Here is a 121,896-nt window from a genome sequence, read left to right as displayed (position 1 = left end):
CGATCACACCACCTATTTAGTTTTAATGACAATCTTTTAGCTTCCTGAAAAATATTAACTGTTTTATTTCTGCTTAAAACATCTGATCTGCTTTTGTAAATAAAACAAGTGTCATTGTTTTATTGTGTGTGGTCCCTGGTTGAGTTTGCAGAAATAAGTTTATTTCAATCAATCACAGAAAAAATTGACAATCTAAACATTATTAGAAAGGTGATTTTTTTTATTTATTTAAGTCACCCTATAAACATGTATGTACTCTAACTATGTACAATCATTTATATAAATCAGATGGTTACATGGAGGAACTGATCAAAAAACAATAGGAGTATACAGTGGAGGATAAAATACATGTAGGGAGGTGAAGGCATCGGCACAGTCTCTAAGGCGTTGACAACTGTTAGCTTCAGGTCATATTTAGCATTCAGTAGATTTGACTTTACACACACAGGCAGCTGAGGTCTTAACGTGCATCCTGCATCGGCACAGATCTCATAAGGTGAGCCACATGGGAGTCCTAGTAGGAAACCAGGGTGGACGGGTAACATCATAGCGAGCTATGCTGGTGGTAGCATGGTCAGAAGTGTCCCACACTTAATTAAAAACAGACCTGGTTGGATTAACCAGTAGTTTACATCAAAGCATCTTCAGTCCCTCTTATATTTTGTAACTTAAAAGCATTCCTGCTTTACTTTTAAAACACAAGAAGGAACCGAATTCTTTCATTCCTTCTATAATTGGTTATTGGGATGCGGCTCTAGTCTTCTGTTAAAAACGGTGGAGCGAGACTGGCGGCTCAGCAGATGCAGCAGTGCCGACAGATTTACATCCACCACCCACTGTCCCTGTGCACACAAGTCATACCCCCAGTTCTGACTGGGCAGGATCGCTGTCTGTATACACTGGTTTCCAGTTAGGAGGAGCCGTCTTTGCTCTGCCGGATGTCCGCCACGCTCTCTGGAACCCTGGCCACCATCCCGTCCAGAGACTTTGTCAGACAGATCTGGCAACCCAGACGAGACCTGCAGGAATAAGAAAGGATTCAACCCTTTTTCCCTGATCGTATTTCTGTTTTTTTTTTTAAGGACGTTTATCGTGTGTGTCCCTCTTACGTTTCAGTCAAGCCATAAGCTAGGTCTAGCATGTCCATCTCCTCGTCTGTGATTTGTCCCAGGTTCTTGTAGACGTCCTCATCGAAAATCAGATGGCAGGTGGAGCACGCCAGCGTTCCCTCGCACGCTCCTGTGGACGCAAAACATTTACTTACTTCATCTAACAAAAGGATTTTTCTTCATACAGAGGCAGCTGTGTGTGTGTGTTTTTACCAAAGCCATCAAAATCCAGGTCCTCACTGATGACGACGTCTAATAGCGAGTCTCCAGGCGACCCCTTCACTGTGATCTTCTCTCCATCTCTGTTGACGAAGTGGACTGTCACCTTGTTGTCCGACCTGAGAGACAAGAAGACTTTAAATTCAACTTGATTTTTCTACATTTCTTATTTCCATGATAAGAAAGTAAACCTGAAATATTTGTAATTTGCAGATATGTTGGCCCTAAAAGCACACCAGGACCCACGGATAATACGCTTATGACACTTTAATGCCACCTGGTGGTCAGACGTAGTCATTACACCCCAAACCACAGGAGTTATCCAGAGCAAATGAACACTAACTTAAATTGAACATCGCTTCAATGTAAAAGTACTTGTATCACATGATGTTTTTGTGTTGATGTTTGTGCTGTGATATAATCTTTTTGAGATCAACGGAGCCATCAGTAAAGCCTGAGGAGTAGTTTACAGCAGAAGCTGCACTGATCAGCAGAACATCTGTTATCCCTGCCCAGTGGAAGAACATCAAGGACACGACTCCATCCCTGCTGCAGTGGAACATCATCATCAAGGACAACATACAGGGAAGACTCCAGGATTGAGAAACAGATGTGGAGGAGCTTCAAGAGGAGGAGGAGGTCGCTGATGACTGCTGATGAAGCAGTGGAGGATAGCGAGACGATTTTTACTGAACTGAACAGCCCTGAATTCTCAAACTATCTGTGTGAACTTGAACTGAATCAGAAATCAGAATTAGAAATAACACATCTGCTCACATCACAATTAAACATTGTGGAGCACAATTATAAACCTGTCTAGCCCCCGTTCATATATATATATATATATATTTTTTTTTTTTTTTTTTTTAACATGATAGCTCCTGGGGGGTCAGGGGCGTCCGGTCCTGCCTGACGTCAGCACACAGGGACGGGGTCAAACCAGTTTAAGGCCAACCCGGCACACGTGATCTTCAACCTGAGCTACGTCATCACTCATTATGCAATTCAACAAGCACGGCCCTGCCCCCCGTGAAAACCTTGTACCTGCACTGAAAGATGAATCGCCCCGGCCTTGTGGATGGGTGTGAGGTCCCGGTGGAGCTAACGCAGATAATTACCTCTGTGTTGATGTTTGGTAACAGGCACACAATCAACCAGCGGATCAATGTCTCCACGGATATTTTGTCGATCAGTTTCCCACCACATAACTCATTCCAGTCCAAAGCAAGACGTTCGATCAGCTGTGATTAACAACACAATGGTGACGTTTACATGTTTAAAGAGGGCGATCAGCTCCAATTCCTCTCACATGGGGCACCGATAAGAAGTGTCCCCTCGGGTGCTACCTGATGAAGATGACGCCATACTTCTTCTTTTAGTCTGATTTCGTCCCACACACTCGTGTTCTTACGTGGATCATCCCTAACTAAGGTGACCTACCTGAGAGGCGGCGTGCCGGCGGTGAAGCTCCTCTGACCCGCCGGCCAGCTGGCTGCTGCAGCCGTCCTCCGCGAGTACTCCGCTAGCCGAACGTGAGCTAGTCTTCGCAAGGCTGCTACTAAAGCCATCCGAAGCGACGTTACACAAAACGAAGTGGAGAAAATGTGACCAAAACACCGGATCCCCGCACGCAGAGATGGGCAGCGTGCCTTACCGAGAGACCCACGGAGCTAGCTAGCTAGCTAAGCTAGCTTCTTTTATGTGCGAGAAGTCACTCAGTCACTGTCACTTTCATTGCGTAACGAGTAACATGTGGCAACTGCTCTTCTTCCCAGATTAACGAATTAACTACCTGATAACTTGCTATAAAACGAAAAGAAATGTGATGTTACCAGCGGTAGTTCAGCTCTAACTTTAGGAAGTCACCAAGTTATTGTGAGATTCCTTGAATTTCCTGGTTAGAAAAACTCACTTGGGGATCATCCTGTCGGGGTTTCAAAAATAAAAGCTTCCCTGATTAAAACGATTGTGGATACACATCATCCAGATATTTACATAGCGAATCTACATCATAACATATCTGAAGAATACGCGTGTTAAAAATGATGTTGCCCATACGATGTATTTCTTGTTCATTATAAAAACGTTTATTGTCTTACTTTTATTTTGAAAGTTGCGCTAACGCTCTTCCTGTTTGTGGTCGCTAGCTTAATGCTGCAAACGGAAAATACCCCGCTCCTGCACGTGCTTGCTTCAGTTCTGCCAATCAGTGTGAGTGATTGAGTTGATGTGCTCGTTTTGAATTTTGGCGTCAGGCGGGGGAGCGGGGTTAAGAGATTTCTCTCTTCTGGGAAGGTTCAACTGAAGCCATGTGAGGTCACCGCCACATAGCTGAGTATTAAAACGAAGAAACCCCAAAGTGTCGCTCAATAAAGGTCAAAGACCTTTCATTCCAGGACCTTCACATTTCCCTGAGGCCGCAGGGGAGGCGCTCAGGTGTCACATACAGTACAACCTTGGACTCTTGGAATATTTAAAAACGGAACACACCTTCTGTGTTCTGTGACTTAGTTAGGTTCGTAGGTGGTTTAATAGGCTATGCCTGATTAATCCACAGAAACTATTTAATTATTATTATTTTTAAATTGTTCCATTAACAGGATGGACTATTGACGTCACACAAATACACTAGGTGGTGCCAGAGACAGAGGATAATTTATCTACATCCTTCAAGGTCTTTATCAATACTTAAACAGTACTAAACATATGGTTTTCACTGTAAATGAATCTGAAATGACTTCTAAAAATGTAATTTGACTTCCTGTCAGAGATCAACTGTCTTCTTTATCAGCTGAAGGCAAAGTGCATTACATATCAGCCATCAAATTAATCTATAATCCCAATTCAAAGAGTTATTAGTGGGGTTGGGTTTATGAACCCAGTCGGTGACATATTAAAGCCACGTCTTTGGTGTGTGAGCAGTTCATTGTTCATCTCTGCTGTCTCAGGTAAGAACAATCTGTCCAAACCCTGCAGGAGCCTCTGGGTCGAACAGTCAGGAGACGTAGATTCATGATTCTAAAAAGACTCTCTCTGTTTTACAGGATGTTCAAGTTATTTCTCTTGTTCCTGACACTGTCAGGTAAGACCCAGAGCTTTTTGTTAAAGTTAATCATTTCATCGACTTCTTGATCATAAAGTACTTCTTTTATATGAATACCTTGGTTCATTGTTAACACTAAATATCTGTTACTTGGTGATGTCTGTTTTGCAAACCGTCGATTCGATGACATCACAGTATAATAGGTTTTGCCTGTCATTATATATTTTGCTTGTCATGCAAAATAAATCACAAAGAGATCAGACAATCTAAGACAATATAACCTTGTTCTGAAATTAAATATCTTAAAATTTATTGTTTTTTATGCAACGAACTTTTGTTCAAAATCAGCAAATTCATTTCGTAATCTGGTCCACTGTTCACCTTCATGTCATATTTCAATTGAGTTTTATAGCCTCTGTTGTGATGCAGTGAATGTAATCAGAGTCATTCAGGCGTGGACAAATCTGACTTTGACCGTTATTAATTTATTACTTGTATTATGTAAAAGTTGTGGACTATATATTATTCTGGCACAATGATTAATGATTTATGTAAAAGGCCTGCCACATATGTAATTGTTGTTTGTGTATTCAACCATAGCCTCCCTACCTGCATGTGACCACCTCTTAATAACAGTCTAGTTGTGTGACCACAGCCGCTGATGTGTAATAAACATTCTCAGGCCTCCAGGCCGTCCCGCTGCCCATCCCTGGAAGGGTGAGGAAGACGGCTTTGATTCATGGCTTCCAACAAGGCACCGAGCCCTCCAGGAGATTCCTGGTGAACCTGGACACGGGCCTGGTGCAGGAACACATCAGCGAGATGAGCAGGAGAGTGGGTCAGAACCAAAGAACACATCACGAAGACACAAAGTCGTGTCGCTTCAAATCATAGAATTTCCTCCACACACAACCACACAAACAAGTGTCTTTCTTCTTCCAGCTTCCATCCATCGTTCCCTTCAAGATGGAGAGACTGAGAGGAGACCCTTGCTGACGAATGAGGGTGAGGAAACCATGTCGGGAAATTTAAAGCAGTTTACAATTTTTAGCAAAAAATCTCTGGGAGGGGTTGTGATGAATTTCTGTGCAGATGATGTCCATGAAGGGTCTTATGAACCTTTCCATTTTGGTTGTGACTGAAATATTCATCAAGGATACGAGCCCTGCAGAACTACAAACATGGCCGCTCGCTGGTTGTCTTGTCTTGTTGTTTTTGCCTGACTTTAACAAGTGTGTCTCATACAAAGAAAACGTGTCTTTCAGTCCCTGATGATGTTCCAGCAGAGAAGAACGGTGGTGGTTGGGTTCGTGCGGAGGAACCCTCCGCTTCACGTCTCCCAGATGGTTTCAGACAGGGAACCGAACCAAAGATGTCCATCCCAGATGGTTTCAGACAAGGAACCGAACGTTTCATGCCTATTCCAGAAGGCTTCAGACAGGGAACCGAACGTTTCATGCCTATTCCAGATGGTTTCAGACAGGGAACCGAACGTTTCATGCCTATTCCAGATGGTTTCAGACAGGGAACCGAACGTTTCATGCCTATTCCAGATGGTTTCAGACAGGGAACCGAACGTTTCATGCCTATTCCAGACGGTTTCAGACAGGGAACCGAACGTTTCATGCCTATTCCAGACGGTTTCAGACAGGGAACCGAACGTTTCATGCCTATTCCAGATGGTTTCAGACAGGGAACCGAACGTTTCATGCCTATTCCAGAAGGCTTCAGACAGGGAACCGAACGTTTCATGCCCATTCCAGATGGTTTCAGACAGGGAACCGAACGTTTCATGCCTATTCCAGAAGGCTTCAGACAGGGAACCGAACGTTTCATGCCTATTCCAGAAGGCTTCAGACAGGGAACCGAACCTTTTATGCCTATTCCAGAAGGCTTCAGACAGGGAACCGAACCATCCATACACAGGCTGCAAAAACAGACAGCGGCATGCAAAGGGGAAGTCATCAATGGAAACTGCTATGAGTTTGATGCCACACCCTTGACTTTCCAGGATGCTCAGGTGAGACACATCAGTTACAAACCTGAAGTGTGATCTGATAGTTGTGTTTTCAACTATGTTTCCCTGCCTCTACAGATTAAATCTTATTTTCTGTATCCTCTGTCCTCAGGCCAGATGCAACGCCGTCGCCCAGAATGCTGAGCTGGCATCCATCACCAGCGGGGATCTGCATTCCCGTCTGGTCTCCCTGGTGACCGGTGGTGGAGAGAGGAAACCTGTGCTAACCTGGCTCGGAGGAACAGTGAAGGTAAGTTCAAACGGGGTCTTAATAACGTTATCTTACAAGAGAAAGAAGACTAACAGAAAACTACCCATCATCCCTTTCGTTAATGACGGTGAGGCTGGTTCTGTTCTGTGGCACAGAGCGGAGGCCAAGGAGAGTCTCATCAGATACGTTATCACCAGGACAGATTGTGTTATTCTTACCTTGGTAAAGCATTGACCTTTGAACCTGTACTTTAAAATGTTCCATCTGTTTCTGAACGTTAAGCACATGGAGTTTTCCAGACACTTTTAAACAGGAACAGCGTCTCCAGATGATTACTTGTGCGTATTTTTGACATATGAGTGTGTTGGTGTTGCTCCTCCAGAACCAGAAGGCATCCTGGGTCGACGGCTCAGAGTGGAGCTACAGCGACTGGATGCCAGGACACCCCAACATTCACACTGATAAACCGGTCTGTGTGGAGATGTTCAAGATAGGTGAGAGAAGCACAAAAAATAAATAAATTTAAAAAATGCATTTGTTATGTAAAGGTTACGGATCAGAAAAGCTCAGACGATCCTCTGGCTGTCAAGAAAAGATAAGATCTGAACTTATTGGTTTTATGAGTATCTTTGGCTCAAAGGTCGGCCTCTTCTGGGATATATTTCTTCTTTGCATCCAGAGGTGAGTCATAACATCTTCACTCATCTGTCCCTCCGTCTTTTTGCAGACGAGAGCTGGTGGACGGCCAACGATTGCGAGGAGACGAGAGCCCACATCTGCTCCTACCCGATCGACGTGTGATCGGCGTGTTTCTCACAACACCACTGATGAATAAATAATTTAGCATCCAACATCAGCATGACTTTTAATTTCAATTCCAACTTGAAGAAAACCTCAGATTTTCTTTACCTCAGTTGTGGCTGTCACCATTCATTCGTGTTTAAACGTTTCCACTGAAGGCTTCAGACAGATAAACAATGATTTAAAGGACAACATTTAAATTTAGACAAGACTTTAATGATCATTTTCCACTTGTGTATATAAAGCATTTTTGTACAGATTAGGGAGCCAAGTTAAAACTATCTGTTACAATTTAGTACCAGGAAAGTGCAAAAAGTACATTTCAAATACGCTGAAATAAAAATCATGCTGTACATTATATACCGTATTCATAAATAATCACAGATATACACAAATCCATTTTGGTGACAGTCACAGAGAATGTTGCTAAGACACACAATTGTACTGATTTTGAAGTCTTACAATATATATCCTTGGTTCCCGTTGAACCTGGAGGTTTAACTTCTGGAATGCTGCTTTCACAAGTTTTGGTTTATTTGATAAGGGGAGGGGGTGATGGTAATGACTGAAACGTAACTCTGCCCTCGTCACGCTGGGATAAAGGCACTCCATTGTTGCACTCAAACAGTGGACGGTTGTCAGAGTGATAAATGTGGATGGATGGAAAGACAGAACTGATTTATGCACCTTTGACAGAAATCTCTTAAAGAAGGACACAGATTGGTCTTTGCACTCCATCTCGCTGTGCCATTTAAATAAAACTAAATACAAGGGTGGAACCACTAGAGACACCCTGTGTCCAATGCCCCACCCATGATGAAGCCAAAAAGAATCGAGACTTCCAGGATCGGACACACGGCATCAACATGTATGATGAAAATCAAGAATTTGGCTATAAAAATAAACACGCATCATCGGCATGCTCTCACACACGGATAATCAGACACACACACACACACACACACAAAACGGTGCAAAAAAATACAAATCATGCAGTCGTCTACAGGAGCTTCATACTGTGTTTTTTGTGATTCTGATTTTACCGCCGTCACACTCGCACACGACTCCCTCGAATGTGACGTGAAAGTAAAATCAGTCGCTTCACAAAGAGCGGGAAGGAGGATGAGACGTATAAATAAAAGGATAGTCAGAGGCGATGCTGAGTCGGGGGTGGTGGTAGTGGGGGGGGGGGGCTGTCAGGGTGCGTTTACTGTCAAGAATTCATATACAGGAAGACTGGTGGTAAAGGGCTGACTGAGGAACCAATAGGAAGACAGCATCGACAGCCGTATTGCTGTTAACACTGACATCTCTTTAAGCCCTTGAGGATTTCTTCATCCTTCTTTCACAAGCGTCTGATAAATAAACATGGATTCAAGTAACTTAAAAACATTCGATGAAGCGCAGAGAGGCCGTGCAGCTCGAGTCGCTCATCTCTGCTCTGATGAGTCGTCACGTGGAAGTGAAGTGATTTGTAGTGTTTTTTTCGTCTGTCGTGACAATTTATTTCACAAAAACCGCTTCGTGACTGATGCGCCCACGTCCAAGACAGACGCTGACGATGTTTCTAAAACAAAACAAGTCGAATGGAAGTCAAGAAGAAGAAACCGCGTCAGAGCGCACGCCTCGTCGCTGGACGCGTAAAAGCTGCTGCGCGAAGAAACTTGTCTCTGCAAAGCAGGCAAACTAACAGGGACGAGAAGGCCACTTCAAGCAACATTTGAAGACAGAGAATGGAATTACACTGCACACACATACACACACACACACACACACAGAAACACACACACACGGTTGCTGGGTTTAGCTTTAGCATGATTGTGTAACATCGTGGAAAAAACGCTGATGACTTGATCTGAAAGGGAAGCTGTGGCGTTTGGAAGTGTGGATTGAAACAGCGGCGCCAGCGCCGGACGATCGCTCCACAGTAACACACACTCACACAGAAAAAGAACACACACACACACACACACACACACACACACACAAAGGGGCATCCAGCTGCCCGCCACTCATTAAACGTTGGAAACGTGTAACAGGAAGCTCAGACAGAGTGAAACAATCTGCTTGGAGGCTGACAGGTATGGAGGTGAGCTGGGTGATGGAATGCATGTGGATGTGCATAGAGGGGGGGGGGGGGTTGTGGGAGAGGAGAGGGGGGAGGGGAGGGGGACAGGCCAGTTGTGGTCACCCTAGGTGTTGTACAATGTCTCCCCCGAGGAGATCTGGGTCAGTCTCTTGCTGGAGCCCCACAGCTTCCGTGTGATCTGAGGAGAGCGGAGGAAGAGGAGGAGGAGCAGGAAGTGGGATGGGGGAGGAAGAGCAGGGGGGGGGGGTATGAAGGGGGAAAAGGAGGAGGGATTATGATTCATGAGTGATTGATCGGTTCATTGGAGATCGATTGACTTGTGAAGCTGCAGGTTTTTGAAGAATAATCACAGCTGGACTCACTTTGGCGACAGAGAGCGGAAACGGTGAAATCAGATGCGACGGCCCGTTTCAGCCTGACATCGACACGGAAAACTATCTACACGATCAATACGTCACAGATCTATCTTGGCTCCAGATTATTGGTTTGCATTATTGGATCGTAGCTACACTGTTTATATGGCTCGAGTTTGCAGAAGCGATAAGAAGCGTTCAGTTTGCTTCAGAGCAGATCAAATCAAAACACGACATGAAGACACTTCAGGTCGAAGCTTCGGCGACGGAGCTTCTGATTGGTCGACGGCCAAATCGTGATAAAATTGCACATGTGTCGAACAATTCAGAAAACAAATAATGAGGTAAACGCTACAAGTGGTTTGCATGTCACAGTTGCGGTTCTGCCAAATGAACATGGGCGACGACCATCCCTGAGATAGAGAGGTGTGTGTGTGTGTGTGATGATGAGAGGGGCGTAAGCTGCTACGGTTTATGGGAGCTGGAGGCGGGGCTGAACACCAGCTGGTCGCGCTGGTGCAGCAGGCGCGTCGGCGAGCGAGCTCGAAGCGGGGCCAGCAGGGGGGAGGCCATGAGCGGCGACCCCTCCAGGCTCTGAGCGATGTAGTTCCTCAGGGAGTTCTTTACCTCCGCCGGCTTGCCCACGCCGACGATGATCAGCTTCCCGTCGTCCAGCCCCACCAGGACGTGGCTCTGCTCTTTGGTGACCGACACGCAGCGGACGGGCACCCGCATGGCCATGGGCTCGCCGCACAGCGACAGGCTGCAGAGACGGGTGAAGCGGGGGTTTAAGACGGGAATCGCGACGTAAAAACGTTCAGATTTTCCAGCGGTGTTTACCTGTAGAGGTCACGGAAGGACAGGTGTCCCTGCTCGCTGCCGACGATGACAAACTCTCCAGACACACACATGTCGGTCACCTGCTCCTTCAGGATCTCGCTGCACAGGTGCTTCCCGTTGACGGAGTAAAGATGCAGCGCATTTTTATCCTGTAAAGAAAGAAGAAAACACCTGTAAATAAAGGCTAGTGTGTGTGTGTGTGTGTGTGTGTGTGTTAGAAATAAACCTGCAGCACCTTGAGTGTTGCTTTGCCCTCCACACAGGTGTGGACCAGCAGGTGACCCTCCCACGACACGGCCAGGTGGAGGATGGAGAGCGGCAGGGAGCTGTCGCACGGCGGCCGCAAGCAACGCATGTACTGACCCCGACGCACGGCGTGGATGATCACCGTCCCGTCCTGGGGAACACGACGTAATCACACACACAAGCACACACACACACACACACTGAGAGCTTTTCATTCCTGAAAACACACAAAGTCAGCATCTTACCCGAGATCCGGACACGGCCATGTCCAGTTCGGTGCTGATGCTGACACTGACCACCTCGTCCGTGTGTCCGTACAGCACCTGGACCGGCTTGGGATGGAGACCCACCGGAGCTCCGCCCTGCGAAATGCAAATGAAATGAAATGAAAATGTTGTGTCTGCATGTTTTATGGGGTTAAACCCGCGGTTTTGGGGGGGGGGGGGTTTGCTGTCCCGACCTGCTGCAGAACCTGCCACACCATGCAGGTGGTGTCTCTAGAGCCGGAGATCAGGTGGATGCCGCAGTGGTCGGTGGACAGGCAGGTGACGATGTCTGAGGGAGAGACGAACGCATCCCAGATTAGAACTCAAACTGTATTTTTTATAATCTGTGATAAATAATCTGAAGGTAAACAGGGTGTGAGCGGGTGTGGAATCGGGGCGTGTGCGTACCCATGTGCCGGATGTGCTGTCCCACCGTCTTGCCCTTCACCAGCGACGTGACGCGGAGGCTGTTGTCCCAGTGGCCCCCGCTGAACAGCAGCTTGCCGTCATGGGAGACCACGAACAGGCCAGCCGTGACCTCGACGCCCGGGGCGAAGGGCCCCGAGAGGAGCCGCTGGGTCCTGAGGGGGGGCGGGGAGAGGAAAAAGAGGAAGGCGTGAGTTTGGGTTAAAAGCAGAATGAAAATCGATGCAGGTCTGAGGCAGTTCTGACTTGGCGTTGGACACTGTGGGGTCTTTAATGAAGGTGAAGTAGTTGGAGATGTTCTTGTTGTACGGCAGCCACCCGTGGGTCCCCACCAAACACTTCCGATTAACCGTCACCTGGAGAGAACACACACATCACCATAAAAACACGACTCTCTCTACTCATTTAAGTCTTATTTTATTGATCAACAGCTGACCATGGTGTCGGGGCTCCCCTGGGTGATGAAGGAACGCGACTGATTCTTGGGCACCACGGCTTTAACCAGCGGGACGCCGTCGCTGATCCCCTGAAACACGACGGAGTTCAGAGTTTAACCGATAACCCATGATGCATTTCGGTCTGATGCGGTCTTATTTTAAGAAGGCATCAAACCTCGACGAAGAAGGACTTGAGGTCGCCGAGGTGTTCGAACATGCTGACAGGAGACGAGTCCTGCAGACCCTTCTTCTTCTCCACCTCCTCCTGAGACAGACGCACCGGATGCGGCTCCTGCAGTCAAACAAGAGTTAAAATCTGATCATCAATAATTTAATTCTGTAACTTTCTGGATTAGGGTGGATTTCACTTTATTTCCTGATCGGTCTGCACCTTCAGCAGCTGGCAGGGTGTCTGACCAAAGTTGCTAATCATGCCTTCCAGGGCCTTCCGCTCCTTTTCATCAGTGATCGCGTCGAGGTCCACGGCGCCTGCAGCACAAAAATACGACCAGTCGCTTTCTTTTTCATTCTAATTACATTTATTTCTTTGTTTTTGATCCATTTTGAGTGAGACTGAACAAGATGAACCCCCCCAGGACGCTTTACCCTCATATGTGCAGTAGTAGAAGACGTTGAGGGCCTCCACTGCTGCCGGGCCCCTCTGCTTGTAACCAAAGATTAGATCGATCCACTCGTGGAGGTGAGCTGATACGTACTCTGACTCCTGGTGGGGGTGGGAGGGGGGTGTAAGCATTTAAATAATCACATTTATGACGTTTTTAGCCAAGCAAAAGCAGCAGAACAGGAACTGCGTCTCACCAGGGCTTTACGGTGCTTGTAGATGAAGTCCTCAGGAGACTTGGCCCATTTGGGCAGAACAACATCATTTACCCTCTCCTTGGAGAGCTGCAGACGACCCAGATCAAAACCTGGCAGAGAGAAGGAACAAAGGGACCGACGGAGAGGAGTAAAATATAGAAAAGGAGGAAGAAAGGATTCAAATTAACCTCTAAAAGATCCTTCAGTCTGTTCTCAAAAATAACCAGACAGTAATGTAAAAAATACGTTTAAATCCAACTAAATATCTCAATCAAAACTCACCGTTTTGGTTCTCCAGGAATTCTGGGAAGTAGAAGAACTCAGGGATGAGCTCTTTGACGTCGTTGGGGTTGTCCATGAGGGTCTGCCAGGTCGCGGGGATGGAGTGGAACTGTCGGTCGGCGCAGTCGAACCTGAGCCAGAGCGGGACGGCACAGAGGTGAGCAGAGGTAATAAAAACACCGGCGCGTTCGGAACGCAGACGTGGAAACGCGCCGGCGCCTCACCGTCCGCTCTGCAGCTGGATGTGTAGGGAGGTGAAGGGCTCCACTCTGATCAGGTAGTGCATCACTCCAGCGGCGTTGGAGTAGTGGGTGCCGTAGTGGAACCTGTCGATGGTGCCCGTGGGGTCCTCAAAACTTTCATACCTGAGGGAGATATTTAAAATTTAACCCGCTTTCCTGCACGTTTGTGTCGTTTGTTTAGGAAAAACGTGAATCTCACTTCTCTCTGACGGCCTTTGCGTTGCGTTCGTTAAGAACTGCCACCGGTTTGGAAAGGTCCCTGAAGACCCGAGGATCGGAAAGGTCCAGCTCCTCTGAGGTGTAGTCCGACAGGATCCAGGGAAACTGGCGACACACAGACACACGTCACATGACTCCCCCAGCTGACACGGGTGTGAGGCGGGTTGCTCAGCGTTCAGTGAGGGACGTACCACCGGATACTGCGCCAGGTTGTTGTACGTTCTGCCCGCGATCGTGTTCAGCTGCATCAAGTAGTCGAAGTTGGAGATATCCCGGTTCACCCATTTCTGTACAAAATCAGGATTTAGAAAACCAATAAAGGAAAATGTTGAATTAAACCTGAATCACAAGGCCGTGATTCTATTCCTACATTTTATGCTTTTGTTGCTGCGTCATTGTTTCCTGACCTGCGTGAGTCCAGACGCTTTGAGAAGCTCCTGCGGCGACCGGGTCCCGTAAAGGCTGAGGGATCGCAGCAGCAACATGCGGCTGTACACCTTATTCCTCACCTGTTGATCAGAAAACAGGGTGTTTCTATAAAAGTCCTTACAGAACAGGAGGAGGATACTCCTCTCTGAAACGTGTCTCTACCTCCTTCTTGAAGTTGAGGAAGTAATTGGTCTGATCAATGAGGAAGATCTCCAGAGCGGAGCGGCGGAGGTTGTAACGCCTCAGGTGGACTTCTCGGATCTGAGACAGGGGCCACTTGAAGTCGTGTCCCACGCCTTCGGGTGAGAAGCAGACGGTTACTCTGGTGATATTTTGGTATCTCGTGTTTTCTCACACACCTTCCTCTCTGTGTCCTCACCTTCCTCCTTCTCCTGGCTGCTGTCGTAGAAGTAAATGTGCTGGGTGGTGACCTCCAGGCGTCCGGGCACCACGTCCACCACCGTCACCAACTCGCAGTCCTCCCAGAGCACCAGCTTCTCCTTCTGGCCGGCCTCCTCCGCTTCCAGTCTGCACAACGACACAGAACGGACGGCCGTCATTCTCCTCAGACGGATCCTGAAAGCGTTTTCTTTTACGGTCGTATTCTGTGACTGACTGGTTGCTGGCAGCAGCCGGGTCGTCCTCGGGCAGATCCAAGATGTCTTCTTCCAGGTCGCTGACTTTCACTTTCACAGCCTCCAGAAGCAGAGACTCGGGGTTCACGTGCTGCTGATGGACGCCTGAGCAAACAGAGAGAAAGAGAGAGGGGGGATGATAGAAAAGAAGCAGATCTAACAGTTAACATCAAATACCAGCACTGGAAATCAACTTATTTGTCCATTAAGTATCTTATCCTTAACTTCTAATATTCAATATTTTATTTTTTTAAAAGAAAGACACTGAAACACGTGATTTAATGAGGACAAAACACCAAGCAGAGTGGATCGATGTCTTCACACAGAAGATGGTAGAGCTTTAAGAGGATTTTCAAGTTGTTTTTAATCTTTTTATCAAGGACAGACTGGATGAGTGTGTTCATAACAGACTGTGTGCACACTTATCCCTCACCATCCATCCGTTAATATAAAATCTGGAGCTGATCAGCTGGTTTGTTTTTTTTTTGCAAGTGAATAGAGACCAATTAAATTTAGCTCCAAAGCAGAAGTATGAATTTAAAAGGCGCCCACACAAATCACATCTGGAAGGAAATCACAGGGAGGCGACTTCTTCTCACCCAGGTTGTCTCTCAGAGCGCTGGCCTCTCTGTGTGGGTCGAAGTTGTAATTACGAACCAGCTTCAGCCTCATTCTGGAGAAGTTCTCCGCGCTGGAAACCCTCCAGTGCATCTCATCCTGCAGCCTGTCAGAAACACACACCTATAAATCCCACCCAAAACATCTATAATCTGTATTGGAGGCTGTTAATGCCCGTACCGTTCAGCCCAGGGCCCTCTCTCACACACCAGCCCCCGGCGCGCTGCTTTCCACTGCCTGAGGGTGGCGCCGTTCTGGCTGTGCTGCTGCTTCAACATGCTGTTGTAACGGAGGTTCTCCTGGCGGCCTCGGCGCGAGAAAGGCTCCACAAACTGCTCCTGAGGGGAAAGAGGAGAGTTTAGGAGCGTGGAGTCATCGCTTAGGAGCCGTACTGGAGAAGAAGCAGAGAAACGGAGGCTTCAGTCGCTCTCCATGCATTATTGAGCAGACGAAAACACACCTGGAAGCGGATCTTGCTCTCCCCTCTCTCCCTTTCTCTCTTGTGCAGGCTGACCATGAAGGTCTCGTAGCATTCCTTCCAGTAGAGAGCCATGGTCTCGTGTCCCTGGCTGAAGATTTCGATTTCATACTGCTTCATGTAGGGGATGATCTGAAGACAAACAGACGTGGATGAGAAAATGCTTCCTTTACCTTGTAAAAAAGTAAAAACACACCAACAGTGACTGTGAATTACGTATTTGTCGAGGTAGACCCTCCACTCAGGCGAGTTGCAGTACGCCTGGAAGTCCTCAAAGAAGGACGGGCTGCCGTTGGTGTCGGGGAGCTGCGGGAGGTGCAGCTCCATGTAGAGGAGGCGGTGGACTTTGGAGAGCAGCGTGCGCAGCAGCGGAACCAGGAAGGAGTACGTCTCCTCGGTTTGCTCCTGGACGGAGCGCCGCAGGATCCCCTCCACTTTACCCAGCAGGTAGCAGGCCTCGTCCTGGCTCGACACCTCCTTCGTCTGCAGGATGCCGTTGAGCTTGGCGGTGGCCATCGCACCCACCTGAGAGACGTCAGTCATTAATCTGGATGCTCACAAAAAAAACACAAAAAAAAGCCACACGAGTTACAAAAAAGGACCAAACGGCTCACTTCCAGGTCTTCCTGCGCCATGAAGCCCAGCAGGAGCCTCAGTCCGACCTGGGAGAGCTGGAACCACTGGGTGCCGGCGGAGTACCACACCATGAGGCTGTCCATCAGCGTCACCGTCTCCTCCAGCACCTTCTCCGTCCACAGCGCCGGGTTGATCAGACCCTCCGCCTGCAGGAAGTCCTGCACCATGTGAAGCAGCCGCACCGCGTTCTCCGTGTGCTGCGGCAGCGTGGCGGCCGACGCCTCGCGGTTGTCGCTCACCGCCCACTCCAACATGCGCTCCATCAGACTGAAAGACAAGAGAGAGAGAGTGTTAGCATGTTTTCAGCACGGCTGAGTCTTCTCCAGCTAAGAGCGTGTGACGGACGTCCGACCTGAGTTTGATTTGGTCGACCGGGAGCAGCAGCTCGTTCGCCGTGCCGAGTTTGGTGAGAGCGGAGAAGACCTGACCGCGCTCCAGCCACGCCGAATCGTCCGAACCCTCCACGCCGCGCCACATCACGCACAGCACGATCTCCAGCAGCATGTTGCACAGCTCCTCCTCCGCTCGCTGAAAGATGGCGAAGAAAGTCACATGACCCACTTTTTTTTTTTTTTTTTGAAGAGCTATGCCCTGAGTAGGAACTTTTATAAGGACGACATATATCTGACCTCAGCGTTGTTGAAAGACTCCCCCAGTGAGATGTTGTCACTGAATAGAAAGCTGTCTTCAGTCAGGGAGGAGCTACCCTCCCCAGAGCTTCCAGGGAACGGCTTTGACGTCTCCAGGGGAGACGGCGTGCTGGGCATGCTGCCGGGCGTTTGGCTTCCGCTCTCAACGCCTTCGTAGGCCTGAAGATGCGACAGATCCAGCATCAGGCCTCCCGACTTCCCCACCACCCAGGGTTTGGCGTGAAGCGGCGGCTCGGTGGAGGCGGAGGAGGAGGGCGTGTCCAGCAGCGAGATGACGTCGCCGTTCTCCAGGCTGTCCACGGAGCGGGTGTCGCCAATGCTCAGCCGGTCGTCCTCCAGTCGGTCCAAGCGGCTCGCGCTGCCGGCCCGCACCTTCCTCTCCAGGGGGAGCTCCAGCCGGTTGGTGCCGCCGCCGCCGGATCTGCTCAGCTCCAGGCTACAAGTGCTGATGGTGTCGGCCCCCCGCAGCGGGAAGGACCCTTCACCCCGCAGGTACAGACGCATCAGAGTGTCCTGCCAACACTGCTGCTTGGAGATCTGGATGGCAGCGTCCTGCTGGGACTGGAGCAGCTGGTACACCTTAAGACGGAGGAAAAATATAATCACAGCTGCAGAGGAAAAAAGTTGTGTAGCAGCAAAGAGAAAAGAAAGAACTCCATGAGAAGAAATAAGAAGCAGAATAAACCAAAAAGGTTCAAGCCTCACCCTCTTGCAAACGATGAGGCGTACTCCGGGCCCGGCCCGCTGGGTGAGCTGCACCAGAGCCATGAGGTCCTTGTAGTTCACCACGTTATCTGTGGAATTCAGACACACAATTTTTAGATAGTCGCTACAAAACAGCAGAAGACACACTCGTAATTTGCAGAAGAAGGAGAGCAGACCTGTGTGGAGGACCTGGTTGAGGAGGCAGCGGATGAAGGTGGGGGTGATGTGAAGCTCAGAGAAGAGCAGCGACAGCCCAGCGTAGCCGGCCTCCCTCAGACGCACGCGCTGCTTGTTCTTCTCGTAGACCCGGTCGCAGCGCAACATGCGCTCAAACAACTGCGAAGAACGTTTTGATCGCATCATTTTTGCTCATTTCTTCAGGATTGAGAACATTTCTGCAGTCCACTGACTAAAGGGAACCTTTAGTGACAGTTACAGTGGCTGCAGCTCAGAAACGGAGGCAGCATGAGGTCATCAGGCGTTCCCCACCTTGAAGACGAGCTCTCGAAGTCGATCTGAATGCTTGTTGTTGAGCAGCAGAGCGTAGCAGGAGTCGGCCGCCCCGGGTTCGAACAGCAGCAGGAAGAGCTGGTCTTTGGCCGGACTGCTCTGCAGAAGGCTGAGTAACAGCTCCAGCAGCCCACACAACTGTTACACACACACAACATTTTTTTATTCCTGTGGAGAGATTTTTGTATTTTCACAAACCACAACTCTAGACTGTAACTTTAACCAAAATCGAACACTCAGGCTCAGTGAACGGGGATCAGAAACGGAAAACAGATGCCAGGAGGCTGAGCAGGAACTGCCCATATGTTCATAAAGGATGACGTCAGCTTCCACATATAGCACTGCGGTGTAAAAGGATACGCAAAGTGACAAAACGAAAGACAAGATGGGTTTAAAAAGGAAGAGAGAGACGGGGAGGAGGAGGTGCGACCAGACGAAGAAACGGATTTCCAAAAAGAAGGAGACGGATTCTGACTCCAGTGGAAACTTGATCTCACAAATGTTTAAGTGACGAGGAAAACACTCAAGAAATTAAGTGGTTTGTTTCACCCACTGATGGATACATTTAAGAAGAGTGGGGGGCTGGCATCGTCCACAAATAGCACAGCATTATGATTTAATTATAAGGATTAGCAGGGATAGAAAAACGATTTATTCATTCTCTAATCCGTCTGATAAAACCTGAGTGTCTTCAAGACTTATTTTAATCATCAAGGAGACATTTTCCTTCTGTGAAGCATCTCAGAAGTCAAAACCAATGTCACCTCACCTGCTCCTCATCTCCAATGGCAGAGATGTATCCCAAAATGCTTTGCATCTCCTCCTGAGACATTCCCTTGCTGATGTAGAACTTGACGAGACCGCAGAGAGACGCACGGATGGTACGGATGTCGTCCTCGCTCAGGTCGCTCTCTTTATTACTGTTCCTCCTGCGTGCAGAGCAGACGACGATGAGGATGATGATGACGATGACGATGATGTGAGGAAAAGAGACTAACTGTACTGGACGGCTGCGAACGTCTCACCCATAATAAAGGCGCACGGTGTCCAAAAGGAACTGGACTCCGTATCTTTTCCTGAACTGCTTCCTGTTATCTTTGATGACAGTGGACATGTACTGGATGTGTCCTTCATTGGCAGGAAAAAACAAGCATAAAAGTCTCAATTTGGATGTTTTTTGTAAAAAAATACAGCAACACCGTGACCAGCACCCCACGTTTGGATTCATTTGATCATCAGGGTTACTGACCTATACGCAGAGGGAAGTCTCCTTTGCTCCAGATGTTGAAGTTGAACAGCAGATGTGTGTGAAGCTGCTGCAGCAGCGCCTGGTTCTTCTCATACGTCACCTGCTCTATCAGGAGCTGCACAGCGACCAACACGCTGACGTCCACATGGCCCACAGGCAGCTGGACACGCACAACAACAACAACAACACAGCCATTACAGAAACATTAATGCCATCAACTCTCTTCAGAGGCGAGGGCGTGGCTGCCGTTATCACATCAAAAGCAATTTCTTTATCTGAGATTAACCCCACTGTTAGAGCTGCTTCTAAAACATCCCTCTGATGAATCTTTAATTTTGTACAACTGCGGAAAGATGGGAGGAAGAAATGTTGCACCCCTCCCCCAAATTAAATTTGAGCTGAAAAAACCAACGTATGCCTGGTGCAGAACTACTGTTATCATGGGAACCCCCTGATAATTAGGTAACTTGCACAGTAATAAGGTTACAAATTGGAGAAAGGAAATAGATTCATGCTTCTGTGGTAAAATGTCTCCTGTGGTTTATAAAAAAACAACCTCAAATCAGTTTCTAACAGTCATTCGAGAGCAGGACTGTTTTAATCTGACATAATTTAACAAAGGAATGGTAAGTAGGTAAAAACATGCCAACAGTATTATGTTCAGAGTACTGATAGCATCGTCTATTGATAAATGTGTTAATTTGTGTGAGTAAAATAGACATACTGATTTAGAAATGGTGTGTCTAATAATGTACAGATTAGGGTTAAACGGAGACCTTCTGCAGGAGGCCTCCCAGTGTTCCAGCTCCATGCGAGTGGAGCAGATTCTCCTGGTTGATCGGGTGTCTCAGCAGGAAATGCTTCAGCACCAACAGGAAGGTAGCAACCAGATTCTTCTCCAGTCGCGCCTCTGGAATCGAAATAATCAAATTATGATTAAAGAGCAGGGAGGGAAAGGAGAAACGAACATGTGCAGGTTGTCGGAGGACATACCCGAAGCCCTGTTGGACGGGAGGATGACCCAATCTCCATCCGCTGGTGTGGTCACATCCGGGGTGATGAAGTCAGAACCAGCTGCCGGATCACTGGCCTGCTGATCGGGGGTCACCAGGGCCAACTGCTCCAGGATGGGGAACAACACCGGCAAGCCGCCCACACAGTTGATCATATCCTGTCAGAAACACAACCAGACTTTATGATCAAACTGTCACATCCACCAGATTACAGATTAATCACACAAAATATGGGCTGCACCCACCTTGATATCCCAGTTGACAACTTTATTCCCAGTGAGGCGTCCGTGCAGCATGTTCGGGGACAGATCGAGGCAGATAGGGTTCTTGCAGGCCTGAAAGAATTAAAAAAAAAAAAATTGTTAATTACAATCAAGAAGATTTTAAAACTGGGGTGAAAATATTATTTTGACAGAATTGCTTCTTAATTTTCATGAGTTAATAACCACCTTGGGTGAATAGTAGAGCAGCAATTTGCTTGAAAGGTCTCCAAGTTCTGACTCCTGGGCTTTAAATGGAGAGATGCAGTTTGGACCTGCGTCAAAAGAGAGAAACAGACATCTTATTTTATCGGATCCACACCTCTTCCTCCTCCTCCTCCTCCTCCTCTCACCCCCCCTTTCTTACCAACACTGCAGATGGCTTTTATGTGGTTGGGCTGCAAGGCTTCGTGGAAGACCATGACGCTCCCAAGCTGGCCCTGCAAGGAGGTCGGGCTCCCCCACTCGCTGTCCTGGGTCCCTGCAGAGATGAGCTTGGTCACGGACTCCGACTTCCCCCCCAGGAACCCACCCCAGGTCTGCGGGGACAGGATGCCGCCCAGAGAGGAGCGACTGGTGGGTGTGGTGGCAGAGGAGAAGGGCGGGTCTGGGATCTGGGAGGGAGGCGGGGTGGTGGTCCGGTTTCCTGCCGATCCGATGCCGCAGGAGATGAACGGCTGCAGATGGAGGGGATAAGATGGTGAAAAGACACACCTTCAACTTATGAACTGAATGCCCCATCTTCAAATGAAAGCAGGTCCCACCTCTGTCATTACTGGGTACTTGAGGGGGGCAGATAGCTTCTGCTGTCCATCCACATAAATGTACACCAGACTCTGCCCAAATGGTCTCTTCCCTGGTACGTGAACCACACCGATGCTGTGCTGCAAAGACAGACACAAGTTAAACCTTTCATTTCTGTTTTTAATCAGTATAGAAAAGACAGTAGATAGAAAGCTGTCAATCAACTCACCCATAGAGAATCACAGAAACAATAGTCGGGCAGCATGACGGTGACGTACTCCTTCTTGGTGCACACGGCCACGACCAGCACACCAGCCGAGCTGATAAAGGCCTCGAACCCCGTCCCTCCTGGGGTGAAAAAGCTGGATAAAATAACAGAGTGGTTTGAGCGAGAGCTTTAATTTCCCACTACGACCAGACTTCGTTTCCTCTCACCTGTAGAGCTGCTTCCTCTTGTCTTTGCTGGTCGGTCCCAGCTGGTCCTGATCCAGCGACAACCAGGCCAGAAAGCTGAAGGCGGACCCGGGCCACCGCTGCACGGTCGGGACGACGATGCCGGCCATGCTGGGCGACAGGTCGAAGTATTGCATGGCACTTTCCAAGCCCTGCTTCCGCACCATAGCCAGGAGCGCTTTCAGAGCGGGGGCTACGTAAGGGTGCGCGTGGGTCGCCTCCGGAGGCCTGAGGAGGCGCAGGAGTCCGAGGAGCTCCTTGGCACTCAGGGACTGGGAGCCCAGAGAGCCCACCAGCCCCAGGAGGCTCTCAGCGCACGTGCGGTGGAGGCGCTCATGACGCTCCAGGGCGGCGAGCGCTTGCATCACCATGGCGGCGTTGACGCAGGTGGCGCGGGTCTGGCGGTTGAGGCAGCTTAGTCGGCGGAGCCAGTCGGCCGTAAAAAGCTGCTGCTCCGACGAGTCCAGCTCCGGGAGCCACTGGACCAGCAGCAGCAAGGGCTCCACGTTACTGATGCCCAGGAGCCCCACCGACGTGTGCTCGCCCTCCACCGCCTGAACACACACACACACACACACACACACACACACCGCATTCATCACAACCACGCAGGACTGTGGGGACGAGCGCATCACACCACGGACGACTTCTTTCTCACCATGTTCATCAGCTCTTTGAGGAGGAGTCGTGACGGCTGGCCGAGCGACGTAAGCACTTCGTACAGGTGATTGTAACCAATCCTCTCCTTGAACACCTCCTGCAGACGTGAAGGACAATCAAATCACATGATTTTAGTTCTGCACAGATATCGGATGGAATCAAAGCAGGTGCCTCATAACTAACTGACAGTCTTTTTCCATCCTCTGCAGGGATTCAATGTAATTAAATTCACATGCATTTTTCTTACCTTTGCAGCTGGTGATTTGTGCATCACTGTTGTCAGGGCTTTAATGGTTGCTACGGCGAGGGAGTCTAGCCTGCCTTGAAACACCTGGAGGAACATCAAACCTGTTAGTCACTTAAAACAACCGATTCTTGGCTGTCAATCCTTATTTTATCAGGAAGATGCAGTTCCAGTTTGATCTCTTATTCCTGACAAATGCTTCTGAGCTTATAGAAAATGACAAGCATGCAGACGATTTGAAATACCATCGACATGTAATGTAATGCTTGCAACGATACAAAGATAATCAACCCATTTAAAGCTTTGAAAATAACATGCATCACATTTGGAGGAACAAAAAGGAGACTTGAGCAGATGCCTTTGAGTTTGATTCAATGATTGTGAGTGAAATCATCGTGGTTAGAATCCTGCTTGTCGCTGCAGTAGAAGCCGGCATCAAAGCTTTTACTGAAGACACCGCAGGTGAAGAGTGACGTATCTGCCTGCTAAAAGTTGAAGAAATAATCCCTCTCACGGCACGATGATCTGACCGAAGCAGGAAGGGGTTGGTTAGAAGGTTCCACACCTCCACACGCAGATAGCCACCAAGATGGATCTCACTAGTTTTCCTCGTGTTCACAAATAATTTTTTTTATAAAGCATGCAACCCAGAAAACACAAGCATGAAGAAATAAACACACACACACATCTCCATCCAGCTCTGCCCTGCTCAGGTCCAGCATATTTCTGGGTCACTGCACCCATTTTTTCCCCCCATGAGATTAACATGGAGCTGAAGAAGGGTTGATCCCACAGAGACTCTTGGACCAGCTGGAGAGGGACTGTGGCAAATATGAATACTGAAGATCAGAGCACACAAGTCCAGATCACCTCAAACCACCAAGTCTTTGAGAACAAACACCAGCATTCCAGCAGATCTCAGGACAACAGAGGAAAACAATGTGGAAGGTAGTGGGGGTGGGTGGGGGGGTGAGGAAGCTGAAAATGCTAATAAAATAAATGGAATCACGCAGCTGTGAAAGAAGCTAAGTGAACACTCCACAGCAAGGCAAACTATTTAGAACTTGATGTTGGGAAATTTTCTCTTTTGGGTTTAAGAGGATGTTTTTATTCCCGTCAAATCTCTCTGCTGTAAATGAGTTTAAAATGTCTTTTAACCCACGAGCTACTGGAGTCCTGCAGGTCACAGAATCCTGCAGCAACGCATCAGGTTACAGTTATGCAACAAAGGAACACTGGTTTGTGTGTGTGTGTGTGTGTGTGTTTGTGCGTGTGTGTGTGTTCATGCTGCTTCGCCCACCAGTATTCATATCATCCAGATCAATGAAGGGCTTAGACCTTATAAAGGTGGCACTGTGTGCAGACCTTTCCCTGCACACGAAATAATAACTGAATAAGACCGTTTCCCACAATGCATCACACTGTGTGTGCATTACGCTGGGCATTCAGCAGCTGTGCTTCTCAGGCAGGCAGCACCTCAGTGATTCCACATAAAACGATGAAACTAATCTCTAGGTCTAGGATCATGTTGGAAAAGCTTCAAGTAAAACACCATTCACCACAAACGTGGTGATTCTGTGCGACGCGGCGGTGTGGGTGTGTCTTGCTGTGGAGTGGGGGGAGATGAAGGCAGTGGGACCTGGCAGCATGAAGGCGGATAGTTGCGGGTGGAGTGAGATGAGTTTCGGTGACTTTCTTGGCGGTACCTGAGCGTCTCTCTCTCCTGTCAGTAACCTGTTGTTGGTTATATCTTTCTGGTCCTTGTCTGCTGCCGTGCACCTAGCGTTAACCAGCTGACACACACAACAGGCAACACGTCAACATAGCATGGGGAGGGGGGTGGGGGGGTGACGGTGACAGAGAGAGAAAACTGAGTCAAGGGAGAGTCAGATGATGATGCAGGGGGAGGGAAGAAAAGGGGGAGAGGTTAAAAGCCATGACCCTCAGCTGGGCCTCTCTGAGGAGGCGTGTTGGCGATCCAGCCTTACCGTGGTGGGGGGGGTTAATAACATGCAAGGTGGGCAAAATGCTCCTCTTCACAGTTAGATGAGACTTGGAGGATAATGCATCTAAATGACATTTAAATACTAACATACAGCACCCAGTTAGTTATTTGTCACACATTTCAGCTCCGTAAATTACTGTTAAACTAAAACCTGCTCACAATCAGCCAGCTGCCAACATTTAACTATAAACGCTAAATTGAATGCAGAAGTGAGGGTTTGCACAACTGTTCTTAAATTCTCAGGGATGATTATTGTGAACACAGTTCAGGGTAACTCAGATGGGGAAGATCCTGGGTGAACAGAACCCCAAAACTGCGGAAAATTATTTGTAAAAGATGCTTAAAGGAATGCACCAAATATAAGTACATATTTTATATGGTCTGGTGAAAATAAAATGCTAAGAATCGTCTTCAAATCAACAAAAACTGAGAGGCAAACATTGGTTGATTGATCAAATGCCGCCGTCTCTCCTGATCATGAATGATTTTTGTCTGAGGTTATATTTAGACGTGTATTTCGAGCTCTTACCTTGCTGTTCTGCAGCAGTCGCGTCAGATGCTCAAAACAGTTACTATTGAGGAAGATCGCTTGTAAAACTGGCCTGTCTGAACACAGGAACATGCCCCTGATGGTGTCTGAGAGACAAAAAGAAAGAAAGAGGGTCAGGAAGAAGAGTTGGAGGAAACAAAGGAATATATCATTAGATAAATTAGCAAGAAAAAACGCCTCCAAACAAATCGCTGTAACCCTACCTAGCATGTTCACTTGCAGCGCCACAAATCGGCTCTCCCAGTGCCGGCCCAACGTCGGTACTCTGCCCTTGGCTTGTTGCTGCTGCTGTCGGGCCGCCACCACGGCCGCCGGGTCGGAATTGAGCAGCTTGAAGTAGTTTTCCAGCACGGAGCCGATCTCCACCTGTCGCTGGTCGGAGCTGGAGGCCAGGAGGCGCTGCACCACCTCCCGAAGGCAGCCCAGGGTCAGCAGGGCCTTCCGGTCGGGAGCCTCACTGTCCCAGTCCTCACCCTCCTCTGAGGAGCAGCTCCCCATGGAGCAGTCGGCCAGCACCCGCATCAGCACCTCCATGGTGGCCGGAGAAATGGCGAGCAGAGCGTTCCTCTGCGGCAGGGGGTGGGGTGGATCGAAGGAAAACATGAGGTTGGAGAGACGGAGAGAACATCTAGAGGTTAGTTAAGATATGAAGAACACAAAAAAACATAGCATTGAATAATCATTTTCACTTTACAGCTAAAAAACCTGAATGCACCCTGGATTGGTTTTATCTCCATGACCTTTTCAACATTTTATCACATTTTTTTTTCACTTTCAGTGAATAAAATAAAACCTGGGATCCCTGACGTTAAAGCAAATGTAGCTCCATCTGAATGCCTCTGTCGTCGTCCAATCACGTACCTGATCACCGGCCACGATGGCACCAAACAGGTGCAGCAAGCAGCATTTCAGGCTCTCCTTCAAGTGTTCGCTCTCCTGGAAGCACTCTGGAACGCAGACAAACAAACGTAAGAGCGTCTGCTCTGGGAACACAACATCACTGCAGCAAATTGGCTATTAGTTGCTGCAGTTTTGTCATGTTTCGGGGCCTATTTCACAGACATGCATGGACGCTAAATGAAATCTGATGAGATATAGCACGCAGGTATGTGGCAGTCTGTCTGTGACCTTTGGGTCACGGTGTTCTCAGTCATCCATTAACTCATCCGTCAACATGTCTGATTGGGGAGAAGGAGTGTGACATCTCGGCTCCGTCGTGTCTGCTTCTTTATCCCGATCGCGTTACGACTGACATGCTTTTCTACTCCTGCTGGTCTGAACTCATGACATTATTATCACATTATGCTTAAAGTATGTGAGTAGGACTTGACCAGGCCCCCGGGTGTTGTCTCTGAAGCCAAACCGGTGCAGCAGCACACATGACACACTGACTGTTTGTTTAAAGCGACTGCCAGCATAGCTGAAGTGGATCGACAGACACCACTCCCTATCGGCTCATCTGTGCGCATGGCAAACAGAACGTGAACACAAAGAGTAGATTCAGCTGGGCCCAGAGAGGAAAGGCAAGGAGGTGGGGGGTGGGGGGGCAGCTCTCAGAGTGTGATGTCATCCACACTTTCATAGGAGACAGAAGCGAGAGACGAGAGTGTAAATGCCTTGTGTAAAGAAAGAGACTCACGGTAAAAGAAAGGAACGAACTCCACGGTGAGCGGAGCTGCCTTGTACTTCTGTCTGCTCCTCTCGACGGTGCCCAGCTCCTCCCTGAAACAACGTGAACGTGAGTGAAAAGTGAACTCTGTGTCGCAATTGGATGTCAACCTGTAAAGAAACGCGGCGCTGGAGGTTTTTTACCCGCAGGCGCGATGCCTCCAGTTACGGTACGGGTCGTAGAGGCTTTCACAGAACGCCAGCGCGTGACGGACAAACTCCTCCGCCTGGGTCTGGTCCACCATCTCCTTCTCTTTGGTCTTACTCTTTAGCTGTGACACACATAGACACACACGACATAACTATACCGTCACATTCTGATTATTCCTACATGATCCAACTGGAGACCATTTTTCTTGCAGAGAAGAGAGAAACAGACAAAGAGAGGAGTCAGACCTGCTGGATGTATAGTGTTGTCATGGTGATGATGTGATTGATGTAAGAGCAAGTGCCAATTTCCTCCACATTGGAAAGGTTCCTTTCAGACAGAGACACGAGACAAAAACGATCATTAACTCATCAGCTGCTGCCACATGAACCCTGCAGGCCCTAAATTAATGTCATATAAGTGTTTTCATTTAATGCAATACAGTAAGACAGGATTTATAATAGGATTACTTTTAAAACCAGTAATATTGTGATTCAATGCCACAATATAACCAGTATTTTCACAGCGAATAATTGCATAACCTCTCCATCTGCTTGCAAAACCACAGGCCGAATGATGTTTGGATTTAATAACTAAATTAATGCATCATTAAATTGTCGTGAGGTCATGCAGTAGTGCATTGCTCCCTCTGCGAAAAATATTTTAATACCAAATGAATCTAATATATTTTAATGTCTACTTATTGTTTAATTTCCAATCATAAACCACATTAAAAGGTTCATACCACCTCCTGCTTCACTGGGATTGTGAAGCAGACGGATTATTAGCTCTGTTATCAATATGATTTCATTTTAGTCCTCATATAAAGTGACTTTATAAACTTCAGATCTATATCGTGCATAATTTCTTGCTGTTTGTGTTCTGCTTGCTCTCCATACCTGCAGATGACGATGAGGAACTTGAGCAGCATCAGAGCCAGGTTCTGCTGCTCGGGCTCCAGGCCGTCAGAAGCTTTCTGGACGCATTGCAGCAGCTGGTGGCGCAAAACCTGCAGGATGTTGTCTGGGAGGAGCGTCAAAACTGGGGGGAACTCCTCTGGCCTGGAGATACAGAAGAAAGGAGGAAATGCTGCTTTACATGGCAGGTTCAGGATGTTAGATGGACAATTTACATGCAGCGTTTCATCCTAGAACCGATGCTGTTTCAGAATAAATAAAGGCGGCTGTGTTCATCCAGTCACACATTCACCCTTTAATTCCTATGAAAAACAGCATCGGGTGCTGCAGTGCAAGTACAACAGCAGAGCTGAACCAATGCAGTTAACGTCAGTGGGAAAGAAGGGCAGATGTGGCAGCTGCAGAGGAAGGGAGGAAGGGGGGGGTTGAAGACAGAGACGATGAAGGAAGGGGCACACGAGGATGGGAGAAAATTAGTCAACGGAGGAGGAGAGAAAGGAAACAAGAGCGAAAAGGCTTAACAAATCTGATTTCACCAAACACACTCACTCACTCCAGCCTCCCTGCTTTACAAAATGAATGTCTTCCGGGATCAGCTGACGCTCATGTGACCACAATCTTTACCGCTTCCTGCATCTTCCGAAATAATAGATAAAGGTTACATGTTGGGATGATTCTTCGGAGGCTGAAGGATTCTCATAGTTCACATATTTTCACACGTCGGAACCAATCAGAGCATCGGCTTAAATGAAATGCGACCGCTCCGCACAAAAAGCAGAGGTGTGGCTGAGAAATTCTCAGATGGATAGATAGTCGTGATCCCAGTGGAGTGGACATTAGATTAGATGAAGAAAAGGAACCGCAGAATGTTTAGCTTCAGTTTCTTTATTAGAAAGATTCCTTTGTCACATAGTTTCAGTTTCAGCGCATTTTGCTGACCTAAACGTGAACATGACTGCTGTCAGAAGTTACCTTGAAGGCAGCTTTTCGAAGTCCACGTCCAGGCATCGCTCATAGGAGCTGATGAAAATCTCCAGCCATAACTTCAAGTAGTCTGGATCCCTCTGAGAGAAGGGACAGATAAAGAGAGATGAGTGTATTTAGTTATGTAATTAAAATACATACAGAACTCATCTGATTGGATCTAAGGTCAGTGTTTGTTTGCAATCATCAAACGAACAACTCATGCAGGCGGCATTTTTCCGTTTCATTAATACAATGTGAGTTCAACAGGGATGAAAACACTTTAAAATGCTCATTCTAAAGGATTTAAGTGGCACGTAAGTAAATCCAGATTAAGAACAATCTGTTTATGATTGTATGACGGTACCGGTTCATCTCGTATCCTTCGAGTGAGGAAGCTAATCCTCGCATAACAACAGGTATCTGAAGCGAAAACAGGCCCAGCTGCATTCTGAGGAAGAGACTCGAGCAGCCGGCTTATCAGCATTTCCTAAATTCCTGCAACAGTGCTGAGAAAAGAATGGATCAGCCGCTGCGGAGGGTTGGCATGGCTTAGCCTGCTAGCTGGGTCACAGTCAGGATTCTGGTCTGAGATCCCAGAAACGAACACAGAACAACGCTTACAGGAGACCGCGTGACGGAACTGCAGAAATCATGTGTGACTCGCAAAATTATAAAGTTCTTAAGTGTTTGCTCTCATACATCTATTACACAAATATGAAGGGAGCTTCTAAAGGTTAATCAAACAAATGTAGATAATTCCTTTTAGTCAGTCTTTTTATCTTAGTACATTTTTTGGCAACTGTTGACACTAACTTTCTTTGAGCTACGTTATCATTAATCTTCAATTATCTGCTTGAACCTTTATCAAAAATGGAGCTGAGAAGGAACAAGAACACATCGTGAAATATGATTATGCAATCTCTGCAACAGGGAAACACAGAATAAACAGGGGACTGTAGAAATTAAATTTGCAGCAGAGGTGGAACGGTTGTAGCGTAGAATCATGTGAGGATTCAACCAGCAATATTAGAAATGAGTGGGAAATATTCATCACAGTTCCAGGAGCTAAAATAAATACATTAAAAAGACAAAAACATGAAGGAAGCACATGATCACTTGTTAAAACTTAGATGATGAATCTTTGATCAATACGGCTGACAGATAATAGTCATTAAGCCTCAGATCATTGACACGCGGCGCAGCCTGGATGTCATCATTGTTAATATACAGGAATAATGACACCCCCCACCCACCCCACCCCCAGCAGATCCTGCTATGGACCATCTGGAGGATGTTACTGAGCAATCTGGGTCAAGGAGGGCTGAAGGGGTAATCGGTGCAGATTAGCACCGGTCCGGAGGTCATTTTTCAGCGTTTTCACAACTTTTACAATCACGTGCACCAAAAAATACTGCTTTGCTTTTATTTCTAACCACTTGTCCACTGACACACACCAATAAACACACACACACACACACGAGCAGTGATTCTGTGTGCTACACTAACTTGTAGGTTTCAGTTATCTGTTGCTATTCTTGGAATCATAATTATGACTTGTGACAACTTGAAATAAAAACACAATTTGATAGAAAATCATAGTAGAATCAATTAGGATCTGCACAGACAGCCAGTAATCAATAATCAATCACTTTAATTCAGTCATATCTGTGACTGCATCATCACATCCAGAATGAGTTACACATCAGTAGACTGGGCTGCAGTGATGTGGGTTAAAAACTGTCGTGCTAGTGATGATAAACTTCCATGTTGACCATGTGTTAGCATGTTAGCATGTGTTTGTTTGGACAAATTCGAGACGGGGGAGTGATAAAAAGTCAGGAGGCGATCGCTCAACACAGACGAACACGAGACAGAGAGCAGAACGAGGATAAAGAGGCTGGAGGGCTGATTTCTGTCTGCGTGTCAGAGTGGGAATCAGCCAGAACAAAGCAGGAAGCGAAGTCTCTGCTCTCCCAATGAAGTCATCAGAGCAGGCCAGCGACGACTGTGTGTGTGTGTGTGTGTGTGTGTGTGAGTGTGTGTGAAAGAGAAAGAAGAAGGGCTGAGAAAAAGAGAGAGAGAGAGCCACGTGTGAGTAATGTGCTCTGTTGGGAGAATATGGCCTGTTGTCTGTGTGCTTATTTTTCCTGTTACCTTAACTGCATGACTCACTTATTCTAGAGGGGAAACTGCTTTTGTTTGTGCCTCCTGTGGAGCTGCTCCGTCACTCCAGACATAAACACAGTTTTGTCTTTTAGTGGACGTCGACGATCCACCCAGAAAACTCAAACTCCCTCTCTGGCTGAGCTTTTCTAGCAGCGACTGAATGACCGAGTGTCTTAAAGAATGTCCTGTTTCAGGCAGCAGCTTGGGGCACAGACGCCTATTGAGGGTTTGGACACACCCTGCTCCGTCGGGCTCCGTTTACCCCTCCATCACCGGCCCCCGCACACAATGATGAGGACACACACAGAGGAACATTAAGTCAACATCAGTCACCTCGTCTCGACGCCAACAACCATCTTGTGTCTCAAAGCGTATCAGAATATAATCCCTGTTGAGGGTCAAAATGATGGGAGTGGTGTCAGAATACTCAAAGAGTTGATTGGGGATCAATGCCGGATCAATTTACTGCCTTTGTTCAATACGATGTGAGAGACATCACACTCTGAAGGACAAGACATAACATGTTCCCAGGTGTAGACGCTTCAGAGCGAGTGATATTAACACAAAATGATTAATAATCCAGAAATAAGACGACATGAACCTTGTATATTTGTTAAAATTTTAATATGTTTAAAGCTAATGTATTCAATTCAAATCAATAAATTCTTTTTAAACTTGATAAAAATTTGTTTTTGCAACCACTACATGCACCAAACATCCTTTGATAGCATCAAATCCTTTGTGAAGGTTTTCCAGCTCTGATGAATTAGAATACGAACTGATTCAGTTTCATTCATTCAATAAATATTGATCCCCAGTTTTCATAAATACACACATACATACAGTACGTATTTAGTAATCATCCCGTAACATCATGCTAGCGCAGCGCTATCTGATTGGTCATAAGTCAAGAGCAATATCCTGTAAACTGATTGCTATACAAACAGAACCGCATACAAGGTCTGAAGAAGTCGAGCGAAGCAGGAAACACACGTTAGACAAATAAACCCAACATTGAAATGCAAATAATAAAACAATAATAAACCCATCATGACAAGATGTAAGAACTCAGAGGCTGAACATGTCGTCAATCAGGAGCAACGGCTTCAATCACATTTGCAACTTGTTTAAAGGACTCCTGAACTGCTTCATTGATCTATGATCGGTTGCTGAGCGCAGCGCAGTAACACTCTGCAGCCGCTCCAGACAGGCGTGGCTGGCTGACCAGTCAGATGGCTGCCTGTTCGGTTTCCGTGGGTGAACTGGTTTTTGGGGGGGGAAAGTGGCACCGAGTCGCTGAGACCACAACATTTAAACGTCTCCTCCCTGTGGTTGAACCAGACGGCCGTGATCGTCCGATTCCTGCAGCATCGCTGCCAGACATCGCCCGGCGGCCGCGCTGGCCTGACGTCACCTATGGAGGGGCGGTGGGAGGGACGACAGCCACGCGAGGCATATCTGACACACAGAAGTGACATCAGTGTTATTCCAGAGATATTCATAGCACAGAGGAGGAATAAGAAGGAACAGGGGACGCAAACCAGAATTAACTGCAGTGACTAAGAGGGAGTGAACTCTGGATGTACAGCTAAAAAACATCAGTCTGAAGTTTGATGGTGGAGATTAGGATGTCACAAGTCAACAAGCAGCAACGCAAGAAAGAGATCCAGCTAATCTGCGAGCACAGCCCCTCCATCATCAGTCTCTCATTTCTCTCTTCCCTCCCGTTTCCTTCTTTCTCCTTCCAATCCTCTCACCAGATCCCGGCTCTCATAAATGCAAGGGTTTATGTAAATGACTTCCTTTGATCCAGTCAAAAAAGCCTCTTGCTGGCAGGGTAGGGTGGGGCGACTCGAGGAAACATGACAGAACGCTAACCAGAAATCCCTGGTTTGTGGACAATTAAAAAGGAGGAAGGATCTGAGCTCTAGAATTAAAATACAGGACTCTGATTTCAACCCACACTGGGGTGAAATGATCCCTCAGGCTGCTGAGGCACGTCGCCTGTGTTTAAAAGGGCTTTTCCACAGCAGACAAAAACTTATTCAGAAGCCTGCTAAAGCTTCCACGTTGTCCGACAATAAAACAGTGATGATGATGATGAGGAGAGCGGATGCAGCTCCGTGTTGTTGCTACTGTATACAAGCGGCTGCGTGTGCCGAGAGACGTCCCTCTGGCACAAACCAATAACAGGCAACTAAGAGGATCGCTGGTTACGTAATGGTCTAAGCGTCGGCTGTGACCTCGCGGCCCTGAGCGACGACAACAAACGAGTCGGGGCAAAACTTCTACGACGACCGTGACGAGAAAATTGAAATGCGTGCACGTCTGATTGAGAAAGGAGAGAGAAATCAGGATTAATCAGAGTAATCAATTACTACTGCTCCTGTAATCCCAGTCCGAATCGCCAAACCAACCCACACACATTCCGTAACGCTGATTTTGAAGCCACAGCTGCTCAGCCAACAATATGTGACCTTAATATAAATATGCGAACAGCTGCTGCTGCTGGAAACTGAGCCTGAAATTATTATGACAATGTTAAACGCCAGCTAGCGTCACCAGGCAGTAATGGAAGCACCTGTCGTGAGACAAACCCAGACCCACCCCCCCCCCGACACAGATGGGGACACAATCAGGTGAATAACGCCGACAAACACAAATAAGCCAAGACGGCTGATGCCCAACTGACCCAGCAGGTTGGGCTGGTTTTCCCATTGTGACCCTGGTTTGCATGGAAGCTTGAAGTCTCAACAATACAAATCCGACTGACTCCTCCTCACAGAGCAGAGCAGAGCAGAGCGTTAACCTCTGACACTAAAGGCAGCGGTGCCTAGACTGTTTTGTCAATCATTAAAGATACAGATGGCATTAGGGAATTACCAAGAGCACAAACCCCCCCCCAAGAGTAGTTTGACTGTAGTAAAAAAGCCTTACTTGTACACTTTGGTTTTTAAAGAAGCGATACAGCACAACTATTTGGAGTGGAGATGCACAGGAGGAGAAGAAAATAAAGTTGGGTAAAGTCTGGGGAGGGGAGGTGAGGATAGAAGTTGGATGTGAAACAATTAACCCTTTGGGGAGAGGGGGATTTTAGGGTTCTTGAGCTTTTCTCACCAACATTCCTGATCTAATTTAGGCCATGTGACTGCAGCTTCTTGTTGAAGTCACCATATCCTGGCAACAGTCACATATATGTAGTTGGAATGTGAAAAAAAAAAAACCCACTGCAGGTCATACCTGACATTTCAGATGCGTGGGGAAAGAGACAGGCAGCTACTCATATATTTAAACGCTTCCCTTGACGTCTCTTTTGCTTCACACAGAGAGAAATATTGGCCCGGCGGACTCTGGCTCACAGCCAGGGTGAAATGAAACAATCCCACTTCACAGCGTAATGCTGATGCACTCCTCTTAGAACAAACGCAACGTGTGTGCCTGCAGCAATTGCTGGCATTTTCACAAGTGACTGTGACAAGTGTGTTTGAATATGTGCCTCAAACACAACTGGCATTATATGTTCTATTCTTGTCTAAAATCAGCCACCAGACTTAGCAGGATTACTTGATGTCATCTTCTCAACTTGCAGAAAACAGCTTTGTTGGGGCAAATGCCTCAGAGAGGGCTGTGCTCTTTGTGCATTACCGGGGGGGGGATTACAGTAGGAAGTAAGTGTGTGCGACTGCAGCCGGGCTCAAGCGGCCCGTTTTGATTGGACGCCACGATGTGTGCATGCTTTATTGCCAAGAGAATTAAATCTAGCCAGGAGCCGACTCAAGGGGTTTGTTGTCTCTGGTGGAGTGTCGTTCATTCATTCATCCGCACTGTAAAAACAAAACACTTCACCACAGCAGCGCCCACCACATGATGAGACCATCCTACTATAAATTGATTTCACAGCTTCACATGACCACAAAGCATACTAGTGTTGCATTTGTGTTGAATCATGAACGGCAGGATGTGTAGTAAGAGATGGTATTTTTTTTTCCTCATGTAATGCAGATTTTATAACAACACCTACAGAGAAACCAACACCAAGTTAAAAAGTTCCTCTGAAAATTAATTATTCATTCACCCGATAAATACTCTGCAGGCGGTTTAAGTGGAATCCTATAACGTTTTATAAGCTGTTTCAGATGTAATGTGCATTGAGTGCAATAAATAGATGCAAATCATTGCGAAAGAACTAAGACAAATAGCGATCACAATGTCTGCCAGGAAAGCCTTTGCATTATGACCTCTTATGACTTATAACCATCACATAGGCTTGACAATGCTTTTACTGTCAGCATGCTATAAAAACAACTAGTCACTGTACTTGCCACACAGGAAATGTCATCACACTGTCCATCACTTGTTCTAATTACATCAGGCTGGTGGTTGGGGTGTTTAAGTCTCACCTTAGTGCAGTAGAGCATCCAGACCTCGTACAGTCTCTCCTTGGATGCCATGCTGGCCCCTCAGGCTGTCCTGTCCGCGGGGGGGGGGTCACTTCCCTGGCTGCTTCATGGCTCTCAGTCAGGATGTGTTCATCTGATCGGCCTCCACCCTCAGCATCATGACCCCGGCTCTGGTGAGGTGCAGCTCGCCTCAAAGATGCCCAAAAGAAAAGGGGGGATTATTCCATGTGCAATCCCAGGAAGGTTCTTGGGACAAGCTGGGCCTTGGCTTCCAGTCCAGCTCTCCTCGGTGGACCAGAGGGGGTTTCCAGCGGTGCTAGGGTAAAAACAGATAATTAGTTTTCACAGAGATGGATGTGTTGTTAAAGGAATGGCGACTAACGACACTCTCCATGCACTTTGAGCTGCCCCGTTGGCTCCAGACGGGCGAAACACGGCAAAACCCTCACCATTAATAATGTCTGTTTGTCTACAAATGGGATACACGCAGATTATCTCACCTCTCGACGCCACAACACCTTCGGTTACCGCCGGGAACATCCACCGGATCGCCCGACCTCACCTGACCGAAGCTATCTTGTAAGCTAGCTGTCAAAATTTTAATTTAGCTATATTTTAGCCCTCCTTTCTCCTCCTCCTCCTTCTCATGTGACACAAACGCCTTGTTCTCGCAATCCCACCCGACAAAAGGAAGGTCGCGCAAAAAGAATAGGCGTTATTATATAAGATAAATACACAAAAAGTGTCGTAAAAACAAATATCGCTCACCTGGATAACAAGAAAAGAACTGTCACTGACGCCGTCTCCGGAGTTGCTGTTGAATGTGTCAAGTGTACGACAGTAAGAACACGCAAACATGCAACGGTTACTTCCTGTCAAATTTATTTCAAAATAAAATAATCCAGCCAAACAACGACGACTAGAAATGCATGTCAATCACATAATCTAAAAGTAAAAGCTAAAGAAATTTAAATTTAAATTAGGTTTCATACTTCCAATAAATCTCACGCAGATGTCAGCCATACGTAAAATACTTAACCAGTATTTCAAAACGTGCATTCCTCATGTACATTAAAAAACTAACTTTTATTTTGTAGGCCGGATAGATAATCAATCCAACAAAAGCAAATAGCACAAAAACATGACACTTTCAATCTTAAACTTCAGTTTCCATGTTGTATACATCTTTTTTTTAGTACTTGACATCTAATTCGACAGTATGATCTTAGAATACCTAGCTTTTATATTGATCACAATAGTCAATTTGTTTGCGACAGTCGAACCACTTTACGTTGTCGATGTGGAGTTACGCGGCGGCAGCTGTACTGGTTTGTTTTGTTGTGCTGCCACCTGGTGGATATGTGCAGAATTTTTTACCAGAGATATTTTTCTGATATTTTTCTTAGTGCCCTAATTCAAAGACTTTATTTCAGATATAAATACAGTAAGGTCGTACCAAACGAAGGGAGCATATTACATGCTGGATACTGCAGAATTTCATAGTGTTAATAAGCCTCCACTTTCCCTTTTTTAAAGAATCAAATCTAGAAGAACCAAGACACCCAGACTTGTGTAAACTCATGAACGTCACAAATTAGATAACTCAGGGTATTTTCCTTTTACAGTCCAGATTTTATGTTCCAGATTTCCACCAGCTCTGATATCTCTAACAGTCCTGAGGATCCATCACAGTTCAGGGACACACACACACAGAGACACAACAGCTCCCTGTTGACATTAATCTGTAAAAAATCAATCAAGCCTAACAGGAAGCTTAGAAATCAAATATGTTTATACATATTTTTCATTGATAATATGCGTATATGTATACATATATAAGGCTCATACAGCTACCATATTTGATAAGTATCGCGGGTCACAGTCATACACAGTTCACTTATAATCACAGTTACAGATATGAATTCAGGCTTCATTCAAACATAAAGGCATTGTTGGATAAGTGGTCACAGAGCACAGTAGAAATACTTTTTTTTTTTTGGTTAATCAATCATGACCGGGGAAGTTTTTCATCGACTGATGGTTCCTAACTCCTACACAGAACATTAAATATACTTCTATTGCTAAACTTTTTTCTAAGCCTTGTTTGCATCTTGTCTTGTTGGCTCATAGGTAAACAAAGGATAACATACATTTAAAATCACTATACAATGTGTGCATATATGTTCAAAATACAGCAAACATATATTTACACATTTGACTGAGGCCTAAAAGTCAAAGGTTTAGGAAATCACAGATTTTAGTTCATATCTGACTGAAATGAACAGATTAATATTAATTTTGGAACTAGTCATGCTTTACATTTGAGCCACAGTTCTGATCATTGTTGCTTTTAGGGGAACAGGAAGAATAATGATTCTCTCACCTCTAGCTGTTTAAATGTAAGAAAAATGGCACCATTAAAAATAAAACAAATGGTCATTCATCTTTGTAGAATCCCCACGAGAGCAAAAGAAACTTCTTTGACACTGACTGAAACTTGAAAGCTTGATGATCAGACAATTTCAGGAGCATCTGGATCTAACAAAATGTGCATCATGTCTGTTTATTCAGACATAGCCAGGCTGACACTCTGAGTCAAATTTATGATGATATAGATGAATATATATGCAATGGAGTTGTGGATACATCTTATTTACCTCAGTTTGCACTTTTCACAGTCTGATGACAAGAGAACACTTACAAGGAAAGAGCTACTCTTCAATTAAGCCTTAAAGTTACGGGGATAGATAAGACTTAAGGGATTTCCGAGAATGCTTTTAGAGGAGTATTCACTTAAAACTATAAGCATCATCTGTGGAGCAGTTAAAGTTAAGAGTAACAACAAAAAAGTGTTTCTAAGTATATAATGTTTAACTCCACAGTTTTTTTCTAAGTAGTTCTGAGTGGAATTTTCCTTTAAAACCAAACGCACCCAAGAGGAATTCTGTGACTTGTTGACAGTTCTTTGATTTTTTTGAGCAGCTCCACTGAAGCAGTGCTTTCACAGTTGCATGATCCAAACTTCACATTGGACGAAACATATAGAAAAACTACAAAACTATTTCAAAAAGGCTCAGAAAGTCAGGTTGATGGGGAAAAAAATAAAAAAATAAAGTGAAAGCACAGTAGAATTTGGCCTCATTTCTTTGTTTTGGTTGTTTTGTTTCTGGCTATTCAGGATTCGGAGGTTTGGTGCCAGGCATTCGGGGTTAGGTGAAGTCCCACACGGCCTCAGTGGGGTCAGGTGTGGTTGACATCGGAGCGTGGCAGGATGGGGTGGGGGGGCAGGATACTGGGGGTTCGTCGGGGCTGGTGAGGGGCACTGCTGGGTACATGAGGCTGAGGAATGAGTCCCTGGTGTGCCTCTTGACCTGTCACAGAATCCACCAGGACAGATTTGTCAAAGGAAGCATTCAGAGAGAATATAAAGCTTTTAAAAAGTGGTTTTATATCTTCTTCCTTTACGAAAATGAAGGAGCTGACCTGCTTGAAGAAGGCGTGGGTCAACAGCGCAGTTGCTGAAGGTCTATGGGAGACAAAAACAGGTGAAACCCCGTTATTAGTATAAAGTTATGGACACCGTCGTGTCAGATCAATAATCAAATAACTGGCTGATCCTTTCCTGCGCTCAGGCTGCTGCTGCAGACACAGCTGAACCAGGTTGTGCAGGGTGACCGAGTGGTTCTTGGGTCCGGGGCTCTGAGGTCTGTCGGCAGGAGGGGCGGTAGTGCTGTGGCTCAGGCTTCCGGTGGCCACGCTCTCCCCGATACCGGAGTCCACCCCGGATCGCGACACCTTCAGGCCGCCGAGCTCGCCGAGCGGGAAGGGAGCCACGTCCAGCAGGCAGCAGTGGGAGCCGCGCAGTTTTTGAAGCAGCATCTAAACATGGAGACTTGGGCGGTGATGCATTCAGGGGACGACCGTCCAAACACGTAAAAAAAAAAAAAAAATCCTTTGGATGTTTTTACCTACCTGAGTGGGGGGCATGTCCTGGAACGGCACCCTGCCGCTCACCAGCTCACAGGCGACGATTCCTAAACTGTAGATGTCTGACTTGACTCCGTAGCCATGCAGGTCCTACTGAGGCCAGCAGTGACAACAGATGATATTAGCCTGTTAGCTGCTTCGCTAACGGATCTCATTTAAATGTGAGACGCTCCTCGTGAACCCCGACCTGTCGCAGCAGCTCGGGGCTGAGCCAGGGCAGCAGGGCGGGGCTGTGGTGGGGCATGTCGAACACCGCCCTCATCCGCTTCCCCTCACGCATCATACTGTAAACACTGTGGAGCCCCGAGAGGTAGACGCGCCCCTCCCCTGACAGCAGGATGTGACTGGCCTTCACCCCTCTGATAGACAGGAATGTGAGGATAAAACATTCATATCTTTGATTTATCCTTTAACGCCTCCCTCCCACTCACCGGTGGACGTAGCCCATCTGGTGCAAGTATTCCAAGGCTTTCAGGACGCCGTACAGCAGGTACGCGATCAGAGATTCGCTCATCCCATCTGGGAAATATGTTCTCAGCAAAGTGTCAGCAGAACCTGGAGGTAAAGGAGGGAGGAGGAAGAAATAGACGGATGGAAAGGTGATGCAAATGATAAGTGTGATGAGAGATTATTATGGATTATTGCTGTGTGGTGAGGCGGCATCTGACCGTAGGCCATGAGTGGAGTGAGGACCCACAGCTGGCAGCAGGAGCTGAAAACAAGGCGGGAGGTCAGCAGGTTGTGGTGACGGAACAGCCTGGAGAGCAGAACCTCGTTCTGGGGTTTGAGACACAATCAGAGATTAATATTAAAAGAATGCGGACAGAAAAGATCCTGGATTAGATTTTGTGTAGAGACGTCTTCACCAGGAGCTGCAGCAGCTCCTCCTCTGTACACTCGTCCAGGTTGGTCTGTTTGACGGCCACCAGCTGGCCGGACGGCAGGTGGCGCGCCATGTTCACCTGGCTCAGGTTGTTGAAGCCCCGACCTGGAAAAGGATGACCTCCAGTGAACTCTTGTGAGAAAATAGGTGTAATCTCAACATAACAGCGGCGTTCTCACCAAGCTCAGACAGCAGCTGGTAGTGGGCGGGCTCGTCCGACAGCCCCGTGATGTTATCGCCGCCAGATGGCCCTTGCAGTGTGCATTCAGAGCCGTCACAGCTCTGCAAGGGAGGCATACAAACAAACACCTCACGCACATGTACACATGACCACGTTCATTCAATGTCGAAGGTTTCACATGAATAGCAGAGAGTTGGGGGGGGGGGATACACTTCTGTAACGTACAAACAAAATCCTGCAGTTGTTTTAATCTGGAAATATCGTTATGATAGCTAACCTGGAAGACAGTGAGCAGCTGAATGCGAACATCAGCGTGCTAACTTGCTAATCTGAGCAGTGAACACAAAGTGGAGCTGAGGATGATGATGTCATCAGTTGTGCAGGTATAACGCCTCAAACCAAAGTACTGGTGTTGGATATATGATGAAAGATTACTAAAGTTATTAAAAATATTTTACCAGGAGTTTAGTTGTTGAGATTCTTCTGAATGTCATCTGATTTTAACATAATCTATTTCAGCATACATTAAATAACTGAGATTAATTACAATCAACAGTAAAAAAAAACAAACCCGATCACTTCTGGCTTCTCTGCTGGTGAAACATCATTTGAGGTAGGGATGTAGTGGGGAAGCTTGAAGGGTTTGGTGATACAGACGTATTTTGGGGACGGATTCTTTTTGTCTTTCTGCATCAGAGACTTTCAGGAGTTTCTGATACAAGTTTATTCCAGACAACTGTTGTAACTTCAACCATAAGGCCCCTGGAACATGTCTGTATCAGTGGTGGGAAAGAAGCTCAAGCACTAGCAGTACATTAATAATCATTATTAAATATACTGCATTAAAATGATTAAAGTCTGGTGTATTACTTTCAAAATTAAATGCATTAAATGCATCACACATGAAAATTCAAGTCAGTCGTGTTTCTGGAGGATCTCTGTCCAGTCTGAGAAAATTACTCCTGATGATGTCATGATGATGTCATATGATGTCTGATCTTCACTTGGTCTTGAGGTGTCATTGCAGTTTCTGCATCATAAATTAGAGGCACCAATAATAACTACTGGGGAGCATTGTGGGAATTTTATTATACTTTATGTCTTGCCTTGAGGAATATTAAATTGATGGAGTCTCACTGCAGCTTTAGCAGACCCAAGCCAAAAACCACCGTCTTAAACAGAGTTTAAGCAGCTCTAAACAGAAGATGACAGAAGAGTGATGGGTGATGGAACAGCATCGGTGTGACACCTGTCTCCATGCTGACAGCGTCTTGGCTACTGACCAGGAACTGGGGGCTGGTGTCCTCGTAGCATTCCTCTAGGTCCAAGGGCTGGACCTGAGCGTGGGAGATGCAGGAACAGTCCTGGTGTAGGGGGGGGGGGGGGGACACAAGTGAGACATGCCCGAGAATACAAAGAGGAGTGGAGAGGGAGGAAACAGCTGGAACATAGAGGATGAGACTCGGATGGAGGGTGAGGCAGGGAAGCAAGCATCGAGGAGGATGGGATATGAAGGCACTCAGGGGTCGTGTCATGAGTGGAGAGCGGAAAAAGGATAAGAGGATGATTACAGGCAACAAAGTGGTGCCGATTGACTCAAGTATCCCAACAGAGAGGAGGTGCATACATTATTAATAAGAGGGATGCATATATAGCCAGTATTTATAGATATTTCCACACTTATTTCAACTCACAATGTAAATATGACAGAAAATTGACTCAGATTTATAAAGAATACACTTCATATAATTACCAGGACATGGATAGCCTTGATTAGAACACATTTAAAAGATTGTCCAGATTTCCCACGTCCCATCCGAGGCGTCACGATGAACTTCGGATTCGTGACTCACGACAATAGAAAATCATGCAGCGTGACGTTCTTACCAAGAAAGACATGGAGTCCTTTTGGCGATGGTAAAATCACAGGCAGTGGCATTCATCCGCTTTTAAGCCACGGGAGGATGGAGCCAACAGGGTAACGTGAGATAAACCGCGATGGATGTGAAAGCAGCCCACGATGGTCCGGTGTTTACCTGGAGCATCACCTGATCTGGAGATCAACGTGAGGAGGCGTTCTGTTGATATATTTATGTATGTTTTATTCAAATGTAATAACGTTAATAACGCAGTATTTCCGTTTGGTTGATGGCAATCAAAAATGTAGTATTAAGCCCCACCATCATCAGAATTAAATTCCACCCTGAGGTGAGTTTTAGTGCAGCCATTCGGATTTAATCAGAAACCCGCAGAAAAACAAAAACAAAATGTGGGGTAACACAAAGTCGCGTCCCGATCTCCGATTTCGATATTTAAGAGCGCTGATTTGAATACAGTGACACTATTTAAAGTTAATTATTATGCTAAAAATCGCTCCGTTGAACATATTTCCACTGTTGACCTGAAGTAAAGAAGAAAACATGCTCACCTTCTCTCGGTCGAGCTCCTAGCTAAACAAGTTAACAACCCACAAGAGGCGACGTTTTGTCCAGTCAGCGAATATTATTTAATTTAAGTCCAATTTAAATAAGATTTGCAAAAAGTAATTTCGATATCGAACGACATGACATCTGAAAACAAATAAACGTAACCCTTTGACAAGACTTTTAATTTGACACAGATAATTGACGCGTAATTAAAGCGTCACACATCTTCGTGTCGCTTGATGATGACGTGTATCTGTTGTCCCACTCCCTTGCCCTCTATTGTTTGAGGTTTTGCTGGAGGGACTGGTCGCGACTGCTTGTAACGCAGGAATTGCACATGTTGTGGAATAACACTGACATTGGGTAGGTTTAACGTATAATTAAATATTTAATGTTTTAATTACCGTTATTTTAGATCGATCCCCCACGCGAGGAAATGCCTCCAGTTTAAGCTCGTGTTTGCACCGTTAGCTAGCGCTGTTTAGAGTAACTAAGGCTAACATAGCTGTCATGTTTACGGGAAACCATGTGGGACGCTACGTCAGATCACTAATCACTTTATTATGTCTTTATTAAATTTAATAACTGTTCGACAAAAGACATCTAACTCGCTTCGTAGTCTCAATCGGTAAGTTAAATGTTAATATTAGCTGGCATGCTAAACTGTTTTGTTGATTAGCTAGATTATTTACATTTTTACATGCAGTAAATATCTGTTATAAGTAATTCAGAAATATTGTTTTGAGATGCTGAACATAATTTGACACAGCGCAGGTAATCTCAGCATCTTTAATTAGATCTGTTTAGCATCACATGTTTGGTGAGCGTTACATTAATCTTCATTGTGTCATGGAGTGTTCTTATGCGCAAGTCACGAATTTCTGGTTATGTAGCTAAAGTGGTTCAGTCAGTGTCACATGCTGCTTCCCTCCCCAAGCAGGTCCCTGGGCTTTTTTCCTGCTTCCAGATCACAGATAAATGAGTGCAGATGCTGTGACACAGCACAAATGGAGATAGTACAGAAATGCAAATTTAAAAAAAACTAATGACCTATAAAATAGCTTGGGGTTAGAGGTTCAGATGTGAAGGGACAAGAGCGATTAGTCTTAACTTTAATTATTTTTCTCAACCAGATTATTCAAATAAAAATATTTCTATGGCTGTGCCTGTTGTAGGTCACCTTGGATAAGAGCATCAGATGAAAAGTCAGATTAGACATGAAGGGAGAAGCTGATGTAAGCGGTCGCCCTGAGACAGCCGTGACAGGCACTGTTATGTATAATGCCATTGTGTTGTCTGTATTTTACCAACAGCTACTGATATTGTACATCTTTTTGTTGTGCATTATTTTTTATCTTTGTCTAGAAGTTAATCATGCCCTGAGACAAGAACTGCATCTTTAACGGTTTGATTTTTTGTAAATTCTAAATGTTCCTAATCAGACGGCTGGCAGTACAAGACGATACGTGGTTGTGACTCATTAGATGACTCAAAGGCACTCGGTCAAGATCAGCCTTTGCATTTTAAATCAGCGGAGAGAACATGATAGCCTATGAAATATCTACTGCAGTATGATCAGTATAAAAGTAATGGATGTAGAAGTTTACCAAATGCAGTATTTCTATCCACCGAAGCCATATTTGAATGTGATTTTTGTATTTCCAGTATCAGTGTGTTAATACCAATGTTATTAATAAATCAGAACAGACTCATCAGACTCATATTGATTGTTGGTTTTGTTTCCTGCAGCCTGACGATGCAGTTGTAGAATGTCTTCCCCTCAGGCCAAAATTTTTTCCTTTTCCGAGTCTCGTGAGCTCCTCCCTTCTAAAAGAATGTATTCCTCCAGAGGCACACAACAGGATGTGGGAGGGTTTTCTCTCTCACCCCTCCGTCCTCCGTTAGTTCCGTGCGTGACATGTCAGGAGGAAATGAAAATGCACCAAATGGTAGCAGCTGGCTTTTAATTCTGGATCCCAGAGAGTGATTATTCTTTCTCCACCTTCCCAGAAACCTCTCAGCAAAATCCTTTCAGAGGTCAGACTCCAGGGATGATGCACGAGTGGGTAAATTTTCAAGTCAGGAATGTTTCTGTTATTTATCCACTGGGAGATGAACACAGGGAAACAAAAAAACCACACCAATGAAGTGGGTTGATTTTGTCTGTAAGTACTGGCCCCAGTTTTGCTTTTAAGTTGACATCTACTCCGTTTCTCCTCAGGTAAAGGGGGGCAGCAGCACCACCCATCAGCGTGGGGAACAGGATGTGATGCCCCGCTGGTAGCTGCTCCCATCTTCTCTTCAGCTTTGCATTTGCGAGTGAGGAGGACCCTCCCTCCTCCTCCTCCTGCTCCAGGGGCAGGACATGTTTGAAGCCAAACCCCGGGCGGCGGTGGAGAAGAAGGAGTCGAGCACGGAGACAGGTGGGCGTATTAGTGAACAGCTGTGTAACATTATCCGTTCAATAGTTCCATCTCGATGGCGGCTGGAAGCTTCCTGTGGATTTTCATTCATTCATTTTCCCTACATGTGCTGAATGACCCTGCTCTGTGTTTGACCCCCCAGATGAGGGGCTGGGCAGCAGCGGGAGGCATTATGGCTCCGGTTCTCTGGGCTCCGGTTCCGCCGGCTCCGTCTACCTGTCAGACAGTCAGGACTGGGTGGTGTCTCCCAGCTGCTCTCCAGACGAAGCCCCCGGCCCTCACAGCGGCATCTCCCCCCTGCTGGCCGAGGAGACCTTCCGCTACATGAGTGAGTGTTTGATTTTCCATTTAACCTCAATCAGGAATGAAATGAACTTTAGGATGAACGCATTTTTCTGTTTCCGTGTCTTTTCTGTTTACACTCCTTTTTGATTGGTCGAGCCTGGTGACATCACTGAGCAGATGTGGTGTGTGTGGTTGTTTTTTGTTTTTTTTGCAGCGCATTATACACACGAGGGATTCATTCTATAAAGATCCTCTTAAGTTAAAATCACAGGGATTTAGAGTGGATATTATACGCCACAGTCCATGCATGCGTGCGTGCTTGTGTGTGTGTGTGTGTGTGTGTGTGTGTGTGTGTGTGTGTGAGGGACAGTGAACAAGAGGAATGCTGTGATCCAGCCAGGGTTCAGGGTAGCGAATCCAAAGCCAGAGTCACGGGGCAGATGAAGGCGGGGCAGAGAGGGGTGATAGAGGATGAAGACAGCAGGAGGAAGAGTCCCACCATGCCGCTTTTAAACATCCACAGTGCAGAGGGTTATGAAAACTTTACTATGGAAGGTGAGTAAGGCGTTAGCATTGGTGTGTGTGTGTGTGTGTGTGTGTGTGTTGAATGCGTGTGTGAGCTGACGCGACTGAGGAAGCAGCACCAGCCTACAAGGTCAGGCGGTGTGTGACCGATCCCAGTTGATCTTGTTGACTTTCAAACGCAGAAGTTGTGTTAACTGTTGAACGACCAGCGATTCTTTCTGCGTTTTTTTGCATCCTTTGCTCAGCTTGCGATCGTCACTTCCTCTTCCTGTGTGGATCGTTTCGAGGGTGTGTTTCTGCAGCGCAATATCTATTGATAGCGCTTGATGCTGTCACAGAGGCATGAAGGAAGGGTGTACGTATGCTCAACTTTTGTGCAACTTCGGTGCAGCAGAAAATCAATCATGCATTCAAATGAGAATTCCACTGAGTCACTTATTGAACAGCGTGAACACACTCGAGGAAACGGTGTCACAATTAAAGCACTGGTTTGATCATTCATGGACTTTGCAGCTCCTCGGTTTTATGTGGCCAGAGTTCAATCACACATTTCACACTTGACGCTGCGTTCCATTAAATGAACAGCGGCGTGAGGACCTCTATGCACTGTGTTTGTGGTCAGATATATCTGAGGTTATTTTTAATCGCTGGTTGCTGAGGGTGGGGGTGGGGGCTGGGGTGCAGCTTCCAGACCCAGAGGTCACAGCGGCTTCAGATTAGCGAACCGCAGCAGTTCCCAGTTCAAGTGAGTCGAAACTTTGATTGTTGGAAGTTTGTGTCGCTCTCCTGTGTTGTGTGTTGATGTTTTCCTGAAGTCGTAATGAAATAAAAAAACCAAAGTGCAGGTTTTTCACTCCGTCTGATAAACGATTCAACCATCAGAGGTGCAGCTTCTCTTTAAACAGGAGGAAGGGCAGCGGTGCAGCGCCGGCGACTCCCACTCAGGTGCCACATGCAGACCAAACTAATCGATGTGTAGATTCTGATTCTCCACAAACTAATGTTTCCACATGAAGTTGATTTTATCGAGTGCTTCCGCTTCACCCGTCTGCTTCTTTTTCCTTCTGCTGCTTCTTTCCTCCTGTTCGTCTCCAAACAAGCCGTTTGCCTGTTCGTCTCCTGAACTCTCCTTTCTTTTCTGTCTCCTGTTTCTCTTCAGCTTATCTTGCTTTGGAGCCTTCTTCTTATTCCCACCCCGGCTCTCAGAGCCTCTCCAAAGGTATCCTTCCTCCTCTTCCTCAAAGCTCGCTATTTTAATCATCTTCATTTGGCTTCAGTGTGAGACGGGGGCTCTCCCCGGAGCCCCTTTCTCCACGTAGACGACAGCAGACGTGAGATGGTTTAGTACAGGTCTGCTGTCTGCTCCTCTAGACTACTTGTAGTCGTGTATTGTGTGTGTTTGTGGTCTCTTTGTGTCTCTATAGGCTTTGAGGCTTCATTGCATTCAGACCACGAGCAACCGCATCTCCACTGACATTATAAATATTAATCACCTCAGCTCCTGACTGATAATCAAGTCTTTATATATCAAATGCAGTCATTAAGTAGTTTTTCTTGTTGCTTGTGGTCAGAACATTTTATTAGGTAGTGACAGAAATGTGTCGAGTGTCTTGGAGTAGTTTCATATTTTTAATGTTGTCGAGTTCCTTTTGCATGCACAAGCAGCAGTGTGTGCACCAAAGAATGCGTGTGTGTGTGTGTGTGTGTGTGTGTGTGTTAGCATGTGTGTTAACATCTTCTTTCCGTCCAGTCCTCAGCGCCGATCGCGTGGAGCAGATGACCAAGACGTACAACGACATGGAAGTGGTCACGCAACTTTTAGTCGAGGTAGGCGCCTCCTCAGTTGTAACCATCAGTCGTCTGTTGAAAGCACGCAGGTGACTGATTGGCTGTGGCTCCTGTGCTCTCATTGGACAGCGGGACAGAGACTTGGAGTTGGCGGCTCGCATCGGTCAGTCCCTTCTGCAGAGGAACCACCTGCTGCAGGAGCGCAACGAGGCGTTGGAGGAGCAGCTGACACAGGCCCTGGACCAGGTAGCCCCCCCGTGTTCATTATACGCTGATGACTCCAGCTTTTAATTTAGTCGCAGCAAAACTGAACCCCCCCCCATCCCAACAGGTTCATCAGCTGCAGCATGAGCTCAGTAAGAAGGATGAGTTGCTTCGGATTGTGGCCAGCGCCTCGGAGGAGAGCGAGACGGACTCCAGCGTGCCGACGCCGCTGCGGCAGCCTCTGCCGCCGGGGGGGACAGCGGCGGCGGCGGCCGCGCTCAGCCAGCTGGAGTCTCTGCAGAACAAACTGCAGGAGCTGGAGGAGGAGAACCTGGCTCTGAGGTCGGAGGTACATGTCAGAGACGGGCTGTCACGTTTGGGTTTTTGTCGCGATCAACAAGGTGTTGACAGTGGAAGAGAAGAAACAAACAAGTTGAACAACTTTTCCTCCCCAGGCGTGCCAGCTGAAGAGCGACACCATCACCTACGAGGAGAAGGAGCAGCAGCTCGTGAGCGACTGCGTGAAGGAGCTCCGTGAGTGAGACGCAAACAAAACGCTCGCGCAGTTCCACATGTGGAAAAGACCTCATTTTGACCTGTGTGTGTGTGTTCCTGTCGGTTGTAGGTGAGTCCAACAGCCAGATGGTGTCTCTGACGGATGAGCTGGCGCAGAGGAACGAGGAGCTGCTGAGGCACCAGGAGGAAATCGCTCAGCTGCTCTCCCAGATCGTCGAGCTGCAGCACAGAGTGAAGGAGGTGAGAACCGGATTACCGTGACCCCAACTGGAGTCAAACCAGTCAGGAGTCCAGTTACTGGTCAACAATAAGTTCCAACTGGTGACTTAAATTTGGAATAACTCTGTTGTTTCTGTGCAGCTGGCGCTGGAGAAAGAGGAGCTGAGGGTCCACCTGCAGGCCTCAAAGGATGCTCAAAGGCAGCTCACTGCAGAGGTACACACACACACACACACACACACACACACACAAACACAGTTTGTCGCTGCTTTTCTCAAAGTCATTTAAATAACTAATCTGTGTGTGTGTGTGTGTGCTGCAGTTGAACGAGTTAACGGACAGGAATGCGGAGTGTGTGGAGATGCTCCACGAGTCCCAGGAGGAGATCAAGGAGCTCCGCAGTAAAAACACTCCCTCTGCTGGGATGAGACGGCACCTATCCTACGGCCTCTACCCCATGGTGAGAGAGAGGCTCGTGTGTGTGTGTGTGTTTGTGTGTGTGTGTGTGTGTGTGTGTGTGTGTGTCGTGTAATTTAAAGCTGATCTTTTGGAGTGAATGCAGAATAAACCAGTCCTGTTTTTGTGCACTAGTGATTGATTGCTGTTGTGGTTTCCCAGAATGCTTCAGAGAGTAACTGTAAACTGGTGTGCACATCTGTGTGTGTGTGAGCGTAGGACTCCCTGGCGGCAGAGATCGAGGGCACCATGAGGCGAGAGCTGAGCGTGGAGGAAGAGAACGTCTTCCAGGACCAAAGGTCAGAAAGCCCCGCCTCCTGAAAATCTCAGATCTAATAAAAAACACTGATTTACTGCTGCTACGTCGCTGACCTTTGACCTCTTCTCTTCAGAATATCCCACAAGCGAGTGTTCCAAACGGTCCGATCCGTTAACGCCTCGGCAGCGCGGGCGGCTCCGGCCACGCCCCCCATCCCCGGCTCCGGACAGAGCTCCCTGGTGATGACGGCGCAGCCCTTCCAGTCGGCTCAGGGGTGCGTTACGAAGAGCGTCCTCCTCCTGTGTGTGACATTTCACTTCCTTTCAGTCGATAAACTTAGGGGGGGGGGGGGTGTTTCCAGGGATGAGGTGCGACTGGGGCAGCCCGGCTCGCCGGGAGGAAACGACCTGACCAGAGCGCTGCATCGCCTGTCGCTACGACGACAGAACCTGCTGTGCGAGCGTCAGTTCTTCCAGGCGGAGCGCGAGAGGAAGATGCAGGCGGAGGGGGAGGGAAGCGGGTGCGTCTCGCCGATGGGGAGCACACTCTCCTCTTTCTCCAACCTATCAGAACTCTCCTTCGGCGCCGGCGTCTTTAAGACCTTCCTGCCTGAGAAGCTTCAGATCGTCAAACCCATCGAAGGTCAGCGACCCGTCGGCTGAAACGTCTTCAACAATGGCGTCAGAGCGTTTAATCCTGATTGGCTGGTTCTTCCAGGTTCACTCACTCTTCATCACTGGCAGCAGCTGGCGAAGCCACATCTGGCCACCATCCTTGACCCCCACCCCGGAGTGGTGACCAAGGGTTTCTGCCCACTCCCGCAGGACGCCGTCTACCGCCTGTCTGACATGGAGGAAGACGAAGAAGAAGGGCACAGAGGCATCAGCGTCCTGGAGAAGGGGGCGGCGGAGCGAGGAAAGGAAGATGAGGATGAGGAAGAGGAGGAAGGCGGGATCACCTTCAAGGTGCGGGTTTCATCCACGCCGGAGGAGAGGAAGGAGAGGAAGCATCCGGTGTCTCCCGTCACGCCGACGTTACCCGGAGCAACAACCTCGTCCTCCTCGGTGGCAGAAGTCCAGAGTCTAAGCCCCGCCCAGCACAAGTCCAACCAATCATCTCAGCCCATTCCAGGTGACTGTACGACAGTGGTCCAATCAGAAAACCAGATTTGCACCTCGACATCGACGACGTCTCCTTCTGGTAAATCCAGTTTAGAAACAAATATGAGAGAGTTCTTCATTGTTGGCGAGTTTTTTCTCATGACCTCCTTTTTTGGGCGTTTAGTTCAAAATCCGGGAAAGTGTCAGAGCTCCACCTTCTCCACATTCACCTTCACCACCTGTCGCATCCTCCATCCCAGTGACGTCACACAGGTCACCACGAGGTAGGACTTCATCGAGGGTTCAAAGGTTAAAGCCTTAAACCGACTGCTTTAATTACACGACACGCTAACATCACGCCTCACCTCTGTCTCACTTTCCTCAGTTCTCGGACGCCGCTGTTCGCCAACACGCCCAGCTCCATGAGGACGGGTCCCAGCACTCCTTTGACTCCCTGCAGACTGAGTCTCGGTGACTCCTTCCCCCCTCGACGCTCCTCGGTGGCCCCCAGCCTGACAAAGCTGGTCCTGGAACGGGGTATTTCTGCACAAGTCTCCACTGAGACACCTCCTTCGTCCCCAAAACCTGCATCCCAGAAGCCCCTCTTTCGCCTCCTCCCAAACACGCCTCCTAACTCCCCCTCCCACTCACCTATTCCCTCCCCGGTACCCGTGGAGATCCGCCAGCACCAGGCTGACAACTTCCTGGCCTCGCGGCCGGCGGAGCTTTTTCTCCAGGATGTTTACGGGTTGAATTTAGGCCGGGCGCCGCATCCCGACCTCCCCAGTTCATCCCAGGACATCCCAGCGTTTGTCCCACCCTCGAAACCAAACAGAACCAGACCGGACGCAGCGAACGTCGGCCTGGTGGAGAGGCTGCGCCGCTTGGGATTCACCAAGGTGCTCCAGGGCGCCGAGTCGAAGGCTTCAGTCCCGCGTCAGGATTCTGCTACTCTGGTGTCAGCGAGTGGAGGAAGCCTATTGGACGGTTTGAGGCGCAATCAGAGCCTCCCGGCCATGATTGGTGCCCGAGCGGTGAAGCCATCCGGCGACCCCACGCCTCCTCCTCCTCACCCCACCTCCCTGGCCCTTCCCCCGTCGCCCTGGGGAGACCTCAAAGGACGGCGCAGGAAACTCGCCTCTCTCTCCCACGTCCCATCAAGTTCCTCCAAACCCTGAGGAGGAGGAGGTGGCAGATGGACCAGAAGGTCGGTCACTTACACCACCATCCTCCTTCTCCTCTTATCTCTCCTTTTTATGCATTTGGAGATCTGAATCTGGTGGACAGAATAATCCCTCCTTATTCCTAACTTCATTTGAAAGCACAATTAATCTAAACTGACTGTTTTTAGTGATGCTGCGGTGTCTGTGTTTAGATGTTGGGCATGATGCTAGTCTTTGAAGCTTTAGCTCACCTGTTGAGAGGGTTGTCCATCCTCAGCCAGGTGTGAATCTTCACTGGGTTTGGCGGCTCATGCCCAGGCAGAGGAGGCGGGACAAAGGAGGTCAAGTTGATTGATGGTCTGCGGATGTGAATGAGAAAAGAACAAGATGAAGGTTTGAAGTTGTTGGTGTTTTATTTACGACGGTAGAGAAAGGAAGTGAAAGAGTAAAAGAGAAAGACTTGGTCTATTTGAAGGGCTTGCTGTGTAGTTGGTTGGAAATTTTTAGTCTGTAATAATAAAATTATGTCATCTGCATAGAAAAACTTACTGTTGGAAAAGAAGGGATTAAGCGTATTTTAATTACTCCCTGTCCACAATAATTCAAGTGCTAGCTGGATTAATGGCATCCTACCAGGCTAATGTTGTAGTCACATCATGATATTTGTATGCCAGTGCTAATAGAACAATGATTTTACAGTCGTCCGTTGTTGCATGGGAGTCTGGTGACCGTCCATGTGCCGTGCACCTTTTTCCTGCCTCTCGTGAGCATGATACACCAAAAAGCGACCTACAGGTCCCAGCATGCACCTGTCGGAAGATGGGTGGGACCAGGCAGGCAGGTAGATGAGTTGAGAACCAATCGGATGCCAGGCGAAAACGATGAGTCCTTCAGGGTCCGTTTTGTGTGTTTTTAATGGTATGAGGCCTTAAGTAGAAGCCAGCACTGTAATGACTGTGTTCCTGTACAGCCATGTTTGTATACATTAGTTGCACTCGGTGACGATTTTTTTTATTTATTTGAGGATCACTGCTTGGTTGAAAACATTTCACCGCAGCCTTGGACTTAAGATTCTACTCGACATTTTTGCATCCTTATCTCAGGCCTGTGAGACATTCAGGTTCGGTCGGTAAAGAGGGAAGTATCATGAACACGTTCTTTGAATTGTGTCTCACGTCAGGTTTCTTATATGTGGTCGTTTTTACGTGTTTAAAGTTGTCTCAAGGACACATGTGATTCAAACAGTGGCCAACAGGAAGGAGTTTTCCTAAATAAGAGCATGTGAAAGTTCATTCTACATGTTTCGAGACAACAAGAGGAAGAGTATGTGCTTTATTCCCAGGGCTCCTGAACCATCAGTGCTGCTGTTTGCTGATCCAACCAGACCTTCCCATGCAGCTACTGTACTTTTACTTTTCTATGTAATGTATATTTTACTGACAGCAGTATTTGAAATATATTGTCTAACATACTTATTAGAATATTTAGCACAATGTGAGCCAGTTGTAATGATGTCCGCTAACATTTGGACAGAAAATTTTAATATATGTAATAGTATTTCTTTCTTTCTTTTTTTTTGCTTTCAATGTGTAGAGGCCTACAGAATGAAATTAAAGCTGAAGGTTTTATTTTGAAGAAACTGAATACTCTGGATCTGCTACAGCATAATAAAGGTTGTTTTTATGTCTGCACTCTGATTGGGTGATGACAAACGAAGGTGAATCTAGACTTTTAATTTCTAATAAATGATCTATCCACTTTTTTCCAGTAATTTGCTGGAATGTAAAATGATATGTGATGTTTTTTTTCATGCCTCCCTCCAAAAACATCCTCTGTACAGGTATACTACTCACAGCTATTATCCTGTTGCATCTTTTTTTTAAATAAATAAATTCATGGAAAACAAAATGACGGACTCACCAACTGATTTATTACCTCTACTAGGAGGAGCGTGCATTATGACTGTGTAAACAGGGTTAAACATGAAACACCTGACACTATAATGTGATTGACAAGGAAGAACAAGTTAAACATACAGCGAGTTTGGAAAAAGGGACCAATACATTCATTTCTGACACGTCCTTTATCTTTGGTTTTGTTTTCATATATTTAACATTTGCCATTTTGAATGAACTTACCAAATGATGCTGCTGCTAGGTTGGCTGGGAAATCCCACCTCCTGGTGTGTCTTTATTCTTAACGTGTTCATTATTCAGGCCAAATCTGGAAAAAAAAAGTGAATATCATGATCAACATTTCTGCATCTTCTTTTGGAGATTGTGATATATACAGAGTGTTGGTCTGTGCTCCAATTGAGATACTGGGTGTAAAAGCTGTGTTACATGAAGGAAGATATGTAAATGCTACAACTAGACATTTAAAAAACATTAAAGTGATGCTAAATCAAATACTGTATAGAGGTTAAAAAAAAAAGACATACCTGGGGAATGGCCATTTCCAAAACACGACAAAAGAAAAGGGAATTAGAAATGATATTTTATAAAAAATAATGATAGTACTATAATAATGGAATACACAGTCCTATAATATATTAGAATAAACCAAATCAATTGATATTTAAAACCCTTTCCTGTCTGTCCTGCATTGCGATTGGTTAGATGAGACAAGACGAAGTAGTCATAAAAAATACAAGTTTAACACAGCTTTTGTACACTCTGAGGAAAATAACAGTAAGCTGAAGAGCAAGTCTCCCAAAATCAATCAAAACACGAATAAATATAAGTCAAGAATATGGTCGGACAAAGCAAAACCTTTGACAGACTTCAGTCTGTAAGGAGACTTTTATTTTGGTAGTTTAACAGGAAGTCGTACGCAGTCGGATTGCACATGCGCAATGCCACACGCCTAGCAGGCGATTCAGTAAAGCTAGCACAGTATTAGCGAAATAAAGCAACGATTCATACGTAAAACTGACGCTCAGATGTTTCGGAGAAAACTAACAGCGCTAGATTATCATAATCCGGAGGGATTTGACTGCACAGGTAAATAAACTCGTGAATAAACTGTGAAATTAGCCGATTTATGGAGTTTGCTAACGTGTGTGCTGGATTCAGGTCCTGTCACCTCATGCGAAACTACTTATAGGATAGTATTTTCTATTTTTGTACAAACAAATTTGCGTGTTTATTAGAGATAAAATATTTTTCTGCCATTTAGAAGTGGTATGTTGCGTTTATGCCCAAAGCAAGTAATATTTGTGGATTGAATGACGTACTGTAATGATCATTTTACTATTATTAAAGCAGTGATTTAAATGAACTTGCCTTTTATCAAATGTCATTGAGGCTGAGATTAATCCATCCTACATATAAAATTACAAATGTCTGTCTGCATGTGTGTCTCTCCTCTCTGCCCAGATGACACTCAGTTTAGGAACTGCATTGTGTGGCTGGAGGACCAGAAGATCAGACATTATAAGATAGAGGACAGAGGAAACCTGAGGAACATCCCGAGCTCAGACTGGCCCAAAGCGTACCAGAAGGTGGTGCCACCATCACACTGCCAGTACACATCATCGCTCAGAGAGCCTCAGAAATCTTTGCCCATTCATTTTGGTGAAAGTGTCTCCTGAAAACTGATTACATTTTATTTTTAAACAAGAAATGGTTTAGAAATTAACTGTCCTATCACTGTTGTGCAACTGCCAGCACTTGCTTTCATTCATATGTGTGTTTTGTGTGTGTGTGTGTGTGACTAGTATCTACAGGATGTGAACTGCCCATTTGGAGCCCAGGAGAAGAAGGAGGCTTTCGATTGGTTACTGGGTCTGGCTATACGATTTGAATATGGAGACAATGGTACGACTTCAACGTCCTTTGTGATTTGAGATGACGTAAGCTTTAGTGTAAGCGTCATTCTAGGAGGCTCTCACCTGCGTAGTTCCTGCTGTGATGTTGTAATACTATTGATGACAGACAGATGGAGACATTATAAAAGGAATGCAAGAAATATTCTCAGTTCTGTGGTAGAAACACGTAAGGTGTGTTTTGTGTCTATTCAGTGGAGAAATACAGGAAGTGTGAACCGCTGGCAGCCTCCAGCAGCAAAGCAGTGGACCCTCTTGTCAATCTCGATTGTAAGTCGACACAATTTGCCTCTTTAAATCTTTTTACCCTTCGTGTCACACGTTTGTTCCAAGTGAAAGATGAACTTGTCTTTTTTCGTATTTTGCAGGTAATTCACCAGATTTTAAAGCAGGAGTGACCGCTCTGGCAAACATTCTGAAGATACAGCGACATGACGACTACCTGGTTATGCTCAAGGTGGGTCCACACACTGCTTAGATTTTGATTTAGTATCTCAGCTTAACGATTTATTTATTATAACATCTACCTGTCTGTGTTTTTATGTCGTCTTTCCAGGCCATTCGTATTCTGATCCAGGAACGACTTTCTCCAGAAGCCATCGCTAGAGCCAGCCAGAATAGAGAGGTAATGCCAACTGATATATTTTACTACAAGAATGACCGAAGCAGCAAATGAGATACCTCGACTACTTTTGTCGACAAACGTGTATGTGCTCCTGCTTCCTAGGGTGTCCCTGTGCCTTTAGACAAGCATGTTTTGGGCTTCGACACAGGAGGTGAGCGCTGCTTTGACATAAGAAGTAAATAACTGTCCCACGTCAAATCAATCAAATGTGATCGTAAAATAAATTTCCTCTCAGATGCGACTCTGAACGAAGCGGCTCAGATCCTGCGCCTCCTGCACATCGAGGAGCTGAGGGAGCTCCAGACTAAAATCAACGAGGCCATCGTCGCCGTTCAGGCCATCATCGCCGACCCCAAGACAGACCACAGGCTGGGGAAGGTGGGCAGATGAGAGTGAGGATGAAGAGGGAGGCTGGACTGAACCACAGGAGTTTTAATTTGATTTTGAGAGAAAAAGCTTGTTTTGATTGGAGATGAATTAAGTTAGTTTTTTTTAATTGTTGATCCAAGAGTTCAGAGTGTTTTTGAGTTCTGATTTTGGAGCGAAGTTGAGCAAGTTTTAAGTTGCAGTTGCTGGAATTCCCTGTTTGTACAGTAGTGTTGAGATGTGAACCATGTGTTAGATTCACTGCTGAATCTTTAGGGTTGATAAACTCATTTCCACTAATCCGTTATTTCATCAATGATCCCTCCCTCTACAGAAACCTCACATGCATATAAAAAGTTTTCAAACTGACAGTTACATCATCTTACAAACAGAAGAAAAGCTTGTTATTTTTCAAATGGTTTACATGGATGCTGTGTGGGAAGATGTATAAATACAGCTGAAAGTCTGGATTCTCTCTTGTTCTGTGATCATTTCCCTTTTTGTAATCGACACAGTTTGAAAAGGACAACACAATCTCCAAATAAGACCCAAATCACATTTTATTGTTATAAATATCACATCTTATAAAAAGATAAAAAAATTTTGAGAAGTAGTAGTAGTAAAAATATTTGGCAAAAAAAGAAAAGTAAGGTTTTGTCTTGTGTGAAAAACAGATTATTAGTGCAGAGAAACATGACGGGCCTGTAGAAGCTGTGGTCTGACTGGTACTCAATGCTTACTTTGTAATTTGATTACATAAACTACTTCACCGATTCAAGCATTTTTGATAAGCTACTACTTGTCTTTATGCCACGTATGAAGCTACAGTCAGAATGATGAGATCGGCTTACCTTAGCGTGAAGTTAGCCTGGCTACAACCAGAAACATCCAATGCCTCCCCTTGAGAACTCCACCTGTTGTTACTATACTCAAGTCTGTTGTATGGATTTAATGAATGACATGAATTAGTGGTTTTTAGAGGTTTTTGTATATTTATAGCACCATGCTGCTGGGTTCTCCATGTTTCTCTTCTCCGCTATGGAGCCAGGAGTCTGGGCTGCAGCTCGTATTTTAAGAATTATTAGTGGCAACAATCAGAGTCAATCATTTTTAGTATAAAACCATTTTGAGATGTTTTATTTATTCCCCTTCCTGCTGTTTAATCCACCTTGGTGTTCACGTTCACAGCGGAACAGGAATAGTTTTAAAGCTCCAGGTGTCATCATTTGGCTTTAAGAGGAGAAAAATCTACACTCATCTACAATTTCAAATCTGATTTTGTTGGTCTGTATCTGTAATTGATAGAAAAATTTAAAAAAAAGACACACGTATAAAAATACAGTAGAAAAAAAGAAAACAAACTGAGGTATAAAACAAATTTACAAAACATAAATTTTGGGGTTATATTTTTAGGTGAGATACGGGGAGGGGGGGGTCTGGGTGTGAGGAGATTTTTAATTGGCTCTGATGGTTGGTCTGGCTGCAGGAAGCCATCTTGCTCCCCCCACTGAGCATCCTTTCTTCCGAGGCTCTCTGGAGAGCGTGTTTTTAGGTTGGTCCCGCCCTCTGATCAGGAACAGCCCCAGAACTTTAGCACCAAAGGACCTGTGGCTGCCAGGCCATCGCTATTGGCTCCCTGAGACACAGAAATCAAATTTAGAAGATAAAGCATCTGTTTTTTTTCTTGTAGTTTACAGCTCCCGGGGGAAACGGTTCTGATTTTCTTTCCTTGTGAATCCAAATGCGACAGGATGACGACTCTTGCGGCGTAATGACAGAACAAACAGAGCCTCCATCTTGAACAAAGCCCTGCACTTAAAAACTTGTGGCGACTGAGAATCATCTTCCTAAAGAGCATGTGTGAGTGTGTGCTCATGCATTCAACAATAACAGCTTTTAAGCCTCTTACAAGCAGCTCTCCTTAACAATTGTGTTTTAGAGCTGTCATCATGGTCGGAATTACAGCACACATCTTTGAAGCAGGCGACTGTTATTTCGTCTGAGGCTGCGGAGTGGAAGGGAACGCGCAGACACGACTTTTACAGGACGCACACTGGTGATAGCCGTCATTCTGACACACTCGCCGTTCCATCGCGACCAGATTTTTACACGGCAGATGTGTGCGGCTTTGACAGCGACAGCTACCAAGGTGCTACTTATGGGATTATCCTGTGTTTAGAGGCCTACTTTGTACTTTAAAGGTGTTTAACGTGCAGCTTTGAAAAGACATGAAGGCATCTGCAGACATCGACACATCAAACATGACGCACGCAAACACAAAATACAGGTAGAGGGTCGCACACAGGTGTGTAATCATTGTTTGGTGTCATGCGCGTCGCAGGCAGCAGTGTAATCAGTGTTCATGTGTGAGAACAAACACACGTGTAGAGGTGGGGAGACTTATCATCTAGTACCAAAAGCTGTGCTTTTATTAGCATCTAAAAATGTAATTATGTTACTTGACTTTTTGATGCAAAATTGGATTGTCCTACACTAACCTCTGTGCCTGAATGCATCCTCTGCACACACACACAGAGGAATGACGACGCCCTGCATATGTGCGGATTTTATTCGCATACAGATGTTTTGTAAGACACTGATGTCTCCTAATAGACATGAAGGCAGCGTCCTCCTCATCCGCCTCCCTGTGTGGGATTATCTGTGTTTTGTGTCTGGTTGTAGATGCAAGCCTTCAGTGTGAAGGTGACATCTGGTAGGAGTTGACTGATGTGATGACATCACTGCGCGCGAACCAATGAATGAGCTCACGCTCTGGTTTTTATTATAGCGAGCCAAATTACCCGTGGATGTGTTTGTGAGACGCAGCCACAATAAATCAAAAGTGCATTAAAGCATCTTCAGCCGTCTGCGTGCGCTATTCCTGAGACACGTCTCACCTGATAGACACTGGCTGGTTGCTATGGCGATACCATACAGGTGAGAGCGCTGCTCAGGCAGGTATTCGTCAGTGAACTGACTGCTTTGTTTGCTCACTGCGATCACCCCGTCCCTGTGAGGGCAGCAGACAGAAGATTCATTGATCGCTGATCGGTAATGGGTGATAATCTAACAGATGGTGAACAAACGTGACTACCTCCTCCAGTCAGTGTAATAGAAGTGGTTCCTGTAGTACACCATGCTGAATGGGTAGTTGAGGTTTGCATGGATCACTCTCCGGCCTGAGCCGTCCGGGGATACGCACTCTAAACGTTTTGTACCTGAAGAAAAGAAGAAAAGACGGAGTATTTAGATCCTTACGTTAAAAAGAAACCTACCTCCTCACTGCTGTTCTGGTGATAATGTCCATGTGACGTTTACCCGCGTCCGCCCAGCACACTTGTCCCGAGGAAGAGTCGTAAGTGAGCGCGTTCGGCAGGCCGATCCCGTCCGACACCACCACCCTCCGGTTCCGACCTTCCACCGTTGAGCTCTCGATCTTGGGAGCCTCTCGGTTCCAGTCGGTCCAGTACAGAGTCCTGCAGAGAGGCGCCATAGTTTTACTCCGTCATCAGTTCTCATGTCGACCGCTCGTTTTGTAGCTGCTGTATTTTAGCACGGACTCTGGAGGGAAACCACACACAGGCGTGAGGACATATGGGTACAAGAGCACAGGGCTCCAGGGACCAGCTGTCTCACGCTGATGAGGTCACGGTTAGGTTACACTGAGCAACATGCGACCTTTGACACCAGCTCTCCCAGCGGATTTATCGCGGCTGTACACATCAGAAAACACGGACCACACTGGCGAACACAAATAAGACATATTTTACTTTGAATAAACGACTTCCTTCATATTTCTCTAGGATGTGTTTTTGCGAAGACTTAAATCATATTTGTGCAGGATAAGAAATTTTCAAAGACGTGTAGCCGTGTGAAGAAGTCATTTACCAGGAGGACCTGGCCTGAGGTCACAAAATATACTTTAAACTGTCAAAGCAATGATATGAAACATACACTCAGGCTTTTATGATTTGAGTTGTTGGTGCAAAGATCAATCACATACATTAACCACAGAAAACACACACACACACACGTGCGTACGCACACACATACCTGTTGATTATGTGATTAGTTGCAAAGATGGAAAGCAGATGTTATTACTGGAGAGCGGAACGAAAACAACCTCATGCTTTCATTGCATGTGTATGTGTGTGTGTGTAGGTGTGTGTGTGTGTGTGTGTGTGTGAGACTGTCCAGGACTGAGCAGCACCAGTAAATCCAGAGCAGTTTTCTAGGCTTAGTTTGATGCAACAACGTCAGAGACGGCACTACAAGTCACTGGTATGACAGGATTATCCAACACGTTTGTAAAGAGACCCTAGAAACCACATTCCACTGGTTGTCCTGACACGACCCGTCTCATAGTGATGAAGCCATGTTTGGTCACAGTCTCTCAAATCTAGAGAGTCCACACTCAGGGAAACATAATTTGTAGAGAACTAACAAATCAGACGCAGGCCTGGTCGACTCGCAGTCTGTTTGAGGACTTAAACGTTTTAGATTTCATGCTTATGCCAACGGCTGAAGAACATCTGTGTCCTCTCCTGATATGAAATCCCCGTGGATACGGTGAAAGCTCATTCTGCATCAGTGCAGCACCTCCAGGATGTTACACTTGATTGTGAGCACAGTGTGTGGGCGAGTGTTTTTATTTTTGTTCACAGATTAGATTTGTACGAGGTAGCGAATCCAGACTCAACTGTCCCGGGGAATCGGCTCAGAACAGACGTCTCTGTAGCTTTGAGTGAGACTAAACAAAAAAATGGCGTCCGGACAGAGGGTTTACCCTGTGGATGAGACCACTATGATGGCGCGGGGGTTGACCAGGTCAGTGTCAAACAACGTTCGCCTCCCGCTACCGTCCAGGTTGGAGCTTTCGATCAGATCAGGGTTGGAGTCGACCCAGAACATCAGCCTTCTGTTGACGTCCACAGCCAAACCCTCCGGACTCACCAGATCTGGACGGAGCAACGAGACCAGAAAACACTGAGTTCCTTTAAAAACACAGATCAGCTACAGAAATAAGAAGCGTAGGTGTGTGTCCTTACTGGCATTAATGAGTAACTCAGGCTCGGCTCCATGAGTCATGGAAGCTCTGTTGATCGTTCTTGCTGACAAATCTGTCCAATAGACTCGGTTCTCTCTGCAGTCGTACGCGATACCGACAACTATGGAGCCCTGGAGACACAGAAAAGAGCAAAATAACAACACATATCTAATTAAGGAGAGAGCTCTTCGCACAAAGTGGCAATAATCTAGCTAGCTACATAAATGAGCGATGCTACAGAGTTCTGTGTCCAATCAGCTCTTACGTGGAGTGTCAGTAGCGTTTTGGCTCGGTTTGCATCCAGTCTGGTCCCGTTGAGAGGCAAAGAGCCTATCTTCTGTCCCTGAGCGTACAGCAGCGTGACGTCGGCGTTCGGTGGAGGCGTCACATCTGGGCGGGGCAATGGGCGCACAGTGGGCGGGGCCACCGAAGGAAGGCCTGTAATGAGATTGGTTGAACATTGATGGTAAACGACCACATACTGTAAATTATGTATAATTTCTAGAGGAAACAGATGTGTAGCAGACTCACACGCAGGTTTGACGACGTCATGTGACCTGGTACCAGGAACCTCCCGGCCGTCCTGGTCCACGCACCAGCAGTAAGTCGTCTCTCCATAACACTGGACTGGACTGAGAGATAACTCACCAGTAAAAAACTATTTCATCCACATCTCTTTTCTGTGTGTGTGTGTGTGTGTGTGTGTGTTTCGTACCTGAATTCCCCATCTGGCTCGCATTGAGGCAAGTATTGTTGAGGCTCTGGTTTTCCACCGTAGTGCTCGATCAAACTGGTCCTCCATCGCTCACAAACACTCTCAGGGCGCTGGGTTGGAGCCACAGGGACTGAGAAGGTGATAAATCAAACACACACAACAGTGTTACTCTTTTTAAAGTTAAATATAATACTACATTTTAGGGGGGGGGGATTACAATTCATTACACGTGCTGTTAAAATTCATCACAATCTAGTTATATTTTTAGGGTGTTTTCTCTCTCCAGTTGCATCACATTTAGGTGGAGCGCGTGATTAATGGTGTTGGGAGGGCCCGTGTTTGAAGAAGTGCAGATACACACACACACACACACACACACACACACATCTTGCTTATGTCGATACTGTTTACGCTGTAAAAACTCTTCAATAACTCATTTTATAGGGGAGCTTTAAAACTAAACCTTAAACCACTTTAGGCCTCCACTAATGTTTGGACTGGCTTCCCTCTTTGCACAGTTTCTAAAATAACGGGGGATTGGGATAGTATTTGGAAGGTGAATGAGAGAAGAACAGTCCCAAAGAAAAATAGCAGTTTAGTAAACAACACGACTGATGTCCTGTATTAAGTTCTTCCATCAGGATTTATCATGGTGAGCTTAGCCAGCTGTAGCTCAGTCCCATGAATCATTTGGTTTTACTTCTATTTACTGTTCAGGCACTTGACCGATGGAATCAGTCATTCCTGTGTCTCTGATGACTTTTCCAGGAAGCTAAAACATTAACCGAGTGACGACGTTTCAATCCTCAGGCCGACTTACTGTGTTGGCAGCCAGTTGATAAACTCATGTGTGTCTCATAACTGAAGAGTAACTTCACCCAGCTCACAAACACACTTCATTCTGACCGTTTAATATTTGTGGCAAGTAAATCAGTTTGTAAATGCAACTGAATTTGTCAGTTTTTGGCTTCATCCACACAAATTTTACTTCAACTCCTGATGTGGATCACGGATAAGAATCCTAAATCTAAAATTAGCAGGAAATGCTGCTTCCTCCCTCATCAAGAACCATTAGAGAAGAATCCCAGAATAAAGCACCAGTGCAGAAACCACTGGAAAAAAACACGATGTTTCACATCCAGGCGTAAAAGAGTGGAACTGAACCGGAGGTTGAGTTGCATCGAACGGATTCTGTCCTTCTGCCTGCTGGTGTGTGTGTGTGGTGGGTGAAGGCCTGTTCAGTACCTCAGCTGGTCGGGCAGCCTATCCTGTTTTGCTTTGGTTGCCTGGCAACAGCACGCAGCTCATCTTACCACCGAGTGGCCACTTCAAATAATTGGATGGTCATAAATAGAATTTATTGCAAAAACAGACTTCACAGAACCGCCTCTGCGTCTATTTGGTGTGTGAGTGAGATGAAGCAAAGAGAGGCGAGGAATCGGGCTGAAAAGTTGATAGTCACAAGGACATTATTCACTTTTTAATTTATTTACACAGTTCATACAAGAACCTTCCTATTCCCCAGGTTGATTCTTGGTGTCATTTTCTATACAGTCTCCAGTGAACTTTACAAGTGCTGGCAGGCAGTGGTTCAGACTCACCTGGTTGGTCACAGTCGACAGGTGGGGCACCAGGTGGCGTCCTAGTTCCTGCTCTCTCCTGGCCTCTACTATCCACACACCAGCAGTAACCAGTGGAGCCGTGACACTGAAGCACAACGATCATAAACAGTGTTATGAGAAGATAAAAACAATAAAGAAGACAAAGAATCCACCTCTTTTTGAGAGGATTCATATTTGTACCTGTTTAGTTCTGTACTGTCCTTCAGCGTCACACTGAGGGACGTAAGCTCCACGTATGGGGTATCCCTCTGGACTGGTCGTCTGGACGCTGTCTCTGTGGTGTTCACAGTGAGTTTTAGGACGCTCTGGTTCATCTGGAGAAAATTAAGCAATAATGTAAATTATTAAAAAACACAAAATAATCCATAACATGCTGCATATCAAGAATTATGATTCACAAAACATATACGAGTGCTGGATCAATCCTTCACTGGTATCTGAGCCTTTGGATTCTATGCAGATGACACTGATCGTTCTGTTTCAAACACATCGGTGTGTCTCACTCCCGAATCCATAATCCTCAGTACCCCCACCTCATTATCAACAGCTCAAAAAAGGTTTTTGATATTCAAAACTGTTGATTCACCTGGTTTGTTGCAGTCTACAGGTGGCGCACCGGGTGGAGTTCTGGTTCCTGTTCTCTCCTGTCCCCTACTGTCCACACACCAACAATGTCCAGTAGATCCGTGGCACTGAAAAAAAATAAAGAGAGAGAAACCAGATATGACCTCTGTGACTCTTTCACACTTGGTCTTAATAGAACAGGCATGTATTTCAGGGCTGACCTGCATTGGTAGGTACTCTCCATCCACATCACACTGGGGCACATAGGCTCCAACAACAGGGTATCCCTCTGAACCACTCGTCTGTGCTCTGTCTCTGTGGTGTTCGCAGTGAGTTTTGGGGCGCTCCGGTTCATCTGGAAAACATTTACCAGTTTACTCAAGTAATGAAGGAACACAGGAATTGTTTGGAGCGAATGTCAAATAGCAGGTCTGGGCGATATCACTGATAATACTCTTTAATATTTCACAGACTGTTCTGCCCCATTAAAGAGGACAACTACCTGGACTGCTCACCGTACTGTCCCGCTATGCCGACGACAATCAACTTTCTTCATAAGATGACCGCGACATCTTTTTTGCTGGCATCATTTATACATTTCCTGACATTTCTTGAATACCTGGCATTTACTACTGACATTCCCAGCTCTGTAATTTACAACATTTGGTCCAGCAAGTTCCTCATATCTTGTATAAACCTGCAAAGTGCCTCCTCGAGCTCCTCATATCCTATATAAACACCTATAAATCCACCTGGCTGAACTCCTGAAGTACGAGTCATCTTGGACTCTGCAGACTGTTTCTGTCCAGGATATTAACTGATATTATCCTTCACTTTCTCTGGCCTCCAGCTAGTCCTGACTAGCTAACACTCTTACCTGGTTTGTCACAGTCTTTGCGTGCTGTACCAGGTGGGGTCCTGGTTCCTGCTCGCTCCTGTCCTCTATCATCTACACACCAACAATGCCCAGTAGAGCCATGACACTGCAATAGAAACGATAATTGTTGTAACATACATAATAAAGCACAAGAATGCACACTGTCGTACTTATAAAACAATCAGATTTATACCTGTCGAGATGTGTATTGTCCGCTTGCATCACACTGAGGCACGTACGCCCCCGGCGCTGGAAATCCCTCTGGGGTCGAAGTCTGTACACTGTCTCTGTGCTGCTCACAGTGAGTTTTAGGCCGTTGTGGTTCATCTGAGAATTTGTTTTAATAATCAGAAGAGGACTAGAGACAGAAGGTGGTTCTAATGGGTTCAATCACCATCTATTCTACAACATAACTGATTGGTCTGCGGACTGAGCAGACGCTCTCTCACCTGGTCTATCGCAGTCTACAGGTGGCGTACCAGGTGGAGTCCTGGTTCCTGCTCTCTCCTGCCCCCTATTGTCCACACACCAACAATGTCCAGTTGAGCCATGACACTGAAAAACAAAATGATCGCAATCAAACTGAAGGAGCACAGATATTATGAATCGTTACGTTAAGATCAGATCTAACCTGCTGAGGTACGTATTGTCCATCTGAATCACAGAGAGGTACAAATGTTCCGGGTGCAGGATATCCATGTGGACTGCTGGTCTGTACCCGATCTCTGTGCTCTTCACACTGAGTTTTAGGACGCTGCGGTTCATCTATCAATTATTTCAAACAATTTGAAATAGAATAGAAAACACTCATAAAGACATTATGACAAACACCAGAAACTAGATTGAGTAGAAATCTCCTCACCCAGTCTGTGACAGTCTACAGTTGGGGTACCAGGTGGAGTCCTCGTTCCTGCCCTCTCCTGTCCTCTGCTGTCCACGCACCAACAATGTCCAGTAGAGCCGTGACACTGACACAATAAAGAACGCTCATTGTGAGCAATCCACCTACTCCACGACGACATTAAAAGGGAAAGTTTGTCAAAGGAAAGAGTAACTAATGCATACCTGTAATGGTACAAACTGTCCTTCAGCATCACACTGAGGTACATAGATTCCAATAATGGGGTATCCCTCTGGGCTGGTTGTCTGGACGCTGTCTCTGTGGTGCTCACAGTGAGTTTTAGGACGCTCCGGTTCATCTGGCAAGTCATGAACACAGTGCAGTCTTTTACCAAACATATCAACTGTTCCTTACTATTCATTCTTCAGCAATTGATTTTGTATCGATGCTTTATTCTTGACTACAAACGCTTGTACTTTCCGTTAAAGGAGGATGTGTGGGTTGATCGGTGTTTGTTTAAATATCTACAAGTGTACTTTAAAAAGGCACAATTTTACAGGATGACTGGGGTAATGTTTATTATCTTACTGGAAACTCCTAGTTAAAAGGGGCCCAAGGGCATAAAATCCATCCAGCCTGTATACATTTATGTCCAGACTCATCCAATGAATGAAAAGGTAAGTTGTTGTGACGATCATATAAAGAAAATTAGCTTTTTTTTCTGTTTTCCCCTAATAGTTTTTGTTACTGCTTTCATTGCTTTACTTTGAACTTGCTTCCATCCACAGCCTGGCTGTGATATCACCTGTTTTTCCAGGCATTCCAAGACTCTGACCCAATGACCTCAATAGCGCACCTCTTACAAGGTTAGACACACACTGATGTAAACGTGCTGTCTGTTTGGCTTGTCACTGAGCTGAGGAATTATGTGGGTTCAGAGGTTAGTGAGAGCTATGACATAACACACCTGTCTACTGGTGCTGCAGATGACAAAACATATTGATGTAGATGAATAGAAGAGTTGTATTTTTATTTCTCACCTGGTTTGTCACAATCAGTGGGTGGTGCACCGGGCGATGTCCTGGTACCTGCTCTTTCCTGTCCTCTATTATCGACACACCAGCAATGTCCAGAAGAGCCGTGACACTGGGAAATATAACATTTATAAATTTCACACAGTCAGAAGGTGCTATATTAAGATGAGCCTCGAAATAAACGCTGACCTGCAGAGGTGTGTAGTGTCCATCGGCGTCACACTGAGGTGCATAGGCTCCAACAACAGGGTGCCCCTCTGGACTGGTCTGGACACTGTCTCTATGATGCTCGCACTGCGTTTTGGGACGCTGTGGTTCATCTGGCGAGGAAATCAAACACATTTTTACAGACAAAATTGAAGGTATTTTTCATGCAGAGTTGTGTGTATAAATGCCGTGTGCACATGATGTCAGTTGAAACTTCACCTGGTTTGTCACAGTCTACAGTTGGGGTACCAGGTGAAGACCTGGTTCCTGCTCGCTCCTGTCCCCTTCTGTCTACACACCAACAGTGTCCAGTGGAGCCGTGGCACTAACACAACCAAGACAGTATTCAAAATGAAGTGGTTAAGTTTCATGATTATGGTTAGACTATTACTTTGATTGATTAAACAAATTATAGACTGACTTGTAATGGTGTGTACTCTCCATCAGCATCACACTGAGGTACATAAGCACCGACAATAGGGTATCCATCTGGACCGGTAGTCTGGACACTGTCTCGGTGGTGTTCACAGTACGTTTTAGGACGCTCTGGTTTGTCTGTAAGGGGAAAAAAATAACATTCAGTTAAGCTAATAAAGAAGGCAGTTCCCGTTTGAAGCAAAACTTCACCTTATCTTCTCCTCTTTGCCTGTCATAACAACACACAAGGATGGTGTCATCTGCATATACTGTACAACTACTTTCTCCCTCACCTATGTTGTCACAGTCTGTCCGTGTTGTTCCAGGTGGTGTTCTGGTTCCAGCTCTCTCCTGTCCGTTACTGTCCACACACCAGCAATGTCCAGTGGAACCATGACACTGCAGTGAACAATCAACAATAACAACAACAACATTAAGCATGGAAGTTGATCTCCCTTCAAGATGGCTGTCTTTCGAACAATTTGTGACAAACCTGCAAAGGCATGTACTGCCCATTAGCGTCACATTGGGGAACGTATGCTCCCAGTATAGGGTATCCCTCTGGACTGGTAGTCTGGACGCTGTCTCTGTGGTGCTCACAGTGAGTTTTAGGATGCTCTGGTTCGTCTGGAGGGGAGAGTATTAATGCACACACATATGGTGATTCAAGCAGTAGTAGTTTCAAGAAAGCAGTTTCATTATAGGTGCCTATGTTACCTGGTTTGTCACAGTCTTTGGGTGCTGTACCGGGCGGAGTTCTGGTTCCTGCTCTCTCCTGCCCCCTACTGTCCACACACCAACAATGTCCAGTAGATCCGTGACACTGCGATAAATTGTTATACATTAACATTTAAGTCCACCACTGATCCCAGTCCACCAGTTAGCTATAAACCAGTCAGCGCCCACCTGCAACGTTCGATACCGTCCGTCAGAGTCACACTGGGGGATGAAGGCTCCGAGGCTCGGTCGACCACCATGTTCCACTCCGCTCTGCAGACTGTCTCTGTGCTGCTCACACTGGCTCTTCGGTCGAACTGTCGGTTCTGTAGACGAAACATTTAAAAAATTATTATGATGTCTTTTTTCATTTCCATCTCCTCCCATGTTTATGAGTCTTGTTCATTGGATTATATATTGCTCAGGTTTGTTGATCAATTACTGCTACTTGTGCTAATTTTACTGACCTTGTTGGGAACAGTAGGAACCATCGCCGTGAAACCCAGGCTGGCACAGGCAGTGGAAGGAACCCAGCTCATTGATGCATCTGGCGTGGACGTGACAGGGAGAGGAGCTGCACTCGTCCACATCTAAGAAAGAAGAGCGGAAAAATCATCAACGAAAAAAATATAAGCCCAGCCTGAAACCCAGAAAGGAATGGATTATAAATGGAATATAGAAATAAAAATAAAATATAGATTTGGTTCTAGTTGGGGAAACTAAATTCAGTGGTATCTTATCAGCATTTGATTTGTGGTTTTGGGGGTAGTTTCAAGGTCTTATGTAAATACATTATCACATTACATCACTGGGAGGTAGGGAGGATTTAAAACAAGTTCATCATAAGGTCATGCAGATGGGTGAAAGGAGGGCACGCACCTCCTCTCTTCTCCACGTATTCCGCAGCAAGACATACATTGTGTCACTGCTCCATTTGTCTTTTACTTTCACCCCCCTCTCCCATCTAATCTCACCCTCTGCTTCTCACATTAGTCCTCTCATTCCCACCCTTCTGCTCACATTCATCACCCATCCTCCCTTCTCGCCGTGTCTCCTCGCTTTTGCAGCTGTGTTACTGTTGTGGAAGAAATGTTCACTCTGTGCTGGGGCAAATATGTGGATCTCTTCCAAATATTCCCCGTTTGGGAACATGCAGTAAATCCTCTTTTAGGTGACAACAAGTGTAAATGAGAACCAACTCCTTGGAAATAAAAGAACAATGATTAAGATAGAAGAACACTGTCATTGTGCTGTTGCAGAGTCTGCATGTGAAGACAATAAAATGTGTCATAATTACAGTACAAGCTGAAAGACAGGCTGATTTCATTCAGCTGAAAGCAGCGTGTTTAGTGGTTGTAGCTGACGTTCTTCTCAAGTGAAGCCTTCAAGTTCTGAGGTTTTAGCTGTTTTAAGTATTTATTGTGGTTTCAGTTGAATGATGGAGTGTCATGGAGCTTAACTCATAGACAAACATACAAAGGCCATGTTTCATATTTCAGAGTCAAAGGCTGTTAAAGTTGAGCTGAAACCATTTGAGAAATAAAACGCATACAGGAGTCGACATTATCCTCCTTTTCAAACTATCTAATAAGTTGCATTATCATTAATAAAAGCCCTGCAATCACGTCATAATTCTGGCCGGTGCCGGTCGTTAGTTTGACTCAAACTCGACTCAACTCACCGACACAGGTACGGCCGTCGAAGCCGAGCTCGAAGCCACTCTGGCACTGACAGCGATGGCTTCCAGGCAGGTTCACACACTGAGTGTGAGCGCCGCATGAACTCAGACCTTCAGCACACTCGTCTATGTCTGGGAGGAGAGAGAAGCCAAGCAAGTGAGGCTTTATATGAACACATGAGCTTATAAACCATATTCCTCCATCCAGCAACACGTAACACGTTTCTTGTATATGTGAGCGTGAAGGCTGTAATTAAGGGCCATTACTGGTGCTTTTACAGTATATATACTTTTTATGCCTGCTTGTTTGTGTTACTATAACACCCACACCTGGATTGAAGACTGCATTGTTGGATACATACTATAACATACAGGACAAAACCACACACATCTCATCCGACCAGAGATAAACACTCAGGCCCAATTATGAGAACTAAGGCAAAGCCTGGGGCTTTCTTAGTGCTGTCAGCAGGAGAGGGAGACCTACTGCTGGGCTAATGACAGGCAGCAGACCAGTTTAAATCCCTGCAAGTCTCTATTAACCAGAGATTTAATTGGAGGAGGACGAGAAGGAGAGAAAAATGAAGAGAAGAGAAGAGAAGAGAAGAGAAGAGAAGAGAAGAGAAGAGAAGAGAAGAGAAGAGAAGAGAAGAGAAGAGAAGAGAAGAGAAGAGAAGAGAAGAAGAGAGGACAAAGATGGATAACTCCTTCCATCCATCCAGCTTGTACTTGACAGGTCTACAATGGATGAACCCGTGATGAAACACAGACACACTGTCTTTAACTCTAAACTGCAAGTCTTTGTGTGGAAGAAACAAACAGACGAAGCAAACCACCTTCAGCAACTTTGCAATTACAGGATCTCCACACCATCTTCTTTAACCGGACACTAAGTGTGTGTGTGTGTGTGTGTGTGTGTGTGTACCATAGCAGTTGCGTCCATCTCCTCTGTAACCGGTGGCACACTGGCACTGGAAGGCCTGGCCCTCCAGTGGGACACACTGGGCTGTGGTGTCGCAGTCGTGGTTCCCAGCGTAGCAGGGGTTGACCATCTCTGGACCGGTTGGCTCAACTGTAGGGAGCAGGAAATACAATACAAATATAGATAAATAATTTAGTAAATCCTGACAGACATTCTGAGGCTTATTCTGAGGGTATGGAGGAGATGAAACAGTGACAATATTAAAGGATCTACTGCATGAATACAACATTAAAATGCCCTGAATGGAGATTAATTTAGAGGGGAACTGTTAAGCAGTCAGAGTCCAATGATTAAAGCAATGATTACAAGACAGCTTAACCAAACACACATGTAAAATCAGGCCAGACAAAGTCCCATAGGACATTTCTCCCTTCATGTTCCCAATAGTCCACATATGGATGAGGTTAGACACACACACACACACACACACACACACTAGAGACACAGACAGAGGGACGAGTGAGCGGATGTGTGTCCCGGGTTTTCTCAAACCAACAGTCGAGTTAAACAAAAAACTCAACTGTCGTCTTTCTTGACTAAGGAGCAGAGTAAACAAAAACATGCTGGTCATTATAGAAGAATGTCAAACACTTCAATAAATACACTTCAAATTAAGTGCTTCACTGCTTTAAAACGTCCCCCCAGAGGACACTTCAGGATGGGTGGCACAGTGGGGATCCAGCCCAGATCCAATAACATGTTTTTAATCAGTATTGGTTTTGAGAGACATTGTGAAAACATTTATTGGAACATTTGTCTGGTTTGGTTATGGATTCTTAAAGTATTTGTTTAGAACATAAAAAAAAATCATTGCTATCTGTTTTTAATGATTTACATGTGTTTGCAGCTTTTACTTTACAATTTCTTGATCCACTCTAAATAAGTCAGACACACTTACACCTAAACAAAGTGGAGCACACAGCCATTAGACACAGCTTGCGCCCATCTCTCAGAGCCAGAGGCCAACTTTGGCTCATTATCAAAGACAGAGACTCTTCAAGCACTAAATGTGGCTGGGAACGTGGACAGATGAGAGGGTGAGACGCATGTGGATGGGAGAAAAAAAGACTGACTGATAATTAAAGAGAAAAGAGAGATAGAAGGCGAGAAGGAGCGAGGGGTGGAGAACAGACACATGCGCTGCACCCCATCAAAGCAGCGACTGGGGTTTCCCACCTGCTGCTTTTTAAAATACTCCTCCGTGTACACACAGACTGGTTTTACAGGGGCGGAGCCACGGATGGAAGATGGCGAATGTTTACTGGATACGCAAAAAAATCGAATGAACTGACAGTTATATTTAAATGACAATAAGATGACCCGATTTTCAGAAAACATGATAATTTATCGATCCAAATGACTTTTAAAGGCAACACAAGGAAAAGACTGAACAAAACATGTTTGCCTTCTCCCATTCAGTGTCTTCCCCTATCTCTGATTCTCATGACATCAGTGGGCAGTTATTCTACCCAGGAACCCCCCTACCCCACCCCCCACAAGAAAATCTGTCATTGGCAGGGATATTATTTCCCAGAAAGTGTAAGACCCTTGAAAACACACAAACGCTCACACGCACGTACACACTCTCACGAGCACACACACACACACCACTTAACCCGTGTTTATGAAACCCCTGATCCCTGAAAGCTCTTCCAGCTGTGCTCTCAGTGCGCGCGTGTGTGTGTGTGTGTGTGTGTGTGTGTGTATGCGTGCACGCGTGTGAGATGTGTCATCATAACCTTTTTAATCAAAGTGTTGACGTTTAACTGACAGTGACTTGGTCTGGATTCAAAAACTAGAGGAAAAAAAAAAATCTAACCACTCTCTCCATCTCAATATTCCTTCTCTTTCTCGCTCTTTTAAGGTCTTGTCGGTTTCATTCTATCTGGATTTCATCACTAGAGCTGGAAAAGAAAGTGTGGTCACTGTGTGCTGACAGAAAAAGAACACGGCACATGTTCACGCCGTTTCAGCTGCACACATTTCCATATTTGTGCAGTCTCTGCTTATCTGCTGGTATCTGGTGAATGAAGGAGTGCAGAAGAAGGAAGAGGATCCAAAGGGAGCAGGGGGAACACCTGGGATGCCAGGAGGAGTCATGGGAATATCAGGAGCTCCTTTTACAAGGAAGGACTGTCGCTCCTTTCATGCAGCTCTCTGTGTAAATGTTATAAACGTAGACTAATGGCTAAGAAGAAGAAAATGTTTAAAAAAAAGGCTATCAATTATCTTAAATGGAAATCATTATAAAATTGCTTTCATTATCGGTATATTTGCATGATGTGTATGCAAAAAAAAAGATTTATTTTGCTTAAATAACACACCGTTAGAGGTTGATTAAAAAAACTTCTCAATATACGGAATCCTGCTTTGCAACATATCTTCCTTTTTTCTTGCAGAATTCCAGCAGTAGATAAAATAAAACAAATAAATACACAAAAATCTGCAAACAATCCAACTAATATTCCACATTAAAACCATAATGGCCATTAAGTTGTGGAATTTTGGTTTTATTCTGGTACAACAGAGACGTAGACGCTTTTCTCACTAGCCACTTATTTTCACATTTTCATGTTTGATTGAATAATTCTGCTCTCCATCCTGTTATGAGAGTGTTACCGGCACGTTCTCCGTGACTAAGTTCACACTTTTCCAGGTCATCACTGAAACAAATACACTAATATTTTAAGTCAACCTTGATGCAAATTGTGGTTTCAAACATCTTTTAATCGGTGCGGCAAGTCTGAAGGCTTTGGCAAACAATGAGGCCAGAGGGAAATACAGACATTATTACATTGTTTTCTATGGTTTCAGTGTATAATTAGCCCCGAGCTAGCAGAATGTGTGTTTAAATCTGACGCCTGTCCTACTCCATGCTGTGGTTTGGCCGAGGTTTCTGCGGCAGTTATGCGGCAATTATATGAAGTCTGCATGCTAGTTGCGGCTCCAGCTCTCTTTTTACACACAACCAGTGCTCACCCACATGAAGATTGACAGTGATGGTGTGGAATGGATTTTGGCTGATAATCACAACAGCCAGTTCTCTGTGAATTGGGCCAATTTGGGGTTGGTTTTTTTTGTTTCAAACAAACTATCATCTGGTCAGTTTGATCCACATGATGGTGTTCCTCCCTGATCGGAGGAAACTGATATGTTTCCTCCGCCTGATTCAATTGATACATTAAAATATTTATTTGATGACTGGTCAAACATATTTTAACACTGAGAAATAACGATATCCTTTTCTCAAATTGCTTTAAGACGTGCTACGATTGTTCGGTACACCGTGTTCTAGTTTGTGTTTCTTCACGCTGTTGTTCCTCTTACATTTTATGCACTTTTGTCTCTTGTGATTCTTTTTAATGTTTACTGGATGCAACACAAATATCAATCCAGGCACCATTAAATGTTCGCTGTATTTTCTTTCATCACAGCTGTGGTGTCCTCAGGAGGACTCAACCCAACAATTATGACCTGAGATCACTTGATTAAAGAAGATGGATGACACACATGCTCTTCCATACGTGATACAATCAGATGTTATTATCGATTTGCTCCAAAGTGAATTTAATTTCCTTAATGTGCTCCATCTGGTTTGTAATGAAGGTCTGAAATCTTCATCTAATACCGGTTTGACTCACCTCCGACTGGACTGATCTTGTTGGTGATTGCGTATCTGAGGATCCGCTCCTCCTTGACGTACATAACGAACACCCTCTCCATGGTGATCTGCAGCGTCTCCGGGGCGGTGCGGCTGCCGTGGGGACAGTCTCGGTAGGTGATGTTCTGCTTCAGCTGGAAAGTGAAGGACTCTGAGCCTCGCTCTGCTGAAACCACTGAAAACTCCCTGACGGAGGTAGAGGTGGCAACTGGAGACAGGAGGCAGATTTTAGGATGGACTGTTCTTTCATTTTGCCACTAACCCAAAAAAAAAATCACAATGTCAGCGACTTTGCCTCTGGTGGTTACTATGGTTACCAGATGGGTAGTAATGGTAGGTCTCCTTGAAGGGCTCCATGGTGACTTCGGCTCCTGGGGGCAGGAAGGGCACACTGCCCCTCACAACCGTATCAACGGCGAGGTGGTTGTGGTCGTCAAGCCCACCGCCCGTCTGGACGATTGACAGACGCTGGTTGCCGGGATAAAAGATCACCTCTGCGTAACGAATGAACTCAGCACCTGGGAATATGATCAATGTCAATTAATCAATCAATCAATCAATCCTTTAACTTCTAGATTATTTTGTATTACGACCACAGACAAAGCAAAAATGCAACAGCTGCCTATCACATAAAGGGTGCAGAGGTCACATCTGTATAGAAGACACACACACACACACACACACACACACACACACACACACACACACACACACACACACACACACACACACACACACACACACACACACACACACACACACACACACACACACACACACACACACACACAGCTGCTTTCTATTAGAGAGGGGAGGTGAAAGCTTGATATCACATCACATCCTTGGAGACAATACAGCTGGCTGGGAGACGGAAAACAAACAACACACACACACACACACACACACACACACACACACACACACACACACACACACACACACACACATAGCAGAGGAGTTCCATCTTATCTTTGCTGATGTTCTGAAGGATCAAGATGTACAAGACGACATGTTTTAAAGTATGCACACAGTTTACCTGTGACTTTGAATCCTCCCTGGCTGTTAGGAAGCTCCAGGGCAAACAACCATCCAAACAGCTCCCCTATTGGTGCAACTGGCATCAAAGCCCAGCCCAGCGGCTCAGGCACCTGACCAATGAGAAATGAATTAGCTTTATGATCGTAAAAATCTAGATCTAAGTTTGTGTTGGGGATATAAATGTTATTTAATTGTCCAACTCCCACCTCACTGATGGCTGTGTACGCTCTCCCATCACCCACCACGATGTAGGCGTGGAGGTCGATGTTGTTTAACTCCACCGGGGTGGAACCGACAGTCACCGTCCCGCTAACCTTACCGCTGACACGCTGTGGAGCGCCTGGAGGAAAAAGAAAGGGACGAGAAAAATGAAAAGTTCAGCTTTAGATTAAATGGAATACCCGTTTAGTTTGATGCTGCTAATCTCACCTTCAGGTAGACAGTGCCGTCCGTTTCCATAGAAGCCAGATTGACAGTAACAGCAGAAGCCTGTGGCGTAGTCGGAGCAAAATGCATTCTGGGAGCACTGATGTTGGAATCTAGAATGACAAATAAACAAAGAAAACCCGTTTAAGTTGATTTACTGTGATATTACGTTGATTTACTGTGATATTACGTTGATTTTCTGTGATATTACGTTGATTTTCTGTGATATTACGTTGATTTTCTGTGATATTAAGTTGATTTACTGTGATATCTTCCTGGTACAAATCCAGAGCGCTAAGAGAATTTTATGTTACGTGTCAATTTCATACCTGCTGCATGTTTCCTTATTCTCTGTCGTGTACTGGATCACTGAAAGAGGGAAAGACAGAACAAAAAATTAATGCATTACATACAATTAAATTACACATAATCCCATCACCTGTTCCACCCTGAGCTCTACTGGTTACTATTTTTATTATTTATTTGGCGTTGACCTCAAATAAAGCTTCTGTTTATTATAATAAGAAAAAGGACGATGAGAAAATGAAAATTTATCGCTTTTGTTTCCTTTATAAAAACATCCACGTTGAACAGGAGACCATTTAAAGGTTGTTTCCACATAAATATAGACTGACAGGAGGAATAAGAAGGTGGACCAGATCTAAAGAGATGTGCACACACACACGCAAACAGACATACACACACGCACGCACACACACACACTAAAAAACACATATGTCCGGGCGCTGGTGGGAGATAAACCAGCTGTTGCAGCCTCGCCTCTCACACCCACTCACAAACACACTCCAATGCAAATTCACTGCTGCTTCATGGAGTCCCAAAGCATTTAAAATGCCTCAGCACATATTTTAGAAGTCTATCATATATAAACATGGCATGTGCAGTTCACAGATGCTTTTACATGTGCTGCTCTTTATACTGAAGGATGATCAATCTTTCTTTAAAAAAAAAAAAAAAGAAATCACAAAGAATCACACAGGAAGTGATGCTGGTCTTAATTTACTTGGAGTAAACTGAGAAAGAACTGAAGAGTCAGCATAAAAAATGCTGCTCACCACTGCTGCGAAGCATAGAAGGAAGAATTACACAATTCTCAAACCACAAGTGTTAAAAATTCTATGACATGCTGAGTTAAATAGAATGGAAACTATTAAAACTTTCACCAGATTAAAAAAAAGAATCACTTGGAATGATTTTGTGATTCTATCTAAAGGGATGATTTGGGATGAAAATGCTGCATTCAATCGTCCTACAGGGACGTTTCTCTCACTCACAAACATACAGAAGAACACAGGATGTCAGTATATTTTCTCAGGAAGTGGACATGCACAGGAGACAGATCACTCTCCTATAACTTGCCAAATCTGTGCAGGGAAACCCAAAAAACACCATTGTTAACAATGCTGCTTCATCTGAGAAGGGTTTTACAACCGAATTATGTAAAAACACACATTTCATCCACCTATGAAGCAGTACTTCATCACTCTTAAAAGAAGCCAAGATGAACAGACTTTTTGACCCTTGTGCAACCGTGAAGGTTCTCTGAGAACACATTCTTATTTACAGCAAAGCCCTGTGGGAGTAGCTGCAGGGGAGGGAGAGTTGGACTCACACACACACCTGGGGGCTGCCCAGCACAACGGCAGTATTGTACAGCCAGCTGCTGAGCTGCTCTGGGGCAGAGAGCAAGGTAACGTTACCCTCTTGTGTGTCAAAGTGATGTCCTTCGCTAAGTTTAAAAGGCAATGACACGTTTCTTACCTCCCGTGTCAAAATCTTCTTCTACCACGTTGACCACGTGACCTCCGGGGGAAAGAGGTGCTTCATGTCGGTGAGGGGGGTAGACGTCCACCACCTCCAGAGGGACCTGTAGATACACATAAAAGCAGATTGAAATATAAAATATGGTGCTATGACTGACAGCAAAGTCATTTCTTTATACTTGGATGCATCACTGTAGTGTCATTATCTGCGCAAGATCTAGAAAATTTCCATAATTTTTGCCAATTTTAAATTCTTTTTCTGTCGCAGATTCTGACATCACGCTGTCATCTTCAAACTCTGATTAAAATATCGCACCGAACATTAAAATCGGCACTAAAAACATGACTGTAAAATGTTCATTTATACAAACTCATTGTTATAATAACATTGGTCGCAATTGCAAGGATGATCCATACCATTTTGGCAAGCAAAATTACCACGTCTATGCAGCTTAAACCTCCTAATAGTAGACTGGTGTGTAATGTTTGACGTCATGACTGATCCACAAGACTCTTACGTTCAACACTGGCTGATTGATGTTCAAGTTCTGCTCGGATGGAGACGGACAGGAAGACATTGTGCGCCAACATCCCTGTGACTTCATCGTATTTCATAGCACTGAGCCGCACAAAAAGGCACAAAAATAGTGTCCACCCAGATGCCGTGTTTATACCACAGCTCATTAGAGCTGGAGCCAATGAATACTTTTCCTATTGAGGAGTCATTTGACCTGGGAATGAATGCCGATTGTACCATAACCTACCAAAGAGAAAAACCAGATGGTAGCGGATATTATTGGGTCTTCAGTCCATTGTAAAGGAGTGCTGCTGTTACCTGTGGCTGCTGCTCCGGAGACTGCTGAGGGCCTCTTCCTGGAGAATCTGGAGGAGCGTAGTGCCTCTCCACCGGCTCTGAGTTGGACCTGGGTTCAGGGGTCAGTGATACTTCTTTGTCGTAGGCCACCTGAGGTCCAGAATCCTCTGGAGGCGAGGTGGGAGGAACTTCAGGAACTGCTGGTTGGAGGGACTCTGAGTGGTCACCGCCATTAGGGGCTGGGTGGAATCCAGGGTCTCCACCTGTCAGAGGGTAATCTTCATCTTCCTCTTGGGTGTCAGGGTCGTACGTGTTGTCTGTATATTCCTCAAACTCGGCATACTCAGGGGTCGTAGTCTCCTAGAAGCAGAAACCATGGAGGAGTCAGAGGAGTTGTAAAACAACAATAAAAAATCTCTCCTGATTTGACATTGGATTAGTAAATTTAATTACCAAGGAGAAGCCATGTCCTCCAGGTGGAGGAGTAGCAAGGAGGCCACTGACGGATGCAGGAACAATGTTATCGAAAGAGTAACGGTTTCCAGTGTGGAAAAGCCAAACACCTGGAATTCCTGTATTACCAACCCTGGAGAGCAAGAAACCAGTCGGTCCCACAGGTTCATATCTTTCAATCCAGTGTTGAAAGATGTGGTCACTGGGAGACTTTTAACTTACTGGTAGAGGTTTTTAATACTCTGCTCATCACTGGTGACGCTGTAGTGAGGTCCTTCAATTCGGGAGAACAAAAGATACGTGACCTCCCCTCTGCTGAAGCCCACGATCGCAGGAAGCTCTATCTCAACATTATAAGACTCCTATGGGCAAAAAAAAAAGACATTTCCTCGTTGAATCATAACTGGTGTTTATCTATCAGGGAGAAATTGTGAATCCCAACAAGTTTACCTTGGGTCGAGTCCCGAAGAAGTTCAGGCCGTCTTCGGGGTACAGGAAGAGGACGTATGAGTCAGTCTCATCATAGCCAATAACGGCCTGGAATGTATTGACCTGCAGAGACAGAAGAGAGACACTGTCAGTGTGACTCAATAGAATAATAACAGGGACAAAAAACCTTAAAACACAACAGCTGCTTAGTTCAATAACCTCCAGCCACAAAATGACTGTCTGGTGCGACCAGTGGTTAATGGTTGCTTATGTCAAACTAACCCAGACGGGGTTCGCCATCGCTGTCAGTCTGCTGACTGTGTGACTTTTCTCCACTAGACAGACTGTCACTATTGGTGTCAGTAAGGCTGTAAAAGACATTAAAATAATTCAAATAATTAATTTATTGGAAGTTCTTTCAGAAAATAATATTTTCTTGTGAGTGTTTTCTTTTTATTTCCTGCTGCTGGAATATTTGTTGACTCAGACTATTAATAACTTCCATACCGGTTGTCCAGGGGGTGGGGGGGGGATGAGGTCACCTCCTGTGTGCGGAGGGTCAGCTCGGCTCAACCACCTCCCTAACACTCCCCCTCTTATATTTAAAGTTCGCACCTCTCCTCACGCCTCCTCCCTCCTCACCCTGATGTCTCCTCCTCTTCCTGTCTCTTATGGACTTCTCACCCCCCCAACCCCCCCCTCCCCACAGAAGACCGATTGACAAACGCTGACCTGAACAGCTGCACTAATTTGGATAAAAATCCGAAAGCAGGAAACTTATTTTTTAATCAACACTTTTTTCCTATACAGAGAGCTTGAGGAAATTATTCCTACATTCAGATGGGGGTGTCGAGCCCCCCTCCCAAGACCACAGTTAAAAAAAAACAGGTTTTCGTGAATGAAGGGACTGTGAGTGATCCTGTGTTGTTTTCCTTTGGGACAGAATCAGATTATCTCTATACACACCAAACACACACACAAATACACACACAGATCTGAGAAATGTGCACACACACACACACACACACACACACACCTCGGTCTCTCAACCCCCAGTCCAGATGTTGATCGCTACAGCTGTCTTCCTGTGCGTCCGGACATCTTTCATGATGATGTTACAGCATGCAAACCAGACATCGTAACAATGCAGGACATGGGGTGGTCACACACACACACACACACACACACACACACACACACACACACACACACACACACACACACACACACACACACACACACACACACACACACACACACACACACACACACACACACACACACACACACACACACACACACACACACTTACGGCTTTCCCCACCTATATTCATCTCATGTAAATGTATGTGTGTGTTCCTAATTGTTTACATCAACATCTTTAAACTATCTTGTTGTTTGTGGGCGGGAAGGACTTTGTAGCCCCCAGGCTCTGTGTAATTAGTGAGGAGGGGGGTATTTATTTATTTTTTCTCTCTGTCTTCAAGGAAGAAGGAGAAGAATCAGGAGGAAAAAAATTTGAGAACCAGCTTTCTCATTGTCCTTATATCTCTTGTAAATGTTGGCATTTTCCTCTCCTGTTACTCCTCCTCCTCCTTCAGAGGAGAAGCAGAGGAGAGATAGTCAGATAGACAGATGAAAGGATGCAGCGGGTTGTCAGAGTCTGGAGAGAAGCCACAGGTTTGGTTTACAAAGAGAAAAATACAGGGAGACAGAAAAGAAGATATGCTGCATTTTCCTTCATGAATGAAAAGTGAAGTCTGAAATTTCTGTGAAACTTTAAATTCCTTCCTTTCCAATCCACACATTAAACATCCGACTAAATGCTGACGCTGTTTTGTCCTTGTTGCGGAAGAATTGTGCAATCTCCCTCTAAAAAGAGCTTTTTTTCTATTCATGCTCTCCGGGGATGAACCCTGCTGACCTACCCTAGTTTTCCTCCACCATGAGGTAATTAGCTGCGGCTCCGCCAGGCTGATTTGTCAACTTAGAGCGAAGCTATCTGTGTCCTTCCTGCCTCGAGTGGAGCTGGCTGGAGCTTCACATTTTTGTGTACACTCAGGAGTGCGGTAATCAATCTTGTCTTCTTGCTCGTATGAAATAAAACAAGCCAGTTTCCAAAAATGTCAGAGTATTCCTTTAGTTACCTCCACAGTGTGTGTGTGTGTGTGTGTGGTACATCTGTGTGTAAAGCAGGCCTGGTGTGATTCACACACTCACAGCTGGAGGACAACAAATTGCAGCCAACACACATCAGAGAATTTCCGACAGTGTGCCACTCGGTGTGAGTGTGTGAGTGTGAACTCTGATGGTGGCTCCCACCATTACAGGCCTTGTTGTCACACCTTGAGTCCTCACACACCTCACACTCACTACACACACACAAACAGATTGCGCTAATTGTCTCCAGGACCAACAAATGTTAGTTAAAGCATCTGCATCATCAGTCTGCTCGTCTCGTCTAGTGCACAGCGGGGGGGGGGGGGGTTAACAAGACGGAAACACCAAACTTTATGACGACCCCCATGAGATCTTGTGTATGCATTTATCTACCTGTTACTTTTATTATTTATCTATCCGTTACTTTTATTCTTTATCATTAAGTTACTTTTACTATTTATCTATCTGTTACTTTTATTATTAATCCATCCGTTACTATTATAAATCAAAAAAAGTTATCAAATTAACCTACTTTCAAATTGTATCTATAGATGTTTTCAGATGTCATCAATAATTGTATCTGGAAACAGTTTTTAAAGTAAACGTCCTTCATCCAAACTCACAACTCTTGTGTGTTTTTCACTAAGAATTTGATGAGGAAATCTGACTCCACTCTGGTTTGCTGAAGCAATCTTTATTCTAAGCTAAGCCTCATATTTAGTACACTCACATTTAGACAGTGACTTGTCTCATATAACTCAGTTCCCCAAACTACACTTTAATCCCGACATAAAACACATGTTAACATCAGATGGCTTCAGATTAACTTTGTGGAACCTACAGCAGCTGCTCCTATCAGATGCTGTGTGTGTCATTCCATTTAGTTCCACCATATTTTATTTGTCTTCTTTATGCATCAGGATGGCTTATAAAGTTTAGTCTACTCTGCCTTGCCTAACTTAAAATACTGACTTTACATCTCGTCTGTGTTGTAGAGTGACTCAACATTGTGACAAACGATCTGAGTCATAGTATAGTGATCCCTGGGGTAGCCTGGAACATCCCGGGGACGAGGCAGCGGGAGAAGAGAGGGAGGTCTGGTCGACTTCTCTACACTTGTCTGTTGGTTGCTGGTTTTTTAGGCTTGCCGACTGCAGCACAGCTGCAAGCAGCCAGAGATGAGAGACAGAAAGCAGCTGCAGTCCAGTTGCCATCCTCACCAGAGTGCTGCAAACGGAACTGCCTACAGCGTGGGAACTGCTCCGCACACACAGTCGAGGCTTGTGGCCAGGAACAGTGCCTGTTGGTATTTGGTTGATGTCATATGAAAATCCCTGCACCGATCTTTGGGCTTTATTTCCATTTACAACTCAAGTATTCTCTGAAGGAATTAGCGGTTATCTAAAGCTTGAGGAAACTGTACGACTGCAGGTCTTTTGAAAAAACCTTTTGAAACCGTTTTTCAACTGGTGGAACACATGCCGGGCAAAACCACAGGTCCTCCTCTTAGATCCTGAAAGATTTGTGAACATCCTTCCTGCAGCTCCAAACCAGAGCACCATAAGTGTAAAGCCACCAAGAGACAGTTGTAGCTGCTACAAGGTGAGGTTATAGCACAGATACCGATAGAGGAATCCTGTTTCATTCCATACGGATTAATACATTCTTAAACATGAAGTTGATTACATGAACCCCTTCAAACCAGGATGCACATATTTTAAAGGATGGCCCCCGTGTCGCTGTGAGGGGCCGTCAGAAACAACAAATCACACTAATAGAAACAATACTTCCTATTGTGCTACAGAAAAGAAGAAAGAGAAGAGGACGGATACGCTACGACGGCGATTTGAAAGGCGGGGGTCGAAGCCAACAGAGGAGACGTTTATTCATTTATTCAGCCTGATCCGATCCTCACACAGCAGATAAATAATCAACCGACTTTTCTTTATATAACATTAATCCTTGAAGAGTGTATGAGCAGCGGGAAACGGTCTGTAGCAGTGAAAGCTGTGTTTTTTTTAAATTTTATTTCCAATATTTCAAGCTAGTCTTTTTATTTTAGAACATTTACAGAACTTTCTGCTGCTGAGAGGTTGATAATCATGGGAGTGGAAGCTAATCTGTGTAACAGCATCCACCAACATGACAAGTGTCCCTGTGTGAAGACGGATTAGCTGAGCAGCGCTGCTGCTACATCAACACTCCAGGTCCTCTGTGTAAATGACTGTGGTCATTAGCTAATGGAGCTACATGGTAGGAGATACAACCGAGTGTGTGTTTGAGATTCGAAGAGAAGTAATTACTTAGTAATTAGGATAATGGCCTCTTTAAGTCTAATTTCATAGAAAACACAAGCACGCTTTTTCGTGATGTGAACCCATTTTCTCTTTTTCCCTATTTTTTTTTCTTCCTTCACTGTTTTTTTTTTCTCATCTGACCTGGAAACACCACAAAGTCTGACCCCCCCCCCCGCGCTCTCCCCTAAAATGCTACCCGGCACCACTGTCTCCACAAAGACGCAGCTCAGGTTAATCAATTCTCACACACACATACCGCTCTACCCCCGACGACCCCACCCAGCACCTCTGGCTAATCGCTTCAAAGGAAGATGCTATCAGCTAAAAGAGAGCAAATCCCAGCCGACTGCTGCAATCTGACCAGACAGACAGACCCGTTAAACGGGTAAACAAACCCCATGCAGAAACAGTTTGCGCTAAGATGTGAACTCCAGCCTCCGATCGTCCTGTGGACAATTGGAGATAAAGATGTGGAGACTTCATTTCAATATCCGAGGTTTGGAAAAGATGGAATCACAGATTTGTCTATTTGCCAGCAACCAAAGTGAAGAAATAAGAAGCCGTAAAAGAAACCAGAGTAAAGACACCAACAGATGGGAAGCAGAACAGAGACAGACATGCCCTGGTGGGTTTCCTCATACCACTCCTCTCATCCAGACGTTCCACATGCTACAAAACAGGAACAACACAGAACTGTTTGTTTGATCGATAAGTTCAGTAGGTCTGGCTTTACTTGGACTCTTTCCCAGAGCAGCTTTTTGACAACGCTTCACTAAAATAAAGCGTTTCCACAATTTCTTCCCTATTTCCTTCCAAGGCCTGAAAAAAAGTTCTGCAAAATTTGGTACTAATTTTAAAGAAAATAGAACGATTGTTTCATTGGGACAATTAGAATCAATGGGGTATACCGCTGACTAAAAGTCAGTCAAGTCCTGTAATTAGTGGCAAATTACATCCTTTTTTTCTCCTGGACAATTCCTAAAATATTCCCAGGTAATTACTGATGTGTAAACCCAAGTGTTACCCTAATCTTGAGGTTTTCAAACTGTGAGCCTCCCCAGAGACTTACAATAGAGCTGAAAGTGGGATGTGAAGGGATTTGTAGTCTCTGTCATTGTGTGCTGGACCTATGGCACTACAAGAACTGTTGTTTGGTTCTGCATGATGGTTTAAGACAGGATCAGCTTGATTGCTAGCTGGAGATAGGTTAGCTAGATCCTAACATGATGTTTTATCATTAGGAATCAGGTGTCAGGTGAAAGCACCATCTGAGACCAACAGAAGGGAGGTCAACAGGTGGAGCTGCAGCCATGGTTGAGAAGGAGAGCTCATAGAGTAAAGTTTACTCTGCAGGATTTATCTGTAGCTCTAAATAAACACACAATTCAAAGGTGGAGGAAGAATTCCTAGAGGAAGATAGATTCAGATCCCAAACCTGGTAGCCAGAAATTCTGAAATCTGCAAAATAATACAAAAAAACCCCCCTGAAAATCTTTCAACGCCGACGCATGAAAAGGTGCGTTTTGTCAGACGTGGGAACATCTGAGGAGCTTTGAGGTGGAATTAGGGATGAGTACTTGAAGTGATTAACTGCTGACAAACAGGGAGGGAAGTGAAGTCCAACAGAGCATGTGAGCACGAACCATCAGGGCATGTTTGTGTCCACCTGTGTGTGATGTGGAGGAGGGGATAAGAGTTGAAGAGTGGGGTGGAGGTGGGGGGGGGGGACTCTGATGACCTTTAAAGATGACCTCTGGCCCATCGAAGAGGTTAAGAGGCAGATTAGGAGGGTAAGGGGAGTTACAAATAGACCCCCCGCCCCAGGCTGATTACAAGTGATGCACATGGAGGAATTTGGAATTGTGTCTCTCATGAGAACCAAAACTTTCCAGTGAAGAGAATCTACACAGTTTACATCATTCATTCATAAATCAAGACAACCCCCACCCCCCACCCCATCCATCTTACCTTGTTTGATGATCCACTGGTTCGAGTTTGTTCCTCATACGCAGCAACGTTTTCCCATGTTGCAACCACAGCGTGCGTGGGTGTGAATTTTGCTCCGGGGAACCCTCGATGCACTTCCTGGTCAGATGAATGAATGAATGAATGAATGAAAGAATGAATGAATGAAAGAAAGAGGGGACGACGACGGAAAGAAAAAGAAAGATGCAATGTCCAATGAACTAATGGATGAGGAACTGAAAAAGGGAAGAATCGAGATGAGTCATTAAAAAAAGGAGTGTTCTATGTTATATAGAGAGAACAGAGGTCTGTAGTGGATCTGAAGCCGTACAACTAGAATTAATTCTGCTTTTGGTGCCTGAACGGACCTGGGCCACTCTGTTCAGGACGCTGGGTGTTTCGGTCAACCGGTAGTAAATCTGTCCTCGTCCTCCGCTGGTGTCGATGTCGGCCAGGAACGGGGCAACTACGGGGAAATCTGTTGGCAAGCCGTCGTCGACATATTGCTTTTCCATGGGCAGGTCCTGGGCTGATATGATACCATTGGTGGCCACCTGGAGACAAACAGTTATTAATCAACAAGGATCCCACTTATGAACTAAATGGTGAACCGCCTCCTCCTTCTGACCCCCCCATAAACCATGAGAACCTGCTGCAACCCCTCAGGGACCCCAGGAACTACACCATAAAACTTTCATAAACCACTGGAGGCTCCTCAGGGACCTCCGGTTGTTGACTTGGGTTAGAAACAAATTCTAATGAAGATCAGAGTCTGTCAATAACAACTAGAACAACTTATTATCTTATGTATTATTTCTGATACTTAATACTGAAGTATGGTGTATAATTTTGAATGCAGGACGTTCACTTCATGACCACAACATTCTGGGTCACCTGTATGTTAATACGTGAAAAACATTTAACTTTATCTGCAACTTAAAACAATTACAACGTCAGAATATATTCAAGTTTCAAAATGAATGCACTCATGTTGACTGGACCATTTCAGTGGTTACATATATGTGTAAGCATTAACCATAAAAATCTGCACAGCAACCAAAAGTTGTGTAAATATATAATGTATTGCATCACCTCTCTTTAAACTTTCACATGCTGTATATACTCATATTTGGAGTACACTTAAAATTCAATTCAAACGTATTAGTTTGAATAAGTTTGAAATGATGCCAAATGGAGCGAGTTGCTCCATTTGGCATCATTAACCACAGTCAACACTTTACTGTGGAGGTCATCCAACAGCTGCAAATATCACCTGCAAAATGTTCACTCAAGATTTAAAATCAACTCATTCACAGTCAAAACTAAGACTGAGGCTGTACTTACATATAGCTGGGCGAAGGGAGAGTCGTAGAAGTAAAAGGGTCTGGGAAGGGACAAAACTCTGGAGGTTTCATCGTCGCCCTCTGCCAGAATAAAGTCTCCACTCAGAGAGCCATAAGGAAACATATCAGCCCTCTGGATGGCTGTAACCACACACACACTCCAGCTCCAGCAGAGCAGACACACAACCAACAGTTCCCCTCTCTCCATTGTAGAGCAGCAGCTCTGCACTATGAGAGGGAGCAGCAGGAGAGGGGTGCAGATGGACTCAGAGAGAGGAGCAGAAAGAAGGAGATCTCTCCTCTCCTCCACCGAGCCTCTGGTTCTCTGCAGGGAGGGAGGAGTTAACGCCCGCTCTCATTGGTCAGAGGTGGATTGAGCGACAGCCAGGCCGATGCTGGAGGTAACATCTGGCTTGTATTAGAGACAAGACAAATAGAGCATTTTTAATCCGGATGTAACTCTATCTGTTTCACAACAATGAAAAAGCAACATTGTGTAGAGTTTTTTATTTTTTATTTCTTTGAATTGCATTGACCAAGATAGAAGCTCAAGCACACAGGCGTTTCATTTTCTACAGACACATTATACAAACAATATTACAAGTCCTTAAAATTCTTATTCAAATCTAACAAAGGAATGAAGGGTTTAAATATTTATATACGCATATTTTACAAAAACATCACATAACATGAGCTCTTTAAATAATCAATCACAAATTTAACTTTTCAATTGAATTTCCTTTTTCAGTCATCTACTTGTTTGATTTTTCCAATTAAATATTAAAGTAATTAAATGTCATAAATTTAACCTTGTGCGCCACCTAGTGTCTAAAGGTTTATATTGCCGCACACATACAGTACGTATAGTGAATATGTACATCTAAATGTAACTGAGTCTGAAAACTGGATTTTTCTAACTCAGGGGCAAAAAAGTGGTGTTTTTTTCCACAGATGATGTCCAACATTTCTTTACAATCACACCTATTAGTAACACAACAGTAGGAACAAACTCAGTGTCTGAATCACTTAGTGAGAGCTGTGGTAGACAAAGACAAATCTTTGTCACCATGAAGGACAAAAACGCTGGAATTTACTTAATCTCTCCCTACTTGTGAAGATAAGTGTTATGTTACTGTTGTTATAGTTACTGGTACTTCAGAATGCAGTTAAGTGTCACCTGTTTAGCTGTCATTATCTCTCTGTGTGTTCTCTGCCCTGGTCCGGACCTCCTCCAGCCTTGACATCTCACAACTTGCTGAACTCCCCATGTTCCTCTTTCACAGTCCAACTGACATCTACAGAATTAAAACTGATTATATTTTGGTTCATATTCTTAGTTTGTAGGCTTTTATTCATGCTGGCAAATCCTTTCTGCGGTTAATTTACTTGTAATTACTAGAAAAAACCGATAGATGGCAGCAAAGACAACCAAATCACACACAAGACGACAATAAAGTGGATTTTATTGCATTTTTTCGGAGTTTGGAAACCATTACATCTGTGTATCTGTGTTTTTTTATTTGTAAGTATGAAAAACATCTTCTAGTATGCAGGAAAAAAATGTATAAAAGTCAGCAAGAATACGTTGCAAAAACTCACATAATCTGATTACGCTTTAATTTGGACGACTGTGTTTTCAACCATCATTTGATGACCTAATTTGGGATTAAAATCTAGAAATTTCTCCTATTCTTACCAAACCATGGCTTCTACAAACACAATCATCATCATTGTGTAACTAATCATTTCTCCTCTGGTGATGTTTGCAGAACTGCAGTTTGTAATTACAGTACTGAGGGATTTGCTTGATCTGTAACATCAGATATTGGACAAAATCAATGGACTCATTTATTATTCAGACAGGAACCATTAGCTGGCTGGAATGCCAAAATGGCAAACACATATTGTGGCACTCACTGTGACAAAGAGAAACTAACAATACTTACAGCACTTGTCAGCACCGTGATGGTGCCAACCGCTCAGCACAGGCTGTTTACCATCAGAGCAGACGAAGGGATATTTTGATTTAGACCTTCATCAATAATTGACTCACTTCTAAATAAAGAGCACAGGCAGACGGTGATGATCACCACTTAAGATGCCCCTCCAAGTATTTTCTCTCATCATCCAGATCAATATGGGCACAAGGGCGGATCAGTACACTTCCGAAATCATGACGTTCATATGACATTTCAGTTTAGTGGACACATCTACTAGTGGGGTGACTCACATTGGAACTATTATCTGGGACAGTTAGTGACTTAAAGCTCCAATCAGCTGCTTTTTATTATTGATAGGTAATAATCATTATAACACAGTTTTATAAGCAAAGTCACTAAAAATGGAAAAGAGATACAAAAAGATTAAATAATGGGAAATGATACAATAAATTGGAAATTGGAGGACAGTTGAAAAAGGACCAAAATAAAAGAATAGACGGCACTGGAGATTAAAAGAAATGAATGACCGAAAATAGAGGACAAAAGAGCAAAAGAATAAAAAAGAGAGAAAGGAAACCTATGTTATATCTGTGTGGGCACAGAACAGGGTAAAAGAGGCCTCTGTTGTGAGAGGAAACAAAAATAGAGCAGGGGTTAAAGGAGCTGGTCAAAGACAAATGAATGCAAAGCCTGACCTACAAAAAGCAAAGAGAGCAGCAGCAACAGAGACAAAAGAAAAAAAGAGCTAGAGGAGAAGAAAAGAGACGTACGTATGGACCCATGTGTCTGATGAGTGCTGTCAAAAACTAAAAAGCCTCACAACTTGACACATCTGGTTGTAAATGTTGGTAGATCTTACTTCCAACTGTGAGAACACCTCATCAGCTGAAGGAGCTCAGGGTTTAACGATCTGGAGTCTGAAGTCATTCTGGAGAGAGATGAGGAGAAAGAGAGACAGTGTGTGAGAGGAATCAGCGATGGCGTAACAGCAATATGTCACGATTAAGGACCTGATAATGGGCCTGAATGAAAGCACTCAAAGCACCATCCTATCAGGGCTTTCAGCAATCAGGTTACATTTATTCTGATCCAAAATGGAAAAGTGGAATTTATATTCATTATGGAACTCTTATGGAAAGCTATTATATATACACATTATGGTTGATGACATCCTCGCAGCACAAATTTTTTAAAAACATGTCAATACCCTGAAGACCGGAGCAAAGTTGTGAAACCGTCTTCACTGAAACACTGCTGATCATTTATTCATTTATTCTGCACCATATTAAAAGAAATGGAGGTGGAATAGGACGTGGATACATAACATGCTCAAATAAAACAATTATATTCATTCTAATAGGAGATAAGGTCTCATTTCCATTCTGGGAGGAAATCGTACAATGGAACATAATTAAACCATGTACATCTGGAAGACCTTTCCCCACACGCTTGTTTTTAGAAAATGACTTGCAGACTTTTCTTTTATGCCATATAGATTTTCTCTCTCTGTGGGTGCTGCATAATTCAAACCACTGCCAACCACTGGCGACTATAATACAAAGAAAGAAAACACAAATTAACACATGAAATTCATAGTTATGGAACTGTCTGTTCTGAAATACAGTAGAGGTCTTTATTGTCTGGGTTATTATTAAATTACCACCAAGACAATTAATCCAATAATCAATTTTAATTTAACACAGAAAATTAATCTGAAGACCAATCAAGCTGTTTAGTTATAATAAGAAAAATAAAATGATTAAATAGCAATTTAAATTCATAAAACTAACGTATTAAAGTATAAAGCTATTATTTTATATTCGTGACTTAAGCTGATCACCGTTGGTCTTCGTGGGTTCGGAAGGTGAGACATATGGTCCACGTCCTCCTTGCACGCGGACTCTGGGGGGTGTGCCCATTCCAAATGACGTCACCGCATCGTTCCCTTTGGCGCGCGTCCATTCATGCTTGCCTCATCAGTGCCGATCGCCTCGACTTATCCTCACCTTAAAAGCTGAGCGACTTTAGACGGGAAGTCTGGGTAAAGTGGGCTGTGTGTTTATTCTACACGGGAATTAACCTCCACGCCACGGAGAGCAAATTCAACGCAGGTGAGAACTCTTTTGTTTATTTGCGTGATGTTGATAATTGTTGAGCGACTTCCACGCAATAATCCAGCTGCTGCATCCAGAAAGTAACTCCGATATCTACTTTTTACTCAACACAGATCGTTTAAGTTCATAAATACCAGTTATAACAAACGCGCCATTTGTTGTGAGTCCGTCACTTGGTGCTGCACACACGCGTTCGCACCAGAAGGTGAAGCGGTTGGGGTTCGACCCGGGCCGGTTGGCGGTGTCTCCTGTCCAAACACGTCCAGCCGGGAGGCGCGCCATCAACCAAACGGACGAAACGTTCTTGTTCCTCTATTTTCGCTCCAACCCACGCGGAAGATGACCAACCTTCAGAGTCACCCTAAAATCATCTTTACAAGGAAACCTAAAAATATCATGGATGGTTTAGTGAGCCTGGAATGATGAGTTTGGTGAAAACTACCTTAAATAAAAATGTATGTACCATTTGGACTGTATAAATATTGTGTTGACATGAGGGTAAATTTTGGGCAGAAGTAAACTTGTGCTCCAGACAAGAACTGACCAGGAAGGGGCTACTCGTCTTTCTGTCAGTCATTTCTGGAGGGGTAATTAAAAGCTGTGGTCCCACAGAGAGTTGTTTCAGAAATGAAACGCCCTCTAGTCTAGACAAATATGTAAACCAACACTTTCAGATTGTTGCAAATGAACAACATAAGTTAATTGTCAGCTATCCTGTCACCCATAGTTTGTCTGAACAGAACATTAGATAATAATTCAGCAACACGTATTCTACAACTCTCAAAGTCTGAAACATTCATTTTTACACATTATCTGGTAAGACTTTAAATGTAGAAGCAAATCACTAACTTTCCTAAATGTCAGACTTTTTCCGGTATCACAATAGACAACATTCAACCTTGAGAAAACACCTCCAGAGACCCAGCAGCTGGACACATCTGTCAGGGGCCTCTGCTGTGTTTGAGGCTGGTTTCACATTTTTTCACAGTTGCTTATTTTTTTTATTTTTTTTTGGTCAGTGACATCTGAAGCCCCTGCTGCAAGCGATGCAGTGCACACATTGTGCATCGGACACAGTGAGTAGGTGAGTCAGGCACCAGTGAAAGTTCTCTGGAACAGTTGTGTAGTAAATGTGAGTCTACAACTTCTTCCTCTAACTGGTGTGGGCCACCTAGACCCATGAATTTAGGTTTTTTTTTTAAAAAAAGGAATCCTTTCAATGATTGCAACAAGTTCTTTTTGCTTCTCTGTGTATGTATCGGTTCAACAAAATTAGACAAGGACATGAAAACAAGGAAATACAGAGATCAGTTTTGTCCAAATTGTTGACATCCAGACAAAACAGTGTCTGAACACTTGTAAACATATTATGGAAATAACGCAGGGTTTGCTTTGGCCTGATCGGATCGTGGTCAATAAGTTCAGCCTAAAACGTTTTCTTGGCAATAGATGATACCTTTAATGACTGGACAGACTCGGGTGTGGCTGATCGCTGTCTAACTTTGGTTTAAGTAATTGTCCACATTCATTAAAAACTGTGTTACACAAACATCTCTGTAAATCTTCACATTTGAGCAGCTGGAATCTGCAAGTTTGAAACATTTTGGGCTTTTTTATGTCTAATAAATACTAAAAATATTTTCTGCCAAAGGATTAATTTCTGGTACGCTGACAGATATTTCCTCTCTTTTCTGTTCCACCAGCATGGCTGCAGACAACTTCTTAACATCAAATTTTTGACATTTTTTTTGGATTCAGAGAAATATTTCCACAATAAACCCAACCAGTTTTGCCCCTGATGGAAGTCAATGACACATGCCACACCAAGCTGCACATCGACGACAACAAGAGCCCGCTGATCAGCGCCATCATGTTTGCCACAGGCATATTTGGCAATGTCGCGGCTCTTGTGATCCTAGAAATCCGTCGATGTAGAGCCGCCAAGACTGGAGATTTAAGGCGGCGTTCATTGTTCAACATCCTCATCACATCTCTGGTGGTAACGGACCTTGCGGGCACCTGCTTCGTCAGTCCGTTGGTGCAGCTGTCATATTCTCGTAACACCACCTTGGTGGGCATGTCGCCCAAAAACACTCAGAGTGTGTGTAAATACTTTGGCGTCAGCATGACCTTCTTCAGCCTGGCCACCTTGTCCCTCCTCTTCACTATGGCACTAGAGAGATGCTTTGCTATTGGGTACCCCTACCTGTACAACCGGCATGTCACGAAGAAATGTGCCTACATCACAATACCATTAGTGTTTTTGTTATGTACGTTATTCTGCCTCCTCCCTTTTACCGGATTTGGTAAATATGTACAATACTGTCCCGGCACGTGGTGCTTCATTGACATGAACCCTTTGGGAAAGGAGGACCGAGCCTATGCCAACCTCTATGCTACTGTTATGCTAGTGCTGGTACTGGCTATCGTGGCTTGCAACGGCTTTGTGGTGTACCAGCTGTTCAAGATGTACCAACGGCGGAGGAGAAACGGCTCAGTGATGGGGACCTCAAGAGTCGGCAGCGACCGCCGGCAGACGTCCATGGCTGAGGAGGTGGAGCATCTCATCCTCTTGGTCTTCATGACCATCATCTTTATCATCTGCACTCTGCCCCTAGTGGTAAGATGGTTTCAAAACACTTTGATCCGTTGTGTTATGCAGATGACCGCTGACTCGTTGACAGCAGTTGGTTTAGTTTCACTTCTTTTGTTGGGGTCAGTTCAGTTTATTAGGACTAAATTAATACAGTTTTGGTTTTGGGTGAATATAAAGTTAAATTATAAGGTGCAATTTCCAAGTAGTTTTCACAGATAAATGGATAATACGAGAACAATAAAACAAAACTTTGCCAAAAGTTCATTCATAGTAGATACATGTGATATAATCTGTGATCTGCAATATTTATGCACATGATGCAGCTATTCATAAATAAAACAATAGACTATGGGCTGATCTGAAGACAAGTTGCAGACAGGAAACACTCCACCAAAGTGAACCGTAGCCAGTCTGACCCAGCTGCTTATTTTGATGCCACAGGAATGAAAATAGATTTCATGCATGCTGTCTTTGGAGTTTCTAACATTTTTCATACGGTAACACAACAAAGACAAGCAACTAATCCTGACAACGGAGAAGCCGTTTGAAATTAACAGAATAAGTTATGTAAAATAGCTTCAGATTAACTAATTAATACATCTTGTAACCACTTTACTGTTTTTACAAGTTTGTTGGATCTACACTTATTCACCCATGGTGAGCGACAAGAGCTAGAAGTAACAATATAAAGAACAAGTGCAAAATATAAACATTACTGGACAAACAACAGACTTTGCAAACAGCTGTAAAGAAGCTAAATTAAACAGTCAGTTTATGAGGAAGCAAATTGGACAGAGACCGATGGATGGATGGATGGATGGATGGATGGATGGATGACTACATATTAAGTGGCTCTTCATGCAAAATGTTAGTCATTATGCTATCTAGGTAAGATCTGTTTACAACCATCCAACCATCAAGTTCTTCTGCCTTTTGGTGGTCCTCTGCTGCTTAATATGATTGCATTCTTAGAAAGTCAGTGCTAACAGTACAGTCACAGTTTTGTAACCATTTAAATCAGGAATTTTGTTATATTTTTTACACTTCGGTGTCAGTATTTTTATTAAACATGGGGTCAAAACAATGTTTTCCTATGTGCATTGCTGGAGGTTTTATGAGGATTTCAATCAGTCCACCAGTTAGGACAAAGTCACTTGATATCCACAGGCTGTTTGCAGTAAACCGGGAGAAATAATTACCCTAAACATGCCTTGAAATAATCTTTTGATCTGTATTTGTGTGTACTGATATGAAAGAGTTTCATATCATAGTGTTCAAATCATATGAACACTGCGCTTTTTGTGCCAGAAGTACTGTACTTTATATGAGTGAAGGTAGGTAAAGGACACTGGTGTCAGCTTTCTACATGGGCTTTCTTCACCTCCTCATCACATGGCAGAATAAAACAGATGACTTTGGTTGTTACATTAAAAGGGAAGGACAAAAAGAAGGAAGCAGAAAAGAAGAAGAAATCAAAGGGAGAATAACAAATGAGGAAATTAAAAAAGTTTGTTGTTGTCGTTTGTGTCAGCAGGTATCGAAAAAGTCCAAAATCAAGTTTGTGACTTATGTGCTTACTAGAAATAAGCACTAGTGTTACTGGTTTCCACTCAGAAGTGGAGCATGGCTAGCGTAGGTTGCTATCGTCAACGTTTTAAGTAGGTTACAAATGAAAACTGATAAGCAAGGTATTGTCATGAGAAATTCTTGATGTCATGTGATTTCTCATTGGCTTGACTGAAAATACTGTGACTATACCGATAAGGTCACATGTCTGCATTTTAATATTTATTGTTTCCTTTGATTAGCTTGTCAAACCCATCTTAGCTCTGCTGTGACGTTCTGCAGACCTTTCTTCACTGCAGACCCTAACATTAATGTCAGCCATGGATGATAAATAAATCTTGCGATGGGAGTTGCACGTCATGCTTGCTAATGAATCACTTACCTGTGGCTGCAGCATTCATGTCTCCTCTGATGTACTCTTATCATATTTCTGCAGAATGGACACATTAACCTATCGGCAGGCATTTCCATTTGTTGCTTTGTGGGCAGACGTAGAAAACTTACCATAACCATATTTCATTCAAAGCCCACAGTCAGGGATCATGCTAAGGGGGATTTGGAACTTCCACCGCCAAACTACAATTTCCTTTCCCATTCTGTTCTTTATGTTTTTTAGGAGATGCTGTTTTGAAATGATTCCTCATCTAAATTGGGTAATGTTACTTTTTTCAAACTTGTTGGTTAGGTATAACCTGCTTATGCACACTTATGGCTGCACGTCCTTAGAATCATAATGACAGAATGAATATTACCATGAATATTACAAAATTCATACATTTGGTGCTCAAATGTGAATCTTAACAGATGTAGAAAGAGTATATTCAACAAATCTATAATTTATCAGGAGCCTTATAGAAACACTTATGGGCATCCAGCCAGTAATGTGATCCCACACTCTGAGGTCAAAATCGCACACAACATATTGCGTTTTTTCTGCTGTTATGACTCTGTGTGTCATTGATGTTTGTGTGAAATGCCTCCAGTTTTATGTGATTGCATTAAAAAGTGAGAAGGTAAGACAATTGCCTTTGGAGGAAAAGCCATATTGATACAGAGGTAGATTTAAAATACATAACAGTAGCTTCATTTTAAATTTATTTTAAATTCTAAATGCAATTATTTGGTGGTGGTGGGAGGCTCTTTATAATAACTAAAAACAGAAGAGATTTGCTTTTGTTTTTGAACTTAATAACAGTGAATTGTTCCATCAGCATTAACCTTTCACAGACAGCTCACATTAACACTTTTATTACCCTTCCTGTTGGTGCTGAGAAAGGAGAAGAAAATAATCTCACAGTGTGAGTTGGATTTCACTGCTGCGCCTGGATAAACACAAAAATCTGTCTGTACACACACACATGGTTTTTGTCTGGCACACGGCGAGGCCTTTCACTAATCACAGTAACGATCTCACGTGTTTTCACTTGAAATGACTTTGAGATCACCAAAAATCCATCGAACACTTCAAGAGAAGAAATGTACCACATCGTTCATTCAAATTTGGAAGCTTTCATAAAAATATTTCTTTTGGAAACACACTCAGATTCTGTTGTGACGATAAATTCAAGTTGTGTGACTGATCAAAAAAGAATTGATTGAGATTTTTTATTGGCATCTCCTGCCATCTTGGAAAACCGTGCACTTTTATAGAGGTGAAGCCAGGTTAAGGCTAAAAAATTTCTGATGGAATAGGAAAGAGTGGGAGAAAAACAAAACAGACAGGAATAAAAATGTGTGAAACAGAACATCTATTAGAGCATATGAGTGGATTGACTTCTTTACAAGCTGCTGCGAGGTCACTTTGAGCTGGATATTGTTCCTCTGTGGGCCCCCAGAGAGACCAGCAGCAGGACTGTGAAAATCTCTGAGCTAGTCACAGCTTCCACGGATTGTATAAATGTGTTGGTTCCCAACATCACAGCCTTCAGCCCAGGAAGTTGACTGCTTTTAATTGCAATCTCAGTTCAAAATTGTAACCACAGATGAGGAACCAGTAATTGACACTCATTCTGGACCTCAAGAGTGCTAATGAAGCACTTGCAGTCAAAGGCTTTCCCATTTGAAAATGGCCAGAGACTGAAATACAGCAGTTTCCAGTCACAGCATGAGAAGAACACACTACAGCAGTGAGTGCGCATTGTAAAGTGGTGAAATATAGATTTGATCCTCCAAGCCAATATGAGTTGTTTGTTTGTTTGAAGACCTGCTAAGGAAACTAGCCTTTGTGATCTGTATTTATCATTTATTACACCAACTCAGCTGGATATCAGCATGGAAATCTCTACTCTTGGCTCGGTAGTAGAATGTAACATCTACCTTTGTGAAAACCACAAATAAGTGGTCAGGTTTGCAAGTGTTTGCCTCATTATTTAATCTGAAAAGCAAACAATAGAGCAATTCAAATATCATCTTTGACAGAGAACATTCGTGCTCTCTTTGCAAACATCCTATGTGTTGTGGAATCAGTAGCGAGGCTCTCTGGACGTCAGAGGAAATAGAAGTCAAGGAGCATCCTTGTGTTGACCCAACAAAAATTACTTTTACTATTGTGGCAAAAATGTATATTTAGACTAATATCAAAAGTACACAATAATCAAGAAACAGCATCATGCAGAAAACATGACCTGCAGTTAAAGACCTGCAGCAAGTAAAGGCTGACAGCAAATGCAAGGAATAATGGGTATTACTTCAGCATCAATACCCATAACTATAAATATGCAAACATGCAAGCAAAGCTGTTACCAAATAGAAAATATTGTAGATACTTCCCACTTCTTTTGGTCTTCACAGGTTTCTACTGCCACTAAGTGTTTGGTATTACACCAGGATGTGTTTATTGTTGCCAAGGATGGTGTTTGCAGAGGGATTACACCTCGGCAGCTCATTCTACCTCTGTCTATCCCTCAGATCCGGGTGTACCTCAACTCCATCGGGGACTGGAAGGAGTCACACCGTCTGGACCTGATTGCCCTCCGCTTCATATCTGTTAACTCCATCATCGACCCCTGGGTCTTCATCCTCCTCTCCCCCAGTGTGCTGCACTGTTGTTTTGCCTCCGTCTGCAAGGCTCCCCTGGTGATCTCCCGAGGTTCTTTGTTCAAATCATCACTGGCCAAAGAGAATTCTCAACCTAACCTAGAACTGTCCCGCTCAGCGTTGCAGTACATAGAGCATTACAACCCTGCAGAAACTTTATGCCCATAACAGTATTATATTATTTGATATTTCTATTTATTCATTATTGTACTCTCTTTACATGATTTGTAAGTCACCAAATGTGTTCTGTGTGGCTGGAGTTGCTTATCTGTTCAATGGGCACTTTTGACATAATGACCCCTTCTGCTCAACTGATAAACTTATATCAGATGGTGTCCCCGTCATGTCATTTACGGGGCATTCCCATCCACGACAAACAGTTTATGCATGTAGACTGCATACAGACTCCTGTGGAGCCTTCTGTTCTAAGTGTACTGTAATAGCTTTGTCTAATTATATTAGACTGTATGCCAATTCATGAGAAAGGCTGCTAATGTGTCCTGGCAAGAGCTAAATACTTCATTTATGGTTTAAGATGTAGGATAGATGAACTGACAGTGCTTTTGTCATCACTAAATGAATATGGAAGCTTGTGCAAGGAAAATGGAACACTGTCAGTAGGTATAGAAATATGATTAATCTTCCATTGGGGGCACAGCGAAAGAAGATATAACTTAAGGGCCTTCTTTACATGCCAGCTGGGATTTAGACACCCCTTTACAACTTGGCCTGGGAATTAAGAGCCGAGTTATTTGTCACAAGTGATTTTTAAAGAGCACATCAGAGAAATCCGCTGAGTAAACTTTAAAGATAAACACATTCAAATTAGCTGGATCACGTGTAAGCTTTTGCAAAAGCAAACCGAGGTCTAGTTTTGACATGACTGTGGTTTATACAAGTCCAAAAGAACCCTAAAATATTTGATATTTTGGGAATGGTAAACACAAGTTATCATTGTGAGGCCATTGTCTTATAACCTCTGAACTTTCTTAAACAGATCCCCTGACCTGCTTTGGTAACCTTTGCCCTCACACTCCCACTAGAATCTTGCATGAAGTTGCAAAACAAGCCAGGAGAGTCTTTCAGGTCTGCAAGCCTATGTTGACTGTAATGCAAATATCTCATTAACCCTTATAATCATCATAAAATATGGTTATAAAAGCTTCTCCACTGCACTTATTTTCACTTGAAAATGTCCATTAATGTTCTCTTCTCTTATAATCAATTTTAAGAATAAATAAATGACAACATGTACGGTACTTTTAAAGAGCCAGCTACCTCCTTTCAGGACAAAACACACACTTAGTTTTGTCAAAACACGTTAATTTAACAAAGTAGGTTCTCTTTGAGGTTATTTAAAGCATACATTTGAGGTTCCTCTTTCTTTCTTAAATGAACAAATGCTGGCGTTGCAATTCTGGGTTGTTCTAAAGAGGCAAAGTGACGTTAATGCTCGGTGTTACTGGAAAAGCCCAAATCTAATTGTAATTAACGTTTATGTGGCTTGCAGTCATGCATACGTGTCCTTGTTCAATAGGAGTCTCACAAAACATCCACAAATCCACAGGATTTCTGTGAATGTTCAGTTATTGAAGACAGTTTATAGGAAATTCAACTTAGTCTGAAACCATCTGCATGGTGTTCACATGTTGTTTGTTACCTCTTAAAAAGCACCGCATTACAGTTTCAATTTCATTTGAAATGACTCATTTCCAAGTCATTTCGGGACATAACTTTGAAATTTCACTTTTTCTTTTTTCTACTTTTTACACTGTAGGTAATTTGGAAAGTATGAAAGAGCACCCTTAGTTTTTCTCTATCAACTTTACGACTTAAGTGCCATTTGTCCTGTGCTGGTTTTTCTATGGAAAATGTAGAAGTGTTGTTTTTATTAACTGTTTATCTTTGTGGAGAACCGCTGTTCATAGGGAAAAAAGATCGACCACTTAAGTTTCTGCTTGTAGCCGAGATGTAAATTGTCAAGATTGCAGTCTCAGATTTGGCTCACGCTGTTAAAATAACTGCCAAATAAAACAAAGATGAGGGGTTGTATTCATGAGGAGCATCAGATCTGAAATTTCCCCTTACCATAGATTCAAAAAGGCAGTTTACAGTCAGCCTATACAGGCTGATTTCACCCCCACCCTTAATTGTATTCTGATGATGTCAGCCTGATATGTTGAAAACAGATGGAGATTTATAAGTAAGCAGTTCATCCTCCAGAATGAAATCCAATTTAAACCGGTGTCAAGTATCTGGCATGAAGAAACACAACTGCAAAGTTTTTCATAATTATCTTGTATAATCTTCACATTTGAGTCTGGTTATGCAACAGCAGCAGTCAGGTTTAAATGGAATGATTTTGTTCTACGCAAGACTTCACGAGTGTGTGAGCATCAGGTAAACATCTGGGCGAGACTCGGTATAAACGTATGCATGCATGTGTTCGTTAGAGATAAGGCGGAGCGCTGGCAGCGTTGTTATTGTGTTGTGAGAACAGCGGTTTGTTGGCTCTTGTTGGTCCCAAGCTCAGCATCAAAATGTGTTTACGGCAGTGACTCGCTGCTTCCTGTGGTTCCTTTGTGTGTGTGTGTGTGTGTGTGTGTGTGTGTGTGTGTGTGTGTGGGTGGGTGTGGGTGGGTGTGAGAGACGAACATCAATGATCTCCAATGATGTCAAACTAGAATGCAACCTACTGGATATTGTGTAATCTGTAATTATAATGTAGTAAACTGAATGCACTGGACATACGTGTGTGTTTTCCTTTTATGGCTTGTGTAAATAAACATCTCATCCACTATGTGGTCTGTCCAACATGCTTCAGATACACACACACACACACACACACACACACACACACACACACACACACACACACACACACACACACACACACACACACACATTATAGATGTGTTCCAGATGTGCAGACCGTAGATACATCTTTAAATGCATGGATTCTAGTTTTAGTATGTCACCCTTGAAGAATTTTGATTTCCTAGTCAGACTGATTTCATATTTTGCTCATATGAACAAAGTGACACGATGAATTGTGTGTGAACACTGACCTTATCAACCTGTGTGGTCATTTGACCGCAAATCGACTAACAGGAACTCTCATCCATAAGCGAGTGTAAACAAAAAAAGGTAACACTGCAGCGGTGCAGATTGAATTTCGGCGATCAGACATGGAACGTTCACCCTGAAAGGATTCGAGTGAAAGGGCTGACAGATGTTTCACAGATGTGATGGAGACACGATGCTGCACATGACAACTTAGAAGCACCTCAAGGGCACAAAAGCTTAAACTCAAAGCTGAATTTATTAGATTTGGTGGTGAAAGGTCATTGTGAGGTCACTACACAAACATGTTTATGACTAGGTTTATTGTACTAATCATGACGGAATTTCACACACATGGTAATACTATTCTATAATGAACTTCCTTGTGACCTTTTAAGTATTCAACACCAGAAGTCCAGAATATTGTAACCATATTTCACATTTGGGTGGATAATGAACCGGTACTATACTATACTACACTAATGATGTTGTCCAATTGATTCTATGGCTGGGTTGAAGATGACATTGAAACGTCACTATAGAAGAGGAGCTCCTTTGTGCTCAGAAGCAGAAACCTCTGGTCAAACATGTGAACACATACAGAAACTCATACAAGGGAAAACATTCACCCTCACTACTGATGCTGAGCTTCAGATGATTGCTGCTGGAACATGTGATGAAGCTCCATCAGCCCCCTGAGCTCACAATAAAAACTCTGTGATGAAGGTATGTTTCCTAAGGGAACGCACACAGCAGTACAGAAACCCCTCAGCACTATGTTCACAGTGTTACAGAAGTCTGGAAGAATGGATGAAAACAACAACTCGACTGGAACTCAATGGCAGATAACAATATTTGTAGAGATCTCATTATCTGATTCAGCCTATTCATACACCCACCTCTCCACCGCTCCCTCCTCTTTTCAAAGCATTCAGCAAATTAATTCTTCTGGCTACCTCCCTCTTTCTTTTCATCAGTCTCTCCAATAATAATAAACCTGAGCCACTTGCAATCACTCACTGGTCAAACAGTTTATTAGTGAGAGCATGTGTGGTGTAAAATGTGATTTATTAGGGCATGATTGTTACCTCCTGGTGCCTGATCACAGCACTACAGTACAAACCAGCAAAGGATTGAAATGTTAACATGAAAACATTTGACAATAAATACTCCTTTCAAAGGTCAGATGTACCCATGACCCACAAGGTGGATAACAGGCTGTAGACAAATGGATGGATGATGGATGAATGGATAAAATACAGCTGTCCTTTAGAGACTTCCTGTGTCTTTGCAGGGTTTCATTCGGATAAAAATACCAACAATAAAAACCACAAGGAAGATTAGTTTTTACTACAGCTCCCATGGTCTTTCCCTACAAAAGTCGTCACGGTTTTCCTCCGTCTGATTGATGAGGGCAAGCTGTCTTTGCCAAAATGTCAACTGTAAAAAAAATGTACACAGTATCTAAATAAAGTAATTTGTGGAGAGTTTCAGCATCTTTTAAGCCTACTTTTTACAAACAAAACAGGAAGTTGATGTCAGCTGGAAAACTCTGATAAACCAAGTTTGCGATATCAGTGCAGCAGAGAGCAGAGAGACACATCCACTAAATGGTTAAAGACGCATTAAGCAAGATATTTAATTCAAGAGAATGCTCTACATGAATGCAACTCTATGTTTTATGTGTAAATTTGTTCCACAATTGGGTTAAAAGCCTTTTTTACACAGCCTGTTCCAGGCAGGACTACAAAGAAGGACATTAGTGCCAAAGGTGAAATGAGGTCGTTTCGTGACAACAGAACCAAAGTACTGAAAAGAAAACTCAAACCTGCAGCAGCTAAAATGCACATCATTTAATTATATTTGACAAGAATGTTATTTCCTACTATAATTACCCATAATTCACTATATATCCTGCTTGCTTTCTGTCAATTTGTGTCTCACCATGAAGCATTTACATCTAGCAGGCCAAACAGACATCTGGACACATCAGCGTTAATTGAGTTTATGCCACATAATTGATTAGTTGATTAATAAACTCTGTCTGTTTAATTGGATAATCTCTTTTTGTCTTGCGTTTTGATGAGGTCAGCGGAAGGAAGGAGTTTGTATTTCGGAGTGTGTCGACCACTTTTCCGATTCCATGATGGACCAGATCAGGAGCCGCTGTGCAAAAATATTCAAAGAGATGTTCACAACCACTTTGAGAAAGTTAAAGCAACTGAAGTGGTATTTGACATACGAACACTGAAACAAGCTGAAATTACAGTTAAAAAGTTTAGGGGAAGTCCTGGAAGTGGTTTGAGCCGGATCAGCATATAAACAGTCCGTGTTCAGTGAACGCCTACTTTTTACAGCACACAGGCAGCAATTTGGAGGTGATAATCTGGAGGTTAAGAATCGGTCACAGGTTAGAAAGGAAACGCTTGAACTGAAGATCTGCAGTTTGTCAAGCACACCAGACAATGTGCTGTAGCTCTGAGGGAAGAAGCAGATCACACTGTGGTTAATTTCAGAGGTGAATGTCCCCAGAAACAAGCTGGTAGTCTTTGATAATGTGAGACCTCACAGGTAAATGTTAATTTGATGTTATAGTTAATTAATGTGCATTTATGAAAGCTGGCCAAAAATAATGGTTTTAGATACACTGCTTATTCTATTTTTAAAACCATTTTAAAGCTTTTAGTCTAATTGAATAGACAAGGACTGTGACTGAGAGGCTGAGTTATGTTTCACCAGATTATATAAGTGACACAGGTTCATCTGCTTCATCACGAGTGACAGAGAAAGATTAGAAAACAAGCTGTTAACCTCATGAGGCTTTCTGAGAGTATTCAGACAGATCACCTGTTAACTAGGAATCACTGAGAGAAATGCGCAGAATATGCGCAGAAATATTTTGTGCTCGACTTATCTTCATTTCTGTGTGACTGTTGAGACATACAACAAATGAGTCACAAGAGAGGAGTGTTTTTTCCATGATTGAGACAACTGTTGACATGCATTTTTTCCCTCTTCAACCACGAGAAAACTGACTCTATAAACCACAACCTCTCATTTCAGCTCAAAAAAATCAAAAACTCATAACTGGAGTGAGATACATTGTTGAGAAACGATGTACGAACTAGGGAGATTTTCCCTTTACTCGCACGAAGCAGAGAAAGTGGCAGGGTTGCCAAATTCTTAAATGTGAATTAGGTACTGCAGTCATGTCCCAGGACATGCAGTAACACGCAAGCTTTCCAGAAACCCCCGAAGCAAGTGAGGCACCAGACTTCATGAAGTGTCAGTTGGTGTACAAAGGGCAGTGATCTCCATGATGAGAAACAACAATAAAGTTTATGAGTCAAAAACAAAGAGTCTGCAGTGAAAGCTTTGTGTGACAGAAGGGAAACTATGGATGTTTGAGCTAATTATTAGAGCCAGCGGTGAAGCTATGTGGGCCCAAATGAGGCAGTTCCACTTGTTTCCAGGGTAGTGTCCCTTGATTGAAACAAACATAGCATTAGCTGAGACTTAGTCACTGTGTTTGTGGTTGAGAACACTTTCATAAACTTCCAGGAATGAAGGGGAAAAACAATAGCAAAATTTTGATCAAAACCATGCAATGCATAAAGAGCAAGCTATTTTACTTGTGCAGTTTAAAGTGCATTGCGTAGCAACTGATCGCTTTGACAAAGCCAGGTCAACACAATGAGTCTGCATCACTATCTCAGGAAAAACACCCTCGCACCCCAACAACTGGCTGCCAGAACTGCTTGCCCACCATGACCGTTAGCAAAACCTGTATTTAGATAAAAGCACTAAGTTTGTCTAGAACGGATTTCAATCACACATCAAGAACTCAGATATTTAAATCCGTACCGCTGTTGCTCGTTTTTGAAAAAAACATGCTTTGAATTAATAATGTAGCACCCATGATATTAATGCACAATTTGTGTCCCAGTTTTATGTAGACTAGGGAGGTCCTACGAAGGGTAGGATTAACAAGACTCTGGTCGACTCTGTTCAAGAGACTGAGATTTGTATTATGTGTTTAAGTCTATGTCATTATTTCGACATAGCCCTTGCTGGTATCGATTCAAATAAGACTAGACTAAACTAAAATTCATAACCACTGATATGTCAATTCAAAGACAACACCTGAGTGACATCAGTGTGGTTTGCAGTTACGATCTGCTCTTTGGTCTATGCGTCCCACCAGGATACATCTGGTTAGAAAGGAAAGTGTTTCTGAACATGAGCACAGATGTGGTATTATTAGATCAGAGTAACTGAAAAACACAGGAGAACAAAGTTGACTTGGTAAAAGGTGCCTGAATGGGAGTGGAACTCGTGAGTCAGGAATTACTTCCTCATAGCGCATAACCAGATATAGTATTTGTACCCACTCAGTCGTTAATCATTTTCTATGCAGTAGTTATTATTCTTTCATGCATTGACACGGTGGCTTCAAATCATCCTCCTCTGCACATGGATTCAGGACACATGTCCTCTGGGGTAAAACTCTGGAATAACCCCACTGATAATAACCCCACTCAGTGTTTACTGTTCCATCCACAGCCCTATCAGAGCAATATTAAACACCAAACTGTTTAGCCAACACTGTCTCAGCTGGCTGAGCACAGGCTGAAGCAGTGACAATACAGTTAGTTTGTCCTGCGGAGCTTTTAATGAAAAATGTTTAAACAAACACCGGCTTCAGATTAAACCACTCCCTCGGTAAATGTTTCTATCAATATTCATAACAATAAATTTCTCTGTGCTAGAAACTACTAAAGTGAGGTAAAGTCTTTCTTTTAGGGTGCAGAAATGACATTTCCTGGGTTTTGTTGCGACACTGAGGTAAAGTATCTGCTGAAGGTGATCTTGAGTCACTGATTGGTTGTGAAATGTTAGTCAAGAAAGTGTCTCTACCTGCCTCTCCCTCTCCTCCTCCTCCTCCTCCTTCTGAAGCTAATTCTAAATTGTATTTTTCTGAAATTTCTTATCCTTTCATCTCTAATCAGTTTAATTTAAATATGGCAATATTATGAAGCTTACTTCATGCTGCGTACATAGGTGTGTGCTACAAGGAAGTGTCTGACTTGTTCCGGCAAATGGTTAAAAAGTATTTGTCTTCTGAGACAGATGGCAAATGAATGTGACTATGAACTTCCTGTTGATGTTCTTTTAGCCACACTGTGGTTGAATCAAGTATTAGTGACTGAAAGAGATGTCTGCTTTCAAAACCAAACCACCAGAAGAACAAAGATAATGTGAAGCAGCAGAGCTCATTTTCTCAAATGTCTGTTATGTTTTAGTAACGTGTAATATCATTTTAAAATTTTCTCTGTGCCTTCCTGCTAGTCTAAAGTAAAAATACTGGTGCATAAGTCTTCAATATTGATGCAAACTACGACAAATCTCTCATCAATTGAGGACGCAAATTCATTGGTGTAAATGGATGGACGTCTGACTTGGAGCAAGTAGCTTGTGGTATCCCACAGGACACCATCCTTTAAGTCTTTTTCTTTCTAATACAGATTAATGAAAACTTCATCTATACCAATGTTTTTTTATGCTGATGGACTTCAAAATCTAACAGTATGTAAAATGGCTTTATCGGGAAACAATCAATGAATCATCCCTCTGGTCTGAGCTATATTGTAATTCAAATTGGTAACTGCTTACTTGGCAAAAGCCATTAAAATCATATGAAAAGTCTTTTTTTTTTACTTTTTACATGAAGGAATTGAAAATTGCAAAAACATTATGATGTTAAAACGTATCTAGTTTCATTTGAGAGCTTGTCTGACGAGGGCATTTTCTCAGCCATGAGCACCCTGATTGAAGGCCTAAAATCTGATCGGGTCAGGATTCCCACGGTCTAACCATCACCAGCGGAAATGCACCGTTAGATTTTACATTTAAGACACAGCAGCATGCCACTGCGGCTTTCAATGCGATGTATAACCACACAGCAAAATGTTCTATGTGTTTTAATGGAAATTTATACCTTACTGCCTTGTGGTGTGTGTTTGTGTGTGTGTGTAGCTATTTCCTAGCATCATTTGTCAGCATGTGTCTGTTTCATGCATCACACACATATTTACTTTGGCATCATCCATACTTCTGGTTTGTAGTTGATAATTTTTTTTACCCACATTTTCCAGAATTACAAACAGTGGACAGCAGTGTGACTTCTCATAGTTTCTGTTCATAAAATTTTTTTTTGAAATGAACATCAATTCTGCAAATGAAGGAAAATGCAAATACATGAAAAAAAAAACATGATCAAGCCTTAATTAGGTTAGACCTGTATTTCATGTTTTTTCTGCTATCATGTAAACTTTTTGACACAGACATTCATACATAATTCTGATTTATAAACTCACAATTCAGATCATTTTTCTTTGTCTACCATGCATCACTTCTCACCATTTGTAAGAATGTGATAGATTGTGCCGCTGGTTGGTTTTGCTACTGGTTGTTCACTGAGTGCACTTTGCTGTGTTGCTGTTTTCAGATGCTGCAGAGCAGAAAATATTCTGGTGGTGGTTTCCTCCAGATCAATAAGGTGAAGGTCGATGAGTCCAGCAAGGCTAAAATGTAAAGGGAAAGTCCACCATAATATCAATAACATTACTTCTTGTGACCTCAGTAACCTCAATTACAATCTGTCCAGTTCTTCCTAAAAGGATTCATCGCACAACACAGCAGAACTATTTTAGACTCTTCCAAACAAATCAGATTTCAGTGACATGAATTATGGGGAGGTTTAAAAGGATAATAATGCATCAAGGGAAATTTTCCATCGGCTCATTGGCTCAAAGAACTAATTTATGTGATTGATTTAAGTTTTTGTCAATACATTACACTATGTCGAACTGCGTCTTAGTGCTTAGATTTACCAGTTTTATAAATGTTTAAAGTAAATCATATTTCCTGTTGAGTGAAGGAGGAACAAGATAGGAAATATCTGATGTGCAAACTTTTACATTTTAGAAAACGTAGCCTTAATCCCATACAAGTCAGCCACTCTGAGGTAAATCTGTCTGTTTTCATTGGCTCTGATCGCTGTACTGATAGACTTGGTGGTCCTGTGCTGACAGGAACATTAAAGTACTTCTACAAATAAAAGACCGAAGATTGAAGAGCTTGAGCTAAATCTGCTTGTAAGCCGGAGTAAAAATATTACTTTTAACCCTAAAATCTCTTCATAAATATTGACATATATATCAATTTATCTTTGTTTATCCACCCCCTTTCCTCTATTTCCTCTGCTCTCCCCCTCAAACATAATCCTCCTCTATCTTCCATTGATTGCTTTCCATGTCAAACTTCCTTTCCCTGTGAATCTTTATCATCCATAAATATTGATAGATCCCTCTGTTTCTGCCTGCCTATCCTCCTTTGTAACCCTTGGGGCTTCCTTGTAAACTCAGGTCTTAACTTGTGAAGCAATAGTTTAATTGACCGTTTAAGGTTTATGGTTAGGGTTAATGTTTGGGTTTTTACACATCAAGTTTAACTCACTATGTCTACCAATTTATCCATTACTTTCAGTTAAATACCATTTACCTGATGCTTTTTCAATCATTCTGCCATTAAGCTGACAATTTAAACTCATTATTAAATACATTTCACACCCATTAAATCCATTATTGAACCTATTCAATTATTTATCCATTACATTTACTGTATTTTTGGCTAGCTGTCTTCGTTTGTTCAAGTGTCACATCTGACTGCCTTGATTTTTTTTGGACTGTTTAAATAATAACCCATTCAACCTTCTTCCACCTGCACCCCACTTCAGATTGTTTGGAACACTTGCTGCCTTCAGTCTCTGTTGACGGCTGCACGTAAAACCTATTAGGTCAAAATGAAAGCAATTCCTGTGATTGACTTTATCTCCACATTTTGGACAGAATTGAATCAAACGCAATGTTTAAGCAGAGTTTTGGTTTTTTGCAAACCATGTCTGCAACAGACCAAAACAAATTAATAGATTTGTTACACCAGTACCTTATTTAAACGGAAATAAAAACTAAACTAAAATTTGATTTTTTTGTCGTAACTAGTTTCTACAGTCAACTACAATGAAGAAAGCAAATACAGACACATGCAGAAGAATCACAACAAGAAAAAACATTCACCCAACTCATACAAGCCATGAATTCTGTGTAGCAAGATTGTTCTCAATAAAAGATCTTCAATATTAAATAAATCACGAAGAGCTCCAGATGTCAGGAACCGAGTCGCTTTTAAAAGATAATAAATTAATAAATGGTAGGAAAAAGTGAGAGCTTCAGAAAAAAAGTAGAAAAATGGTTGTAAAATCATTTGTTTATGTATCTGTGTAGTGGAATCTTGACTGACAACACACACAGTGATCAATTACAAGGAGAAAGAAGCTGAGTTTATTATCCTGACTGCACAAAACGGATTTCTCGAATCAGCAAAGCTTCATCCACTCAATGGTCACAATCAAATCCTCTTCTTTCATGACCTCAATCATATACACCCATAAACATGCTAATCACAATTATCACAACATACCTGTGACATTGTAAACAACATCCATACATCAAATTAGATTAAAAAAATAGCAATTACACAGACAGTACTGAGTTATCTGCTCTGGTTCACCACGACCACTTCATCATCAAGACTATCTGTGTTTTCACTCTCTCTCAAGGACAGACTGAGGCAAAGTCTAGATGGAGCATCTTATATTCTGTTCCATCATTAACAACACACACACGTATGTATGCACACACACACACACACACACACACACACACACACACACACACACACAATTCTGGAATTACTCATCATTCTAGTCATGAACACGTCCCATGTTTAATGCATGTTGGTGACCTCTATAGTCAGTCACTACATGGGGCATTTAAAACACTGGAGTCTGGATGAGAATGAGCATCACATTTGTTTAATACACGGTGCTTGATGAAAGCTTAATTTGGTGGTTGTATTGTGGGATGTTACACACTTTGTCGATATTCAATGCTTGTATTGATTTGATCTACTGCCTCCATCACCATCGGCTTCTGTCCCAGTGGGTCTCACACATGACGGGAGGAATCTATTTTATGCTTCGATGTGCAAACAACTAATGACTGATAGTAGTGACACATTTATAGGTCAATTAAATGGACGGTCATCAGACAGCTATAGGAGTTGGGTTTCTATAGGATTCTGATCACAAATCACAAAGGTTTTATTTCGTAGCAGGACATCCTTTCCAATATTTAATCATTTTTTGTGTGATATGCATTTTTCTTGGCAGAAATCCATTTAGATTTAATTTGTGAGATTTATGGAGTACCATTGTCAAACAAGCTCTGCACTGACAAGCTAGAAGTTGTTAGATTTTTTGGGAGTTGTTTTCAACCCCTAAAAAATAATGTTTAACAGCTTTAACCTAAGTTAAACTTTAATAATGGAGCTCCCTGACCCCTGGAAATTAGTCTACTTGAAACATTAAACTGACCCCCCCCCCCCCCCCCTCGTGGTCCATCGTTCTGCTGATGCTGCCTACATGAAACAAAACAGCATCGCTAGACTGTCGGAGTGTGTGAGGAGGTAGAACAGGAATGCTGTCACCGAACGAGGCGAGAGCTCTGACGTCATTAAACACATAAATTACCATGAAACACTGTTTTGACAGGAGGGGTGCACAGGCTTATCATGGGGGGGTAAGCTCACACAAGCCAAGGGAGAACATACAGTAAGCGCTGTGGGACATTCCTGAAGGACAGGATGTTTACCGGTTCAAATGTATGGAGACAAAGAGGAGGATGTTTTCTCTGCTTCAGGTTCAAATATATAGTTTAGGTAAAACCGTGTGTGACCCCAATACACCACCCCCACACACAGAACACACTGTGTTGACTACTTTTGTCCACAAATTAATTACAGCACTATGAAAATGCTCTTTTGGACAAAATACACAGAACTTTTCCCCATATTGATCCATCAAAAACCTTTTAATGGCTGCAGATGCTATTAACTGCTGATTATGGTATGCTTTGGTGTGTGTGTTTGTGCACGTTTGTGTGTGTGTGTGTGTTAGATGCATTTCTATAATAATGCCCTGCAATCACAAATGATATTTAGAAATAACCTTTCACTGATAAATCAAATTCTACCACTTAGAACCCCCAACCTGGGTTTCATGTTTCTCTTCTAAAAGTGGAAATGAGTCCTTTTTGTGTTGTGTTGTGTTGTTTTGCACCTTGCATTAGCAGTAAGAGATGCCGGCATTACAAAGTGATCAACAGGAACATCTACGCCGGAAATCCGGCAAAGTTTGCATTCGCTAAGTAAAATCTAATTAACAAGAGCTGATCTGGGTAAGGATGGAGACTATGAGCCAGATTTTAATTTTCTTCAATGTATGATTCTCATCACTCATCATACATTCACAAAATAGAAAAATAGAGCCTACATGACCTTCAAAAGTAACATTAAAATATTTGAATATAAATAATTCTCTGACGTATAAATAATTTGGAGACGTTTAACACTGATGTTCCCACTGTATATCCAGGAGTTTTAATTTACTCGTGGAGCCCCAACACTGATTTCAGATTGCTGAGTTCATTTCTAAATTCACCTCTTATTTCCCATGAGATCTTTCCATTTTCTTTCGAGGAAGTACAGAACAAAGGTCACCTTGGGATTTATTTCTAGTAAACCTCTGAAACACTGTGACATCACCTAATATTTCCAAGATGACTTTCATCACTTATTCAGGAAATACAAATGCGATTCTCAAAATAATTACCAATGCACACCTCGTGGGACTCAAGCAACTGAAATATTTGGGGAAGTTTGACTGAAAGTAAAAATGATAACATTTTGAAAACGTTTTCTTTGAGGTGATCACTTCCCTGCTTCAAAATAATACTTAATGGAACTACTATATTTTGGAAGTCATGTAAAAGTGAGCGACTTGAATGACTCAGAACAGAGATTGACCTCTCGATGGAGTCGTTATTTTGAACAGACACCCTGTACTTTCCGATGCCTTCGTCTGGTCTGCAGTATGTTTCTGAGTCTCGGAGGACAAGCAAGAATGCTGACCCCTGCTCTTCCCCCCTCTGGAACTTTCCTCCCTATTTTTCAGTTCCCAGTGCCTTTTAATCTGTACTGAATTGGGAAATCTCCAAGTGTGAAATATCTTTAATCCATTGCATTTCATTGCAGCTGAAGGGGCAACATCGGCCATTCAGGAATGAACTGACGGATGTTCAGGAGAACAAAAATACCTAATTTGTCAGATCACATTAATTCTGCAGGTAGACCAGAGGCCAAGGATAATTCAATGGGATGGACTTCGAGCTCATCACTGAGAAATACACCCAGGATAGAGGCTTCATGATGGGCTCCGTAACCACTTCACCTCTATTAAACTCTGGAGCTGTAAGAGCTCGCAGTCACGTGAATTTTGACCCTTCTGTTCCTGAAGATCCTTTTTTGGAAAATCTAAAAGGTTTACATCTCCACTGTTGAAACTTAAGATAAGAGATATACAGATCTGAGGTCAGCTCACGTTTTCTATTTTATTAAATGTACAGTAAAGCATGGGCAAAAGACAACATTCACTAGAAGACAAGGCAGTTTAACACAGCGGTCGTTTATAAAAAGAACGATGAAGGAGACAAAAGATGAAAGGAGGAATCGTCCGTCATTAAAGGTTTAGGTCTGAAAGCTCCTCATGCTGTAGTTTCAGGTAACAAGAGCCAGACTGTAAAAGATGTAAAATAAATAAACCCTGTCCCGTTCCCAACTATTTTCCAACAATAAAATTATAATGCACAGATATGCACATAATGATTCTATTAAATATATGGTGGTTTATTGTGTCTAATTATTTGTGTCTTTGCTCACAATATGTGCTCATTTCTCAAAAATTAAAGTCAAAAGGCTGAAGTCAGTTTTAATTTTGGTCAGGGATTTAAACAGAACACAAAACAACCACAAGTCTTCACTTGCAAACTAATATTTATAACACTCAGGAAAAAAGAATCCCTTCAAAAAAGAATCTAATATTCATAAATTACTCTCTGACATTGTTCTTGTAATCATAGCCAGACTCCACAAATCACATTATACAGCTGTCACATTCGTCTAAAGTAATATTCTTGCACACTTATTACATTTCTGACAGGATTGATGGGAGGCTGAAGAAACTACTCCACAGGGATGCTGAAGAGGCAGATGAAATACAAAACCTCAAGCTTTCAGCGTTTGGCTGTAAAAGTGGGAGAAAATCTCTGAATTATGTCAGCCACACTTGATCCTTTCCTTCGTCACTGACACAAACCAAGTCTGATCATTTAATTTAATCAATCAATAGTCCAGTCTATAAATGGAAGTGAAACTGCAAATAAAAATGGAAAAATATCCTTAATATTTCCCAGAGTCTGCCCTCCATCAGATTTTACAGAGATAATCCCTTATTTACTTGTTCCACTTGGTACTGGCTCCAGCTAAACAACCAGTGGGACCATGTTTTCCTGTAATAAATTAAGGGAAAATAAAATAAATAAAATCCTGTAAAAGAGATTTATCTGAACCTGTTTTACCAAAAGCCTTAATCTCCTTCACACTCTCAAAAAACCCAAAAAACACACCAAATATCCTGACATTTACTCATCCATGGCAGGCTATTGTGTTTCCCTTCCCAGCATTGTGTAGTAAACTCAATAAAAGCCTCTCAGATCTCAGATGTCTTTCTGCTCGATGGTCAGACACACACACGCACACGCACACGCACACGCACACTCACACGCACACACACACACACAAACACAAACACAAACACAAACACACACTGCTAAAACCTTACAGTGGATCACGTCCATTCTCTGTAGTTCTTTGATATTTCAACACATCTGCATGAGTCCCAGGTGAGGCTGAAGCAAAACCGCCATAAAACAGATGGCGAAGTCTGCATCCTGTATAATTGTAATATCTGTGTGCGCAGGTTCCTCATGAAACAGATACACTGGCAACAACAATTATGACTGGACATTTACGCTGCGCTGGGGAATGAATTAATGCTGCTGGGTCTTCTCTGAATACATGCAGATGCTGCAGACAGTGAAACCTACGTGTACACAAGTTAAAAACCCGACAACTTTTGCTTCTTCTCGACCTAAAATAAAATCTAATTGCTACCAAGGCAGGTCTTGCACATTCAAATTAGCGTTTGCGCTTATTATTCTTAACTATTTGAACTTGGCTTCACGTTAAGGGGCGTTACACTGAAAAGGTCATTAAACTCCATGAACTATTAAGGATCATATGGTTTTAAATTGAGTGTTTAAAGCCTCATCTTCATTCTTTCCCTGTGACTTTAAAGCACGTGTCAGTTTTTCCACTGTGAAAGTGATCACTTAATGAAAGGCTCATTCACAGTGCAGTGGTGAGGGCTTTTCCCGTCACACATTAGCACCTGATTGAGACGGATTAGGCAGTTTGTCTAGACCTTTGTTAAAGTGTTGAGGCCTCAATGCTCATTTTTCCGAAACAAACAAAAAAACTTTCAATGGCTTGTGTATGGAAAGTAGGCAGCAAATACATCATGATCTTCATGGCTGGAGGTGCTGGTAACTGCAGATAAGGTGATAATATGATGTCAATACCAGTATCTGGATAATACATCTCATTAAAAGTTGGCTGGTGTTTCATATGACTTGGGTAAAAATCTTCTCTAAACCAGATATCTTTACTGTACAATATTTTAGTGTAAAATGATGATGTAAAGGAGTTACAGTAAAATATGTGTCATTGTATTACCAAGAACTCATGACACAGGGTCATAACATGATATTTAAAAAAATGTGTCCCTAAAGATTTGATCTTTTTCACCCTATGACACAGAAACAGGAAATGACACACAACAGATTAATAGATTAATGAATGCAGTCTAATAATCATCCACATTCACACACAAATATTTTCTATAATTTTTATCCAGTTTTTCCCCAGCAGATATGGTTTCCATATTTCTAGAATGTTCCTATTTTTCCAACATACCAGTGTATTAAAATCTGCGAGGAATATTATCTGTAGAGCAGTGTTGGGAAATCTGAATGGAGAGCCGTTTTTTTAATGTATTTCTTTTTATATTTCAGACACCATGAAATGTTTAAGGACAATATAATTTTTTCAAATTTTATTCATGTAAAATATATTGACTGTCTTTTAAAAGTCAACTAAACTATTTAACACTATAGCATATTTTTAAAAGTACAGTTATTATTAGGCTTTGAATGTAGTAAATCTTACATATTTTATATTTAAGTATAGACAATGGCAAGGAAAACAGCTGTGTTGCAAATCTAAAATTCCCTGGCAAGCTTTGTGGCCCCTGAGGATAATTTGTGCCAAAGTTTAGAAGTGCTAATGGACTGGATTCCGGTATCAAGAGTCAGACAAACGACACTCAGTCCCAGTTAGCCTGTTAATATGTGGATAATATTCTTACTGCCTGCAGAGTTTGTTGAGCTTCACTGCTGGAGTTTAGCTAGTCAGACTAATTGCAGTCTGTCAGTGTTAATCACAGTTTTACATTTTGGTGCAAATCCTTTTACAAATGATTCCTTAATTCGGCTATACTCACATATAAATTAGTATATCTTATCAATGTACCTAAAAAATAAATAACAAACTTTTAATGAGTGTTGAGAATAACATTCTACAGACAAAGTCTAATGATTGCGTGTTATACTGCTGAACTGTATGTAATTCTTTGTATGTGTTGTCATGTGAAAATGCAGCCAGGGTTTGGCAGCGACATCCCCTTGTGTGTTTGAGAAAAAGAACAAAGAGAAAATGTTGTGCCAACCTTCACAGACCTATTTTAGCAGTAAAGTCCCAAAGTTTATCTCTGAAAGCCAAGTCTCCATGCAGTGTGCACCACCACTGACCCCAAAGGACAAGATGTCATTAGTTGCTAAAAACCATCAAGATAGGCCCCAGAAGTTTTCAGATATTGTGGTGTGGAAACCTCTAATGAGAGGAAGACAGTTTTTATACAAAAACGACAGAAGAACCAAAGGCTGTTGCCCTTGAGAAATGAGCAAAAGAATCTCTGCAGAGCTGTAGAGACGTGTCATTGGGGGTTGAATATTTTTGAGATTGCAATCAATAAAAATAACCTTTCAGTTATATTTATATATAAAGGTGGTTCAGTAGTTTTGTTTCCAGTTGCATGACCTTCCCATCACGTCTTTGCTAATGCATCTGCAGGTGATTATACCATCAAGTCTGTGATTCCAGACTTTGTAATCAAGCCAGATTCCCTCTCCAGTTGCTCGCATGTGCGCTGACTTGTTCTCTAGTTTTTGACGTCATCTCCTGTGTAACTCTGCACAGATGGCTGAAACCAGTCGTTGTGGTCTGTATTACGCAACTCCTGGATTGTTTAAAATTAGTAAATTACATAAAATTAGCCCTTTGAATTAATCTCTGTAGTGTAAATTTCTATCACCTGACAAATAAACAAACAAATGACGTTTTAATGTTAACAGTGAATACACTGACCGAGGCACCACGACTGTACCTTGTGTTTGTGTGTATGTGTGGGTGTGTTACATCTCAAGAAACAGTAATAAACATCCTCTGCTTACATTAATGTTAATGTTATAACTGACACGTAACACAGGCTTGTGGTTGGTCTACAATCTAGTTAGTCTGATCCATGTTGTATAATTTCTTGACTGATTATGTTGACTCAGCTTTTTTCCAGGCACAAGCAAATGCAATTGTTTTATATATTTGTCTGCTTATGCATGTGTATGGAGGTGACCCTAGTCTTTTCCTTCTATTTTTTTTATACTTGGTGCTGCAGGTGAAAGGTCACAAGAATAAAGATATACATATTGTTTAAAAAATTATTTTGAGATTTTTTTTAATCTGAAACCAGTTTGTTTTGAGGTGTAATAGCTGTTACATAATGGCATAATGACTTGCATTTAGGGCTAAATTGACATTTTGGAGAGGGCCCTGCACATCTGTTATTTAGTTCAAAGAAACCCATGGCTCTTGTTGGAGGATTTTTGTGAGGTATGAAGTCTGAGGTAAAGACTGAAAACCATTTCACTGCCGAACGTCAAGGCAAGTGATAACAACCCCCTCCACCACGTCACCCATGCGCATGCTTCCATTTGAGCTCATAATCAGATTATGAAATTGGCTGGGGAAAGTTTAATTTGTCATCATTCATCAAAAAGTCTGCGGATTCACAAAGTATTTCCACAGTGATCCGTAATCTGAGCAGACACACTATTATCTCAGTATACATCATGTCATGAGTTAGTTTGCCTGAAATTACCGCCAACACAGAGCAAGAGCTAAACGCTACAAGTCAGCTACACCAGTCACTTAAATGTCTTAAGCCAGTAATAGCATTACTATACATTACATTGCTGACACATGAGTTGGGATCAGATAAACTCTTTAAGCGAGAACACCTTGGCATAATCTTTAATGTATTTTTCCCTACGGTATCACTCAGGCATCATCTCAGGATTTAATCCTGAGGATTTAATTACTGGCTCCATCAACAAACCCAAACAGTTACTGTATGGTGAAATCAAGTGTCTGCCATGTGTAACAGACTCCAAATTACATGGGCTGGGTTTAGTTTCAGTCATATTTTTCCACTCAGATTTGACACTGATTGACTTGAACAGTCAAAGTAAACTGAAGACTGACTTCTAGAGAAAGACATACACCCCAAAACAGAAACTATTTCCTATTCGAGGACTGTTTTTACTATGTTATAATAAACTCTTGTGAAAAATTTCTGACTCTGATGATGTTAAAATTATTTTCAAATGAGAAAATCTCATTTTAGAGGGTTTGTCCAAATACTTACTTTTTTATATCATCTTAAATGTATTTTAACACATAAGGGATTATATATTTAATACATTTATATGATTTTTCACATTCTTAGGACATCTTTGCAAATAACAGGAGTCAAAAATCTGAGGTCCCGTCCCTCTCATTATCAGGATTTATCTTAAAGGCCTATCCAATGTGGAAGGCCCATTCTGAATCATCTCCATGGAGATACTTTAGGCGGTGACCAGCTGAACACCATCACAGATACTCGCTGACGTCCTCCTCTTCCATGTCTGGCTCCAGATGGTGGCCCCAGTCTCCCTATCCTGGGTGAGATCACAAAACTCCTTTTCTGCTGGTTACTTTGAGGTCTTTGTATCACACATAGTCTAAACCTCCCCTGGAACCAATAATCTCAACCACAGATTATTGCCCTGGACAATGCAGCTCTGACAATCACAGAGACACACAAACCTCTACACCACATTTGAGTTCTTTTTGTTTTAAAGCTGCTGCTACTTCAGTTCAGGTGGTTCAGGCATCTGGTTAGGATGCACCTCTGGAAATCAAGTGATGTTTATCGAGAAAAGAAGAAAAAAAAGCTCTGCCTCATAGAACATAACAAAGCTTTATAGAGTTGTGCATTTCATAATTAAATTTCACACCATAGTTATGAATCTTTCTAAAAGGGACAATGTCTCCACTGCAACATAATACCACCAAGACATTCCACATCAGCAGTACAAGTATTACAATACACAATGTATTACTAGTATGAGTACAACTTGTATAAAGTGCGTACAAACTCAGGAACTCATGTTATGATGACAGTAATGTCTGCATCAACTATCCTCAGGTTAATTTTTGGACTACTTCCGCGATCAGTGACCCGGATGTGCATTTCATGGCCATGACAAGAATCATTTTCAAGTCCAACAGAGCAACAGCTAGTACAGCTAGCCAAACGCAGTTAGCGGACTACAGACGCATAGACTCACGGTACTTGAAGTCCAAGTCCACGCTCCTCTCTTCGTTTAACGAAGTGTCCGTGACGAATGTTGTTTTATTTAATTTAATGGCGGAGTTCAGCTTCTCTTCGTGGCAGCAAGAAAACTAGCTTAACCTTTTTTTTTTGTAAAACGCTGTTAGCTAATATTAAAAACTGTTATTTAAACTACCTAACTCTTCCACATCAATTATTACCATTTATTATTCATTGTAAAGCCTGCGATAAACTATGAACAGCTTAAAATCTTACATAAAAACGAATTTCCCAGTTTGGTCCTCCAACAGTTTCGCAGTCTCGTGACGTAATCTCCTTATTTGGAACCGTTAATTAATTTCACCTGGCCCCTCATTGGTTGACTTTATACGGATGCAATACCAATTTAGACCGCGAGAACTAATGTTTACGGGCCGTTAAAGTCATGGGGGCGCTGTTTCACTTGTTCAGGAAAACTCAGTAAATTCCCACATCACTGAAGAAGTGTGACAATTCCAGATGTACTATACATACAGACATATACGTGTTATTACGGAAAATAAGGAATATTTACATTAATTTGGTAGTGATGGCTATTTTAGATAACTTTTCTTTATTATACTGATGGTCCAACTGACAATAAATTAAATTAATGAAAGTTTTGTCATCAATGATGTTGTCATTGACTAATTCTTTCACTCCAAATCAGAGTTTGTCAAAATATTGTATTCATTTATAGCTATTGAAGTGTTTCTTTAGAAGAAAAAAAAAGTCTAAATCACAATTGAAGAGCCCATCAGACTCTTGGGGACGTGGTTGATGAATGTTCCCTTTTAACAGAGACTAAATTATTGAAGTAGCTCATGTTTCCAGAAACCACATCTGAAAACCACCGTATTTAAAACAAGCCTGACTGACCAATACTGCCTCCTTTAATCTACTGCTGAACTGCTATGAAAAGTTACAAGGCCACCACATGATGGCCTGTCATTACTGGACAGGAAGTGAAGCGATTAGCAAAAGAACATCAGAAAAAAAGAAGACAGTTCGACAACATAAACATCTTTTGGTTGAAGTCACTCAATTCAAAAAACATACAGAAAAAGATTGCAGTTTAAATGCTTTTGTAACTGAGAAATTGGCAAGCATTCCCAACCAAAATTGTTTTAGATGATCAGAAGAATAATCAAGAGTGCCACTCAATCAATATGAAAGATTGTTTAATTGTGTTGGTGGCATTTCCGTCCATTTCATTACAATTCAGAGTGAGTGTATTTCTTATTATCAGGAGATGAGTGAACGGAGGTGTTTTCTTCCACCTTTTCTTTCATATTGGACTCCCCTGTGTGTGATTTCTCCATCTCTGCCCCCTGAAGACTTTCATGCATGTCCATGACTTTCAGGAAGTCATAGAACTCGACAGCAGGAGGCCAGATATCATTGCCCAACATTCCTACAAGAAAGGGACAGAGATGGATGAAGATTAATTATTCTTTATTTTATTTTTGACAGGACTGTATGAATTTGTTTTGGTTTGAGTTTGAGTCACTCAAAGTTGGTTTGAATGAATAAAACTCTCCCAAATTAGTAAATCCGGAAGCTAAAAGTTCTTCTGCCTCTCTAAAGCCAAAGGTTTCTGTTTTCCTGTGGAGAATGGATGGAATGTGTTGGCGGACGGTCCTTTGGTTCGGATACATACAGACAAGT

At 43.7% G+C, this 121,896-nt stretch overlaps 8 protein-coding genes across 27 annotated transcripts in view; 3 read left to right on the top strand and 5 right to left on the bottom strand.

The window, feature by feature from the left end:
• Nucleotides 1-232: 232 nt before the first annotated feature.
• On the bottom strand, nucleotides 233-3,210 carry LOC137591425 (adrenodoxin-like). The gene is made up of 4 exons (XM_068309403.1): nucleotides 2,769-3,210; nucleotides 1,323-1,447; nucleotides 1,110-1,239; nucleotides 233-1,019 (listed from the first exon to the last, which is right to left on the bottom strand). Exons 1-4 carry the CDS (start codon nucleotides 2,894-2,896, stop codon nucleotides 911-913), a joined length of 492 nt encoding a protein of 163 aa, XP_068165504.1. The 5' UTR covers nucleotides 2,897-3,210; the 3' UTR covers nucleotides 233-910.
• Nucleotides 3,211-8,606: 5,396 nt separating this feature from the next.
• Nucleotides 8,607-36,595, bottom strand: nbeal1 (neurobeachin-like 1). 4 transcript variants are annotated; one of them, XM_068309054.1, is made up of 55 exons: nucleotides 36,492-36,595; nucleotides 35,724-36,039; nucleotides 29,164-29,255; nucleotides 28,174-28,335; nucleotides 27,523-27,604; nucleotides 27,271-27,398; nucleotides 27,098-27,180; nucleotides 26,320-26,405; nucleotides 25,662-26,025; nucleotides 25,438-25,544; nucleotides 24,610-24,696; nucleotides 22,907-22,990; nucleotides 22,658-22,756; nucleotides 21,982-22,553; nucleotides 21,776-21,908; nucleotides 21,567-21,686; nucleotides 21,170-21,479; nucleotides 20,992-21,077; nucleotides 20,788-20,877; nucleotides 20,523-20,700; nucleotides 20,306-20,439; nucleotides 19,530-19,689; nucleotides 19,306-19,408; nucleotides 19,050-19,209; nucleotides 18,260-18,418; nucleotides 17,947-18,106; nucleotides 17,771-17,859; nucleotides 17,045-17,644; nucleotides 16,768-16,943; nucleotides 16,394-16,682; nucleotides 15,996-16,304; nucleotides 15,762-15,911; nucleotides 15,482-15,639; nucleotides 15,283-15,407; nucleotides 14,665-14,788; nucleotides 14,428-14,576; nucleotides 14,211-14,344; nucleotides 14,027-14,128; nucleotides 13,811-13,906; nucleotides 13,600-13,724; nucleotides 13,383-13,523; nucleotides 13,159-13,289; nucleotides 12,877-12,986; nucleotides 12,664-12,781; nucleotides 12,449-12,546; nucleotides 12,233-12,349; nucleotides 12,057-12,146; nucleotides 11,867-11,976; nucleotides 11,603-11,775; nucleotides 11,389-11,483; nucleotides 11,174-11,290; nucleotides 10,918-11,079; nucleotides 10,683-10,831; nucleotides 10,470-10,605; nucleotides 8,607-9,667 (listed from the first exon to the last, which is right to left on the bottom strand). In XM_068309054.1, the coding sequence occupies exons 2-55, from the start codon at nucleotides 35,772-35,774 to the stop codon at nucleotides 9,593-9,595; spliced, it is 8,238 nt and encodes a 2,745-aa protein (XP_068165155.1). In that variant the 5' UTR covers nucleotides 35,775-36,039; nucleotides 36,492-36,595; the 3' UTR covers nucleotides 8,607-9,592. The 4 variants fall into 4 exon arrangements, with proteins under 4 accessions (XP_068165155.1, XP_068165156.1, XP_068165153.1 ...); XM_068309055.1 differs by lacking the exon at nucleotides 24,610-24,696; XM_068309052.1 differs by lacking the exon at nucleotides 8,607-9,667 and having other exon boundaries at nucleotides 9,706-10,605.
• A 902-nt stretch (nucleotides 36,596-37,497) lies between these two features.
• On the bottom strand, nucleotides 37,498-43,379 carry stradb (STE20 related adaptor beta). Of its 4 annotated transcripts, none has more exons than XM_068309067.1 (12): nucleotides 43,203-43,379; nucleotides 42,662-42,852; nucleotides 42,058-42,138; nucleotides 40,773-40,875; nucleotides 40,577-40,698; nucleotides 40,379-40,487; nucleotides 40,142-40,265; nucleotides 39,898-40,069; nucleotides 39,696-39,800; nucleotides 39,348-39,602; nucleotides 39,207-39,251; nucleotides 37,498-39,094 (listed from the first exon to the last, which is right to left on the bottom strand). In XM_068309067.1, exons 2-12 carry the CDS (start codon nucleotides 42,671-42,673, stop codon nucleotides 38,933-38,935), a joined length of 1,290 nt encoding a protein of 429 aa, XP_068165168.1. In that variant the 5' UTR covers nucleotides 42,674-42,852; nucleotides 43,203-43,379; the 3' UTR covers nucleotides 37,498-38,932. The 4 variants fall into 4 exon arrangements, with proteins under 4 accessions (XP_068165168.1, XP_068165169.1, XP_068165171.1 ...); XM_068309068.1 differs by having other exon boundaries at nucleotides 42,662-42,827; XM_068309070.1 differs by having other exon boundaries at nucleotides 41,346-42,138; nucleotides 43,203-43,375.
• A 43-nt stretch (nucleotides 43,380-43,422) lies between these two features.
• trak2 (trafficking protein, kinesin binding 2) lies at nucleotides 43,423-53,060 on the top strand. 9 transcript variants are annotated; one of them, XM_068309061.1, is made up of 17 exons: nucleotides 43,424-43,563; nucleotides 45,422-45,623; nucleotides 45,766-45,951; nucleotides 47,593-47,652; nucleotides 48,184-48,260; nucleotides 48,351-48,467; nucleotides 48,553-48,774; nucleotides 48,881-48,959; nucleotides 49,051-49,181; nucleotides 49,302-49,376; nucleotides 49,483-49,620; nucleotides 49,836-49,915; nucleotides 50,009-50,149; nucleotides 50,237-50,517; nucleotides 50,593-51,075; nucleotides 51,160-51,259; nucleotides 51,361-53,060. In XM_068309061.1, the coding sequence occupies exons 2-17, from the start codon at nucleotides 45,566-45,568 to the stop codon at nucleotides 52,151-52,153; spliced, it is 3,021 nt and encodes a 1,006-aa protein (XP_068165162.1). In that variant the 5' UTR covers nucleotides 43,424-43,563; nucleotides 45,422-45,565; the 3' UTR covers nucleotides 52,154-53,060. The 9 variants fall into 9 exon arrangements, with proteins under 9 accessions (XP_068165157.1, XP_068165162.1, XP_068165161.1 ...); XM_068309060.1 differs by lacking the exon at nucleotides 47,593-47,652 and adding an exon at nucleotides 47,316-47,378; XM_068309057.1 differs by adding an exon at nucleotides 45,211-45,262 and having other exon boundaries at nucleotides 43,468-43,563; nucleotides 50,009-50,517.
• Nucleotides 53,061-54,973: 1,913 nt separating this feature from the next.
• On the top strand, nucleotides 54,974-57,425 carry rtraf (RNA transcription, translation and transport factor). Its single transcript, XM_068309534.1, has 8 exons — nucleotides 54,974-55,140; nucleotides 55,516-55,640; nucleotides 55,857-55,956; nucleotides 56,160-56,234; nucleotides 56,333-56,421; nucleotides 56,521-56,589; nucleotides 56,692-56,740; nucleotides 56,825-57,425. The coding sequence occupies exons 1-8, from the start codon at nucleotides 55,080-55,082 to the stop codon at nucleotides 56,977-56,979; spliced, it is 723 nt and encodes a 240-aa protein (XP_068165635.1). The 5' UTR covers nucleotides 54,974-55,079; the 3' UTR covers nucleotides 56,980-57,425.
• Nucleotides 57,426-57,497: 72 nt separating this feature from the next.
• Nucleotides 57,498-88,323, bottom strand: nid2a (nidogen 2a (osteonidogen)). The gene is made up of 44 exons (XM_068308910.1): nucleotides 88,028-88,323; nucleotides 87,052-87,237; nucleotides 86,687-86,803; nucleotides 80,283-80,384; nucleotides 80,055-80,194; nucleotides 79,833-79,965; nucleotides 79,401-79,739; nucleotides 78,564-78,669; nucleotides 77,111-77,150; nucleotides 76,785-76,894; nucleotides 76,562-76,695; nucleotides 76,354-76,465; nucleotides 75,635-75,835; nucleotides 75,298-75,525; nucleotides 71,600-71,746; nucleotides 70,678-70,806; nucleotides 69,464-69,586; nucleotides 69,186-69,322; nucleotides 68,997-69,102; nucleotides 68,773-68,906; nucleotides 68,573-68,678; nucleotides 68,284-68,417; nucleotides 68,082-68,187; nucleotides 67,845-67,975; nucleotides 67,662-67,767; nucleotides 66,846-66,979; nucleotides 66,643-66,748; nucleotides 66,412-66,545; nucleotides 66,230-66,335; nucleotides 65,974-66,107; nucleotides 65,781-65,886; nucleotides 65,125-65,258; nucleotides 64,926-65,031; nucleotides 64,520-64,653; nucleotides 64,319-64,424; nucleotides 62,718-62,847; nucleotides 62,534-62,634; nucleotides 62,268-62,440; nucleotides 62,004-62,133; nucleotides 61,742-61,913; nucleotides 60,274-60,431; nucleotides 60,050-60,173; nucleotides 59,853-59,965; nucleotides 57,498-58,591 (listed from the first exon to the last, which is right to left on the bottom strand). Exons 1-44 carry the CDS (start codon nucleotides 88,232-88,234, stop codon nucleotides 58,581-58,583), a joined length of 5,826 nt encoding a protein of 1,941 aa, XP_068165011.1. The 5' UTR covers nucleotides 88,235-88,323; the 3' UTR covers nucleotides 57,498-58,580.
• A 3,605-nt stretch (nucleotides 88,324-91,928) lies between these two features.
• ptger2a (prostaglandin E receptor 2a (subtype EP2)) lies at nucleotides 91,929-102,078 on the top strand. Of its 2 annotated transcripts, XM_068308912.1 has the most exons (4): nucleotides 91,946-92,077; nucleotides 93,100-93,164; nucleotides 93,784-94,700; nucleotides 99,150-102,078. In XM_068308912.1, the coding sequence occupies exons 3-4, from the start codon at nucleotides 93,879-93,881 to the stop codon at nucleotides 99,444-99,446; spliced, it is 1,119 nt and encodes a 372-aa protein (XP_068165013.1). In that variant the 5' UTR covers nucleotides 91,946-92,077; nucleotides 93,100-93,164; nucleotides 93,784-93,878; the 3' UTR covers nucleotides 99,447-102,078. The 2 variants fall into 2 exon arrangements, with proteins under 2 accessions (XP_068165012.1, XP_068165013.1); XM_068308911.1 differs by lacking the exon at nucleotides 93,100-93,164 and having other exon boundaries at nucleotides 91,929-92,077.
• Nucleotides 102,079-121,264: 19,186 nt separating this feature from the next.
• Nucleotides 121,265-121,896, bottom strand: part of txndc16 (thioredoxin domain containing 16) — a 7,801-nt gene continuing 7,169 nt past the window's right edge. For all 5 annotated transcript variants that reach the window (XM_068309076.1, XM_068309078.1, XM_068309074.1 and 2 more), the window contains one exon: nucleotides 121,265-121,642. In XM_068309076.1, the coding sequence (XP_068165177.1) occupies nucleotides 121,443-121,642 (200 nt within the window). In that variant the 3' untranslated portion in view covers nucleotides 121,265-121,442. The remainder of the gene's footprint in view (nucleotides 121,643-121,896) is intronic.

Source organism: Antennarius striatus, chromosome 24 (genome assembly GCF_040054535.1).
Source record: "Antennarius striatus isolate MH-2024 chromosome 24, ASM4005453v1, whole genome shotgun sequence".
NCBI lineage: Eukaryota > Metazoa > Chordata > Actinopteri > Lophiiformes > Antennariidae > Antennarius > Antennarius striatus.
The sequence above is the reverse complement of the archived record's forward strand: the minus strand, read 5'-3'. Positions and strand labels throughout refer to the sequence as shown.

Bases quoted from the DNA above. Each gene is read 5' to 3' on its own strand.
- LOC137591425 (XM_068309403.1), bottom strand. From the start codon at position 2,896: ATGGCTTTAGTAGCAGCCTTGCGAAGACTAGCTCACGTTCGGCTAGCG. The intron at 1,448-2,768 runs GTAGGTCACCTT...CTTGTCTCTCAG, and splicing joins GCCGGCACGCCGCCTCTCAG to GTCGGACAACAAGGTGACAG. The intron at 1,020-1,109 runs GTAAGAGGGACA...TTATTCCTGCAG, and splicing joins GCTTATGGCTTGACTGAAAC to GTCTCGTCTGGGTTGCCAGA.
- nbeal1 (XM_068309052.1), bottom strand. From the start codon at position 35,774: ATGGCATCCAAGGAGAGACTGTACGAGGTCTGGATGCTCTACTGCACT. The intron at 16,683-16,767 runs GTCGGACGTCCG...CTTGTCTTTCAG, and splicing joins GTCGACCAAATCAAACTCAG to TCTGATGGAGCGCATGTTGG. The intron at 11,291-11,388 runs GTCGGGACAGCA...TGCATTTCGCAG, and splicing joins TGTGGCAGGTTCTGCAGCAG to GGCGGAGCTCCGGTGGGTCT.
- stradb (XM_068309067.1), bottom strand. The intron at 40,876-42,057 runs GTCAGTAGCCAA...CCTCCCTTGCAG, and splicing joins ACACCAGCCCCCAGTTCCTG to AGCTGTGACGGCTCTGAATG. The intron at 40,488-40,576 runs GTGAAGACGTCT...CTCAAACCCCAG, and splicing joins AGGAGCTGCTGCAGCTCCTG to AACGAGGTTCTGCTCTCCAG.
- trak2 (XM_068309056.1), top strand. From the start codon at position 45,566: ATGTTTGAAGCCAAACCCCGGGCGGCGGTGGAGAAGAAGGAGTCGAGC. The intron at 49,621-49,835 runs GTGAGAGAGAGG...GTGTGAGCGTAG, and splicing joins CCTACGGCCTCTACCCCATG to GACTCCCTGGCGGCAGAGAT. The intron at 49,916-50,008 runs GTCAGAAAGCCC...TCTTCTCTTCAG, and splicing joins AACGTCTTCCAGGACCAAAG to AATATCCCACAAGCGAGTGT.
- rtraf (XM_068309534.1), top strand. From the start codon at position 55,080: ATGTTTCGGAGAAAACTAACAGCGCTAGATTATCATAATCCGGAGGGA. The intron at 55,141-55,515 runs GTAAATAAACTC...CTCTCTGCCCAG, and splicing joins GGAGGGATTTGACTGCACAG to ATGACACTCAGTTTAGGAAC. The intron at 56,235-56,332 runs GTAAGTCGACAC...CGTATTTTGCAG, and splicing joins CCCTCTTGTCAATCTCGATT to GTAATTCACCAGATTTTAAA.
- nid2a (XM_068308910.1), bottom strand. From the start codon at position 88,234: ATGGAGAGAGGGGAACTGTTGGTTGTGTGTCTGCTCTGCTGGAGCTGG. The intron at 77,151-78,563 runs GTAAGAAACGTG...TCCCTCTTTCAG, and splicing joins AGAAGATTTTGACACGGGAG to TGATCCAGTACACGACAGAG. The intron at 66,749-66,845 runs GTATGCATTAGT...TTATTGTGTCAG, and splicing joins GACAGTTTGTACCATTACAG to TGTCACGGCTCTACTGGACA.
- ptger2a (XM_068308911.1), top strand. From the start codon at position 93,879: ATGGAAGTCAATGACACATGCCACACCAAGCTGCACATCGACGACAAC. The intron at 94,701-99,149 runs GTAAGATGGTTT...TCTATCCCTCAG, and splicing joins TCTGCACTCTGCCCCTAGTG to ATCCGGGTGTACCTCAACTC.